The 131,568-nt window shown below is 66.2% G+C and overlaps 8 protein-coding genes and 1 non-coding gene across 42 annotated transcripts in view; 6 read left to right on the top strand and 3 right to left on the bottom strand.

The window, feature by feature from the left end:
- GRIN3B (glutamate ionotropic receptor NMDA type subunit 3B) overlaps positions 1–3,479 on the top strand; it is an 8,383-nt gene extending 4,904 nt beyond the window's left edge. For 2 of the 5 annotated variants that reach the window (XM_045088059.1, XM_045088066.1), the window contains 5 exons: positions 1,151–1,296; positions 1,756–1,871; positions 1,961–2,104; positions 2,428–2,592; positions 2,896–3,479. In XM_045088059.1, coding sequence (XP_044943994.1) covers positions 1,151–1,296; positions 1,756–1,871; positions 1,961–2,104; positions 2,428–2,592; positions 2,896–3,473 — 1,149 coding nt within the window. In that variant the 3' untranslated portion in view covers positions 3,474–3,479. Of the gene's footprint in view, positions 1–1,150; positions 1,297–1,755; positions 1,872–1,960; positions 2,113–2,427; positions 2,593–2,687; positions 2,744–2,895 lie in introns of all 5 variants that reach the window. The other 3 variants (XM_004778177.3, XM_045088074.1, XM_045088084.1) reach the window with 3 other exon arrangements.
- Positions 3,408–12,045, bottom strand: TMEM259 (transmembrane protein 259). Of its 3 annotated transcripts, none has more exons than XM_045088099.1 (11): positions 11,656–12,044; positions 7,632–7,910; positions 6,859–6,958; positions 5,962–6,072; positions 5,660–5,782; positions 5,475–5,575; positions 5,341–5,398; positions 5,127–5,207; positions 4,917–5,049; positions 4,737–4,836; positions 3,408–4,623 (listed from the first exon to the last, which is right to left on the bottom strand). In XM_045088099.1, the coding sequence occupies exons 1-11, from the start codon at positions 11,878–11,880 to the stop codon at positions 4,078–4,080; spliced, it is 1,857 nt and encodes a 618-aa protein (XP_044944034.1). In that variant the 5' UTR covers positions 11,881–12,044; the 3' UTR covers positions 3,408–4,077. The 3 variants fall into 3 exon arrangements, with proteins under 3 accessions (XP_044944034.1, XP_044944030.1, XP_044944035.1); XM_045088095.1 differs by having other exon boundaries at positions 5,127–5,210; positions 11,656–12,043; XM_045088100.1 differs by lacking the exon at positions 5,962–6,072 and having other exon boundaries at positions 5,127–5,210; positions 11,656–12,045.
- A 332-nt stretch (positions 12,046–12,377) lies between these two features.
- LOC123394479 lies at positions 12,378–12,484 on the top strand. The gene has a single exon (XR_006609254.1). It is a non-coding gene; the product is annotated as a U6 spliceosomal RNA (small nuclear RNA).
- Positions 12,485–17,585: 5,101 nt separating this feature from the next.
- Positions 17,586–24,963, top strand: CNN2 (calponin 2). 3 transcript variants are annotated; one of them, XM_045088053.1, is made up of 7 exons: positions 17,586–17,733; positions 21,449–21,570; positions 22,011–22,077; positions 22,178–22,315; positions 22,992–23,108; positions 23,243–23,389; positions 23,943–24,963. In XM_045088053.1, the coding sequence occupies exons 1-7, from the start codon at positions 17,671–17,673 to the stop codon at positions 24,219–24,221; spliced, it is 933 nt and encodes a 310-aa protein (XP_044943988.1). In that variant the 5' UTR covers positions 17,586–17,670; the 3' UTR covers positions 24,222–24,963. The 3 variants fall into 3 exon arrangements, 2 of the variants coding, with proteins under 2 accessions (XP_044943988.1, XP_044943990.1); XM_045088055.1 differs by lacking the exon at positions 17,586–17,733 and adding an exon at positions 21,182–21,268; XR_006609013.1 differs by lacking the exons at positions 17,586–17,733; positions 22,011–22,077; positions 22,178–22,315; ... (1 more) ...; positions 23,243–23,389; positions 23,943–24,963 and adding an exon at positions 17,773–21,268 and having other exon boundaries at positions 21,449–21,474.
- Positions 24,964–26,940: 1,977 nt separating this feature from the next.
- ABCA7 (ATP binding cassette subfamily A member 7) lies at positions 26,941–43,105 on the top strand. 16 transcript variants are annotated; one of them, XM_045088002.1, is made up of 46 exons: positions 26,941–27,071; positions 27,164–27,257; positions 27,453–27,594; positions 27,677–27,789; positions 27,923–27,999; positions 28,359–28,439; positions 28,649–28,859; positions 28,945–29,084; positions 29,342–29,458; positions 29,656–29,826; positions 30,070–30,287; positions 30,469–30,645; positions 30,823–31,045; positions 31,180–31,401; positions 31,477–31,678; positions 31,962–32,072; positions 32,340–32,511; positions 32,787–32,918; positions 33,016–33,155; positions 33,366–33,503; positions 33,704–33,888; positions 33,974–34,046; positions 34,373–34,575; positions 34,798–34,858; positions 35,065–35,169; positions 35,248–35,393; positions 35,629–35,753; positions 35,828–35,923; positions 36,097–36,384; positions 36,527–36,559; positions 36,643–36,820; positions 36,905–37,074; positions 37,408–37,585; positions 37,816–37,931; positions 38,292–38,382; positions 38,466–38,589; positions 39,130–39,259; positions 39,334–39,454; positions 39,528–39,590; positions 40,572–40,678; positions 40,954–41,095; positions 41,502–41,636; positions 41,718–41,821; positions 42,051–42,143; positions 42,511–42,751; positions 42,836–43,105. In XM_045088002.1, exons 1-46 carry the CDS (start codon positions 27,006–27,008, stop codon positions 42,983–42,985), a joined length of 6,405 nt encoding a protein of 2,134 aa, XP_044943937.1. In that variant the 5' UTR covers positions 26,941–27,005; the 3' UTR covers positions 42,986–43,105. The 16 variants fall into 16 exon arrangements, 15 of the variants coding, with proteins under 15 accessions (XP_044943937.1, XP_012904207.1, XP_044943906.1 ...); XM_013048753.2 differs by having other exon boundaries at positions 38,238–38,382; XM_045087971.1 differs by having other exon boundaries at positions 33,746–33,888; positions 38,238–38,382; positions 42,051–42,751.
- A 266-nt stretch (positions 43,106–43,371) lies between these two features.
- Positions 43,372–55,866, top strand: ARHGAP45 (Rho GTPase activating protein 45). Of its 8 annotated transcripts, XM_004778087.3 has the most exons (24): positions 43,548–43,632; positions 44,097–44,650; positions 45,561–45,888; positions 48,019–48,162; positions 48,384–48,468; positions 48,551–48,623; positions 48,845–48,911; positions 49,017–49,154; positions 49,232–49,296; positions 49,470–49,580; positions 49,662–49,742; positions 51,031–51,213; positions 51,450–51,587; positions 51,676–51,866; positions 51,967–52,088; positions 52,167–52,250; positions 52,403–52,507; positions 52,620–52,792; positions 53,025–53,213; positions 53,299–53,436; positions 53,531–53,757; positions 53,841–54,057; positions 54,691–54,796; positions 55,144–55,866. In XM_004778087.3, exons 2-24 carry the CDS (start codon positions 44,561–44,563, stop codon positions 55,473–55,475), a joined length of 3,387 nt encoding a protein of 1,128 aa, XP_004778144.1. In that variant the 5' UTR covers positions 43,548–43,632; positions 44,097–44,560; the 3' UTR covers positions 55,476–55,866. The 8 variants fall into 8 exon arrangements, with proteins under 8 accessions (XP_004778143.1, XP_012904169.1, XP_012904168.1 ...); XM_004778086.3 differs by lacking the exon at positions 44,097–44,650 and having other exon boundaries at positions 43,372–43,632; XM_045088041.1 differs by having other exon boundaries at positions 51,967–52,250.
- Positions 55,867–59,284: 3,418 nt separating this feature from the next.
- On the bottom strand, positions 59,285–64,380 carry POLR2E (RNA polymerase II, I and III subunit E). The gene is made up of 7 exons (XM_004778085.3): positions 64,251–64,380; positions 63,365–63,539; positions 61,328–61,443; positions 60,654–60,734; positions 60,195–60,253; positions 60,008–60,086; positions 59,285–59,889 (listed from the first exon to the last, which is right to left on the bottom strand). Exons 1-7 carry the CDS (start codon positions 64,305–64,307, stop codon positions 59,824–59,826), a joined length of 633 nt encoding a protein of 210 aa, XP_004778142.1. The 5' UTR covers positions 64,308–64,380; the 3' UTR covers positions 59,285–59,823.
- Positions 64,381–68,529: 4,149 nt separating this feature from the next.
- On the top strand, positions 68,530–70,941 carry GPX4 (glutathione peroxidase 4). 2 transcript variants are annotated; one of them, XM_004778084.3, is made up of 7 exons: positions 68,530–68,680; positions 69,597–69,691; positions 69,775–69,919; positions 70,036–70,187; positions 70,284–70,308; positions 70,558–70,617; positions 70,698–70,941. In XM_004778084.3, exons 1-7 carry the CDS (start codon positions 68,597–68,599, stop codon positions 70,728–70,730), a joined length of 594 nt encoding a protein of 197 aa, XP_004778141.2. In that variant the 5' UTR covers positions 68,530–68,596; the 3' UTR covers positions 70,731–70,941. The 2 variants fall into 2 exon arrangements, with proteins under 2 accessions (XP_004778141.2, XP_044943892.1); XM_045087957.1 differs by lacking the exon at positions 68,530–68,680 and adding an exon at positions 69,060–69,305.
- Positions 70,942–72,189: 1,248 nt separating this feature from the next.
- SBNO2 (strawberry notch homolog 2) lies at positions 72,190–119,416 on the bottom strand. Of its 3 annotated transcripts, none has more exons than XM_045087950.1 (32): positions 119,276–119,416; positions 107,570–107,761; positions 102,230–102,303; positions 101,483–101,594; positions 88,710–88,871; positions 86,377–86,460; positions 86,051–86,147; positions 85,503–85,657; positions 85,260–85,393; positions 85,083–85,173; positions 84,858–85,001; positions 82,796–82,913; positions 82,587–82,692; positions 82,078–82,231; positions 80,990–81,166; positions 80,342–80,439; positions 79,562–79,644; positions 78,296–78,487; positions 77,885–78,054; positions 77,201–77,332; positions 76,562–76,697; positions 76,360–76,472; positions 76,180–76,251; positions 75,980–76,088; positions 75,693–75,767; positions 75,446–75,592; positions 74,473–74,567; positions 74,298–74,387; positions 74,059–74,187; positions 73,840–73,916; positions 73,490–73,680; positions 72,190–73,400 (listed from the first exon to the last, which is right to left on the bottom strand). In XM_045087950.1, the coding sequence occupies exons 2-32, from the start codon at positions 107,687–107,689 to the stop codon at positions 72,922–72,924; spliced, it is 4,116 nt and encodes a 1,371-aa protein (XP_044943885.1). In that variant the 5' UTR covers positions 107,690–107,761; positions 119,276–119,416; the 3' UTR covers positions 72,190–72,921. The 3 variants fall into 3 exon arrangements, with proteins under 3 accessions (XP_044943885.1, XP_044943888.1, XP_044943889.1); XM_045087953.1 differs by having other exon boundaries at positions 75,446–75,589; XM_045087954.1 differs by lacking the exon at positions 80,990–81,166.
- Between the last annotated feature and the right edge of the window lie 12,152 nt (positions 119,417–131,568).

The following is a 131,568-nucleotide window of genomic DNA, read 5'->3' as shown; positions in this document are numbered from 1 at the left end:
AAGCCACTGAGCCAGGCAGGCGCCCCATTTGAAACGTGGTTGAGTAGGGAGCAATGAGTGCCAGGAATGAGCCCATCCTCCAGCTCCAAAATCAACTCCCAGCCAGGTTCCCCCCAGGACAGCCCCAGCCTCTGGATTCTTTGTCTTTTCACCATGATTATTCTGCAAGGTCTCGCACATCAGGGTCCCCTCTTCCCAGTGCTCTCCCTCCTGCCACCCACGCTTTGTTTGAATCTGGGTCCTAAACACGCACCACTGCAGGTCGATTTCCTCCCCAGTTACTGTGCCCCAGAAATTGGTGCTGCAGAAATTTTTTGTCCAGTAGCGGCTCCCACAGTTGGGACCAGGCTGTGTCCTGGGGTGCTTAGCCTGCTCTGCGGCACCCCAGGCCCCACATCCTTTGTAAAGGGGGAACGAAACCTAGACCCAAAGCTGTCTGGTGGGCTGGCCACTCACCACCTTCACAAATTAACCGGCTGCAAGTGCTCGGCGGCCACTTGAGAACAGCGCAAATCCAGAACGTTCTAGACGGCACTGATCCAGAGGCTCCCATTCAGGTCTGGCATTTTCGGGGTGCTGTAGCCACATCCGGAGGCCTGGGTCAGTGTGCCCGCTCACTCACCCGCTAGGAGTTTGCAGGACTGCGCGGGGAGGCCAGGGCAGAGAGGACTGTCCCCGGAGAGCTGGGGGGCTGAGCGGTGGGCGGGTTCCGGGACGCTCGGGAGAGAAGAGGCAGTACAGGGTCAACTTGACAGGGGCAGGAAGACCCAGGAGGCCAGGTGTAGGGGTCCGCTGGGGACAGAGTCCCGTGAGAGCCCAGGAGAGCCGTGGAGGACGTGGTGGGAAGGGGAGGAGGTCTGGGGTTCAGGGCCGGGTCTGCGCGGAGATGGACACGTGGGCGTTTAGAACAGCGGCTCTCACCCTGCGACCCTGCCCCGGGGGACAGTGGGCCGCGTCGGGTGACCCCACGACTGGGGAGCTCCTGGCGTCGAGTGGGTGGGGCAGGGCTACTGCCGGACCCCGCGGAGCCCAGAGAAGCCCCCAGGTGGTCGCGCCCCAGTCGGGCGGCAGCGGGAGAAGCCGGGGGAGAGGGTGCACGGAGCGGCCGGCCGGGCGAGCGCCGGGGCCGACGCGCTGCCCCACCCCGCAGCTGCACCACCCGTCCCAGGGCTTCCGCGTGGGCACCGTGTGGGAGAGCAGCGCCGAGGCCTACATCAAGAAGAGCTTCCCCGACCTGCACGCGCACATGCGGCGCCACAGCGCGCCCACCACGCCGCACGGCGTCGCCATGCTCACGTGAGGCCCCGCGGCGGGCGGGGCGCGGCGGGCCGGCAGGATGCGGGGGCGGGGGCGGCCGCCTGGGTGGGAGGGGCACCTGGGGCGGGGCGGGGCCGAGGGGCAGGATGCGGGGGGCGGGGCCGAGGGGCAGGATGCGGGGGGCGGGGCCGAGGGGCAGGATGCGGGGGGCGGGGCCGAGGGGCAGGATGCGGGGGGCGGGGCCGAGGGGCAGGATGCGGGGGGCGGGGCCGAGGGGCAGGATGCGGGGGGCGGGGCCGAGGGGCAGGATGCGGGGGCGGCCGCCCTGGTGAGCGGGGAACCTGGGGCGGGGCCGGGCGTCTGGGTGGGAGGGGCACCTGGGGCGGGGCAGGGCGGACGGAAGGACGCGGGGGGCGGGGCCGACGGGCAGGATATGGGGGCGCGGCGGGGCACCTAAGGCAAGGGGAGGCCTCTCTCCCCACTGCGCGACCCCCGCAGGAGCGACCCCCCCAAGCTCAACGCCTTCATCATGGACAAGTCACTCCTGGACTACGAGGTCTCCATCGACGCCGACTGTAAACTGCTGACCGTGGGCAAGCCTTTCGCCATGGAGGGTGAGGGGCCTCCAGGACCAGTGGCCCCGGGGCGGCTCCTCTGGGGCTGTGTCCAGCTTGGCCCCAACCCAACCCCTGGCCTCCCCCAGGCTACGGCATCGGACTCCCTCAGAACTCGCCGCTCACCTCCAACCTGTCCGAGTTCATCAGCCGCTACAAGTCCTCCGGTTTCATCGACTTGCTGCACGACAAGTGGTACCGGATGGTTCCTTGTGGGAAGCGCGTCCTCGCCGTTACAGAGGTGGGGAGGGCCGGGGACCCGGGGTGGGGCTAGGCACGGGGCGGGGGGCCCTGAGCCTGCATGGGCCTCTAGTGAGGTGGTCAATCTCGCTGCCCAGAATCGTGCACAGCGGCTTCTACGAAAGCCCAGCTCCAGCGCTCCCCGGGCAACCTGGCCGCCCGCCCACCCCCCTCCCCGACGCGCAAGGCCAGCCTCCCAATCCGGCTCCGCAGCCCCAGGCTCCTCTCGCGGCGGGCCTGGGTCCCGCGCCCCGCCAGGGCTCCGCGCGGGTCCGGGCCTGCCCGTGAAGGGTTTGTGCCCACGTGTCATCCCCAGACGCTGCAGGTGGGCATCTACCACTTCTCGGGACTCTTCGTGCTGCTCTGCCTGGGGCTGGGCAGCGCTCTGCTCAGCTGCCTGGGCGAGCACGTCTTCTACCACCTGGTGCTCCCGCGCATCCGCAGGGGCAAGAAGCTGCAGTACTGGCTGCACACGAGCCAGGTGAGCGACCGGAGGCGCGAGCCGGGGGTGGAGGGTGGAGGTGGGGGTGGGGCGGGCAGCATCCCCTGACCCCGACCGAGCCTCTGGGCTTGCAGAGAATCCACCGCGCCCTCAACACAGAGCCGCCAGGAGCCGAAGAGCCAGGCCCCAGGTAAAGGGCCCCACCCCCTCCCAACCGCTGCGACCCTAGACCTCCCCCGCGGGACAGGGCCGCTCCGTCGCCCCGAGACCCTGACCCCAGGAGCAAAGTGGACGTGCGCGCCGGGGGTTACGGACCCAGCCCCTAACATCGCACGTCCCCAGGGCTCTGGAGGACCAGCAGCAGGACGCACCGGCAGCGTCTGCGGGCGCGGCGAGCTGGACCCGGGTGCGCCGGGCCGTGGCGAGGGAGCGTCGCGTGCGCTTCCTGCTGGAGCCCGCAGAAGCCGCCGCGGCGCCTGACTCGGAGGAGGCGGGGCGGCCAGAGGGCCCGGTCTGGCTGTGTTCCAACGGCCGCCTACCAGCTGTGCTGCCCTCGGGCCCTCCCGGTCCCGGCGAGCTGCAGGAGCTGGAGCAGCGCATCGAGAGTGCGCGGGAGCGGCTCCGCCAGGCCCTGGCGCGGCGAGGCGAGCTGCTGGCCCAGCTGGGGGACGGGGACCGGCCTCTGCGCCTGCTCCGAAGCACCTGAAGGCGCTCGACGACTCTGGGAACGCACCCCCTGTCCGGCGCAGGCACCCCCTCCCCGGGCCCTGCCCGATCGGCCCCCACCCCGGAGCCTGCGCGAAGCCCCGCCCCAAGCCCGCGGCACCTCCCCGCCCGCGCGCAGACGCTCCGGCCGCCGTGAACAGTTTATTCTATATACAAACACAATTTTGTACACTGCATTAAATAGAATGGAATGAGCGCTCTCTGCATTCCTCACCGAGTGATTTCGTCCGGCCACCAGCCCTGTCCCACTCCCACCCCAGCAGGGCTGGAGCCCCGCGCCCGGCCACCGCCCTCCATGTTGGCGCTTGTGCGCGGCATCCCCGAGCCCGAGGCGCGAGCTCTGCCCTCCCGGGACCCCAGCCCTGGTACACACACCTGGGGTCAGGGGCCGTGGAAAAGGCACTGAGCATGAGGAGCACCAGCGGAGCGGGCCGGGACCGCGAGGGTGGCCCCCGCCGGCGTTCACCTTGTTGGAGACCTGCCCCGCTCTGTGACTGAGGAACAGCTCACTTCACAGGGTTCACCAGCCCTTTCAGGAACCTTCCATGGAGCCCCCACCCCCCCACTTTGGCCTGCCACGATTCACTGGCTGAGGGGCCCACCACTAGCAGCAGGGACAGGCCTCCAGCAGGCCCCACACTAGGGAAGAGAAGCCCCTCTGGGCAAACCCGATGACCCTGACACCACCCAAAGCAGGCTGGGCCACCCCAAGAACCCCCCGGGACAGCCTCCCTGATACGAGGGCTCCAGCCAGGTGGGCCTACATGGCCAGGGAGGGGGCGGTCAGTTGCCCAAGGCTCAGGAACCAACCTCTGGGGATGGGTCCACTGGGGCTGTGGGGGTGGGGGTGGGCCCACTCACCCCGGCAGCTGGGGGCGCTGTATCACGTGCCAGGGGGTTGCTGGAGGGGGCACTGTCCTGGGGGACTCGGGAGAGCCCCCCACCAGGGCTGAGCGGACCAGTGGGCCGCCGCTCCAGGAGGGAGGCACTGAGGCCAGACAGGAAGGAGGCGTCTGTGATCATGGCAGCCGTTTCTGCCATCCAGCCCAGGTCCCCGCTGGCTGCCGCGGCCACCGAAGCTGCCGCAGCTACCAGAGAGCTGGGCGCCTCAGCCACGGGACTGGGGCCCCCACTACCGCCCGGCATGCTAGGGCCCAGGGCGGGCGGTTGGCCAGCAGGGTCAGGGGTGGCGGCCGGGGAGCCCCCGTTGTTGTTCAGGTCATCGGGAAGCGCCGTGGGGGCTCCGGCGCCCAGCGGTGGGGTCTGCAGCAGCATCTCTTGGATTCGGATCTGCTGCAGGATGGCGGGCAGCTCGTAGTGGTGGAAGAAGTAGATCATGGAATGCTGGGGGTGCGGGGGGCTCTGGGTCAGGCCAGCATCCGGAGCCAGAACCCCGGCCGCCCGTGGAACCCGGCATAGGCCAGACGCCCCCATGGAGAGCGGGGCAGGCTCCTCACCTGTATGAAGAGCCAGGAAGTAACCAGGGCCAGGCTGCTGTACTGGCCGTTGAAGCGGTAGTGGTAGGCGTAGAAGGCGAAATGGTACAGGTAGAAGAAGCTGCGGGGGGGGGGGGGGGGGCACAGTGAGCCGCCGCCGCCCACCGCCCCACCCCTGCCTCCAGGGGACCGGGTGCTCACCGCAGCCAGTGCCTCTTGCTGGTGTTTGTGTGGCAGCAGATGGCGTCGTACTGGTCGGCCAGCCAGACGATGAGGATGATGTAGAAGGCCGTGGTGGTGTCGTTGAAAAACTCCGACATGATGGCCTCCATCCCTGTGGGGAGGCTGGCGGTTGGGCGGGCGGGGGTGTGGGGGGCCGGGGCCAGGAGGGACAGGGGAGGAGGTCCTCACCTACGAGGGCCAGGATGACCGTGAGCAGGGGCGCGGCGGGGAAGGCGATGGCCATGTTCATCTCCAGCATCTGCAGCAGGTCCACTGCGGGCAGAAAGCGGCACGCGGGCAGACCAGGTAAGGTGCCCGGCGGTTGGGCGAGGTGGGCAGGGGGCCCTGGGGGCCGGGGGGCGGAGCCCAGCCCTCCCACCCACCGGCGGGCAGGGAGACTCACCAATGAAGACAAAAATCTGGTGGTGGGAGTATCTGAGCAGCATGGACACGCTGAGGGTCTGCAAGCAAGGGCGCGGGATGTCTCAGGGAGCACCTCGCCCGCACGCCCGCCCTGCCCCAGCCCCCGGCACTCACGAAGATGACCATGATGACGAAGGCGGCCAGGTAGGACGTGCGGGCCATCCACATGCTCACGAACCGGTAGTGCTCCCCGGACACCACGTTGCGCAGGAAGCCTGCCCGGAGGTAGGGGCGGCCGTGAGTGCCCGCCCAGCTGCCGGGCCGCACCCCACCCCGCCCGCACCCGGGGCCCCTCGAACCCTTGTTCTCCTCGTTCTCAGCCAGGCCCTTGACGCTGGACATAAGGATGTCATCGTAGCCCAGGAACTCGGCCAGCAGCAGGCGGCTGAAGCGGTCCCCGAAGCACTGGTCCCGTGAGGGGTCTGTAGGCAGGCACACGACAGCGTGTGCAGCAGGACCCCCACTCTAGTGACGCCGTGACCCGGACACCCGACATGCCGCAGAGGAAGCTTCTTGCGGCCAGAAAGGGGACCCGGCGCCTGGACCCAAGTGCTTCTGGGAGCCCCAGAGACCCCCCTGCCTCACCCCAGGGGACACTGACCCAGAGTGACCACCATGACGGGGATGCTGAGCCGCTGCCGCGTGGCCTGGGACAGCCGCAGGAAGCCGTACTCCAGCGAGTACTCCACGACATACTCGTCCTGCGGCCACACTGTGGGGACAAGGCCCATGAGCCGCGGTCCAGCCGTCTTCCAGCAGGCTCCGGGGAGCAAGGGGGTGGGTCAGGGTCCCATGACCCCCACCCAGAGACTCCCTGAGAAGGGAACCAGTTACTGGGGCTCCAGGGCATCCGTCCCACCCTGCAGGCTGCTAACAGGTCGGTAAAGTGAGGCGGGGCGGCCACGCAGGCCCTCGGGCCCTCTGCACGGGGGACGGCCCCAGGGCACAACCCCTGAAGTGATGCGCTGCACGCGTCTGATCAGCCCGAGATGTGGGTGCTTCTTTCTTTCTTTTTTTTTTTTTTACCATTTTATTTACTCAACAGAAAGATAGTGAGCAAGGGAACACGAGCAGGGACCCGACGTGGGGCTCACTCCCAGGACCCCGGGATCACGACCTGAGCCAAAGGCAGACGCTTAGTGCCTGAGCCACCTATTTTTTATTTTTTTTTAAGATTTTATTTTCCAAGAAATCTCTGCGCGGGGCACCCAGGTGGCTTAATCAGTTAAGCATCTGCCTTTGACTCAAGTCATGATCCTGGTGTCCTGGAATAAAGCCCCGCGCTCGGCGGGGATCTGCTTGTCGCGCTCCCTCTGCCCCTCCTACTTGTGTGTGTGTGCTTGTTCTCACTCGCGCCCCCAGACTGGTAAATAAAAATCTCGAAAAAAAAAAGAGAAAAAAGGAAAGAAATCTCAACACTCAGCATGGGGCTCGAACTCACAACCCCCAGATCTAGTCACCCGCTCCCCACTGGGCCAGCTGGGGGCCTGCGGTGTACCTTTTGTGGGTGTCTCTGGGAAGGGGAGCTCCTGGCTGTCATTCGGGGCCTCAGCACTGCCCGGTGGCTTCAACACCTTGGGCTCAATGTCCAGCTCGAACTGCGGGCGGCCGAGAGGAAGGGCATCAGCAGCGGCCTGGCCCACGGTCCCAGCTCATCTGCTGACCAAGGACACACACTCCGCCCCTGGCTGCTGTGACCTCTAGCCTCCGCTGGGACACCCCCACCTCCAGGGCTGGAAGGTCTCTGACCTGTAAGCTCCTACAGGCCCCCTGCCCAACACCATGCTCCCCTGGGGGCCATTTGGAAGGAAGGGTCAGCATCCTGAAGCGGGGAATGCCTGACCAGGTCCTCACCAACCACGGGACCCTAGTCCCTAACTGCTTCAGCAGGTCCTCCTCTCGGGGCCGTGACCTTGCCCACCCCCCCGCCCCCCCGAACCCTGCTCACTCCAGCAGCCACTGCCCGTCTCCAGGAACAGGGCATTCCCCAGTCCCCCCGGTCCAGGACAGCTAGGACCAGCCGCCAGCTCTCGGCCCAGGGCCTCCAGGGGCCTCCTCCCTGCTTTCTGCCCTTGGTGCCCCTGCAAATGGGCCGATCCCTTTCCAGTAAGGGCTGGGACACGGCCCAAGGCCTCAGTCTGCCCAGCACCACCCCACCACCAAGGCCACACAGGAGCAGGCAGGAGCAGGCCGGCGCAGGGAGGCGCCCCTCCCCCAGGTGAATCACAGCTTGCCAGGTGCCCCCAGGCCCAGCACACCCGGCCAGCTCACCTTGATGGACGTGTTCCCAAACATGTCCACGGCCAGCTCCTCCTCCTCGTCCTCCTCAGGCTCCGGGCTGCCCGGCTCTACGGCCAGGCCGGGAAAGCTGCCGCGGCGGCCGCCGTCACAGAACTGCAGGAAGACGGGCGCGCGGCTGGAGTTCTGCTGCACCTCGACACGCAGGATGCCCTCCCGCGGCCACTTGTCGCGCACGTGCTCCAGGCAGTTGATGGGCGAGCGAGAGAAGACGATGTGGATGTAGGCCAGGACGAAGAGGACGAACAGGGCCTGGCGGGGGGCGTGGGGTGCGGGAGAAGGTCAGTGCAGAGGCCCGGGCACCGCGCCGGCCCTACTCTGCAGGGGTCCCAAGTCCCAGGACGGCCCCAAGGGAGCAGGGATGCCACCTGGCCTTGGGGGGGCAGGGCTCAGACTCAGTGCGCCCAGCAGCCTCCAGCTCTGCCTTGTCCTCACAGCCCAGCCCAGCTCCCTTGCACCCCTCCCAGGATGGCCGGTCCCCCTCTGTAAAGTGAGATCCTCCTGGCATGGCTGGGTGGGCCGGGGCTGCTGCTCAGCCCCCAGTGACTGCCCCGAGTCAGCACGGACTGCCCCACGAAGTCACCGCCTCAGGCTGCCCTGAAGCAGGAGCGTCAATGGGGCCGCCAGCCCCCCGGAGCCCACCCCTCATGACGGTCTGATGGCTGCACTTCTAATGGGGCCTTTGGATCCTGCGTCTTGGGCGACACGCCCACGTACTACCCAGGACCCACACCCCTGTGAAAAGGGCCCAGCTGGCCTAATGGGACTCCCACCCCTGTTCTGGGGAAAGCGGGTGTCCAGCGGCGGGGATGACAGGAGCCCTGCACGTGCTGCCAGTGCCGCGGGGGACCGCCTGCCTCACAGACTGGGCAGCAGAGCCCAGACTCCCACCCCACCTGGCCGGGGGCTGCGAGCTGAGGGGACACATAGCCCAGCGCCCACACAGGCTGCTGTAATCCTGGGGCAGGCTCGGCCTGAAGCCAGGCGCCCACCCCGACCCTGGAGATGCGCCAGCTCCAAAGGCCCGTCTCTGGGGGGAGAGGAACCGCACCTCCTTTGCCTGCAGCCGGAAGCAGCCCCGCAGGACAGCGATGAGGCCCCGGAGCCCCAGGTGCTCAGGTCGCAGCATGGAACGCCCACCCCTCCTCAGGAAGCCTGCAGAGCCACCCACAGACCAGCCCACCCAGTGCCCCTCAGGACCCCAGCCTCTCTCCGAGACCGCTGAGCCAGAGCAGCCGCAGGGTGACACCAGACGTCAAGCGTGCCCCTGCTCTGGGCCAAAGACAGCGCTGCCCATGCACCAAAACTTCAAAAGAGGGTGGACATGCAGTGTGGCCTGGTGCCAGGGGCCGGCCAGGCTCTTCTAGGGACATGCGTGTCTGCCACCACCCTTCCCCGTCTGAAGATGAGGAAACTAAGGCAGAAGCCGCGCGGCCTGGAGAGGTGGAACTGGACAGGAAAGCTGGGTCCCAAGAGTAGGAAACAGGGCAAGACACAACGTGAGCGACGTGTCCTGCTGCGAAAGGCACATGCAGGGCGCCTGGGTGGCTCAGTGGGTTAAGCCGCTGCCTTCGGCTCAGGTCATGGTCTCAGGGTCCTGGGATCGAGTCCCGCATCGGGCTCTCTGCTCAGCGGGGAGCCTGCTTCCCTCTCTCTCTCTCTGCCTGCCTCTCTGTCTACTTGTGATTTCTCTCTGTCAAATAAATAAATAAAATCTTTAAAAAAAAAAAAAAAAAGAAAGGCACATGCACTGAGGGGAGCTGGTGGAACCAACGTGGGATTCCAGCGTGGACCCCAGCTCCCCACTGTCACCCTGGTGCCTTCTCCAGCACCTGGGGGGGGTCTCCCCACCAGCATCTTTTCCCTGCCCTCAGGCCCCAGATCTACTGCCCTTGACTGAGTGGAGAGATCCCCAGAGACAAGGCCAGAAGCTCCCTACTCTACCTGACAAGGCCTGCCTGAATCTGGGCCTCAGTTTCCCCATTAGGAACAAGAGGGCAGACGCAGCTTCAGTGCCTCCAAAGACCTGCCACAGCCGTATGTACCCAGGCCAGGTGGCAGCCAGCCCTGCATGGGGACCCACAGTCCCCCAATCTCTGCCATTCCATGCGACCCCATGCACCCAGCCCCACTGTTCCTGCTGACCTGCCAGCCCCAGTGCCTTTGCCCATGCACTTCTGGTTGCCTCCCCCGAGGGCTGAGTCTGCTTGATCTCACAGACCCTGCCTGTTTCACCCCACGGCCTGCTCTCCCTCCCTCCTGCTCTGGCCTCTCAATGCCGTGTCAGAGAAGCAGGCAGGACGTGGCACAGAGCATGTGTTCAGGGACTCCCGCTTCACAGCAAGGACCCTGGGACACTGCACACATTTAGCACACATCATAGCGAGCCCAAGGATCACCTCCATACTTCAGACAGGGGACGGAGTGGCAAAGGCACGGAACATCAGAGCCCCTGTCACCAGGCAGGCATCGCTCAGTGGCTGCAGGGTCAGGCTGCCCAAGGTTCAGAGTCCAAGTGGACAGGCAGGGGCACCTAGTGCCCGCTGCTGCAGGACTGGGGAGGTCCTGGTCTGGCCTTGATGCCAGGAAGACCAGCAGAGGGGGAAGCCAAGGCTGCCAGAACGTGGGCCCCAGCCACTGCCTCTTGCTCCCCCCGAGTCTGGCCCAGTGGAGGAACTGGGGGGTCTGGGCTGTCTCACGGCTGTGCGCTTAGCTCAACAGGGACCACAGGAAGACACAACAGTGAGAACGTCCACGGAGGGACCTCCATCTCTGCAGCGAGGGCACCGGACGCTGGGAAGGCAGAGGGGGGAGCGTTCTGGAACTGGCGGCAACGTCAGCCCTCACCGTGCAGATGAACAAAGCGGAGGACACCAGGGTTCAGGCAGTTCTCGAGGTTCACGAGGCCTCAGCCTTATGCCCACAGACCCCTGGGCCACAGAGAAGAGCTGGGGAGCCCGAGAGCCTCGCAGGACACTTGCTGACCTACGCCACGGACATCCGGGCGCCAGGCTGGCCCAGACACAGGACCCGCTCCGCACTCAGAAAGCAGCAGGCAGAACGGGACCCGCTCCCAAGAGCCCGAGCCCCTGATCCTCGCCCGGGGGAAGGCAGCGCTTCCCCCACCCAGCAAGTCACGTCACACACTCCGGAGCCCCAGGAAGGGACCCGCGCCGGGAACCCTCCACAGGGGCCGTGATGCTCTGGGGGGCTGTGGGGAGGAAGCAGCATCCGGCGGTCTCCAGGCGAGGGACCAGCGACCTCCCGGCGGCTGTGGCAGGCCAGGTCTGGGCTCCTTCCAGCAGACCACCGGCCTGGCCGGCACCCCAGGGGCCTCGAAGGCCAGCGCCCCCCCCACGAGTGGCGGGCTCCGCATCTCCAGCCCCAGCGTGGGAGCGCTCTGCTGAGATCCCCAGTGGCCAGCGCCCAGCCCACTCGCCACTGCATAGGGACCCAGAGCGCTCTCTGAAGAGGCGCAGCGGTCATCGCGGCGAGACCCTCCTCGGAAGGCCCCGGGCGGTCCCGGTGTCCGGGACGACCCTCCCCTGCTCCCCAGGGAAGCGGCTTCGCACGAGGCCCCTGGCCGGGGCGGCAGAGCCGCGGTGGCGCTGACCGAACGCGGGCAGCTGTCCTCAGCTCGGTCACGACCCCCGGCTCCGTGCAGGCGCGCGTGCAAGGCCCCAAGTTAGGGGCGCGCCGCGAGCAGGAAACGAGGAGCGGCTCCGGCGCAGGAAGGCGGCAGGGGTGTGTCCCGCGCAGCGGCGAGCGCGGCCGGCCCGGGGCCAGGGCAGGGCCGAGCACCGCGGGCGGCCGGTCCGGGACGCGGCGCGGCGGGGAGACCCCCGGCAGGTCCCGCCTCCGGGGGGCGGGGGAGGGTCCGGCGGCGCGGGGGGGGCAGGCCGCGGGCGCGCCCGCTGGGGTCCGAGGTCGCACACCTGGGAGGGGGGTCCGGCCGCTGGGGTCAGGGGTCAGGGGTCAGGGGTCGGGCCTCGGTCACCTTGAGCAGCACGAAGAACTCGAAGAGTCGGCGGAAGGCGGGCGGGAAGAGCCGCGAGTAGGTGACTGCCATCTTGAAGAAGAGCGCGTGGAAGAGCCGGTCGCGCACGTTGATGAGCGGGTTGGGGTTGAGGTTGGGGGTGCGGGGCCCGCGCGCGGGGACCGGGCCGCCGCCGCCGCCGTTGGGCCCAGGCCCCGGAGCCCCGGGCGCCGCGTGCTCCGACATGCCGCCCACCGTCGCGCCCTAGCGGCCCGCGGGTCCCCGAGGGCACCTCCCGGCCGCCATCGGCCGTCCTCGCCGCGGCCGCGCTGCTCACCGACGCCCGGCTGCCGCCGCCGCCATCTTCCACCTCCGCGGCCTGCTGACGCCAGCGAGTCGCCACGGCGGCCAGAGCGGCTTCCCTGCGCTCGCAGGGAACGCTGGGATGGCGGCGGCCGGCCCTGGGCGGCCAGGGGCGGGGCTGCGTCTAGTCCGGGTCTTTTGCATGTCATCCCCCACAAGCCTTCGCGGCGCTAAGGCGCGCGTGGGAGATTAAGTTAGTTAACATCTGAGGGTTTTAGTGATCAGAGACAACCAAAGCGAGCGTGATAGTAGGAGAGAGTCGTTTGCAGGGAACCCTAGAGGAAAACAATCCACGGCGCGTGTATTTCTGGCCGTGCGACCTAACCGTAAAGTCGCTTTATTTTTGAACTTTAAATAGCTGTGTGCAGGAGCTGTGTGGCGTGCTCGCTTCGGCAGCACATATACTAAAATTGGAACGATACAGAGAAGATTAGCATGGCCCCTGCGCAAGGATGACACGCAAATTCGTGAAGCGTTCCATATTTTTGCGTCCGAGCCCGGCTCCCCGCGAAGGCGCACGACCACGAGCCCCGCGGGGCGCCGGCTGCGGGCGCGAGAGGACAGCGCGGTTTCAGGGCCACTTTCCGTCGCCTCCGGGTCTCCCTTCCCGCAAGCACCCGACCCCAGACCCCCGTGCAGCGGGCACACGCCTCCCGCGCACGCGCGGCCCCTCGGAGACAGCGGCGCGGACGGAACTCGCAGGCCCAGGCGGGTGTGCGCCTCGCGGGCACCGGTCGCCGCCCCGCAGGCCCGCCCCCCGCCCCCTCGCGCCCCTGCGGCGCACAGCCTGGGCGCGCTCCGCGTGCGCCCTCCTGGAGGCGTTGCGGGGGCCTCCCGAGCGCCGCGGAAACACGGCGGGGAGCCTTCCCGGGCGCCTGCTGCGTGCCGGGGGCCCCGCGCCGCGGCAGGGGTGAGGAGGGCGGGCGGCGGGGGCCGGGGAGCCCGGGCTGAGGACGCCCGAGCGGCCGCCCTGGCAAAGCAGTGTGGACCCCAGGCCTGCTGCCAACGGGGAAGGCGGCTCCCGGGGGCCCGGGGCCCGAGCCCGCTCTGGCAGACGGCAGTGGGGCCGCGGCCCCGGGAGCCTGGTTCCCGCGCTCCGTGCGCGCTGGGCCCCGACGGGAGCCTCCACCCGCGCGCGGGGCAGGCGCGGTGTCTGCGACCTCCGGGTGGGGGGCGGGCGGTGCGCAGGGCTGCCGGACGCCCCAGCTGCCCCCAGAGAGAACCTTCCAGACCCGCCGTCGGGCTCCGCGATCCCATCCGGGAGCCGCATGCCCGGAGCCGGCCGCGCGGACGGGGTCCTCCTGTTCCACCCGCGAAGGAGGCTGAGCTCCTCCTCTGCTCCCCCAAGTGCCCTGCGCTGGGCCTGGCACGCGGCTCCGTGAGTGCTCGCTGCCGGAATGGCTGCCTCACGCCCGGGCCGCGTGTCCCGCGCAGAGGGAGGAAAACCGTCCCCGCAAGAGGCTGGCAGGCGTCGTGGGAGCCGGAGAGCAGACGCAGCCTAGCCCGGTTCCCCGGCGCGGCGCGGGCCGCAGTGCGCGTGTACTCCGGTGCCTTGTGCGGGCCCCTGCGGCTGAGGCGCGCCGGGAGCGCACTGCCACGTCGCAGGAGCTCCGGGCCACCGCGCGTCCACACTGCAAGGCCAGCCGACTGCAGTCGCCCAGCGGCTGGCCGCCTCGGAAAGCCGCTGTCACGAAGAAGGAAAAGTGGCCAGGAAGAGCTCCGAGTGTCCATCCAAAGTGCTAGAGAAGGACGTTTCTGGGGACAATCGGGGAAGTGAGAAAGTGAGCGGGTGTCCCTGGGTGCTGTGGGCACCGCTGCAGGGACGTCTGGGCCATGCTGGTGGCTGGCGGGTGGGGGGGGGGGCAGGAAGCCGGCCTGGGGCAGGTTGAGAGTTCATTGGGGGTTCAGGAAGACTCGCGAGAAGCTGACCCTAGAACAGGAGGGAGGGCGGAGAAGGAGCCAAGAGGATGGGGCGTCTGCAGAGGTCACGGCCAGGGCAGAGGATCTGCGACAGGCCTTGGGCATGGTGCAGAGTTCACCGGCACTGGGCACATCTCCGCTGAGGGGGCCGCTGGGAGCGTGGCCCGTGTTGAGCAGGAAGGCTCCGGACCTGGGCTCACAGGTACCCCCCTCCCTCCTATTGTTACTATTACTGTTTTGCCGTTGTCTGCACTAGGCTTATGTCCTGAGATGACTGTTTGCGGAGAGCAAGGGGAGCCCCCCCAGGAGGCACCAAAAGGGGGCCCACATGGGGTCCTGCCCTGACCCCCCCAGGGTCCCACTCAGAGAGCTCAGACACTGAGGAGATGGGGTTGCCCAGGAGGGGGCTGCGGGGAAGGGCCCTTGCCACACCTGTAGTCCCCATGCCCAGCCGCGAGACCCCGGGACCAGCCCCCAACCTAGTAAGGCTGAGGCTCTGGGGGGTCCTGTCACCCCAGGTCCTCCAGCTGTGGCCTCCTGACCCACAGGCATCACCAAGGCCCCAGCCCAGAGTACCTGGACAACCGACACCCCCTTCCCCATGAGCCCCGCAGTCTCCCCGGGGCTCAGTCCTGGGGGGATGAGTGAGTCCCGGGGGGACACGGGCAGAGGGCAGCTGCAGAGACCCAGTCTCCTTGCCAGGTTTTCAACGGAGGCCACTTTCCTCAGAAAGTTGCGTGTGTTGACTGGACGACCCTTATTTCGGATCGCCCTGTGCTGCTGGGACCGCGGCAGATTAACCCACTTCGCGCTGACTGCAAACCCAGGGGCTGTGAGGAGCTTTCCAGACGGGGCGAGGGGGCGCAGAAAGGCCAAGTGTATAAAAATCCCACAGCCCCGGGGAGTCCGGGATTTGAAGTGGGGCTCCAAGTGGGGGCGCGGAGGGTTAGGGTTATACAGAATTATGTCATCCCCTAAATCGCAGGTCCTCAGGCCGTTTAGAACATGGGAACGCCCTAAGCTTCCAGCCCCCAGGAGTTTGGGGACGTCTGAGTCTGGATTTCTTGGGTTCTGGGTGGTTGAGCGTCTGGAGCCCAAGTGGGTTTTCTGTCAAAGACCTGAAAGTCCTGGTCAGCCTGGCAGCTGGGCTCTGGATGGGGCAGCGGGAGGCGACTGTGAAAGGGCGTGGCCGAGGCCACAAAGCTTTGTCTCCGCGCTCACGTGTTTCCACCTGCCGCAGAGCGAGGTTCCTTTCAACCACCTAAAAACGTACAGAAAAACATTGTTAACTCAAGGGCCATCCCCCCAAAACAAGATGAGACCACACCTGGGATCCGGGTATGGCCGCGGGTCCAGAACAGCGCTGGCCAGTGCAAACATGACCCTGACCGCGTGCGGTGGCCGACTCTGAGCCAAGCGGAGAGAACTGAGAGGGACCTGCTTCCTGCAATTCGCGGGAGACGTTCATGAGGCACCGATCTCTACCTTGTTCTGCTCGGGCTCTTGCAAACCCAGGGGCCCCGCGCACCCCCCGCTGCCCCGCGCACCCGGGTCCCTGCGCTCCGGCCTCTGCAAATGCCCTTCTACGGCTCCACTGTGTACAACTTACGCTGAACAGGAAAACACACACATCCCCAAGTTGTTCCAAATGTGTGCAGAGGTTTCGCAAAATCTGAATTTGACTTTAAGCCAGGATTAATTAAAATCTAATGAAGGGAAGCCTGGGCCCCCTCCGGTGTACCGACATTCTTGGAGGGCTCGCTGCGGGGCGGCGAGGCCACAGAGCTGCCGGCTGCCCCCCCACCCCATCCCGATGGGCAGCTTGCGGGGAGCTTTGCCTACCCCCACCCCGGCCTCAGAACACAGGCAGCCACTGCCCTGCGAACATGCTTGCCTGAGTGGGCACAGGCAGGTGTCACAACCAGCCTCTCTGTCCCAGAGTCTCCCAGTGCAGGTGGTGTCCCCAGAGCCACGGAGGCTCCCTGGACAAGCATCAGAGGCTGGGCGTGGCAAGGAGATCCGCGGGCGCGCTGCTGGCAGCCACAGACCCCCCCACAGACTGGGGCAGGAGCCCGGGGCCACGCTTGACTGCTGACAGCCACAGGCTGCCATTCACCGTGCCACGGGTCCCGCTGACTCCCAGGCCCCAGCAGACCCCGCAAGGACTCCAGCCGGCCCCCCACCTGGCCTCCCCGCTGCTCCAGGATCCCATCGGCCTCACAGCTCCCCACCTAGATCCCAACAAACCACACTGTCCCCACACTCAGAGCCGGACCGGCTCATTGTTGACTCCCCGCTGGGCGCTGTTTCCTCGTTTTACAGACAAGGAAACTGAGACCCAAGGGACTCATCCAAGACCAGCGGCTAGGACCTGAACCCTGAAGAACAGCTCTTCAGATAGATGGAATGGCGAATGAGGGGCAGAGAGGTAGCAGATATCTAGGGAGCGGGGAACTGGGGAGATGTGCTTCCCAGGGAAGGGGCAGGGAGGGGTGAGTTGTTGCTGAGCCCTCCCAGAGCCCGATGAGCTGCTTGTCAAGTGTGTCAAACTCCTACTCATGCTTTAAAACCCCACTTCCCAAAAAATAAAAAGTAAAAAAATAAAACCCCACTTCCCACACCCCTCTTATATGCAGCTTTCCTTGGCGCCTCTGGTGGAGCCACCACGTCCCCTCCAGTGTCCTCCATCCCTCCTCAGACTCGTGTTTGTGTCCGGTACTTGCTCCTGTGGGACAGGGGTGGGAGTCTGTGCCGGGCTCTGTCTTTCCAGGAACTGGAAGGGCCGGCGCTAAGGTCTGCGACCAGCATTTCCTAGCAAGGGACTGACCCGGAAGCGATGTCAGAGAGCAGTGAGTGGTTGTGTTCGTGGATGAATGAATGCATTACTGAACGAGTAAATTCATGTATTCTGTCATTTATTTATTAATATATTGATTTATCTGTACACGCACACACCACCTGTTGAGCAGCAAGTGTGTGCCTGGCTTGGAAGACTCGACAGCCTTTGCTCTAGCCCCAGGACACCTGGACCTCCAGTCCCTGTTCTACTGCCTCCTTGTTCCCTGTCGTTCCAGGGTGGGAGATTCAAATCCCCTTCTCATCCCAACGCCCCTCCCCTGATCCGTCTGATCGAGCTCTAGGTGCTTTCAGCGCCGGCGGTCTTTGTTCTGCCAGGAGCACAGTCCCTTCTGGGCTAGCAAACTCCTACTCCTCCGTCAAAGCCCCAGCTCCCGCGGCCCCTGCTTTGAGAAGCCTGCCCCAGGTCCCCTGTCCACCCCCCCCCACCCCGGCTATGGGAGCTCCCAGGAAGGGGGTAGAGCGGGAGGCGTCCCCGTGCGGCAGAGAGGGGTCCCCATTCGAGCCCCAGGGGACCGGGGTCCCGCCCAGCGCACCCCCTCCTTTCCCACCGCGGCGCCCAAGGGTGCGGGAAGGGGGCCGGAGCCGCCCCGCGTCTGCCGGCAGGGAGAGGACAGGACTGCCTGGCCCCGTCCCCGCGGCCGCGCCGCTGTGGCCCGGCCGTGCCGCGGGGCCGAGGCGCCCCTCCGGGCCCCGGGGACAGGGCGCGCGTCCGGGGCGGGGGTCGGGGCGGCGCGGGGCCGGGGCGGCCGCGGGAGCCCGGCGCGGCCCGGCCTTATAAGGACATGCGCGCGGGGGCCAATGGGCGGCGGGGGCGGGGCGACCGGCCCCGCGCGTCCCCCCCCACCGCGGCGCCCGGACCCGGCCCGGCCCGCCGCGTCCCGCCGCGCCGCCACCATGAGCTCCACGCAGTTCAACAAGGGGCCCTCGTACGGGCTGTCGGCCGAGGTCAAGAACCGGGTGAGTGCGGGGCGCGCCGTGTCCGCCGGGCGCGGCCGTCGCGGCTCCGCGGGGCGCGCGGCCCGGACCCCCCGCGGGCTCCCCTTCGCGTGGCGGGCGGCGCGCGTGAGCCCCGGGAGAATGGCCCGACCCCGACCCCGACCCCGACCCCAGCCCTCTCCGTCCCCACGGCCGTGCGCTCTGCTCCGGGCGTCCGCCGCGGGCTCCCTCATGTCCCGCGGGCGGGGAGGTCTGCGGTCCGGCTCCCTCCGACCCCTTGGCCCAGCCCTGCCCCATCCGAACGGCCTCCCTCCCTCAGCCCCACAGCGCCGGGCTTCCTCGGGGCGGCGAGGACTGGACCCCGAGGGTCTGAGGGGACCCGGCGGCCCCCTGCGCGTTCCCTGGCCTCACGGGCTTCAGGAGGGGGAGGGAGCGGCCCCGCATTGTTGGGAGAGGGGGAGGCCCCCCCACAGGAATTTCCCCACCTCGAACACCTGGCGGGGGCAGGGCACGGAGGGGGAAGTTGGGCTGCGTGGGGGGGGGGGGCGCAGCTGCTCCCTCGTAACTTCTCTTTGTCCGCATCTGACAGTTAAAGCAACAGCGAAGGGATCCACCGGGTGTGCCCGGCCCCCTGAATGTAATCCTAAAAGGTGTGGGGTTTGCAAGCTAGAAACACGGGTGGGGCCTGGGCCAGACGCTTCTGAGAAAGCACTTGCTGATCTGGCTCAGAGAGGGGCACACACCTGCGCAGGGTCGCGCAGCAGGGTCCGTGCTAGGGAAGGGGGAGCAGGGCGCGCTCCCAGACCCAGGGAGATGTCCCAGGCCGGTCACACTCCAGGCCTTTCCAGCCCGAGGGTAGTTTGTCAGGCCCATCCCGCCTCCTTCCGGGCACCTGGGAATGCGGCCCCAGAGCCAGCAGCCCCCCGGGAGCCTGCCCGGGCACGTGGAAGGTGCGGTCCTGCCGGCCCCATGCAGACGCCCGGCCCACTGGCACCCCAGGGGGTCGCAGACCGCAGGGTCACCGCAGGGCCCCCCTCCAGCCCCTTAGACGGAAGATGGCCAAGGCTTGGGGAACTAAGGCTGGGTGACCCAGCAAGATCCAGAACCTTCCCTAAACACACTCCTCTCCACTTCAGCCCCAACTGCATGGCGTGAACGTGTACGCAGGGCGACGGGTGCAGGTGCTGCCGGACTGCCCTGCTGCTCTGCTCGACCTCACAGAGGTTTAAGAGCCCTATGTGTTTGTAGCCAGGCTCAGAGATGTCATACCCGCCGCCCAGAACCGCACAGCTTGTGAGCGGCAGAGTGAGGACTCGGACTGAGCTCCTGATGGCCGCAGGGCCTGGCGGGCAGCCCTCCCGGTGTCCCCGGGGCCGCAGGAAGTGGAGGCAGCGGGCGCACGCGCGGGCAGCTTCCTCAGACTGAGTGAGATGGGGCGTGCCGAGACCTGCTCTGTCTGGGATGAGGGCAGAAGGCTCCCTGGGACCAGCCCACGTGTGCAGGTCTGGGGAACGGGACGGCCATGACCCGCTTGCCCCGGTCACCCGGGCTGCACCGTCACCGGAAACCTGGGGCGTGAAACCCACATCGCGCCCACTTTACCAGCTACTTAGGAAGAAGTTAAGACCTCTGGAGACCTCTGCCTGGCCCTGTGGGCCTCAGTTTGCCCCTGGCTGGTTGGCGTAAAGGCAGGCTGGTGTCCACCGTGTCCCTGAGCTGTCACTCCATTTCCGGCTGGCTGGGGGGTCTAGGCCTCTGGGAACAGCTGGTCCCGATTTAGCAGGGAGGCAGCCCCTGCATTCCAGGCAGTTTGCGGTGAGGAGGAATGTGCTGAAGGCCGCTGGACACGGGAGTGTGTGTGTGTGTGCGCGCGCGCGCGTGCCTGTGTGCAGGCGGGGGCTCCAGGCGGGGCTGGCCCGGCTCCTTGGCCCAGGAACCGGCCCTCAGGAGCCACTAGGGACCCGGCCCGGCCCTGGGCAGGTATGCCAGGCGTCCAGACCAGCCAGCCTCCCTTGCACTGGGCTTTTCATTCTTCAGGGCAGGGCTGCTGGGCTGTGGGAACCAGGAGTGGGGGCGGGGAGGGAGGATCAAGTTAGCCGACCAGCCTCCCTGCCTTTGTGTCTGCAGTGCTCTGCCCCATCCCACGCTGCCATGGGGTGTATGCGCAGGACCCAGGAGGTGGGGCCTGGTTCAGGAGGTCCTTGTGCAAACAATGGCAAACATAGATGGGGAAACTGAGGCACAGGGAGATAACTGTGTCCATGGTCACGGGAGCTAGGAGCAGAGCTGAGAGGAGGAATTGGGTCTGCAGAGGGTGGCTCCAGGTCCCAGTCCCCTGGTGGGGGCAGTGGGACAGGAAGGGAAAGTGTCCAGGGCAGGATCTGTGTGGGTCCAGAGCAGAAAGCCCCCGAGCTGGACAGTCTGGAACCGGAGGGGACCAGACCCAGCTTCCTGTCTCTGCACTCCAGGAGCCACGCTGGGGCTGACTGCGTTTGCCCACACCACACCCTGGCCTGGGTCTCCCTGACTTCTCTGCGCCTCTGGCCCTTTTGCCCTTTGATGCCCTGAGCTGCTCCCACTGGGAACAGAGTGTGTGTATGTGTTTGTGGGCACTGGGTGTGCACTGATGGGGGACCGGGAGCACTTTTATCCCACCGTCTAGGGACTGCAGAGACAGCAGTGAGCTGGGAAGCAAAGTTCAAGGGGTGGCTCCTAAGCAAGGAGGCATTTTGTATAAAGATAAAAGCTAGAAGTAAAACAAGGTAGGGTGAGGGAGACAGGGGTGTGAGGAGGCCTTCCTAGCCGGGGTAGTCAGGGACGCCCTCTCCAAGGAGGGGAACCTCAAGCTGGATTGGAGAATGGGTTGAAGGGAGAGACCCACCATGTGAACATCTGAGTCCGAAGTGACAGCTTGTGCAAAGGCCCTGTGGCAGTAACTGGTACAGTCAGTTCAAGGGACAGAGACGGGTTTGGTGGTTCCTCAGTATATTAAACATGGAGTTACCCTGTGACCCAGTGATTCCACTCCTAGATACACACCCACAAGGATTGAAAACCTGACTCATGGAAGTTGATACAGGTGTTACTCGCAATAGCCAAAAGGTAGAAACAACACAAATGTCCATTCATGAATGAACAGATACACACAGCGTGTCCCCCGCACACGGGAGTATCCCTCAGCCACCAGCAGGAGCGAGGCGGCCCCGGGGACGGACCCCGAGCCCACAACGCTCAGGGAGGGAACCAGACACACGAGGCCACACGGGGTGTGAGTCCCTGTGTGTGACACGGCCAGACCAGGCTCATCTGCAGACGGGAAGGAGGTTAGAGGTGACGGGCTGGGGAGAGGGACGAGGGTGATGGCTGATGGGAACAGGGTTTCTTTCGGGTTGATGGAATGTTCTGGAACTAGACCAAGGTGATGGTTGCACAACATCATGAGTGTATTAAAAACCACTGAGCTGTTCACTCAATAATGGTGAAAATGGTCAACATTATGAGTGTCTCACAACTATATAAAAACAGCAGAGAAGAGGCAGCCTCTCCAGGGGACAAGGTGCTGCTGGAAGCAGCCCGAGCGGAGCCCCCCCACTCCCACCCCGTGCCCCCCACCGCTGTCTTCCCTGGCCAATGTCTGTGCGCTGGTGGGAGGGGGAGGGCCGCGGCCCGGGAGCTCCCCGGGTCCACAGCGGCCCACCAGGGCTCACCCCCCGCCCTGTGCTCTCTGCTCCTCCAGCTGCTGTCCAAATATGACCCCCAGAAGGAGGCAGAGCTCCGCGGCTGGATCGAGGGGCTCACAGGCCTGTCTATCGGGCCTGACTTCCAGAAGGGTCTGAAAGATGGAGTCATCCTGTGCACGTGAGTGCGGGGGCAGGGAGGGGGCTGGAGGCTGCCTGTCCTGCCGGCACCCTCCACCTCTGGCGGGAAGCCTGCGCCCTCTCCCTGCAATGGGTCTCTGGTCTCGGGTCTTTCCTGTCTTTCGTTTTCTTGGGTTACTGACCACGAGCACCCTTACCTTCCGCCCTCCCCATAGCGGGAGGGCCTCCAGGTTCTGCTGCGGAGTGGGAATTCCCAGCTCCCGCCCGCCCCCCGCTGTGGCACTGACACCTGCCACCATAGTCCTGGGTCCCTGCTTCCTTGCAGGTGAAGCGTACGTTGCAGGAGGGGAAACTGAGGCCTGGGAAGAGGCAGCAAGGCTGCCAGGGAAGGCCTGGGTGTGGCCAAGTGTAGAATGAGTCTCTTACGTCTCTGAGGTTCCCCTGCGCTCATGGAGGTTCCCCGTGTGTCCCCTGCCCCAGACTCATGAATAAGCTGCAACCAGGCTCGGTCCCCAAGATCAACCGCTCCATGCAGAACTGGCACCAGGTGAGGGCCTGGAGGCATCACGAGGACGGGCGCAGGGACCTCCTCCGCCCACCAGGCATGTGGCCAGGTCGCCTCATGGTCCGTCCCCTGCCTTCCCCAGCTGGAAAACCTGTCCACCTTCATCAAGGCCATGGTCAGCTACGGCATGAACCCCGTGGACCTGTTTGAGGCCAACGACCTGTTTGAGAGCGGGAACATGACGCAGGTGCAGGTGTCTCTTCTTGCCCTGGCCGGGAAGGTGAGGCCCAGAGGGAGACAGGGACCCTCCTGGGGCCCCACGCTGCGGTCCACGGGGGTTGAGAGACGCCCTGGATTCAGTCCGGCCCGAGGCTCCAGGCACTTGGGGTTCAGGGCCGAACGGGGCAGCCTCCCCGAGACCAGCATCCCGTGCCAGAGCGGCCTGTGTGTGGGAAGCCACGAGCCGCGGCAGACACACACCCATCCCCCGGAGGCCTGAGTGGACACGAGGGTTCGATCTTCACTTTTTTGTAGATGATAGAAAAGTTCTAAACTGTGAGAAGCAGCCTGAAGAAGGGGGCCTTGGACCCAGGTGTGCCGTCTAGTGACTAGGGCGGGCTGGAACAGCATTTCAGGAGGAGGGAATTGCGAGCCAAGAGGCATTTCTGAGCACCCTGGGGCCGCCATGTGGGGAGTGGAGCGGGGAGACCGGGGGGGCGGGGGGCAGGGGCAGGTGTGGGCGAGACGTGGGTTTCTGGAGGCTTGGGTAGCAGGAGGTGACGGGAGGAGGCCCAGGGTGGCTGGTGACGACGGCCTCCGGAGCTCCTGTTCTGAGCTGAGCTGTCCCCTGGTGGCAGGGGGGGTTGGAGCCGGATCCCTGCGGTTGCGTGGGTCTGGGCCGGGCTCGAGGGTCCCGGTGGCCCCTTTGTGATCCTCCCAGCACCCCTCCCTTCCAGGCCAAGACAAAGGGGCTCCAGAGCGGCGTGGACATTGGTGTCAAGTACTCAGAGAAGCAGGAGCGCAACTTTGACGATGCCACCATGAAGGCGGGCCAGTGCGTCATCGGGCTCCAGGTGGGCTCCCCCTGCCTCCGGCCCTGCGCCCGCCGCAGTGGGGGGTGGGGGGCTGCCCCTGGGACCCAGGCCCTGTCCAGCCCTGGGCCCCCTCAGGTTCAGGGCAGGATGTAGAGGCCTCACCCTCGTTGCAGATGGGCACCAACAAGTGCGCCAGTCAGTCGGGCATGACGGCCTACGGCACAAGAAGGCATCTGTACGACCCCAAGAACCACATCCTGCCCCCCATGGACCACTCGACCATCAGTCTCCAGATGGGCACCAACAAGTGTGCCAGCCAGGTGGGGCTCCCACCGGACCCCCGGCCGCCGCCCCATGGTCTCCTCTTGCCCCATGGACGTGGCTGCCCCCCACAGAGGGTCCCACCCTGGGTCACTCTCCTGCCTCTCCGCCTGTCCCTGCCCCCGCTTGTTGCCTGTCCCTGGGGAAGCTGCCGCCAGGCTCTGGGTCCCATTTTCCCTCAGAGGAGCGCCCAGGGGCCCGTCCAACCCTGGTGGCTTGGGCTCCCGGGATGCGCTCTCCTCTTGCACGTTGCCTGCATCCGTACAACGGTCTCGGAACTCCCGGGTACTTGGGGGACCTCGGCCCCAACCTGGGGAGCTTCCTGCCGGCAGGGAGAGCCGGACGCAGATGCCGGGGGGCTTCCAGGGAGGGGGTCGTTCGTTGTGGGGATCAACTCGGCACAGGGGCAGAAGAGAGAGGGCGTCGCCGCAGGGCGGGGAGGGGCCCGGTCAGGGGCAGAGACAGCTGGGGATGGGGGGGTGCGGGGGGCCAGTGCTGCTGGGCCTCCCTCCCCCACCCTCCTCCAGCCCTGAGCTCTCTCCTTCCGTCCAGGTGGGCATGACGGCTCCGGGGACCCGGCGGCATATCTACGACACCAAGCTGGGGACCGACAAGTGTGACAACTCCTCCGTGTCCCTGCAGATGGGCCACGCGAAGGGTGCCAACCAGAGCGGCCAGGTCTTTGGCTTGGGGCGCCAGATCTGTGACCCCAAGTACTGCCCTCAAGGCCCCGCGGCCGATGGGGCTTCGGCGGCTGCGGGCGACTGCCCGGGCTCAGGGGAGGCCCCGGAGTACGCCCCCTACCACCCCCAGGAGGAGGCTGGTTACTGAGGCACCCGAGCGGGCGTCTCCACACATCGCTGCGTGTGGTTTTGGGGTTCTTCTGTGCTTGTCTTGTTTTTCTCCTTGTCTGAGCGCTGCCGGCTGAGAGCTTATGGGGAAGGGGTGAGGCAGGGGCAGACCTGCGCGGTGGGAGGGCTCCGGGCGCCCGCAGATTTCCCAGCAGGCTTTGGGCTTGAGCCGTGGGGGTTTGAGCAAGACACCCGGGCGGGGAGGGACCAGCCCTGAACGGTTTCCGGTTGCCTCTCCTCTTCTTCCCTTTTCTCTTCTGATCAGTTTGTGGTTTCTGTACCCACAGAAGTTTCAGGCAGTTTTAATGAAAGAAATTTTTCCTTTTTTTTGAGGAGCAGTGGTGGGAAGGAAGGCGGCCCCCAGAAGAGAGGGCCAGGCCAGAGGCCAAAATATTTGAGGTCTTGTGGGAACTGGATTTCTTTAGCCCCCTCAGACTCACCTGTGGCTCGTCCCAGGGGCTAGTGGGGAAACTGAGGCCCAGCCAGGACAACAGAGTTCTGGGTAGAAAAGGGAGAACCGCCCCCCACCCCACCCCACCCCACCCTCCCATACTTCTCTGCATTCCTCTACCAAGGGAAGAGGACAAGTTCTCTGCACTAGGATCCCCACCCGGAGGTCCTACCCAGGGACTGGCCCCCCGTCCAGGAGCCCTGGGACCAAGAGATAATGTGAAATGTTGACTGTGGACCAAAGGCAATAAAAACCTCTTTTTAGGAAGAAACTGCTGGTGGAGCTGGGGTCTGCTGGGGAGAGGGTTTTGGCTTGGATCCGGGTCTGGGGCCCTGGGGCCCTGGGGTGGGGCAGCAGGCCAGCCTCTGGCGGGTCCTCTCAGCGGCCCTGGAGGAGCAGAGGCCGGGGGCTGGCAGGGGGGTGAGGGTGAAGGCACTGTGGGATGAAGAAGGAGCCTGACGGCCAGGACCTGGGTGGGGGAAAGAGGCTGGAACTCCCTGCTGCTTGGAAAGGATCTCCCAGCCCCACAGGCAGCTCTGGCCTCCTGGCCTGGAGCTCCTGGGCTGGCAAGCTCCTATTCATCCCCCAAGCCCCAATGCCAACCCCCGCCCCCCAGCTGCCCCAGGGCTGTGGGTCCCTACACTTGTATCCTCTTTGCCACAAGCTCTGGAAATGTCACTTTTCTGAATGGACCCGGAGGTATTCCTGGAAATGATGTGACCGTTATGACCCAGGATTCTAATCTTGGAATATTGGGGCCCCCTCCCCCTCCTGCCATGGCCTAGCCCACTGCAGGACTTAAGGACTATTTGGGGGATGAACAAATGATGGCCAATCGAACCCCCACTTTGGGACGGACAAATGGGAGTCCCAGGGTCACGAAGCGAGCCTGGCCAGGATCCGGGTCCCCCAGGGGAGACTGGGGAGAAAGGGACCTCCTTCCGCAGGGACCTGCAGCACTGCAGGCGGGTACACAATGTGAGGAGGCAGCCTGTCCCCGCGTGTCCGGAGGTCGACCCGCGTGGGGTGAGCCGACCGCCCAGCGCCCCACCGTGACGCAGCAAGAGGCGAGCGGTTCCTTTAAGAAACCCGGCTCCGCGCGGCCTCCTCCCACGGCGCGCGTGGCTCCCGCCGGCCCGGCCCGTGAGTGGCGGGGGCGGCAGCCAATAGCAGGGGCGGGGCGGGGCCGGCGCGGCGGCGGGTCTCCCCGGGAGGGCGGTCCCTGCTGCGGGCTCAGGGCCAGCTGCGGGCGGAGGGAAGGCGGCGAGAGGTGGGGGCTGGAAAGGTGAGAGGGTCCCGGGGAGAGAGCCTCGAGGATGCCGGAAGGCGGCGGTGGGTGGGTGGGGAGCAGGTGCCCGGCAATGAGGGGCTGGGGGCGGAGCGCAGGCTCCGCGCCCCGAGAGTGGAGGGCGCCGGAACGGACCGCTCGTTCCCGGAGGAGACTGGGCAGGAGCCTCCCTGGCGACATGCACCTGCGGCCCCTCCGCCCGTTAGAGCTCCCACTCGCCCTGCGTCCCAGCTCCCACCTCACGGACAGCAGAGCCCGCAGTGGGGGGCCGGGGGTCCTGGGTGCGAGTTCCGTCCTCGTCCGTGGCCTGGGGCCGGTCCCCGCCTCGGTTCGTCTTCGGTACAACGATGGCCGGATGGACAGTCCAGCCAGAGCTGGACAGTCGTGGCCAAGGTGGGCGTCAGGAACTGCTAGCTCCAGGAGCCCGCACCCCTGCCTCTTCTCCTTACTCATCTTGGGGATCCTGGGGTTCTTCTCGGCGGGGAACCCCACGTGAGGGGCGCGTAGAGGGGAGCCCTGCCTCCCGCGGAGTGACTCTGCTTGTCTCTCTGCGGGGCGGGGCAGGCCCTGCTCCCCGCCGGGCGTGTGAAAGGTTCAGCACGTGTCACCCGGGAAGAGCCGGGGGTGGGGGGTCCTTCGCAGGGCTCGGGATGAGGCCGGGGGCCAGGAACGGGAGGTCCCCAGGGGACCTCGGGTGGAGCCTAGCGACCGCGGGGTGGAGCCGAAGCTCCTCCCCCTGAAGAATTAGTTGACCGCCTTTCGGACGCCCGCCCTGCAGGGAGCGACAGCCCAGGCACCCAATCAGGTGCGAGGACGGCTTCGGGCAGGGCTCCCATTGGCTCACTCTGCCCCCAGGGACAGAAGAGACCCTTTAATACTTGCCTGCGGCTTGGCTCCCAGCGGAGCGTCCAGGAGCCGGAGCCATGGGGTGGAGGAGTCTGGGGTAGAAGGGGCCAGGATTTGCTCGCGGCCACACCGCACGTCCTCAGGCGGGCGCTCCGTCGTGGGCTCTGTCCATTCCCACCATGGCCTTCTGGACGCAGCTCATGCTGCTGCTTTGGAAGAATTTCCTGTACCGCAGGAGACAACCGGTAATGCCAGGACTGATGGGACAGGGCGGAGTGGCCTCGGTGCCCCCCCCCGCTGTCCCTCACTTCCCCCACCTCTTCTGTCCCTCCCCCAGGTCCAGCTCTTGGTGGAGTTGCTGTGGCCTCTCTTTCTCTTCTTCATCCTGGTGGCCGTCCGCCACTCCCACCCCCCACTTGAGCACCACGAATGTAAGCCCCCCAAGGACCAGGCTCTTTTTTGAGGGGGGTGGAGGTAGGCAATGGGCCCCCCATCCACAGGGCCCCCAGTAGGGGTCCAAGAGCACAGACTGGGCATCCAGTTAAAGTCTGAGTGAGCGTGCTGTTGGGGAGGCTGTGGACATGGTGGGGACTCTGGCAAGACCCCCCTGCCTGGCATCCCCACAGGCCATTTCCCCAACAAGCCGCTGCCCTCGGCCGGCACCGTTCCTTGGCTCCAGGGTCTCATCTGCAACTTGAACAACACTTGCTTCCCGCAGCCCACGCCCGCCGAGCAGCCGCGCGTCCTCAGCAACTTCCAGGACTCCCTGTGAGCTGGCGGCAGTGGGTGCGGTGGCCCTGGGCATGGGGGTATCTGCTGAGACCCCACCTCCTGCTCCCTCTGTCCCCAGGGTCTCCCGGCTCCTGGCAGATGCCCGCACTGTCCTGGGGGGCCCCAGTACCCACAGAACGCTGGCCAGCCTGGGAAAGCTGATGTCGCTGCTGAGAGCTGCGGGCACAACAGGTGAGGCCGGGCCCTCTGTCTGGCGGGGGGGGGGGGTGCGTTCTGAGCCTCAATCTGCCTGGCTGTGTAATGGGCACAGGGCGGGGCTGCCTCAGGCCAGGCTTTGCCACACTCCTGTGTGTTCTTCCCCCAGCCCAGCATCAGCCAAGCGACCGACTGCAGGACCTCCTGTCCCTGACCACTGAGCTACTGGGGACACTGCTTGGAGAGGTGAGATGCGGTGGTGTGACACCAGGCTGACTCCGGGATGCTGCCCTCAGAAAGTCCCAGGACTTCCCCATCGTGGGGCAGGGGCCTCTGATTCCAGCTTCCAGGCCAGTGCCTGGGCTGTCCCTGGCACCTGGAGTGATGTTCCTCATCCTGTTAGCGCCCAGATAGGCTGTATCCAGCTGGTACGGGTCCGGCCAGCGAGCCCTGAAACGAGTCCGCGTGCCTTGCAGCCTCCACTTCCCTGTTCATAAAACAGGGTCTAAGAGAGTACAGCCGGCACAGAGCATGGCAAAGTGCTCCACACCTAGTGAGAACTCTGTCAAGGCCAGTGTCACCCGGCTTGCTGTCTTTCTCCCCAGGGGTCCCTGGGGTCTGTGCCTGACCACGCCCAGGAGTCCGTGAGCAGCTTTGTGGAGGCAGCAGAGGACCTGGCCCAGGAGGTAAGAGGCCCCTCATCCTTGCGGACCCTAGCCCGCAAACTGGAAGGGTAGGCTGCAGGTGGGGAGGTGACAGGGCAGCCCGGCGCTTCCCCTGGGTAGGGTTTTGGGGAGCTTGGGCGGAAGGAGAGAGGGAGGTGCTCCTGGCAGGGTGCCTTGCCCTGGTTAGGCTCAGAACTGGCTACCAGCATCGTCTGGTGACCTCTCTGTAGCTCCTGGCACTGCCCAGCCTGGTGGAGCTACGGGCACTGCTGCGGAGACCTCAAGGAGCAGGTGGACCCCTGGAGGCTGTGTCCGAGGCCCTCTGCAGTGCCCGGGGGCCTAGTATCCCCGGGGGGCCCTCCCTCAACTGGTACGAGGCCAGCCACCTGAAGGAGTTGGTGGGGCAGGAGCCAGCAGCAGCCCAGCCCGACCACGGCCTGAGTGAGTGAGCCACCGACCTCTGCTCCCGGTCTGGGAAGTGGGCCATTGGGAGTGGAGGCAGGACCTCATGGTGCCCCTGCCCCAGGCCCTGCTTGTGCTGAGCTTGTGGGGTCCCTGGAATCTCACCCACTGTCCCGCCTGCTCTGGAGGCGTCTGAAGCCGCTGGTCCTGGGGAAAGTGCTGTTTACACCCAACACTGCCTTCACCAGGCAGCTCATGGCCCAGGTAAGGGCAGGAGGGGTCCTGGGCCCCGCCCCCAGCCCAGGGAGCACGGGCGAGGCCAGAGGGAGGGCCCTGCCCCCGAGGCTCCCTGAGGTGGGCTGTGGAAGCAGGGTTTTGAAGGAGCTAGAGTCTGCCAGGTGGCAGGGAGAGGGACAGCGTGGGCTGGGGGTCAGAGGTGCCGTGGAGACAGAGGAAGCCGCTGGGGAGGGGGGAGGTCTTCGGAGGAGATGAGAGTCCCAGGAGGGCTGCCCCCTCCCCAGGTGAACCGGACCTTCCAGGAGCTGGCTCTGCTGAAGGACGTCCAGGAAGTGTGGGGTGCGCTGGGACCCCAGCTCTTTGACTTCCTGAATGACAGCACGAACCTGGCGATGATGCAGGTCCGCAGATGGAGGCCAGCTGGCAGACTCGCCCCCAGCCTCCCCCGGCACTTCCTCCCTGCCCAAGATGTGGGCGGAGAGCAGGGCAGGGCCAGCAGGGCAGGGCCTCCAGGGCAGGTGTGAGCAGGCGGGATGAGAGGAGGAGTGATCCGCCCAGAGCGCCCTGTGCCGACTCCCCCTCCCTCACCCCTCCCCAGAGGCTCCTGCGAGCTGGGGACAGAGGAAGGACGAGGCCGGGGGGATCCGGAGGTCAGGCCCGGGCCAAGGCCCTGCTGGCCTTTCTGGACCCCCACGGGGAAGGCTACACCTGGCGGGAGGCCCATGCCGACGTGGGCCACGTGGTGGGCATGCTGGGCCGCGTGGTGGAGGTGAGGGGCCGACCTCTGGGGAGCTCTGTCTGGTGGTGAGGAAGGGCCCGACCTGTGGTGATCCAAGGGCGGAGGCCAGCCCAGGGAGGGGGACCAGACTGGGGCGGTGGCTCCTCCTAGGAAAGCCTGAGGATGGACACGGCCTGGGCCTTGCGGGGACCTGATGGAGCTGGGCTCCGCCCCAGGCTCCGAGGGAGGAGCCCTGCCCGACCCCTCCTCCCCCACGCCGGGGCCCTCCCCCAGTGTGTCACCCTGGACAAGCTGGAGGTGGCACCCTCAGAGGCCGCCCTGGTGGCACGGGCGCTGGAGCTGCTGGCAGAGCGCCGCTTCTGGGCCGGCATCGTCTTCCTGGGGCCTGAGGAACGTCGGGACCTTGCACAGCCCCGGGGTCCTGGCCACGTGCGGGTCAAGATCCGCATGTACATCGATGCTGTCACAAGAACCAACAAGATCAGGGACAGGTGTGGGCGGGGCCAGTGTGGGCGGGGCTTGGGGGGCCATCGGGTCTAGGGGAGACCGGGATGCGCAGAGGCGGGCGGATGGGGGGGATGGGGGGGTGAGGGGGGAGCCTTGGACCAGCTGGGGTCTGCAGTGGGTGGGGCACGGGCTTCTCCCTGCAGCCGACCGCCGCGCCCCCTGCAGGTTCTGGGACCCCGGCCCGGCCGCCGACCCCTTGACGGACCTGCGCTACGTGTGGGGTGGCTTCGTGTACCTGCAGGACCTGCTGGAGCGCGCGGTGGTGCGTGTGCTCAGCGGCCGGGAGCCCCGGGCCCGCCTCTTCCTGCAGCAGATGCCGTACCCCTGCTTCGTGGATGACGCGTGAGCGCCCGCCCGCACGCCCCCCCCCCCAGGCGACACGTCTCAGGCTGGGACCCGACGCGTGCCGTCGGGCTGCCAGCCGCCGCTCGAGCGGGACCTCTCCCTGTGCCCGGGAGCGGGCGGGGCTGGGGCCGCTGCGGGGTCTCTGGCCGCCCGCTCAGCCGCCCCCTGCCTCAGGTTCCTGCGCGTCCTGAGCCGGTCGCTGCCGCTCTTCCTGACGCTGGCCTGGATCTACTCGGTGGCGCTGACGGTGAAGGCGGTGGTGCGCGAGAAGGAAGCCAGGCTGCGCGGCACCATGCAGGCCATGGGGCTGGGCCGCGCCGTGCTCTGGCTCGGCTGGTTCCTCAGCTGCCTGGCGCCCTTCCTGCTCAGCACCGCGCTGCTCGTGCTGGTGCTCAAGGTGCGCGCACCGCAGCCTCGCCGGCCGCGGGGCGGGAGCGCGCGCACGATCGCAGGCCAGGGGCGCCCGGCGGAGGCGCGCGCCCCAGGCCGTCCCGCAGCCTGACCCAGGCTGTCTGTCTGTGGCCCCTGCAGCTCGGGGACATCCTCCCCTACAGCCACCCGGCCGTGGTCTTCCTGTTCCTGGCGGCTTTCGCCGTGGCCACCGTGGTCCAGAGCTTCCTTCTGACCGCCTTCTTCTCCCGCGCCAACCTGGCGGCGGCCTGCGGAGGCCTCGCCTACTTCGTGCTCTACCTGCCCTATGTGCTGTGCGTGGCCTGGCGGGACCAGCTGCCTGCGGGTGGTCTGGTGGCTGCGGTGAGACCCGGGCTGGGCCGAGGGCCGGGGCGCGCTGGGCGGGGCCCCTCACTAACGCACCTGCCCCCTCCGCAGAGCCTTCTGTCTCCTGTGGCCTTTGGGTTCGGCTGCGAGAGCCTGGCGCTGCTGGAGGAGCAGGGCGAGGGCGCGCAGTGGCACAACATGGGCACTGGGCCTGCGGCCGACGTCTTCAGCTTGGCGCAGGTTTCTGGCATTCTGCTGCTGGATGCCGCGCTCTATGGCCTCGCCACCTGGTACCTCGAGGCCGTCTGCCCAGGTGGGCCCTAAGGGCGGGGTAGGGACTCCTCCAGAGCCTGCGGCAGGGAGGCGGGGCTGAGGGGCGTGGTGGGGGCGGAGCTGAGGGGCCTTTTGGTACCTGGAGGCGAGGCAGGTGAGAGGGTGGTGCCCCACCCCTGCATCCAGGCCCACGTGGCCGCATCGGAGGGATGGCCTGAGGCGGGCAGATGGGGTCTCCTGCCTGCATGCCCCGGTGCCAGGCGTATGGCCAGAAGGCGGCACTCCATGGGCTCAAGAGGCGACTGAGCACCGCTCCCCTCCAGGCCAGTACGGGATCCCCAAACCATGGAACTTTCCCTTTCGGAGGAGCTATTGGTTTGGAGCTCGTTCTCCCAAGGGTTCCTCCCCACCTGCCACCCCGAAGGACCCAAAAGGTGAGGCACAAAGGGACCTAACAGCTGCTTCCCTGTCCCTATCCCCCTAGTCCTGTAAAGACCCACGGTCCTGCAAACCCCAATCCTCTGGCTATCTCCATCTACCCGGGCTCCCCGGGTTGCCCCTAGTCCCTGAAGACTGCAGCCTGATAGGTCACTGACTCTACGGACCGGCTTTCATGGCCTCACGGGTCCACCAGACCCCCCCCACCTCCGCCCCTCCCCCAGCCTAGGGCTCCCACGGTTGAGCCTTCTGTCCTTCCACAGTGCTGATGGAAGAGGTACCCCCGGGCCTGACCCCAGGAGTCTCCATACGGGGCCTGGAGAAGCACTTTCCCGGCAACCCGCAGCCGGCCCTGCGGGGGCTCAGCCTGGACTTCTATCAGGGCCAGATCACTGCCTTGCTGGGCCACAATGGAGCCGGCAAGACGACCACACTGTGAGCAGCCTACGCGCTCCTACTCGCCCCCCACTGAGCCTCAGTTTGCACATCTGCTCAATGGGAGAGGCATCTGGGTCTCTACCAGGGGGGCAGGACCCCCAGTTCATTCTGGGTACACAATAGGCAGGTAACCTATGGGCTCCAAGCCTCAGTTTCCCTCCTCTGCAAAGTGGAGGCATGTGGTAGGTGCTATGGTAGTAGGTGCCTTCTGAGTGCTTTGGCCCCTTCTCTGGGGGTCTCCGTTTCCTCCTCTGAGACCCCTGCATCCCCAGGTCCATCCTGAGTGGCCTCTTTCCCCCAACCCGGGGCTCCGCCTGCATCCTGGGCTATGATGTCCAGTCCAGCATGGAAGCCATCCGGCCCCACCTGGGCGTCTGCCCGCAGTACAACGTGCTGTTTGACATGTGGGTCTCAGAGGGCTTGGGGTGTGGCTTGGGAGGAGGCTGGGTGCTCTTGGGACTCTGCCTGCCACAGGGGCCGCTGTGTTCTCTCTGACTGCAGGCTGACTGTGGATGAGCACATCTGGTTCTACGGGCGGCTGAAGGGTCTGAGTGCGGCTGCTGTGCGCCCCGAGCAGGCCCGTCTCCTGCAGGATGTGGGGCTCGTCCCCAAGTCGGGGGCCCAGACACGCCACCTCTCTGGTGAGCCTAGCCCAGGGAGGAGCCTCCAGGGGGGCCGAGATGAGGCTGGGGGAGGGGAGTGGAGTCGTTATTCCAAGGGTGGAGTGAGGCCAGAGGACACGCCGATCTGGGGGACCCAGAGGGTGGGGAAAGGGGCCTGAAGACAGCAGCCCTGCCTGAGACAGTGGGGGCGTCATGCTGGGACACCCACCCCTGTCTCTGCCCACCCAGGCGGGATGCAGAGGAAGCTCTCAGTGGCCATCGCCTTTGTGGGTGGCTCCCGGGTCGTGATCCTAGATGAGCCCACAGCTGGTGTGGACCCTGCTTCCCGGCGCAGCATTTGGGAGCTGCTGCTCAAATACCGGGAAGGTAAGAGTCAGGAGGCCCAAGGTCCCCCTGGATTCTGTTCCAGGGGCCAGAAAGTTTCCAATGAAAAAGTGCTTGGAATAGGGTTTTGAGGGATGGATAGGAGTTGGATGCACGGGGCAGGCAACTCCTGGCAGTGGCCACAGCTTGGGCAAAGACTTCACATACTGGTGGTATACGTGGCTGGGGTTGCTGTTGCCCAGGTCGCACACTGATCCTTTCCACCCACCACCTGGATGAGGCAGAGCTGCTAGGAGACCGTGTGGCTGTGGTGGCGGGAGGCCGCTTGTGCTGCTGCGGTTCCCCGCTCTTCCTGCGCCGTCACCTCGGCTCCGGCTACTATCTGACGTTGGTGAAGGCTCCCGTGTCCCTGGCCGCCAGCAGCAAGGTGAGGGCTGGAGCTGCCCTCTGAGCTGTGACCACCACCGCTCCAGCCCCAGTGGCCGTGGCAGCTGGTGCCCCTCTGCCCACAGGGGAAGCCGGACCTGGAGGAGAGCGTAGATGCCGGGCAGAAGAGGGAGCCGGTCAGCTGGGGTGGCACAGCTGGTGAGACCTGGCGGGTGCTCCTCAGGGAAGGGCCAGGGCAGCGGGCTCCCTGACTGCTACCTGGACCCTTGACCTTGGACCCTGACTTGGACCCGAATCCTGGCCCCTGCCTTTAACCCAGCCTTGGCTACCACTGACCCCTGACCGCATGTGGACTTCCGGCCCCACCTCAGGTCCCCTTGCCCTTGGTGGCTCACCCTAACCTCCCCGGCCTGCGGAGATGGGCTTCTCAGGGACCAGCCCTACCCCGTCCCCAAGGAGAGCGGCCGCCTACGGCGCCAGCGCCCTTGACGGGCTGCTGTCCCTTGTGCTGCCCTGCCCACCAGGTGTGTCCGGGCTGCTGTCCCTTGTGCAGCAGCTGGTGCCCGGGGCGCGGCTGGTGAGGGAGCTGCCCCATGAGCTGGTGCTAGTGCTGCCCTACGGGGGTGCTGTGGATGGCAGCTTTGCCAGGCTTTTCTGGGAAGTGGACCAGCGGCTGGAGGAGCTGGGGCTGGCCGGCTACGGGATCTCGGACACCAGCCTGGAAGAGGTGCGGGTGCTGGAGGGAGGGCTGCCTGGAGGAGGAGCAGCCTTGGAGGGAGGAGGAGAGGCCTGCTCAGGGTTGTCAGCCCGTCTCAGGGAAGAGGAAGGGCACCTGCAGGGGACCAGAGGCTGGGAGCCTCCTCGGGAGGCCTGGGGACCCATAGTGTCTTAGGAGTGGGTGGCTCTCTGCTGTGGGGACCCAGGCTGAGCTCCTCCTCTGTGTCCCCAGATCTTCCTGAAGGTGGTACAAGATTGTGCTGCGGCCACAGACCCGGAGGATGTGGCCACAGGTCCCTGCCCTTGACCCCTAACCCCAGTCCAGAGTTGCACTTGACTTTAGGTCAAGTCCCCATCCTTGGTGCGGTCTGACCCAAGGCAGAGCCTTGACCTCCACCCCTCATTCCTGACCCCTCTGCCTGTGACCCTTGACCTTGACTCAGAGCCTAGGCTGAACGGTAGCCCTGGAGCCTGACCCTCACCCCTGCCGGCCCCACAGGGGGTAGCCACAGGCAGCACCCAGGCCCAGGCCGCACTCGCCCAGATGTGACCACACAGCTCAAGATCCTCCCTGAGGAGTCCATCTCGGAAGACAGGGAGCGTGGTGAGCTATCCCGCCCTGATCCGGGGGCCCCTCCCTGGCCACTATGGCGGGAGCACTGACCCCCCCATCCCCCCACAGCTCTGTCTGCCCCAGAGACACAGGCCCTGCGGGGCTCTGCACAGCCCCGGATGTGGGGCTGGGCACTGACCCGCCAACAGCTCCGGGCCCTGCTTCTCAAGCGCTTTCTGCTTGCCCGCCGCAGCCGCCGTGGCCTGTTTGCACAGGTGAGGGGGGCTGGGCCCCAGAGAGCACGTGGGAGACCTGGGGGGGCCTGGTATCTGCGACGGTCGCCCGCTCAGGGACCTCATCTGACTGGTTAACCCCAGAAGTCTCCCCCAGTCTGAGCACCTTTACTGAGAGTAGTGGGGAGCCGTGGATGGTTCTAGAGCAGGAGCAAGGAAGGACACCGGCAAGCCTGGAGGGGGCGGCAGGGAGGCAGCTGATGGGCCTGTCCTCCAGGTCGTGCTGCCTGCCCTCTTTGTGGGGCTGGCGCTGGTGTGCAGTCTCATCGTGCCTCCTTTCGGACACCACCCGGCTCTGCGGCTCAGTCCCAGCATGTACGGTGCCCAGGTGTCCTTCTTCAGGTGGGTATAGACCAGAGGGGCCTGGAGCCTGGCGGGCCAGGGGCACGGACCTGACTCTGAGCCGCGCCCCACAGTGACGACGCTCCTGGGAACCCGGAGCGCGCCCGCCTGCTGGAGATGCTGCTGGAGGAGGCAGGGCTGGAGGCCCCCCCGGGGAACGGCTCTGCCAGGTGGGGCCCGTCGGCCTGAACCTCGTCCCTCTGGGGCCCCAGGTTGTCTCTCCGGGCCTCGGCCAGTCGGCCTTGAGGGTGTTAGGAGCACCCCGGGTCCACCTGGGGGCTGGAGCGACCACGTCTCCGAGCCTGTGGAAGGCTCGGTGCCCACAGCCCTCCCCCCTCCCCAGGATGCGCGAGTGCCCAGCGCCCGCTGTCTGCCGGTTTTGGGTGCCTGAAGTGCCCGTGGGTGTTGCTGAGGTCCTGACCAGCGGAAACTGGACCCCGGAGTCCCCGTCCCCAGCCTGCCGGTGCAGCCAGCCCGGTGCCCGGCGCCTGCTGCCCGACTGCCCTGCTGCGGCGGGTGGTCCCCCCCCGCCCCAGGCGCTGGCCGGCTCTGGGGAGGTGGTGCAGAACCTGACAGGCCGGAACCTGTCCGACTTCCTGGTGAAGACCTACCCGCGCCTGGTCAGGCAGGGGTGAGCGCTTGGGCCCGCAAGCCAGGAGGTCAGGGCGGGGGGCCTCCCCTCACTTCTGCCTCTGCGGCCCCCCAGCATCGTGCGCCGCGTCTGCCCCACTCCCATCGCCCAGCCCGAATCTGCCTTTCTGCCTCTCCTGCAGCCTGAAGACCAAGAAGTGGGTGAACGAGGTCAGGTGAGGAGGGCCCCATCCCTGCGCGCTCCGCCCGCCCCACCCCCAGGCCTTCACCTGCTACCCCCTGCCCCACCGCCCCACAGGTATGGGGGCTTCTCCCTGGGGGGCCGAGACCCAGGCCTGCCCTCGGGCCAGGAGGTGAGTCGCTCGGTGGAGCAGCTGCGGGTGCTGCTGGACCCCGCGCCGGGCGGGGCCCTCGACCGCATCCTGAACAGCCTCGCCGTGTGGGCTCACAGCCTCGACGCAGAGGACAGTCTCAAGGTGGGCCGCGGGCGCCACGGGCTGCTGGCTGGGGGACCAGGCACATTGCCTGCGCCCTGACCGCTGGGCCCTGCCCGCCCCTAGATCTGGTTCAACAACAAGGGCTGGCACGCCATGGTCGCCTTTCTCAACAGAGCCAACAACGCCATCCTCCGCGCCCAGCTGCCCCCGGGCCCTGCCCGCCGCGCCCACAGCATCACCACGCTCAACCACCCCCTGAACCTCACCAAGGAGCAGCTGTCAGAGGCTGCGCTGTGCGTGCCCCCCTCCTCCCGTGCGCAACCCCCTCCCCTGTGCACACCCCCCTTCCTCCTGTGCGCACCCCTTTTCTTCTGTGCACTCTCCCCTGCTGAGCTGCCCGGTTATCCTGAGCGGAGGGAGCTAGAATGGGACCCTGACCCACTCTTGCTGTGCATATAGGCCTGGGGAATAAGACCCCATCAGGCTCAGTGGGCTCCAGGCTCCCCAGACAGCCCACGTAGCTCTGCCCTAAATGGTTCCACTCATCTCCCTGACCAGGTCATGGACCTCTGTCCCCTCAGGGTTGGGCAGAGCTCTCTGAACAGCCCCTGCACCCTTGCCCACAGGATGGCCTCATCGGTGGACGTGCTTGTCTCCATCTGTGTGGTGTTTGCCATGTCTTTCGTCCCAGCCAGCTTCACCCTCATTCTCATAGAGGAGCGCATCACCCGGGCCAAACACCTGCAGTTTATGGGGGGCCTGCCTCCCACTCTTTACTGGCTCGGCAACTTCCTCTGGGACATGGTGCGGGGAATGCTTGGAGGGGTGGGGATCTGGCCGCCTCTCACCACTGCCCCTTTCTGGCCCCTTCTGGTCAGGCCCTTGTCCAGGATGGCCTGGGTGCCGTCTTGGGGCAGGTGGAGACTTTGTGTCCTGCCACCAGAAGCACAGGGAGGTTGGGATGGGCCACCGGGATGAGGATGGCAGTTGCCGCTCTTGCAGACTGAGGGCAGCGGTCACCATCTCCAATGCAGTGTAACTACTTGGTGTCAGCGTGCGTCGTCGTGCTCATCTTCCTGGCCTTCCAGCAGAGGGCGTACGTGGCCCCTGCCAACCTGCCGGCCCTCCTGCTGCTGTTACTGCTCTACGGGTGAGGCCTCCCCAGGGCCCCAGGGCCGAGTCTTACTGACCGCGCCCCCCCGCCGGCACCTAATACTGTCAAGGGGCACCGGACTCCATACCAGCTCCCAGGGAGACAACGTGCTGGTCTGAGCTGAGCCCAAGCCTAATCTAAGCTAACGATGTGCCAAGGTGGCCTTAAAAGCCCATCTCCACACCAACTGGGCCCCCCCCCCCCGCCATTAGCAGCGGGACGATGGGAGGGCAGCTCCCTATTCCTCTTAGAGCTGCCTAGCCTCCGATCATGTGGTCACCGGTGGCTCCTGTGACCCCGCAGCTGGTCGATCACGCCGCTCATGTACCCTGCCTCCTTCTTCTTCTCCGTGCCCAGCACGGCCTACGTGGTGCTCACCTGTGTCAACCTCTTCATTGGCATCAATGGCAGCATGGCCACCTTCGTGCTCGAGCTCTTCTCTGATCAGGTGTGGCCCTGCCCCAGGCTGGGACTGGGTTGGGGCGTTGGCCTCAGCCCCTGAGCCACGTCCCTTGTCCTGTCCCCGAGTAGAAGCTGCAGGACGTCAGCCGGATCCTGAGACAGGTCTTCCTGATCTTCCCCCACTTCTGCCTGGGCCGGGGGCTCATCGACATGGTGCGGAACCAGGCCATGGCTGATGCCTTTGAGCGCTTGGGTGAGAATATCCCTCTAGGTGGGGAAGTGCCAGCCGAGTCAGTTACACGGGGTAGGGCAAACAGCAGCCCCAGGACAAGAACTAGACATCTTAGGTGGCTCCAACTTTGAGTCAAGTTAGAAGTACAGAAAGCAGCCATAAAAACTAATTCTGTCTTGGGTCATATCACGAGAGGTCCAAGGCACTAAATAAAGGAGATGAAGATAGGACTGTTTTCTAGGTCAGCTGGAGTGCAGTTGAGGGAACCATCCCATTCTTGGTCCTTTTTCTAAAGAACTCAAGGTGACTGGGATGGGGAGGAGCCCAGAAGCCAACTCCACCCCCTCATGACCTAATTCCTCCTTTACTTATTTGCTTGACAGATCACAAGTAGGCAGAGAGGCAGGCAGAGAGAGGGGGGGAAGCAAACTTCCTGCAGAGCAGAGAGCCCGATGAAGGGCTTGACCCCAGGACCCTGAGATCACGAGCCAAGTCGAAGGCAGAGGCTTAACCCACTGAGCCCCCCAGGCGCCCCCTAATTCCTCCTTCTTATCCCCACAGGAGATGGGCAGTTCCAGTCACCCTTGCGCTGGGAGGTGGTCGGCAAGAATCTCTTGGCCATGGCGGTGCAGGGGCCGCTCTTCCTCCTGTCCACGCTCCTGCTGCAGCATGGCGGACGCCTCTTGCCGCAGTCAGTGGGGCTCGGGGGTGGGGGGTGGGAGGGGCCGGGGCCAGCTCTGGGCTCACAGACATCTCTGTCCTCAGACCCCAGCCCGGGTCGCTGCACCCCCTGGGGGACGAGGATGACGACGTGGCCCGAGAGCGGGAACGGGTGGTCCAAGGCGACACCCAGGGGGACGTGTTGGTGCTGAGAGACCTGACCAAGGTGGGTGCAGAATGCTGGGTTTGGGGGTTCCCCCGGCCCACCCACCTTTCTCAGGGCCCTGAATTCCCCCCAGGTGTACCATGGGCAGAGGACACCAGCGGTCGACCGCCTGTGCCTGGGGATCCCCCCTGGTGAGGTGAGGGCCCAGGGCAGAGGTCCCGGGGCAGGGGCCGTGAGCGGCTGCCCCACGGTGTACCTGCCCCCCGCTTACTGAACACCTGGTCTGCGCCTGCCGCCCTTTGCTGAGCGACGGCTGACAGCCGACATTTGAGTTCCTACTTTGTGCCAGTGCACTCTCAGCAAGCACCCACTGCATGCTTCCCTTTCTTGAGACCTACTGTGTGCGGGAAGGTATTAGAGAGCCTCTACTGAGATGCACCAAATTATTACCGCGCACCGGGGTGCCCACGCATGCGCCACTAACCTTAATCAAGCCCCTGCCATGGGTCAGTGGTGGAGGACCAAGTCTCGTGCTGAGCCCGTGTCTATACGTGTATACAGGGGAGTGCCGAATGCCCCCTCGGTGAGGGTCGACTTCTGGCAAGCCTAATGGTACTTAGGGAGCCCCTGTTGCAAACGGACCTGTAGCAAGCGCCTGCTCACAGCCGGCGTTTATCAGGCCCGCGCCTGGTACCATTCACCTTCCAGACCTGCGATGGCCAGCGGGTGTGCTGAGAGCCGGGTCTCGGCCACCTGCCTGGGGCCAGCACAGCCCTGCAAATGCACGGGGGCCTGGTGCTGGTCGCTGCCGCTGTGCTTTCTCCAGCGCCTGGTGCGCGCCGGCCAACCGCTCGACCCGGGGCGGGGGGCGCCCCCCAGCCCGAGCGCTGCGCCCCCCGTGGCGGGAGGCGTTCCCAAGTCTCCGGCCCCGCTACTAACGGAGCGCTTGCTGTGCGCGTTCTTTACGGGACACCTACCCGGTACCGGTGTTGGTGAACTACAGCCACCCTTCCCTGCCATGCGACAGCTTTACGGCCACCTGCATAGCCCAGTGCCGCTCCCAGGGGTCCCCCTTGTTCACAGCCCTCCTGCAGACACTGGGACCCCCCCCCCGGGAATTAGCAGCACCAGGACAGAGCTGGGGCCTTGCTGACTGCCGTCTGTGGGGCACCCGCAGTGTTTCGGTCTGCTGGGAGTGAATGGAGCTGGGAAAACCTCCACATTCCGCATGGTGACTGGGGACACGCTACCCAGCGGTGGGGAGGCCACACTGGCAGGCCACAGGTGAGGGGGCTTGGGTGGGGGTGGGGGTGGCCCCCAGCCTCGTCGGTCCCCACCCCGTCCTCTCCCAAGCAGGGACTGTGCTTCAACAGCGCGGGCGTGTCCCGCCGGCCCTGAGCCCCGTGTCCTCACAACACGGCATGTGGTCTGCGCTCTGCCTCTTACCCTATGCCTCTTAGCATAGCGATCCAGGGTGCGTGGCCCTGAGGCCTCCGCCCCCGACCCCCAGCGTGGCCCAGGCCAAGCCAGTTCCCTGAGCCCCCGGTCCCCTCCCCCAGTGTGGCCCGGGAGCCGGCGTCTGCGCACCGCCACATGGGTTACTGCCCTCAGTCGGATGCCATCTTCGAGCTGCTGACGGGCCGCCAGCACCTGGAGCTGTTCGCGCGCCTACGCGGTGTTCCCGAGACGCAGGTTGCCCAGGTGACCCCCCCCCCCCCCCCCCCCGGGATCGCAGCCCCACCCTGACCCTCCTTGGCCAGGCCCAGAGTCCAGGTCCCCCCCCCCACACTGTAAGGCACCTGCTGTCCCCCAGCTCCTATACTCTGGAGAGCGGCACCCCGCAGGCTGTGCCCCTGCTTCCTCTTCCAGCGGACTTTCCCAGCCTGCCCGCTCTGGCCTTGACCCCACCTCCCGCGGACGGCTTCTGGTTTCTCTGCCTCTGGGTCAGGTCTGGCCCCTTCATCCTCCTGGCTCCTCCCCTCTTACTTACGTTCCCCCCACCGTCTGCCAGCGCCTCCCAACGCTCACTGCCCCCTTCCAGTTCACTGACCCCCCCACGCTCACCGCCCCTGACCCGAGACCTTCTCCCACTCCGTCTGCCCCACAGACGGCGAGCCTGGGCCTGGAGCGCCTGGGGCTCCTGCAGTCCGCGGACCAACCTGCGGGCACCTACAGTGGAGGGAACAAGAGGAAGCTGGCCACAGCGGTGGCACTGGTGGGGGACCCCGCTGTGGTCTTTTTGGTGCGTGGGGGCGGGCCTGGGGCGGGGCCCGGGGGGAGGACTGGGACTCCGCTTATGGCATCTCCCCCTGCACCCCCCAAGGACGAGCCGACCACCGGCATGGACCCCAGCTCTCGGCGCTTTCTCTGGAACAGCCTCCTGGCCGTCGTGCGGGAGGGCCGCTCCGTGGTGCTTACGTCACACAGGTGGGTCCCGCTGGGGACGCTCCAGGCTGAGGGTCAGGATGGTGCAGGCCCAGGGGAGGGAGGTGGACCCGGCGGTCAGAGCGCAGGGGCCGGGGAGGTGGAGTGGCCTTGACCTTTGCGGGGAGGACGCCGACCACGGTGAGAGCCGACCGCTGGGACAGGGCGGTCTGGGCTGGAGGTGAGGTCCGGGCCGGGGGCGCAGGAGCTGACGGCGCGGGGCTCCTGGCAGCATGGAGGAGTGCGAGGCCCTGTGCACGCGCCTGGCCGTCCTGGTGAACGGGCGGTTCCGCTGTCTGGGCAGCACGCAGCACCTCAAGAACAGGTGCGTGGGGCCCGGTGTGGGGGGTGGGGGTGCAGGCGGGGCCAGAGGAGCCCCCGACACGCGGCCGCGCGAAGCCCACTCGGTCCCCACGGACTGCGGGGGAGACGTGAACCGGGGAGCCCGGCAGGGCCCGTGCAGGTGCGGGGCGGGGCAGGGGGGTGGTGGAAGAGCGGGGCGCCAGGGGGCGGGGCCGGTGTGGGCGGGGCCAGGGGAGGAGTCTGTGCGTGGGCGCGGCCCTGGCGGGGAGGGGGTGCGGGCCCGGGGTCGGAAGGGGCCTGGGGACCGAGGCGGTCCGGGGATGGGCGCGTGGTGGCGGCCGGCGGACTCGGAGCGCACGCAGCAGCCGTGGACCCGCCCCCCGCCCCAGGTTCGGAGCCGGCCACACGCTGACCCTGCGGGTGCCCGCCGCCCGGTCCGAGTCGGCGCTGGCCTTCGTGGGGACCGCGTTCCCGGGGGCCGAGCTGCGCGAGGCGCACGGCAGCCGCCTGCGCTTCCAGCTGCCGCCGGGAGGGCGCTGCGCCCTGTCCCGCGTCTTCGGGGAGCTGGCGGCGCGCGGGGCGGAGCACGGCGTGGAGGACTTCTCCGTGAGCCAGACCACCTTAGAGGAGGTGACTGCGGCGCCTGGATGGAGCTGGGGGGGTGCCGAGGGCCGGGCGCTGGGGCTGACCTCCCTTCCGGCCGCCTGCTCCTAGGTATTCTTGAACTTCTCCAAGGACCAGGGGAATGAGGAGGACCACAGGCCAGAGGCCGGAGGCCGGGGAGGCCCTGCGCCACGCCCACAGCTTCCCGGACTCGTGGCTGGATTCCTGGAGGACCCCAGCATGGCCGAGTCGGTCCTCTGAGCCCGCCTCATGGGAGGGGTCTGCGGGAGATGCTGGGAGGGCCGGGGTTTGGGGCGGGGACCCAGGCCCTCAGAGGACCCACTGCCCTGGGGGGAAATAAAGAGAATTTGTGGCGTGAAACTGTGTCTGGGTGTCAGGCTGCAGGTGTCCCCAGCGGCGGCTCTCCTCCCGCATCTGGACCCCCGCCCCCCCCCCCCCCCGCCGCCGAGGGTGTGCACCCCAGTCTGGCCAGACCCCCAGCTCAGGTGAAAGCCTGTCTCAGGCTGGGCACCGGGGAGGGGGGGTGTCTCACATGCATTCAGGGACTCCCTAAGAGCCTGGACGCCCACGTGGGTCTGGTGGCTCAGGGCGGTACCTAGGAGTGCCCAGTCATGAAGTGGGCATGAGGTCAAGGCTTGGGAATGTTGGGCGGCTTGGAGGGGCCCAGCGCGGGTGGCCCAGCCTCCAGCCTCCCGACCAGGCCAGAAGACCGCCCCCCAGCCCTCACCCCCAAAGCCAGGCCCCAGAACAGTGAGTGGTGGCCAAAGGGCCCTCAAGGAGCTTCTCGGCTGCATCTGGGTGGCCCCGGGCCTGGAGAGCCAGCTGCGGGCCCCCGGGGCGGTGGTCTGCAGACCCTGTGCCCTGGAGAGCTGCCCCTCCCAGCAGAGGTCAGTGGGGGGCTGTGTTAGGGAGGCTAGAGGGTTGGGGTTTGGGGATGGGGGTGGGACTCCAGAGGTGAGCAGAAGAATGGGGGAGGCTCTGACCAAGAGAGGAGAAGGTTGTGGAGGGAGGGGAGCTGCAGGCGGGGGAGGGGAGTGGGGGGGACCACCGCAGGTGGGGGGGTCCCTGAGCTGGCTCTTGCTGTTGAGTGTTGGCCACAGGCATGATTCCCACAGTGCCTTGTCAGTGCTGCTGCCTGGCATGCCTGGGGTCCGGTCGCTGGAATGGGGGGGTCAGGGCTGGGGGGCGGTGGCCAGCTGTCCCCTGTGCCACCAGCTTGCCAGAGGTGGGGGACGGAGGGGGCTACATAGCAGGTGTCCATGCCATGCCCAAGGTCTGAGAGAGCAGCTCTGGCTTGTCCTTTCCGTGGGCGAGCTTCCTGATGTCTGCACACCTGTCCGGGTCCCTACAGGTCATCACGCACTTGGTGGCACCTGGGCATGTCTGACAGAGGGTCTGTACCCCTGCAGTCTCCCGCCGTGTGCCCCCTCCCGCCCATGCGCCTGGGAGCCAGGGCCAGCACCTGCACAGAGCTCCTGAGAGCCGAAGCTGGGGGTGGGCCCCTGGTGGTTCCCCACCCAGATGGGACCCCACCTTCAAGCCCGCTGTGTGGAGGGGCAGACGGAGGCCTGGGAGGGTTGGGGGCAGGTCTGCGTCACCAGTCGCTGGCACAGCCTCCCTCCGGAGGCCTTTTCCTGTGGGGGGGAGGGCCCGCCAATGAGGGCTGAGCCTGTCACGTGGGCCTGACAGCTGGGGAGGGGGTGGCCGGCGACAATGTGGACCTGAGGCAGCCACTGTTGAGAGCCACAGGCTTGAGACCCCCAGCCTGCCGGACCCCAGCCTGCCTGTCTCAGGCCACCAGCCCGGGGCCCCACCATGTTCTCCAGGAAGAAGCGGGAGCTCATGAAAACCCCTTCCATCTCAAAAAAGAACCGGGCGGGAAGCCCCAGCCCACAGCCCTTGGGGGTGAGTGAGCCTCTCCGTGGACTGCAGAGCGGGCGGGACCTTAGAGAAGCACCCCGGGCGGCAGGGGCCCAGGGCCGGGCGGCTCCATGCTGGGCTGGCGACGGGGGGCTCCCACCAGCTACAGCCCCTACCGGGCTGGACAGCACGGGCCACGCAGGACAGGTTGGGACCCTGGCGTTCAGCTCACGGTAGGAGCCCTTTGGGCTGCCCACCGCACCCCTCCGCCTGGATCAGGGCTGGCTGTGGGGCTGAGGGGGGAGTTGGGAGGGGGCTGGCGAGGGGGCAGCTGTGGGTCTGGGACCACAGGGTGGTGGTCAGGGAGTCTGGGGGCAGCGGCGCGTTCTGAGGTGAGAGCTAGAGCATGGCCATGGGGCCAAGGTCTCTAGGGCTGCTGGGCACGAAATAGGGGCCTTGGGTGGAGGGCCTGGGGGGCATCTCTGGGGTCTGGCGGGCTACAAGGTCAGGGGCTATGTACCTGGGGGCTATAAGCCTGGGGGCCTCTGTGGAACTTGGGGGTCCACAGGACTCTTAGGCATACAGGAATCGACAAAGGTGTCTTCAGCAGGGATTCAGGGTGTCTGCGGCAGCCTGGAGGGGGCTGCAGAGGCTGAGGACCCCCTTTGGACCGCCCTACGCCACCAGGAAGTGGGGTGCCCCTCCCCCACCCTCACAGGCCCCACCCCTGGCTGTGGTTTGGGCAGAGACCGTTGTTTGTGAAAGCTGGGGGAAGAGGATGTTGGGTAACAGGTGTGGGCGGGGCAGGGCACCAAATCTCGGCCCTCCGACCTCTGGCCTTTGATCCCCATGGGGTCAGGCCGGAGACCCTCCAGAGTCCCCACTTCATTTTTGGGGAAACTGAGGCAGTGCCTGGGCTGGAACCCCTGGTCACCAGCTTGCCCCACCCTCCCAGGAGCTGCCCAGGAAAGACGGGCCTGACACAGTGTCCCTTGGACCCAGCCTGGAGCCGCCAAGTACAGCCTCGAACGCCAAGGCCACGGGCACCCTCAAACGACCCACCAGCCTGAGTCGCCATGCCAGCGCTGCTGGCTTCCCGCTGCCTGGCGCCAGCTCCTGGACGCTGGGTCGGGGCCACCGCAGCCCACTGGCCGCAGCCGGCCCCGCCGAGCCTCCCGTCGAGGGTCCCTGCCCTGACACTGGCGAGATCTCTCACCTGCTGGCCGACGTGGGCCGCTTTGCCAAGGCCCTTGAGAAGCTCAAGGAGTGTGTCCTGAGGGACGGTGAGCGGCCGCAGGGGCACTGAGGCCTGGGCGGAAGGCGGAGCTGGACACAGATACCTCAAAGCCTGCGGGCTCCGGGCGGGGTGGAGGGAGGAGAGCCAGTCTCAGAAGGCTCTGCATTGCCACCGGGGCCCTGAGGGATGCGTAGGAGTCCGGAGGCCACAGGCAGAGAAAGGCTTGGAGGCGGAGGGACCATCCCCTGGACAGGCTTGGGAACCCAAAATGGAGATGCCTTCGGGGGAACAGCTTTGGGGCGTCGCTGGCGTAGGAAGTGCATGAGGCTGGAGGCGTGGAGAAGAGCGGGGAGGGACCCCAACTCGTCTCCCGCGGGCCACGGGTAGCCACAGAGAATGCTAGAGCAGAGGTGGGGCGGGTTGGAGCCCTGGGGCCTGGCTGGAGAGGGCTCCTGCAGGAGCAAGGGGCAGGACTGGCACGGGAGCCGCAGGCCTGAGCTGTCTGTTAGGGATGCGGTTCCGTTTTCTCCTCCATGTGGCGCTGACAGCCCAGCTTCCTGCCGAGTTATTTTCATCTGCTTCCTGTTTGTCCCTGGCACCTCGTGGCTGCAGCCCGCTCCTCCCCTCCCCGAAACCGCACGGGCCGGGACCATGCCTGGCGCTGACCCGCTCCTGCTCCCCCCCGGGCCCCGCTCTGTGGATCTGCAAACTGAGGCCTCCGTGGGGCCCTGACCCCTGGCTCTCCTGGCCCGAGGAGGGGCCAGAGCTGGGGTCTGACTTCAGCCTCCTCACGGCCTCTCCAGAGGCCTGGCCCCTGCTGGGTGGGAGGTGGGAGCCCCTAGGGTTATCTGGTGGGGCGGGGGCCAGAGCGGCTTCCTGGGGAAACTCTCTAATCTCAGTTCCTTTCCGATCCCTGCGCTTCCTTGGAGGCCAGGACTGGGCGGCGCTGAGCCCGAGGGCGAAGTGCCGGAGGCTGGGCCGGGCCGCGGCCCCTTCCACCCGCTTGGGGCCGCCTGGAGAGGCTGCGGGCTGAGTCCCGCGCTTCTAACCTTGGGCTCAGGTGTCTCATGTGTGCAGTGGGGGCCCCGTGGGGCCTGTGGGGTGGCTGGCTGTGGCCGAGGATCCCAGCACACTGTGACGGTGACAGAACGGGGAGTCCCCAGGTCAGGGACAGTGCAGGGCCCACCCACCCGGCTGGGAGCACCGGGGCTGGGGGTGGGGCAGGGAAGGGGCGTGGCCCCGTCTTCCCTGGATCCTGCAGGAGCCTGAGGGGCTGGAGCTCCCCCTAGTCGCCCCCCCCCCCGTGGGGACCTTCAGTGGGGGTCGTGGGTGCCAGAAAGCACAGCACCGTCCATCCCGCATGGTGTGGAGGGGACGCGGGTGTCGGGGCTGCCCTCCCAGCGGGCTGCCAGGCCTCCTGGGTCCCTGTCTGCAGTCCACACATTCCTGTGGTTTTGCTCCTACCAAGCGGGCCCGTGTTTTGTGCACGGGGCTTTGCCTGCACACACCGCTTTTTTCTCATGAAGACGGTCTACAGGGAAGGGAGGGGCGGGCTGGCTCACTCCGTGGAGTGTGCAAGTCCAGATCCCGTGTTGTGAGTGACTGCTCGTGGAGGCTGTCTAAGGTCGCATTCTGAGACACAGATCTGACCCTGACGCCGTTTGACTCTAGCACCTTCTGTGACTCCCCACTGCCCTCAAGACGAAGCCAAGCAGGGCCTTCCTGTCTGGGGTTCTCACGCCTTCAAAGCCCACGTGCGCGGAAAAGCTTCATCTTTGAGAAACGACTTCCCTTTTCTGTGCCTCAGTTTCCCCATCTGCAAAATGAGGGAGAGTAGATAATGGCTGGAGGGCCGGACAGAACCTTGAGCGGCCCTGAGAGGCTGTGGCAGGAAAGTGGCCTGGGGGGCTGCCTGGAGGAGGTGGGCACCGGGGCTGCAACTTGAAGGTCAAGCAGGAGCTTGCTTTCTGGGAGGACATGAAAAGTGTCCTGAGCACAGGGTCTGCCAAAACCACCGTCTGGCCCTCGCGGACTGGCCAGCAGCCCAGAGAGGCCCGGAGTGGGCTTTGGGCAGCCACCGTCTCCCCTCTGGGGTCAGGAGCTCTGAGGCAGCGGCAAGCAGGCTTTCCCGGGGGGCCAGGCGTGCGCCCCCGCTCACACCAGCTCTGCCCCACAGACCTCCTGGAGGCCCGCCGGCCCCTGGCCCACGAGTACCTGGGCGACGCCCTTCGTGTGATGCGCCAGATCATTTCCAGGTACCCGCTGCTGAACACCGTGGAGTCACTGACTGCCGCCGGCACCCTCATTGCCAAGATCAGAGGTCAGCCAGCCCCAGGCAGGGCAGGGAGGGCTCTGGGGGCACTTGGGAGGGCTTCCTGGAGGAAGGGACATTTGAAGTGTGTTTTGAAGGGTGCGTGGCAATTTGACAGGCACAGCTCTCGTGCTGCCCCTGGGCCAAGGGCTGCCTTCCTCCAGTCGTAGGCAGGGGTGGGTGCGTCCCTGCCTGGGCCAGCCACCCTCACCCATGTCTCTGCCCACCAGCCTTCCATTATGAGAGCAACCAGGAGTGCGACAAGCAGGAGTTTGAGAAGGCCCTGGAGACCATCGCTCTCTCCTTCAGTAACACGTGAGTGCCGCGGGGCCTGTGGAGCGGGACTGGGTGCGTGGGGCCGCTGGTCTCTGGGTGCTGACCCTGTCCTGCCCTGCAGCGTGTCTGAGTTCCTCATGGGGGAAGTGGACAGCAGCACTCTCCTGTCAGTGCCCCCTGGGGACCCCATTCAGGTGAGCAGGGGCGACCTGGATGCTGCATGGGGCCTGGCCGGCTGGGGGGGGCACTCCTGTGTCCTCCGCCCAGGGTGGGGGTGGGGCAGTGGCTGTCTCCTCTGTCCAGGGTCAGTGGCTGTCTCCCCTGTCTAGGGTGGGGGGGCCAGTGGCTGTCTCCTGCGGGAGGTGTGTGGGACAGAGCCCTGCCCGGGCCCGCCCACGGTGTCTCTCCTTCGCAGACCATGGAAAACCTGTACGGCCCCGGCAGCGAGGGCACCGCCCCCAGCGCAGACGACTGCGAAGCCGGTGAGCATCCTTCGAGGGGCCAATGGGCAGGCGCCCGCATGTCGGGCCGAGGGCGGTCGGGAAGGCTGGGGGCGCCGGGCTGCGGCTCAGCGGGTCCCCCCGCAGGCTGCCTGGCCCCGGAGGAGGTGGACATGCTGCTGCAGCGCTGCGAGGGGGGCGTGGACGCCGCGCTGCACTACGCCAAGAACATGGCCAAGTACATGAAGGACCTCATTGGCTACGTGGAAAAGCGGACGGCGCTGGGTAGGCGCGGCGGGCGGGCTGCGGTGGGGGCCGACCCGCGGCGCCGCGGCCCCTCGCTCACTCCGCTTTCCCCGCAGAGATGGACTTCGCCAAAGGCGTGCAGAAGATCGTGCACAACTGCAGGCAGAGTTTCATGCAGCAGGTGCGGTCCCCGGCCGCGGGGGTGTCTCAGCCCCGGCCCCGGGGCGGCCAGAGGGGTGGGGTCTCCCAGCGGCTCCGGCTCGGAGGGTGCAGACCCCGGCGGAGGAGGCCGGGGAGGCGGGGCCGGGAGGCTGCACAGCCCCGCCCCCCGTGACCTCTGCCCTCCCCTCCCAGCCCCACATGCCGCTCCTGTCCATCTACTCCCTGGCCCTGGAGCAGGACCTGGAGTTCGGCCACAGCATGACGCAGGCGGTGGGCACGCTGCAGAGCCAGACCCTCACGCAGGTGCGCGGGCGGGCGGGGCGGGGTGGTGCGGGTCGGCGGTGCTGTGCCAGGGCCTGCCCTGCTCACGGCCTGTCCCCGCAGCCCCTGAACCTCAGGCGGCTGGAGCACGAGAAGCGCAGGAAGGAGATCAAGGAGCTGTGGCACCGCGCCCAGAGGAAGCTGGTACGCGGGGGGGGGGGGGGGGGGGGGATGGGGGGTCGGGGGGCGGCGCTGGGGTCTCCTGCCCCCGCTGGGGGCTGACCCTAACCCTCAGACGCCAGGCCCGCCACCCCCGGCTGTTCTGTGCGGGCTGGAGGGGAAGACCGGCATGGACGGGGCGGGGCGGGCAGGGGACCGAGGCGCTCGCAGGTCTAGGGCAAGTCTCTTCCCCGTGGTTGGGTCAGACGTTTCCGAAGCTACTGGCATCTCCGAGCTCGCTGACAGGGCCCGCGGCTCCCACCCCCAGCTCCTTCCGGCGCTGCCAGCAAACGCGCCTCCCCTTCTGGGCCCTCCGCAAGGGCTCAGTCTCGGGCTCCCGGCCTTTTTCCACCGCACTCCCCCTCCACCAGCTGCACCCTCGTCCCGTCACCTGTCACCGGTCAGGGCTGTGGAGGCCGCTTGGCTCCTTTCACTAGGTCCCACCGGCGGGCCGTCTGCGCACTGCGGGGAATCGTGGCGTTCCGGGTTGTAGGGCCGAGACCTCCGGGGCCGCTCTGCGGGCCTGCGGCCGGGCCCGTGTCTCCCGCGGGCGCCCAGAGCGGGCGTCGGGGAGGGTGTGCGCAGGCGAGCCTGTCTTCCTGCCGGCCCTCTCTTCTGTAATTGCTCACTTTGGACAAAGGCCCATTTCTTCTTGATTTGCCGGAGCCTTTGCCATATTAGAGGACTCGGCCCTGGCTGGTGTGAGCTACGGACCCCCACCTGCTTTGCTGTCCCGACGGGATTTTACCTGTTTCTCCGGGCAGAAGACTGAGTGTCAGCACTTTCCTCACGGGGTTCCTGGGTGCCGTGTTGCGTGTGGAAGGTCGTCCTCAGGACTTTGCGTGGGTGCTGCTGGCGTTCGCGTGGCGGGCTCTGACGGTGCAGGCTGCGCAGTGTGGCCCCCAGAAGGCCACCCGAGCGCTCTTCCTGCCAACCCGAGGGTGCCTGGCTTCCTGCCCGGCCGGCCTCGCTGTTCTCCTGTGCGTGAGGGGAAGTGAGAGGCGGGAGCGCGCCCGCCGCTCTGACGGGGCCCCAGGGGTCGCAGAGCTCGCGTCCCGGCTTTGGGGGCTGAAAGCGTCCTCCCAGGGACCCGTTGCAGGCGTCCCCTCCGGTTCTCCTGCCGTCCGCTCTGGGGCAGGGCCTCGGTCCGTGCGGCCGTGCCGTGGGCTGTGGGCACGTGTGGGGGGCTCAGGGGGCCGGTCGGGGAGAGAAGCCGGGGACAGGCCCAGCTGGAGGACGGCTCTGGACGGCGTCCTCGCCCCCACACCCACAGCAAGAGGCGGAGTCAAACCTGCGCAAGGCCAAGCAGGGCTACACACAGCGCTGCGAGGACCACGGCAAGGCCCACTTCCTGGCGGTCAAGGCCGAGGAGGAGCAGGCCGTCACCGGGCCCGGGGCCGCCGCCTCCAAGACCCTGGACAAGCGGCGGCGCCTGGAGGAGGAGGCTAAGAACAAGGTGAGCGCGGACGGGCAGCGGGCAGCAGACGGGCAGCGGGCAGCGGATGGGCAGCGGGAGGGCAGCGGGCAGCGGACGGGTAGCGGACAGGCAGCGGGGGCCGATCCCGCGGGCGCAGCTCCCGACAGGGGCGGGGGCACCCCGCAGGAGCGCCGACCCGCCCTTCTCTGCTGCCGGGGCGTCCAAGGCCTGAACCCGGCTGAGGGCTGTGTGTGCGCCCCCCGGCCCCCATCCAGGCCGAGGAAGCCATGGCCACCTACCGGACGTGTGTGGCCGATGCCAAGACGCAGAAGCAGGAGCTGGAGGACACCAAGGTGACGGTGCTGCGGCAGATCCAGGAGGTCATCCGCCAGAGCGACCAGACCATCAAGTCGGTGCGCACTGTGTCCCGCGCTCCAGCCGGCGTTGTGGGGGTCGGAGGCGCAGCCAGTGGGGCTCACGCCGGCACCCCGTCGCCCGCAGGCCACCATCTCCTACTACCAGATGCTGCACATGCAGACGGCCTCGCTGCCCGTGCACTTCCAGATGCTGTGCGAGAGCAGCAAGCTGTACGACCCGGGGCAGCAGTACGCCTCCTACGTGAGCCAGCTGCAGCGGGACGAGGAGCCCGACGTGCGCTACGACTTCGAGCCCCACGTCTCCGCCAACGCCTGGTACAGCCGCCTGCGCGCACCTGGGGCCGCGGGGCTCCCCCCACACTGAGATGGGGCTGGGTGCGCTGACGCTCCCGAGGTCCCTGTCCTGTCCCTCCAGGTCCCCGGTCATGCGCACCCGCAAGGGGAGCCTTGCCAGTGACGCCACGGGGGCAGAGGCCACCGGCAGCCCTGAGGAGGAAGGTGGATCCGGCAATGGCACACCTGCCAAGGAACACAGGGGTGAGGGCCCGGTGGGGGTGGCGAGTGGGCGCGGCCTCTCTAGAGCCCCTCAGTCCCCGCTGAACACCCCTCCTGCAGGTGGGCGTGGACACCAGGTGCACAAGTCGTGGCCCACCACCGTGTCAGACTCAGAGGGCAGCCTGGACCCCAGCCCTGGCTCAGGTGAGGGGGCCTGGCTACCTGGAGGCTGGCCTGGGTGTGGGGCGGCGGACTCATCGTGCGGGCAGAGCCGTGAGCTGGCTCTGGGGAGGGTCCGGCTGACCCGTGCCGGGCCCCTGTGGGCCTGGGCTGCCTGACGCCCGTTTCCTGCTCAGGGGACTTTAAGAAGTTGGAGCGGATGTCGTCCAGCGGCACCCTGTCGTCCAACGAGGAGCTGGTGGACCAGGAGGGCAGTGCAGGGCCGTCAGCCTTTGAGCAGGGTGAGGGGGCCCCCGTGTGGACGTTGTGGGGCGGGGCTTTGGACTCCGGGGCTGGGCCTGGCCCCGGCCCAGACCAGCCTCGCTCAGGCTGACCACCTGCCCTGCCCCCCAGCTGACCTCAACGGCATGGCCCCCGAGCTGCCAGTGGCCGTGCCCAGTGGGCCTTTCCGCAACGTGGGGCTGTCCAAGGCTGCCCGCACGCACCGTCTGCGAAAGCTGCGCACGCCGGCCAAGTGCAGGGAGTGTAACAGCTACGTCTACTTCCAGGGGGCGGAGTGTGAGGAGGTGAGGGCGGCCGGCTCGTGCAGACCCAGAGGGCCCCGGCGGGGGGAAGAGGGCGCTGGCAGAGGTCCCGGCCAGGGCCTGGAGGGGGGAGCAGGCTGGCCCGGCGGCGGAGCCAGGCCTGGGCGGCGGAGGTGCGGCGCCCAGCCAGGAGGGGAGACAGGGTCAGGAGGGCTTCAGAGTGGAGGTGCTGTGGGCGTGGGCTGGGGGGCTCGCTCACGGGCGCCCCCCGCAGTGCTGCCTGGCCTGTCACAAGAAGTGCCTGGACACGCTGGCCATCCAGTGTGGCCACAAGAAACTCCAGGGCCGCCTGCAGCTCTTCGGCCAGGACTTCTTGAAGGCGGCCTGCGGCGCGCCCGACGGCATCCCCTTCATCGTCAAGAAGTGCGTCTGCGAGATCGAGCAGCGGGCACTGCACACCAAGGTGACCGCGGGGGCGGCCGTCAGGGCTTCGACCTGGCGGGGGGGGGGGCGGGGAGCGTGGCCCGGGCTGACGGCCGCCCCCGCAGGGCATCTACCGTCTCAACGGGGTGAAGACGCGCGTGGAGAAGCTGTGCCAGGCGTTCGAGGCTGGCCAGGAGCTGGTGGAGCTGTCACAGGCCTCGCCCCACGACATCAGCAACGTCCTCAAGCTCTACCTGCGGCAGGTAGGACCAGGGCGGGGCGGCGGCTCACGCCCAGCCGGGCGGGGGTGGGGCGGCGGGCCAGGGCACAGACCCCACTGCTCCACTCCCCCCGCAGCTGCCCGAACCCATCCTCTCCTTCCGCCTCTACCATGAGCTCGTGGGGCTGGCCAAGGACAGTCTGAAGGCGGAGGCGGAGGCCAAGGTGGCGTCCCGGGGCCGGGCAGACCCTGCGGAGACCGAGGCCGCGGCCGTGGCCATGGCGGGCCGGCTGCGGGAGCTCCTGCAGGACCTGCCCCCCGAGAACCGGGCCACACTGACGTACTTGCTGCGGCACCTGCGCAGGTGAGGGCCGGGGCCCAGGTCGGCAGGGCCTGGGGCAGCCTCAGCGGGCACTCACACCTGCTTCCGCATCCGCGGGACCCTAGGATCGTGGCGGTGGAGCAGGACAACAAGATGACTCCGGGGAACCTGGGCATCGTGTTCGGACCCACGCTGCTGCGGCCCAGGCCCACCGAGGCCACCGTGTCCCTGTCTTCCCTGGTCGACTACCCGCACCAGGCCCGCATCGTGGAGACCCTCATCACGCACTACGGCCTGATCTTTGAGGAGGAACCCGAGGAGGTGCCTGGGGGCCAGCTGAAGGTGGGGGCAGGCCCCAGGGCTGCCCCCTCCGAGCGAGCGGGCTGGGACGGAGAGCCTTGGTTTCAGCAGGCTCGTCAGGAGGGGCCCCAGAGGCATCTTTTAAGCAAAGAACTGATGGAGGGGGAGCTCCCCTGGGGGAAGCTCCACCACCAGTGCCAAGGCCCTGTGGCCGCACCTCCCCCACCTGGCTCTGGAGCCCGGCCGCTCCGTCCATCTCTCTCTGCACCGCCTCTGGCACATCCCCAGGCTCAGGCTCACGACCCGCCCCGCTGCGCCCCCTGCCACGTCACAGGCTGCGCCACCAGCTCTCTTCCACAGGCTCTGCGCACATAGCTTCCCAGCTGCTCATTCTCGTGCACTAGTCCCTGCGGAGGGTCCGCCGTACCTCTCCTGGGACTGTGGGGGTGCAGGGGCAGCAGGACACGCTGGTTTCATCCACGTGGGACCTCACTCTGCTGCCCCAGCGAGGCCAGGGCAGCCCGCGCATACACGGGATGCGGTGACGTCACGCACACCGCAGGGAGCACTGAGGAGCTGTAGGCTCTCCTGGTTCTTGGTTCACCAGAGCGAGAGCAGAGCTGGGGCCTGGCGGGCATCCTGGGCCCTCCCTGAGCCCCGTTCTGCCACCTGCAGGACAGCTCAGACGCGGCACGGGCTGAGGCAGAGGTGCAGGTGCCCTACCAGGAGGGGAGCGCGGGGGCCACAGTCCCCCTGCAGGAGGTGGCGGATGGTGGCCCAGGTGAGTGGTGGTGACAGCCAGGTCGGCAGCCGGGCGACGAGGCGTCTTGGGGCCACGTTGGGTGCCCAGAGGCCACACGGCTGTGGGTTTGCCTCCCAGGAAGAGCTCGCCTGTCTGACACATGTTCCTGAGGTGTGGCATAGTCACTGGCGGGGTACCCAGCTCATGGCAACAGCCCTGTGCCCAGAGACTGCCCTCTGGTGGCAGGCGGGCAGTCCCAGGTGGGGAGTGGGGCCCTGTGAGTGACAGCATGTCAGGCGCCGGTCCCCAGGGCCTTCCCGGTCACAACATGTCTGTCTGTCCTGTCTCCGCACCTCCCCCACCCCCCACCTCTCTTGACCTCCCAGAATCCCGGGTGGCCTCCAATGACTCTGATTCCGAGGTAGAAGAGGCCTCAGAGCTTCTGTCCCCAGCGGACAGGGGACACCGCCTCAGTTTCCAGGAGAAGCAGGGCAGCGAGGCCAGCACGGAGGTGGCCCAGGGCAGCCGCAGCGGCAGCGAGGAGCAGCTGGGCGCCGGGGCCAGGCACAGCGACGGGGGAGGCCTTTCCCAGCAGCTCGCCGAGTTCAACGCCAACCAGTGCAACAATGTGGCCAAGGTCCCGCTGCCTGCCATGGGGCTCCGCGGTGCGCGGCTTGAGGCAGGCACGGGCCCGGGGCGGCAGCCGGAGTGTGTGTAGCTGGGGTGCCGGCCGGCCGGGCTGGTGGCTGAGGAGATCTCTGGGGACGTCTGGTCACTGTGAGGCCTCATACTCCAAGAACAATACACTGAGGCCGCTACCGGCTGCCCTTTCCAGAAGCTCCCAGGAGCACAGGGAGAGGCAGAGGCCTGCCCTGTGTCTGCCTGCGTGCCGGGGCCATGAAGAAGCCACGTACACCCCTGCTGAGTGGCCCTGCCCTCGGAGCCAGCCACCCTGTGGGCCACCGGCCGCCATGGAAGGGATGCTGGAAGCCAGACGGCGGGGTCCTGGAGGCAGTGTCGGGCCCCACGGAGCGCGGTGAGGTCCGTCCCGGGCCATGATGTAGGTTTTTCAAATGCACATTTTGCTTAAAATAAAGTTTTAAATCTGAGCCCATCTTCTCTGGCGGCGGCGGGAGGGGGACGCAGAGCCCCGAGCCGTGTCTTTGGCTCCCCACTGGAGAGGACTCTCAGGAAGAGAAACCCCCCCAGAAAACAGCCCAGGTGGGTTGTGCACACCCAGGCATCAGATACGTATTCCTGGGAAACTTCGGCCAGGGCTGCTCGGAGGAACCTTCCAGACGGCAGAAACGGTCCATTCAGGCTGTCCGGGCAGCGGCCACCAGCCGGGTGTGGCTACGAAGCCCTGAAGCATGGCCGATGCCTGAGCACCTGAGTGTGAACCTCACTTTCGCTGACCAGTCTCAGAGCTGGGGCTGCCTTGCAGGGCAGCACAGCGGACAGCCGGCCGGCAGCCAGCCAGCAGCCACCCTCCCCAGTTCCTCTCACAGACCCCTTCAGCCCGGCTGGACCGGCCTCGGAGGGTCAAGGTTGGCTCAACAGCAGGAAGACCCAGCCTTTCATTGGCTGCAAAAACCCAGCTGGAATCCACACCCATCGGGACCCAAGCAGCTGGGAGGGGCTGGCCCAACACTGCGGCCCACCCCCGGCTCAGACCGACAGTGTCCGCGGCGGACAGAACGCTCTGTGCAAGCTGGCCTGGCCCTCCCCTGCCGTAGCGGAGAAAGATCCGGAAAGGGAGGCCCTGGAGCCAGCAAACAGCGGACTCACGCTGGCGAACAGCACAGGCCCACGCCCATGCCCCAGTGCTGCCCACGGCCACTGCTGCCCAGAGCACAACCCGGACGATGCGGCCCAGACCTGAAAACACCGAGTCCTGTCCTTTCACAGAAAAAAATCGGCCGATCCAAGATACGTCTTACACTTGATCTTAGCCAAAAGGCCGAGAAGGGACCCGTCCGATACACATCTGAAAAAACGGGTCACAAGAACGAACACGAAACTGTCCAACTGACCAGCGCTCCGGCGGACGGCGGCACGCCACGTACACCCGTTCGTCAAAGGCGTGTGCGTCCTGAGAAGCGCCTGGAGCCTGGCCAGGCGAGGCAGCCGAGGGCTCTGATGCTGTTTGCAGAGCGCCTGCTGATTTACTCCTTTGGGGCCGGCTTCAGGCCAGGCTTCGCCCAGGCTCACAGAATGTCACAGGGGCCCAGGGCCATGTGAATGGGCCCCCCCTGCCGCCACCCCCAAACCCGTACCCTAGGAGGGGGCGCCTAGGCATGTGCCAGAGCAACCGCCCAGCTCCCACCAATGCCGGGGCCGTGGGACGGCAGGTGCTCAGCAGCAGAGGCGGGCTGCGGTCCCAGTGCGGCAGACGGACGCGTTCCCAAAGGAGAGCCCGGTGCTGCCGGAGACCAGAGGAGGCTGCGCACCAAACCGCCGGCCGCAATCCCTGCGGACCTGTCGCAGTCCTTCCTGTGCCCACGGAGCGGAGCCGCACCCGCCGCACAGACGGCGTAGACCCACCCCACACGGTACTCCACGTTCAGGAGCAGCCAAGGCACCCCGTGCCCGAGACTCCTCACGGCCCGACTTCCGCAGTCAGTTCGACCTCACACGGGACAGACACAGCTTCACACATTTATTTACAAACAAAACACAATTAAAACCCCGTGACACGAAAAAACTCCAATAACCAAATTTATTTTACTGTGGTTAAGACATCCAGGACGTTCACCGGCTCCGCGCACAGCTCCGCGGCCGGAAGCACTCACACCCCCTGCCCTCCGTCTCCAGAACACCCCATCCCCCCACACAGAGACTCTGTCCTCACGAAGGAGGGACTTCCCACCCCTGCCCCAGCCCCGGCCCCCACCCTCTCCTCTCTGTCCGTGTAGACAGGACTTCTCTGGGGCCCTCCTGGGAGTGGGGACCTGCAGGACGGGTCCTTCTGGGTCTGGCTGCTCTCCCTGAGCCCCGTGTCCTCAGGGTCCCTCCACATAGTAGCAGGGGTCAGGATCCCGCCCTTCCTGAGGCTGGACCCTGTTCCCATGTGGGGACGGGCCGCCTCGGGGGCCCTGCTGGGAGGAGGTCCTGTAGGTTCCATCCTTCTGGCTCTGGCTTACTCTGGTCAAGCTGACTTTGGAAGGCAGGGCATGTATGTTTGTGGGGGTGGGAACAAGCTCTTCTAACACGTGGATGGGTCTGTGGGACCCTGAAACAGCCCCGTGCCTGTGCACATGCACAGGAGACCCCACTGCCATTCTAGAAAGTACCGAGACCCCGGTCTGTCCAGGGGAAAGCACATCCCCGCATCACACAGGCCCGAGTCAACCCCCGAACTTCAGGCCACGTGTAAACTCACCAAACTTACAAACGTTTAAGGAATCGCAACCACGGACACGCCTCTGCCAAGCGCGTATGTGAGAAGAGACACGGGTGCGTACCTGTGGCCTGTGCCGGGGGCGACAGGGACACGCAGCCCAACCACACGACACGTGCAGGTCGAGCAGACCTTCCTACAGAGACGACCCGTCCGTGGCCTCCCAGCACCAGAGAACAACTCACGGGGTTAGTCATCAGGGAGACGGGAATCGCGTGTGCGGGGCACCAGCAGCGAGCGCAGGCAAGGCCGTGCGACTGTGACTCGGGGCCCCCACGGCACCGAGCAGCCCAGCGATTTCTGCACCGGATAACCGGCGTCCGCACAAGCCAGCGAGTCCACAGCTCGACACACACCCAGAAAAAATGCACCCACATGTCCACACAGAACCCGTACGCCGACGCTCGCGGCAGCAGTGTTCCTAAATCACGGCCCAAGACACGTAAGTCCAGGGTCCGCTGGAGGGTAACTGGGCACCGGAATGTCTGCATTCGCAGCTGGACAGACGACCGGTGTCCCCCATGGATGGGAGCGTCCCCGGCCCCGAGCTGGAGCAAGGCCCCCACCTGCGGCCCCGGGGACAGACCCCGAGCCCGGACACGCAGGGAGGGAGCCAGACACAGAAGGGCACGCAGGCTGAGTCCCCGTGTGTGACACGCCCAGACTAGACCTCCACGCACAGGAAGGTGCTCATGGGGGGATGGGGGACGGGGACCGGCAGCTGATGGGGACGGGGCTGCTTCAGGGTGACGAGTTCTAAGACTGATGGTACCTGAGAGCCACCGAGGGGCGTCCTGCACACGTCCACTGTGACACGTGAACCAGAGCGCGATCAAGCCGGCCGAAAGACAAGGACAGCCAACCTTCCAGCCAGACCAGGAAGGCCTCCCGCACGGAATCACTAATGCGGAGACCGGGGAACCCGACCACGCACTTCCACGCCAGAGAACGCTGAACGACACAGAGAGCAAGCCCCCCGCCATCCGCCTCCACTGCAGACTTGGACAGGGACCCGCCTGGACGCGGCCCCCAAGGGGAGAGGGGCAGCAGGCCCCGCGGAACACGGGTACGGGCCCAGGGTCCAGGGCCTCGAGTGAGGCCACTCATGGCAAACCTGTCACTCCGCCTTGCTGCTCCAGACTGGCCAATTTATTTACTCCAATACTTTCACTGGTACAAACACCCAGCATCGGAGCAGCTGACCCCCCTGCCGCCCCGTGGACAGACGGCCGGGCCGCCCTGCTGGGGGCCGGCCGGACACTTGAGCCAGGACGGCTACAGGTCACTGGCTGCTGCAGGCCTCCCTGTGGCATCCTGTCCCCTCTGGAGGCTCACTCATGCGGGGTCCAGGGTGGGGCTCAGCACCCAGGCGGGGTCACCCCAGGGTCCGGAGAAGCAGCGGTGAGGTTCCTCGTGGCAGGGGGTGGGGGGCACAGCCCCATCTGCCTCCAGGCCGCAGGGCGGGAGAGAGACGGGCAGACCACCACGTGTCAGGCCTGCTGTGCGAGGCGAGCCCGGCCGGGCAGGAAGCGGGGCTGCCTCCACGCGCCCCCGACAGGGCGGTGACAGAGACGACGGTGGGGTCAGAGGAGAGGAAAGCTGGGACTCACTCCTGGACAGGCAGGCCCCGTGGCCACACGGCACGTCTCACCGGCTCGCGGGGCGGCTACTGCACCAGCCGGTAGGTGATGTACCTGCCGGCAGTCTCGCTGGGCCGGATCACCTTCACCACCTGCGCACATGGAAGGCGAGGCTGCGGGGGGCCGCACAGGGGGCCCCGGGCTGGCGGGGAGCCGGCGTGGCTGGGCGCGCCGGCTCCGTCTAGAGGGGCCGGGCGTACCACTGCTCACCTGCCCTCGCTTTATCCCGAAGTAGCGGGCCACGGGGTCTCCGGCCTGGATCCTGGGCAGCTGGTTCTCCCGGAGTTTACTGAGAAGCTCGGGTCAGGGAAAAAGCCAGGCTCCGCTGGCTGGGGTGGGGTGCGGGTCGGCGTGCGGGCGGGAGGGGGAAGGGCCCAGACGGGAGCTGAAAGGATACTACCGGGCCAGGAGCTCTGTCACCTCCTCTTTGGTCATGACGACGTGTTCTGGGACCAGCTGCCGAGAAGAGAAACGGAGTCTCCGTGTGGCTGAGACCCCACTGTGCCTCCACACAGGACGGGGGAGCACCGCGTGCCACGGGCTATTTCCTCACCACGAACATCCACCCGGGGCATTCGGTGGTCCCGGCTGCTATCCCCCGCCCCAGCTCCTGACTCCACACGCGGACGGGGGACTAGAGCAGCTCAGGCGGGACGGGCCGGGGGCACCATCTGGGGACCCCTGGGGCAGCAGATTCCAGCCCCCCAGCTTCCGGACTCCTGGCAGGTTCCCAGGTGTGCTTCCCGCCTAGGGCCACACCCAGAGACCCTGCTCCACTCCCTCCTGCAGACCTTCGCTGGGACGCGGCCCCGTCACCCCCCCCCCGCGCCCTGGCGGGCCCCGTCTCTGTCCCCACCTCGTGCTCCGTGATGTTGATGAGCAGCTCCTGCTGCAGAAACTGCTCCAGGACGTACTTGGGGGCCATGTCCACCAGAGACTGCAAGACACGCGCAGCCTCACGCATAGCCGAGGGCAAGACGCCGCCACCCCACTTCTTCCCCAGAGGCTGACAGCAGGCAGGCGGCCGGGGGGGTTCACTTGCACACCTCCGAAAAGCACCCCACGTCACGAACCAGGAAATCCCACCCCTGTCAGCGGGGTTTCTCCAGGAGGAAGAGCCCACCCACCCCGACACGCTTCCCGGGCCTTAGCCTGGCTTCACAGTGACATCCGGCAAAATGCCCCCACGGCCGTCCCTGCGCTGACGGGACTGCGGGAACTCCGCACACGGAGACCGCTTGCCGCCCGCCATCCCATACCAGCACCCACTCAGACCGGTCCAGCCCCCACGCAGGGACCCCGGCCCCTCCACGGGCGGCCTCCCCAGTCCGGCTTCTCTCCTCAGCGGGCGTTGGCGGGGACAATGTGGGGGCTGCTCTGGGAGGCCCGCATGGCACAGCTGCTCGTTCTCAGAGCCCAAGCTCCCGAGGCCCCACGAGGACACGGCGCCGCCTGTCAGCGGGGCCCTGGGAGGGGGACGTGGGGCGCACGGGCTCGGCCTTGGGGGGAGGGGGCCAGGCGTGCACCCACCTGCTTGGCGGACGGGGTCATGCCCTGCTGCACCACGATGAGGGCCCGCGTGATGTTCTCCTCCTGCATCCGCTGGCAGTACACCTTGATGGTCTTGATTCCCACCTTAGGCTCCTCTGGGGACAGAACGCGCGGCAGCCTGTGCTGTAAGGACGCCTCTTCCCGGGGGGGCCTGCGGCCTGGCTCTGCCTCGCCACGGCGCCCCAGTGCAGCTCGGGAGCAGGCTCTGCCCCTGGGGCCTCAGTGTCCCCATGAGCCCACCGGGAACTGGTTCGTGTCCACATCTCCTGAGGAGCTGAAAGGTACCCCACATCCCCCCCACCTAGAGGGTCCTCTCTGGGACAAGGATCCGAAATCCACTTGGTCCAGTGCCTCAGTGGTTCCAAGGTCTGCGAAACCCCCACACGAAGCAGTTCACCCGGTCTAGGTAGCACGGTGGCTGTGTGTTCAGAAGGAACGTGTGGTCAGCCGACCTGAGCGAGGACAGTCCCATCCCTGCAAGGCCAGACCCACTGGTCCCTCTGAGCCGAGCAGGTCAGCTACTGGCCACCACCTGCGTGAGGCTCCCAGCCGGGCCTTTCTGTGCCGCCCACCGCCTCGGACCCTGCCTCACCTGACAGGAAGCGTCGGGGTCTGCATTGTGCCCCCCCAAATCCCACTGTACTTGGGAACAAAGTCATAAAACAGACGGTTTTATCTGAATGAGGTCATTAGTAGGGCTTAACTGGACAAAACCAGCAGCCTTCTAAGATGATGTGAAGACACAGGGACGCAGAGGGATGACCCCACAAGGACACAGAGACGAAGGCCTATGTGCCAGGGAGAGAGGACTCAGGTGGACACCCGGGCTCCGACATCCCACCTCCAGCAGGACTGGGGATGGTGCGACGTCGAAGCCGCCGGTCCAAGGAGCTCTGTTGTGACGGTGCAGGTGGATTAACACGCAGGGAACCCAGTCCCGGCCCGGGGCCCATCTGAACGCGGCGTCCACCCCGTCCAACTCCAGGGAGGGCCCTGCCACCAGGCCAACTGTGAGGAGGCTGAGACAGCTCCACAGGGAGGCACCTGATTAGGCACCAAGGCTTCCGGAAAATACGCCTCACACACACGGGCCCCTCCTGTAAAAGCACCAGCTGGGGCCCTCCTGCAAACGTTTTCTACCCCCTCAGTGCCAGCCGGGGCCCGGGCCCCCAGGGTGCTCCCTGCACAACGCGGCCTCTCTGCCTCTGCAGGCTTTAGTCAGGCTGCCTCGCTGCAGCAGGGGCCACGACAGAGCACAGGGGTCCTGGGACAGCCCGTGGTGGGCTCTTCACTCGACCTGGGGCCTGGAGGGGCTCCTGGAAGGGGAGGCTTCTGAACGCGGTCTCCAAGAACGACAGATGGACACCGAGCAGGCAGACCACGCCGAAAAGGGTGTGGGAGGGCAGAACCCTGCAGCAGCACGGGAAGGAGCTGCGGGGAGCGGGAGGCACAGGGAGTGGCAGGCGGGCTGTCGGGTGGGGTCGGAGGATACAGGGGAGGCTGGGGCCCAGGGGGAGGCCTGCGATAACCCTGCCCGACAGAGAAAGCCATCAAGAAAGAAACAGCAGGGGGGGCGCCTGGGTGGCTCAGTGGGTTAAGCCTCTGCCTTCGGCTCAGGTCATGATCTCAGGGTCCTGGGATCGAGCCCCGCATCGCATCGGGCTCTCTGCTCAGCAGGGAGCCTGCTTCCCCCTCTCTCTCTGCCTGCCTCTCTGCCTACTTGTGATCTCTGTCTGTCCAATAAATAAATAAAATCTTAAAAAGAGAAAGACAGAAAGAAAGAAAGAAACAGCAGGGAACTGGAAAAGTGCTCAAACAAGGCAGAACTCAATGGTGTTGTCCACAGCGGGGAGGAGCCGCTTCCTTCCGACCGGCACAGAGAAGGGTCAATGTAGACACGGGGTCACCCAGCAGCTAGCTGCCATGAGCTGACCCTTGAGAAAACCCGTGGATGGCTCTACTAGAGCTGTGACCCCGAGGAGACACACAGCCACCCGGGACCAGCAAGGGCCTCACCTGGGAAGAACACGAACATCTGGTCAGTGGGGTCGTCGTTGTGGGCCACCAGCACCGTGAGGTCTGTGCGCCGTGGCCGCCCCTCACTCGGCTTGTCCCCAAACTGGGCCTTGAATTCTTCCAGGGTCTGGTCCAGCTCATCCTGGGTCACCAGGTAGCCACGGTCATGGCACAGCTGCAGAAAGAACTAGCCAGTGAGCTCAGGGCCGAGGAGGGATGGCGGAAGAGCTCGGGTCGGATGAAGCCACGGCAGGAATGACCCGACAGGTGCCGGCAGAGGTCAGCGAGGAAGGGGCAAGTGGGCACAAAGACCAGGACGCACCCCAGGAGAGCTCCTGCGCAGGGCCAGCCGCCGCGCGTCACCTCATACTGAGCCTCCGGGACAGGCTGGGACTGAGAAGCAGGGGCAGGGCGGGGGCGGGGGGCGCGGGGCGGGGGGGCACTGCGGGGCAGGCCAGGGTGGACTCTGGCTGGGAACCCGGCCACAGGCCAGGCAGTGCTCAGGAGTCAGGGCTCCGTGGGCGGGCAGACCGAAGAGGACCCAGACGGAGAAACGCGGGGCCAGAGCGGCCGGTCAGCCCCGCGCCCGCCCCCCTTGGCCCAGGAGACCCCGGCCTGACTCTGGGCGCAGAGCCCACAGCTGTCCCGGCGCCCGTTCCAGAGCCGCGGCGCGGAGCGGAAAGGAGCCGCGGCGGGCGGCGGCCCGGGCTTCGCCCCGCAGGGCTTCGGACCCCCGCCCCCGCCCCCTCTCTCCCGCCAGCCCGCGACCCTCCCCGGGGCCGGTCGCGGGCCCGCGGGGCGCCCACCCCGACCCCTCCGCTCCGGCCGCCCCGCCGCGCCCCCGCGTGCCCGGCCCGCCTTCACCGTCTTAGCCACGCGGGCGCACCTGCATGATGGTCTTGCGGATCTTCCACAGCCGGTACGTCTCCTCCTCGTCGTCCATGGCCGCCGCCGCTCTCAGTCAACGCGCCTGCGCCTGCGCCTGCGCCGGCGCCCGCGGCAGGACCCGCACGGACTGCGCCTGCGCCCGCGGCAGGACCCGCACGGACTGCGCCTGCGCCGAACCCCGCCTCCGCCCCTCGCCGGGCTGTCTACGGCGAACGCCTGGCCTTCGAGAACGGCAGCCCAGCGGGCAGGCCGGGCCTTCCGCGAGCGCCGGTTGGCCGCGCGAGAGCCGAGCGGGTGGGAGGGCCCATTCGCGCCTCCGCAGGTATCGCGTGGCCTGGGCCGCGGGGCCTCTCGGGAGTTGTGGTTTCCGCCCAGCGCGCGTCTTGGGGCGGAATTTAGACTCGGGCTAGGCGGAGGCGAGGTGCGGGCGGGGAAACGGAGGCCCGGGCGGGATCCGCGGCCTGCCCGCCGCCCTCCCGGAGACGGCCGGGCGACCTCGCAGGCCCTCCGTAAATCTGCGTCCAGGGACGCCTGGGTGGCTCAGTGGGTTAAGCCACTGCCTTCGGCTCAGGTCATGATCCCAGGGTCCTGGGATGGAGCCCCACATCGGGCTCCTTGCTCCGTGGGGAGCCTGCTTCCCCCTCTGCCTCTGCCTCTGCCTGCTTGTGATCTCCCACTCTCTCTCTCTCTAACAAACGAATAAATAAAATCTTTAAAAAAAAAAATCTGCGTCCAACTGCTGTGGGCCGCGTCCAACGTAATGCCCCCGAGCCTCAGTTTCCCCTTCTGTATAGGGGAAACAGTGTCCGGTTTCGGAGGCTTAGCCGAGACTCCAAAGGACGGAGCCCGGCACAGCCCTCGGGCTCAGGAAGTGCGCCCACCTCGCCTCCTCCCTGTCCTGTCCCCCGAGACCCGGCCGACCTGCGCCCGCGCGGGCCACAGCCCAGCCCCGACTGCGCGTCCGCCTTTCTCCCCGCTCAGCGCTCGCCCCGCCGGAGGCCGTCAGGAACCTCTCATTCAGCGAGGCATTCCCAGAGAAAATGATGGCCCATACACATATTTCTAGATCTGGCCTGTTGTAACCCTGATTTTCTCTTCAACTGAACCGGCCGGGGACCCCGCCCGCTCCGGGGACCCCCAACAGAAACCGCGAGCACAGCAGTAACGTCAGAACAGGAGCAGTGCAAGCCGGAGCTAAGCCCCATGGGAGACTGCCCGTTTCCAGCCGGGAAGGCGAGAGATTCCAGCAAAGGCCGAAGGAGAGGGAGGCGGCGGTGGGAACGTCTGGAGACAGGCGCCTCGGCCAGAGGGCAGTGTGTGCAAAGGCCCTGAGCTGCACCGTGCCTGGTGTGTTGGCAGTGAGGAGGCCCGGTGCGAAGAAAGGAGGTTTGAGGGTGTAGAGGAGCAAACCCGGGAGGCCTTGTTGGTGGAGAAGCTTGGGTTTTCTTTTTCAACCACCGTCAACATTTCACCAGAGAGACCAGGGAGGGGAAAGGGGGGGCACTTGGCCACAGATGGGGGCTCCAGTCGGCGTAGGGGTGAGCAGTGGGCAGGTTCCTGGTGTTCGGAAGGTGGACCCCACGGGATCTGCAGGTGGACCCCACGGGATCTGCAGGTGGACCCCACGGGATCTGCAGGTGGACAGGGTGTGGAGAAGAGACAGATGGACAGGGAGGAGGATCCGAGCCGCTGGGATCAGGGCAGACCGACCAAGGAGAAACAGGTGTAGACGGCAGATAAGGGGCTCCGGAGGGGGCCTGGGTGGCTCAGTTGGTTGGGTTTCTACCTCTTGATTGAGGCCAGAGTCATGGTGTCAGGACCATGGGACTGAGCCCCAAGTTGGGCTCCCGGCTCCGCGGGGAGTCTACTTGGGATTTCCTCTTTCCCCCTCTCTCTGCCCCTCCCTTCAAGCACTCATGCACTCTCCCTAATACATGATTTTTTTAAAAAAGAAAAGAATGGGGCTCCAAGAGCGCCTGGCTGGCTCAGTCGACGGAGCATGAATTCCAACCCCACACTGGGTATAGGGATTACTTTAAAAATAAATTAAAACTGGAAAAAGGGCGTCTGGGCGGCTCAGATGGTTAAGTGTCTGTCTTCAGCTCAGGTCATGATCCCAGGGGCTGGGATTGAGTCCTGCATCGGGCTCCCTGCTCAGTGGGGAGCCTCCTTCTTCCTCTGCCTCTCCCCCTGCTTGTGATCTCGCTCTCTCTGTCAAATAAATAAAATCTTAAAAAAAGAAAATGAGAGAGTTTCCTGTCAACCCAAGGAGAAATGTGAAGGAGAGAGTGGGGTGAGCCTGAAATCTGGGGCAAGGTCCAAAGGGAGACAGACATGTGGGCGTCATCAGAGATTGGAGTCTGAGGTCACCAAACAGATCCGAAACTTTGCCAAGATTCAGAGGCCAGGAGGAGGGGAGGACGTGGATCCCGAAGCAGTGGCCAGTGGTGGCCATGGGAACCAAGGCACACTACTTAACCTTTTTCCTGCCTAAATGCCTCCCTTCCCCTACCTTGTGGGACAGGGACAAGAGCAGCACCCACTTCCCGGGGACCTGGCTAATGACTGTGGCAACAGCTGCCAGCACTGTTCCGTGAAGGCTCCTAAGTAGAATAAAGACCAGCAAGAAGTTGCCAGGTGCCCTCCGGTGGGGTGGAGAAGCTGTCTGGAGGATGGGGGGTTGGTCAACAAGACCACCAAACAGCGAGTCTGAGCAGACCTGCGGGTCAGGTGGGGGGTTATCCAAGCAGACATGACTGGTGACCCTGGGGCAGGGTGGATTTGTGAGGGGAAAGGAGTTGGAGATGTGGACATAGATGCCAAGGAGAGGGGGGGCTGAAGGTGGAGAGGGGGAGGGCTAGGAACAGATTTTAAGATGGGAGATATGGCACCTGTCTAGGTTCTTGGAATGATGGGCAAATCTGAGTAAGAGGACCAGGCAGGATTGTTGGAACCTGGATCCCAGGGGGAGCCTGGGCCCAAGGAGGGCTGGCCTGGGTGGTCCCCCAAGATGTATGGGTGGCAGGCGGAGACAGCAACGGGGCTGTGGACATTAGGAAGAGAGAGGAGAAAGGGCTCATGAGAGCAGGTGGGCCCCAGGACCCCAGAGAACCTGGCAAGGCCTGAGCACAGTTCCAGTGATTCAGACCAGTGCTGCCATGCCACCCATCCCATGGTTCCAGGGAGGCAGAAGGAGGGGGGACCAGGTGCTGTTTGGGAAATGAGGCTGCCCAGCAGAGACCATGGGGGCTCCCCTCCAAGAGGTGACGCTGACAAGTGGGCGTCAGGTTGGGGTGGCGGGGGAGTAGGAAGCCCTGGCGGGAGGGTTGGGCAAGACAAGGAATGGGGAAGCGGACCCTGGAATGGATTTCCCCATTCCGCTGCCTTCACCCCCAAACTCGGCCAGCACTTGGGCAGGCCCGGGTGGGAGGCAGGGAGGGGGTGTCACTGGCTTCAAGGGAGCCAAACCCAGAGAGTCCGCCCCCGCGGCCTCTGCAGCCACGGGTCAGAGTGCACTCTCGGCGGGGCGTGGGGCAGGAGGGCCCGCGGAGGAATTCCTTGACTCGGTTCCCAAGAGCGGGCGGGTCTGTTTATGGCACCGCCCTGGACAGACGCCAGAACCTGGGGAGAAAACAACAAGTCAGAAGCGCAGAGGTCGAGCCCTGCCGCTCCCGGCGCCGACGGCCGTGCCCCGTGGGGCGCAGACACCTCCCGCCCGCGCGCGCCCGCCCCGCGCACACCTGCGCGTCCTCGTGGCCGCCGGGCCCGCTAACGGTCACCAGGGGAGTGGCCCCCGGCTCACGTGCCCCTTCTAACGGCGGGCGCTGGGCGGCCGCCGGCCTTCTCGGGGCCACGGGCCGAGCGAGGCGCCCCCGCGGCGACACCGGAGTCCGACCCCGCGTGACTTTATTAACTTCTTAAGGAAAACCAACAGTGTCCAAAGAACTGGAGCGGTTTTTCTGCGAGCCCGAGCCCCCCCCACGGGCTTCCAGTAAAATCTCCAGCTGTCAGGCATCCCGCGGCGCTGCGGTCAACCACCCGGATAACCGTCCCAAACCCACCGACGCGCTGCCCGCGTAGACCCCACCGCCCCCACGCCGGCGAGCATGCGCAGTCGCCCACGGCCGCGGAGCCGCAGGCCGGCCCCAGCCCCGACCCCGCCCGCCCCTCCTCCCCGGCCTCCCATTGGCTTTCGTCACCACGGATCCGCCCTTCCCGCGCGTCCGACCAATGAGGTCCCTGATGGGCGTGGCCCAGGGCGGGGAGGCGAGGCCCGCCGGCGCGCGTCCATTGGTGGGCTCGGTGAGGGGAGGAGCCGCTGCCTCCGGCGTCCCCGCCGCCGAGATGAACCTCAGCCGCCTGTGCCGCCTGCTGAAGCCGGCGCTGCTGTGCGGGACTCTGGCCGCGTCCGGCCTGGCCAGCACCATGGTGAGCGCCGCGCCAGCGGCGAGCCGAGGGGCCGTTGGGCGGACGCGCGGGGCCGCGGCGGGCTCGGGCGGGGGCCGTTCGGGAGCAGGGCTTGGGCGGCCGGGACCCCCCTTGGGCGCCTGCGGGGAGCGCGAGGCCGGCGGCGTCGAGGCCCCGGTGGGGTGGGGGTGCTGGGCGCCCTCGGCCGCTGGCGTCCCCGGCCGGGCCCCGGCGAGCGGAGGGCGCCCGGTGGGCGGGAAGGCCCGGGTCACGCGCCGCGGGGCGACCCCGCCCCTCCCCCACCAGGCGCGGCCTCGGGGCCTGCTTGGTGGCGTCACAGACGGGCGGCCGGACGCCCTGGCTACCGGCCTTTTTGTGCCCCGGCGCGGGCCTCTGGGCACAGGCGCGGCCGGGCATGGGCCGCGCGGCCGCCAGCTCCCCGGGTCGCCGCGGGCAGCGCCGCCGGTTGCCGGGCAGGCGGCGGCAGCAGCAGCGACGGCGGCGCCGAGTCCCCCGGCGGGGGAAGGCTAGGGCTGGCGGACGCAGGAGGGCGCGCCCCCGGCGGGAGGAGTCCCGTCTGGAGAGCCCGGGGCAGGCGGAGCTCGTGACCTGGGATAGCGGCTGTAGTGTGGAGTGGCCAGAGCCGGTGCGCGCGGGTCCCCCACCCCGACCGCTGGGCACCTGGCGCGGGCCCAAGCCCTCTCTGGGCCCCAGCGGCCTCTCTCCAGTGTGCGCTGCTGCGCAAAGGGCGTGCTCCCTCGCGGAGGAGTCGTCCTCGGTTTTTCCTTGCCCCGGGGCCTGTGTTTTCTGGGCGCGGATCCGCCTGGGAGCCCTTCCTCCGCGCACCCCAGGCCGGCGAGTGAGCCAGGCGGCAGGGGGCTCCGGGCTGTGCGCCCCGAGGTCCCCACGCCGCTCATGCGCCTTCCTTGCCTGGCAGTGCGCGTCCCGAGACGACTGGCGCTGTGCTCAGTCTATGCACGAGTTCTCCGCCAAGGACATCGACGGACGCACCGTTAACCTGGACAAGTACCGGTGGGTCCCTGAGCGCCCCGTGGGAGAGGCGAGGCAAAGGCTGGCGGCGCCGAGCTGGCCTGACTGCCCCCTCTCGCCTCCAGGGGCTTCGTGTGCATCGTCACCAACGTGGCCTCGCAATGAGGCAAAACAGACGTAAACTACACTCAGCTTGTCGACCTGCACGCCCGATACGCTGAGTGCGGTTTACGGATCCTCGCCTTCCCTTGCAACCAGTTCGGGAGGCAGGTGCGTGGCTGGCGCCGCCCCCGTGTCCCGCGTCCCGGTGTGTGGGAGGGGGCGGGAGGGGGCCGGCGGGAGCCCGCGCTGCTCCTCGCTCACCCCCACGGCCCTGCTCGCCCCAGGAGCCAGGGAGTAACGCGGAGATCAAAGAGTTCGCTGCCGGCTACAACGTCAAGTTCGATATGTTCAGCAAGATCTGCGTGAACGGGGACGACGCTCACCCGCTGTGGAAGTGGATGAAAGTCCAGCCCAAGGGCCGGGGCATCCTGGGAAAGTGCGTGGGAGGCTGGGGCGGGGGGCGGGATGGGGGTGCCTGGCGGGCCTCCCGCGTTGCCACCGGATTCCTCATGACTCCCCGTTGCTTCCCTAGTGCCATCAAGTGGAATTTCACCAAGGTAAGAGGCGGCTGGGAGGTGGGGGTGGGCGGCCAGGACCGGGTCCAGGGCCAGCTCCTGTCCCCAGGGCCCCTGTCTACTCAGCTGCAGCTCAGTGCCCTGGCCCCAGCCGGGCGGCAGGTGGGGGGCTGCTTGCTTGTCCCCAGCGCCCCTGGCAGCAGCACGCCCCCCCACCCCCCCCACCCCCCTCCACCCCCCCCCACCCCCCGCCCGGCCGGGGCCCTGCGGTGACATGGTCTCTGTGGGCAGTTCCTCATTGACAAGAACGGCTGTGTGGTGAAGCGGTACGGTCCCATGGAAGAGCCCCTGGTAGGTGCCTTTTCTGCTGATCCTGGTGGGGGTGGGGGCCAAGGGGAGAGGCCACTCCTGACCCCCCTTTGCCCCCACAGGTAATCGAGAAGGACTTGCCCTGCTACCTCTAGCTCCACAAGTATGCGCCCCCCCACAGCCCTGCCCCTCGGAGCCTTCCACCCGGCACCCATGACGGTCTGCCTGGAAACCAGCCCGCTGGTGGGGCAGACCCGAGAACCCGGCGTGCACCCCTCGCCGGAGGAAGGTTCCTCGGCCTGGCTCGAGGCTTGGCGTCCCCCCACCCCCGTGGTTATCTTGTGGGAATAAAACATCCACATTGGCTTGCCGTGTGCTGCTGTCTCCCTGCAGAGGGTGGAGGGAAGCCTTTTGCCCGGGCCCCTTCTGGTTCAGGGGCAAGTTCTGGCCTCTGAGTTCCTGGGCACCGCGGGCTCTGCAGACTGCCCGGTGCTAATCTGAGCGGCCCGCCCACCAAGCGCCGGCAGAGCTGATCCGGCAGGAGGTAATAGGAATTACTGGCTGGTACTCCTGTAACCCAGGGTGTTAACCTGTTAGGTGACAGCTGTTAGAGCCATGCTTGGGGCCAGTCTTCCCAGTGCCAAGAGGGGAAGGGTCAGCAGGGTCTGAGCCTTGTGGTTCTGCCCACTGGGAAACCAGGTACCTGGAGCCGAGCATCAGGCCAAGCCGGTCTGGGCACAGAGCCACACTGGGCACACTGGCCTCATTGTTGGACACAGCCAGGGCACCCAGGCCCGCCCTCAGGGCCTCATCTGGCCCTGGCAGGGGGGCATCGTCTCCAGCCTTCCTGCCCCAGGAGGGGTGGGGGACGGCCTGGGGCTAACAGGGTTCCTCGGACAGAGACCTGTCCCTGTTTGGGGGAATGGCACGGCTGGAGAGTGGCTGAGACTGCCCCTCACCCCCTCTTCCACTATCTCCAGTAAAGGTCAGTAGCAGAGGAAGGGGGCTGGAGTACTGGAATAATGAGGTGGAGGAAAGCCCCAGGCACCCTGAGCTGCTCCGCCTGGGGTCTCCTGGCTGCTCATTTGCCCACATTCTGGCTGGAGAACTTCCGGCTCTGGGGCTACTCCACCCCCCCAAGACAACCCTGGGAAGAAAACCAAAGCAGGGGCCACAGCTGAGGACACCAGTGATCAGAGGATCTGGTCTCAGAGTACCCCCATGACGGTCCCCGGTGGGGTTTGTGTGTCTAGCACACAGGAGGCGACCAGCGTCCCAACCAAGACACCATAGGCCTGGCCCAGCTAGTCTGGAAGCCGCTGGCCTGCCATGCTGGTGACAGAGTGACAGCAGACAATGGCCTCTTGGGGTGGGAACCTGCCTCTTCCAGCTGGGCCCTGGCCTCACACGGGTCTGGGAGAGGAGTGGGCTGGTCTCCCCCACCCTGGGTGCCCTACACAGGTGACAGCCACGTCCACCGCCCCTGAACAGGGTCACTACTGGCATCCGCTAAATGCTCCTGGAAGAGACTTGCGGCCTCTCCCAACTCCCCAGCCCCCCACCCCCGCCGGGGCCCCGGTCTCTGTGGGCAGGAGAAGATGACAATCTGGGAAATCGTGAAAAGGCACGTATATTTAAAAAAGATCTCTTTACATATGTACACTTGAAATTCATTATAAATACACATAGAAACCAAGGGGCCCGTCCACACCGCCAGCTCCACGGCAGATTCTGGGGCCTGGGAGAGGTGGCCGGGCAATAATTTAGGGAGCAAAGAGAGTGGGGAAGAATTGCATATATTAATAGGGGGGGCCTGTCCCATGGAGCCCCCCAGAGAAGGCAGGGCCCTGAGCACCTGGGGTTTCCTGAGTTTCCAGCTCTTGGGGCCACCCAGTCTTGTGGATTCCAGGGGTTCCGGTCAGACCAGGCCCTGTAAGGTGGGTGGGGTGAGGTGGGTTGGGGAGCCCCTGCCTAGGCCTGGTGGGTGGGAGGGGGGAGGACAGAGGCAGAGGGAGGGAGGGCCCCCCACCCTGGGCCCTGCCGGAGCCTAGACTCCGAGTCCAGACCCCGAGTCATCCTGAGTGGGGACCTGCACTGCCTCGGAGAGCCCGGAAGGGCGGGCAGCATCGGGAGGGGTCCGCCCAGCCGCCCGCAGGGAAGGCACTGCTGTGGAGACCTCCAGAACAGGTTGGGGGGCACCGCAGCCCCCCCTTCCTGGCAGTCAGCAGGGGAGCCCGGCCCTCCCCGCTCCCCGCACCACCCACGTGGGCGGGAGACCAGACAGAGTCCCTGTAGCCGCGGCTGAGTATTGCAGAGAAGACACCCGCTGCCGGTCGCCTCGCCAGTCTAGGAGTTTGGAAAGGGGGGGCCGAACTGGATGACGCTCTGCCGCTCGGGGCCGCCGCCCCCCCCAGGCGCCCCTGCGGCCGGCCCGGAGGGACCGGTGGGCGGCCCCGCGTTGAGGGAGCGCAGCATGTCTTCCAACACCTCCTTGAAGTTGATGTCGCGGCCCTGGTGCGCCAGGGCCGCAGGGTCCGCCGCGGGGTCCGGGGCGCCCAGCGGCAGGCCCCCGGGGGCTGGCGCGGGGTCCGGGGGCGGCGGCGGGAAGGCAAAGGGTGAGGGCGGCGGGAAGGCCTGCGCCGGCGGGCTGCAGGTGAGGTCCAGGACCTCGCCCGGGCCGCAGGGCAGCGTGAGCGCGAGCGGGCGCAGGGCGGGCAGCGGCGCGGGGAAGCCCCGGCTGCGCGCGTTCTTGCGCTTCGCGTCCGCGTCCATGAGCTGCAGCTCCTGCAGCACGCGGCGCACGCAGCCCTCGGGGATCTTGATGCCTGGGACAGGGGAGGGGCGGGTTTAGGGGCACGGAGGGGCAGCGCGGCCGCGGCACCCCCCGCCCCCGCCGGCGTGCCCGTGCGCTCACCGACTTGCTTCTTCTTGTCCTTGGTCTTGAGGCGCACGATCTGCAGGTAGCTGCTGCTGGTGACGTCGGCCATGACGGCGGCGATGCGGCCCCACACGCGCAGCAGGGCCCCGCACAGCATGTAGTGGTGGCGCAGCCGCAGCCCCTGCGTGCAGTCCTTGCCCTCCTGCACCAGGCGGCAGGGGCGGTTCCTGCGCCGCGGGGCGGGGGCGGGGGTCAGACCCGGAGCGCCGGCTGCGCACCCTCCCACCGCGCGCCGCCCGGGGGGTCCGGGCCCCGCCGCCCCCAACCTCAGCGTCTGGCTGCCCAGGAGAGGGGGGGCGCCCGGCCGGCCCCGCCCTGGCCCTCACCAGGCCGCGTGGCTGCAGTGCGTCAGCGAGAAGGCGTAGCTGTTTTCCCAGTGCTCCCTGGCCTCCTCCGCCGTCACCTGGGGGCCCGCCGCCTCGTGAGTCCCGAGCACGGGCCGGCCGGCCGCGCGCCCCCCCCCAGTGCAGGGCGCCCCCCCCCCCCCCCCCCCCCCGTGCACGGGCGCCCCGGCCCGCACCCTGGCCCCTCGGCCCCGCGCGTACCCGGCGGAACTTCCGGCACAGGCTGTCGTACGTCTCCAGCTGGCTCTGCCGCCCCACGTTGGGTTTGTACACCGTGAAGTGCTTCCCGCGGTTCTGCTCGGCCAGGAGGCAGCTCGGCTTGCCGCGAACCTGCGCAGGCGGGCGCGTGAGGCCGCGCTCTGCCCCGCCCCACCACCCGCCCCCCGCCCCCCCCCCCCCCATCCTGCCCCTGGGGACTTGTGTGCCACCCAGACACGCACCTTCGAGAGGTAGAAGCCGTCATGGGTGCCCGTCAGCTCCAACGACCTGGCATAAACCTCATCCCACTTGAGGCCACGGTCCACGCTGATCTGCAAGAGCAGATGGGCTCAGAGCGGCGGAGCAGCCACGGTGGGGACCGCACTCCGAGTGCTGGGCGGCAATGGGTGCCCTCACCTTGTAGAAGACCACCTGCCCGTCCTGTGGGTGTCCGGGGGCCAGGAACACCTGCTGGCTCTCCTCATAGATCTCGTCAATGCCTGGAGCCAGGTCTGCAGAGAGAGCGTGGAGAGGACAGCCGGCTGAGCCCCTCCCGCCTGTCCCCCCACCCGACACGGCGTGGGCGGGCGCCCCAAGGATCCCAGCATGGCCTGAGGCCCTGTGTGGCTGGGCAGGCTCCGGGCTCTGGGCTTTAGGGGGCTGTCAGTCCCAAGTTCTGGGGTACCGCAGAGATGCCCGCCAGAGCACAAGACAGGTTCCCCCAGTACAGACGGCCTGGACCCAACCCCACGTGGCACCCTGGATAGCAAGTGGCCCCTCCAGTGGTGGCCTGGGGTCCTGCTGGACACTCACGCTCGGTAGGACTAGAGGCCCCACACAGTCTGCTCTGCGTGGCTGTGGGGGACGGCTGGTGTAAAAGTCAGCAAACTGTACCTGCCACTGAGTCTACAAAAGTTTTATCAGCACACGGCCACAGCCATTCACGTTCCAGGAGCGTGAGCTTTCAACGCCAGGGCCGCGTGGAACGTCAGAGACAGGCCCGTTGTTCTCGGTGAGGGCCTGGCCCCGGGGGTGAGGAGAGCACGTGTGCCGGCTTACCACCATCACACTGAGCACGCCAACACATGCCTCACATCTAAATAAAATGCTCCAGTCCCTGCGGGACACCCGGGAAGCGGGTCCTGTGGCCCCCCAAGTACAGGACAGTGCTCAGCGCCTCCCGGGACTCTCCACGCTGCTCCCAGTCCTGCTCCTCCAAGGCCCCCGGGGGCGTGCTGCCACTGCGCCGGCCCCGCCGGCCCGGTCTCTCCATGGAATGGTGGGGGCGAGGTGCTAGGGGGTGCCAGGGACTGCCGGGGCCATTCCCTGCTCTGCCTGGCCGGGGCTGTGGCTGTGGCTGTGGCCGGGCCGCCCCCGCTGTGGCCCTCACCCAGGATGCCCATGTCGTATTTGCCCTCCTTCTTGTCCGTCTCGATGAGGCGGTCGAAGGTATCCGAGAAGTACTGGAAGAGCGCGTTCTGCTTGTGCACCTCCAGCCCCAGGATGCGGTTCAGGAACTTGGTGATGGAGCAATCTGCTGGGCAGGCGGGGAGGGCGCTCAGACCGCGTCAGGAGGGGCCCTGGCCTGGGGGGGGGGTCTTCCCTCTGGGGCTGGGGGGCCTGCGCACAGGACTCACCCTTCTCCACATCCAGACAGCCGGACCTAGACTCGCGCCCCCCGATGCCGACGGACAGCAGGCCCTGCTTCATGTCTGCGGAAGGCAGGGCCTCAAATGCGTGCTGCCCTTCCCTGGCCCCGGGCCCTCCCCAGCCAGCCCTGGGTCTTCCCTGCCCCCGGCGCCCCCTTGGTAAGCGAGGGTGGGAGAAGTCTTTGGGCACAGATCTGGTCTACCAATCCCAGCGCCCCAAACAGCTCAGGGCCAAGCTGCCCCCCACCCGAGACCCTCGATCTCCCGCAGCTCACCCCGGAAAAAAGCGGCATCTCCTCCAGGGTAGGCCTGGGGCAGCGGCACCTTGTTCTCAGTCTGGTTCAGGACGGCGGTGAGCACACAGCTGAGGGCCCGGGTGCCGTACTGCGTGGGAGGGTGAGGGGTCAGAGGGCCTGGCTCGGGGGCTGGATCTGGGCAAGGAACCCCTCAGTCGTCCCCCGCCCTCCCCAGGTACCTTGTTTTCGAAGTTGTACTTGCTCAGGTCACGGGACTCGGTGGCGCGCCGGTCCCCATGAGTCAGAGCCCCCTGCCCGGGAAGGGGAAGGCCGTCATGCACCATCATGCACCGCCCCCGCTGCCCCCACCCCGGGGTCCTGCCACAGGCCTTCCTCGGGGAGCCTGCCCGCCCGCTCACCAGGCTCTCGAGCCGCTTGGCGACGATGGAGGCGAACCTGCGCTCCCCGGCCAGCTCCGAGATGAGGAAGACATACTCGGGCGCAGAGACCTGGTTGGATCTGTGGGTCCGGCCTGAAGACAGAGGAGGGCTCTCAGGGACCAGCGGTCAGGGGCGTGTGGCCGGGTGGGGCGGGGCGGGCCGGGCCAGGGGGGCGACTCACCGAACTGCTGGATGGCGCGGTCGGCGCTCCACGGCAGCTCCAGCGTCATGTGCACCCGGCGCCGCTGGTTCCGGACACGGCGATCGGCTTGGAGGGAGATGCCGGAGCTGGAGGCCTCGGAGATGATGGCCACGAGCTGGCGGGATGTGGATGGGACACGTCTGTGCCCTGTGCCCCCTGCCTGGCCTGCTGGGGCTTGTTCAGGGCAACCCACACAGAGGCCTGACATGTGTGCCCCTGGGGCAGCCCGTGTGGGCTGGGAGCGGGGTCTGGGCCACCCCTGGGTGTCCCCGGACCGAGTGGAGCCTGCCCTGCCCACAGCAGCTTTCCCACACAGGGTTTTAAGGGTGGGCCTCAGAGAAGCCACGGACAGGGACAGCACAGGTGACAGTGCCTGAAGGCTGGGACGGCCAGGGAAACCTATGGGGGCCCTGCTCAGGCACACACAGTCACACGCACGCACAGCCACGCACGCGCGTGTGCACAGTACACATGGACCCAGCAGAGGTTGCAGGAACCCTGCAGCTCCTGGGGCCCCCGGGACCTCACAGGTTCCCCCCGACACCAGGAGGACCCTAGGAGCACCTGTGGACACAGCCCGTTCCCTGGGCCCGGAGGCCCCGTCTCCACAGCCCCCACCTTCTCCCCACTCATGAAGCGCTCCTTCTCCCTGAGGTTCACGTGGTCGATGGAGAGGCCTTGCTCTGCCCGAGACTCAAAGGCCACCGTCCCGTCAGGCCTGGACACCACGCGGCCCTTCCTGCCAGTCATCTGGGGTTGGGGGAGAGGGAACGGCCGTCAGCTGGTGGGGCCACGCAAGGGCTGGTCCATGCGTTTCCCTGCTCCCCACCTGTGCCCCGCAGCTCCTCAGTGTGTGCTGTGGGGTGCTGCGGACGCTGGGCCAGACGCAGCCTCTGCCCCGGGCCCTAGCCGCCCACGGGGCAGACGTGGGAGTTTCACCCCACCTTAAGTCTCCTCTGTAAAACGGCTGCCCGAGGCGAAAACAGACCTTGGTTTCACCCCAGGACATCCCGGGAAGAGGGTACAGTTGTGCAGGTGGAGGGGACAGACCTGAGAGCGCCCCCAGAGGCCCAGGGGCAGAGAAGGGTGTGTGGGGAAGGGGTACAGGGGCTGGGCTGGGGAGCAAGGGCCGGGCGTCGGTGGCTGAGCGAGAAGGGTCCTCAACGGGCACCCCGAGCCTCGTGGGCTGGACGATGGACGCTGCAGCTCGGGTGCCCGCGCCCCAAGCCCACCTCACTGTGCTGGGGGCAGGCGTGGGGTAACCGCCAGGGGCCTCGGAGCCTGAGTGTAGGTGGGGCTCACCTCGGCCACGCGCTCGGGGCCCCCGAGCTGGTCGATGAGCTCATCCAGGGTGTTCACGGGCAGCTCCCGGCCCAGCGCCCGCACCTTGGCCAGCAGGTCCTGTTTCAGCTGCTCCACGCGCTCCAGGACGCCAGGGCCGTGAGGGTCCCGCTGCAGGGGGCACAGGGGCCCTGCGGGGCCAGAGGGTCAGGGGGGTACCAGCCAGCCCCCCCCGCCTATAACCCCACTCGCGGCAGTGGACGAAGGATCCCCCAGGCGGTGGGGCACAGCAGGGGCTGGAATCCAGCGCCCTCTGTTCCCCAAATGGCTGGCGCGAGCCCGCTCGGCCTCTGACCAGCAGCGCAGCCCCGGCAGCTCTCCGAGCCCGTCGCCCCCATTTGAAAGTGGCAAACGCCAGGCCGCGGGCCTCACCACGGTCGTCGGCTGGCAGCCCGACGGTGTCCAGGATGACCACGTCGTCATCCAGCACGGACTCGGGGGAGGAGTGGGAGTCGCTGTCTGGGCCGGCGTCCGACTCCGTGCTGCTGTCATCGCTGATGCGGATCACGCCAGCCGCCTCGCACACCAGCCTGGGCGCCTTGGCTCCGCGGCCCCGCGGCCGCCCTGCACACCGAGAACCAGGCTCACCAAGGCCTGGCCTGCTCCTCTCTGGAAGGCCCGGCTCCCCGCGATTCCGCACACCGAGAAGGGGCCGCTGGGGCCAGGCGCATGTGCTGGGACACAAGCGGCCTGAGCCTCTCATCTGGCCAGCGTGGGCTGCTGTCTGGGGTCCTGCTGTGGGCCCGGGCAGGGCATCAAGGGGCAGCTTTCACATCCCAACCCCTCCTGACTCTTTAGCTTATCCCAAACTGGGGCCTGAGGAGGCCGCACGCCTGACCCCACGAGGCAAGCCTGGCCCGGCTGGCCAGAAAACGTGTCCCAGGCCCAAGAGGATGGTGGTCCAGGCCCCTTCTGTGCACTGCCACGGTCCAGGGTGCCCCCCAGGCCGGTCCTGGAGGTGAGGGGAGCTGGGGCCCCCTGGTCTGGCTCTGTGACCTCAGGTGGGCTGCTTGCCCTCTCTGAGCCTCATGTCCCATGAAGAGCTGATGCCCAGCCTCCACTGGGAGGAGGAGGACCTTCCTGTCGTAGCCCCGTCGTAGCCCACACGGCCGGCACAGCGTAGCTGCCGGGCTGGCTTCCGCTAAGGGAGCACGGGGCTGGGTACCGGCATCTAAACGCCCCCCACCCCAAACCCGTCTGAGGGTGGTGTTGGAGTCCACCGGGAGGCGCTGCCCGAGGACGAGCTAAGCACGCCAGCCTGCAGCCCTGGCTTCTTGTCTCTTGCTAACCTGGCAGCTGCGCGGAGCTTCTGGGCCCTGCAGGGATGTGTGTGTCCTTGCCACGCAGTGCAGCCCGGAGGCAGCTGCCCGTCCGGCTCCCTCTCCCTCTCTCCCGCTCTCTCCCTCTCCCCCACATCTCTCTCTCTCTCTCTCTCTCTCTCTCGGAAGCTATACTGAGCTGTCCCGGTATCTGTCCTGCTGTGGACAGACGGGGTGGGCGTCACGAGTCAGACCCCCGCAGGTTGTGCAGCAAATGACAGAGAGAGCGGCTGCTTGGAGGGGCCAGGTCGGGAGGGCCACAGGCCAGGCTGGGCGTGGGTCGGGGTCGGGGTCGGGGTCGGGGGGCGGCGAGGCTTACGTTTTCTCTTACTGCCTGCTCCTCTCTCTCTCTTTCTTTTGGTGGAAGGAAAGTGCTTCTGAATTAGCGACAGAAAGACACCCCTGAAAACAAGAAGCAGAATTTATTCCCACTACAAGGGGTGTTGTACTGTCCAACGGGAGAGTCGGAGTACCGTGAAGCCCTTGCGGGGGCTAGCTCTGGGGGATGGGCACCCAGTGTCTGGGGTTCAGACAGGGCAGGCCAGGGCAGGGAGGCAGCTGTGTGGATTGGGGGGGTGCAGGGGGGGGTACGGGGGGGAGGGGCGCGGGGCGGGGAGATGGGTGGAGGGCCCCAGACTGCAGGGGCGCAGTTTTACTGGGAAGGCCTGAGTGTGGGGCGGGGGCCTGCATAGGGCTCCTTCCTTCCAGCCATCAAGGGCTCAGGGCTCTGCCTGCACAGGCTGACCACCTCCGAGGGATGCTGGGCCCAGGAGCCCCGGGAAGAGAGAACTGCTGCTTCGGGGACCCAAACATCTGCGCAGTTCCTGAAACCTCACCAGGCTCCCAGTGGGGGATGGGCACTTGGAAGCCTCGCACTGAAACCCCAGTCCCACTGCCAGCACCTCTGAGCCCTGGGGTCACCTGTGGCTAATCTTTCTGGTTTTACAACTGGAGCACAGTGTCTGGGGGCTGGGGCTGGTGTCCGAGCAGATGCACACCCGGGCTCCCCCTGCTGCAGTCACATGGGCTGTCACGTGGCGGGGGGGCTTGTCCCCCAGTGACTCTACCACCCGCCCTTGGGGCCGTGAGCACCACTCACTCAGCAGCGGAGACAAAGCAGTCGAGCTGTCCATCCTTCTCGTCCAGCACCTCCCGGGTCCGAGCCTCGCCCGTGGACTGCAACCCGATGACCACACACTTGGGGGGGTGGGGATGGAGGAGCAGGGTGAGCCGGACTCTGGGACCCCCACCAGCCGTCCCTGGAGCATGGCCCCAGAGGGGCCCACAGAGAAGCCCCAGGCTCCCAAGCCCAGCCCCCAGCAGTCAGAAACCCAGAGCCGGCCTGTTTCTCTCCACCGCTTCCGTCCTGCCAGCAGCCAGAGCCCCAGCACACCAAGATCTGCCCTAGGAAACCCCATACGGCAGCGCACAGCTGCCCTCAGCCCCCGGGACCCGCTCCCTTGTTCTCTGCCCTAGCTCCTGCCCGGTTCTTCCCAGGGAATCACCAGGCCGGCCTGGACACAGAGAACCACAGGCAAGGCCACGCACGGCACCTGCTTCAGGGGGGCGGGGTTGTGCAGGGCCAGAACCTTCCGGGCCTCGACATTGCCGGTGCCACAGCCCGTGCTCACAGGCTCAGCCAGCCGCATGAGGGCACAGGGGTCGAGGCGGTCACCAAGCTCTCGAGAAGACCAGGGCAGAGTGCCTGGGCAGCCCCACAGGGCCAGCGCTGCGGCTCCTGGCTCACCTTGTCCCGGGCCAGCTCCTCCCGGGCCAGCCCCACCAGCCGGGACACCTTGGCAGCGACGCACAGATACTTGAAGAAGCGCTGATGGGCCGACCAGAACTGACCCCACAGGGATTTGCGAGACTCCAGGCCGATCCAGTCGGCCGCCTGCTGGAACACGCCCAGGGCCTCGGCCCACTGCAATGACACAGCTGGCTGAGCCCACCGCTGCCTGCCAGCTGCCCGGCCCCCGCCCCCGGCCCCCACCTTGGGCCACCCGGCCCTCACTGGCGGGCATTCATGGCCAGGGATACAGGCGTGGGTGGCTGAGTGACACAGAGGCAGTGTCACCGCAACGGGAAGAAACGTTAACGGACTGAAACGTGTGGGGCTGGTGAGGCCACAGGGAAGGTGACCCACTCAGGCAGCACAAGGCCTGGACGGTCTTTCAGAAAGGGCTGGGGACATCTGCGGTGACCGCCGCCTGCCAGCAGCCCCGGGGCCGGGATACTGCAGAGCGGGAGGGCTCACCCAGGGCACTGCTGTCCCAGTGACCCGAGCCCACAGCTGGGGACAACTGTAGCCTTCACAACAGGGGAGCTTCCGACACCGAGGGGGCGGGCCCAGTGCCGAGAATGACCGCCAGGGCACAGGGAGACGGCTCTCCTTTGGTTTGAACTAAGTTGTAAGTGTCACTCTCGGGGCTGAGGCTCAGGGCTCGTCTGTGTAGGGAACTGCCGGCGAGAACGCGGGAGCCCAGCCACACGCCAGAACAGCAACGGCAGTGAGGCCCGGCCGCGGGCAGAGACGGGGCGCCGGAGACAGCCACAGGCTCTAGGAACGAGCTCCTACCGCGGGGGGAAGGCCCGCTGGGGGCCTGGTTACAGGCCCCCATCAGTCTGGCCACAGAGGAGCCCCCCACACGAGCACAACGCTGGTCTCCAGCCAGGGGCCAGATGGGCGGACCAGCTGCCTCCTCCCTTCTGTGACCCGAAAAATGCCTGTGGTGCCTTTGAGGACAGACGCTGACAGCGAGAGGAGCGTTCATTCCGAGGGGAAACGCAGTCGTGTTCACACCAGCGTCGGCGACCCCCAGTCGCCTGGCTTACCAGCAGGGCCGCGCGGTTGTAGACGCGCTCAAAGGCCGGGGACAAGGGGATCTCCTCAATGCGGAAGGTGACACCAGAGAAGCTGAGCTGCCGAGCGATGTACATGCCGCTGACCTTCATATCCATGGCCACAATCTCCATGGCGCCCACGCCCCTGCGCACAGGCACAGAGCCACCTGACGGATTACGCTGGGTCCCGCTCAGCCACAGTGACCCAGGGAGGGGCCGGGAGCAGGAGCCGAGGGTGAGCGAGGGCCACGGCACAGGGAGTGGAGGGAGCACGTGCAGAGGCCCCGCGCTCTGGCCTGCCTGAGCCACGGGGGCCGGGGGGACAGGGAAAGCAGGGCGGGGTTCCTTCCCCCAGAGTGACGGGAAGCAGAGACAGGGAAAGAAAGAGATCCCTCGGCTTGCCAGACGCGTGCAGGCCAGGACGCAGAGATGCTCGCCAGAGAGCAGGCCCTCTGCAGGTCCCTTGGCAGCCCCTGTCACGGGCAGGGGCGGGCACCCACCTCTTCTCGATGGCATGCAGAAACTCCTCGAAGGTTCGGAAGGGCGTGCCGTCACCCCAGATGCCCAGGCGGCTCATGTAGATCATGTTCCGGGGTTCAGAGGCACCTGGGGCAAGGGAGCCGCCCGTCAGCTCCTCTAACTTAGCCAGGTCAGGGCCTGGGACGCAGCCCCAGAAAGGCCCCAGGAGCAGACGCAGCCCCACGCCCACCTGTGGCGCTGGCATAGACCACCCTGGCCTGCGGCAGCCTGTTCTGCAGGTCCAGGACGGCCTTGCCCATCTTCGTGGAGCCGGCGTTCTTGGCTTTGTGGCACTCATCGAACACGATCTGGGGCAGGCAGGGGTTAAGGACTGTTCTGGAAGGCAGGCTGCCCCACAGGCCCTGGTCTGATGCCCCAGGGGAAGCTCAGAAAGGTGCCTGGAGGCCATCAGGGCGAGGAGGAAACTGCCTGGAGGCCCCTGGAGGCCCCCAGCAACAGAGCCGGCAGGCGCCGGCCTACTGAGGCCATTAAGGAGCGCGCACGAGCGAGCACAGAGCAACAGGGTCTCTGAGTGAGCCGGGCGGGCCTCCCGGCGGCAGCTGTTCCCCCAGGGGAGCCGGGGAGCGGTGGTGCTGGCTCTCTGCATCATCCCCCAGACTGAGGGCCCTAAGCGAACAGGCCAGAGAAGAGGAGAGGAGTGGGGGGAGCAGTTTCCAGGCGAGGGTGCAGGTCACGGACGCGATCCTACAGGAAGGGGCGCAGCTACACACGTGTACCTACGGCGTGTCAAGGGCACGAGGGATGTGTGGACACGGGACCGAGAAGCGGGACAGTGGAGCCAAGCGCATGGTCCTCGGGCAGGCGCGATGTGCAGCCACTCTACATGCTGTCGCCTGCCCCAGGCCCTGCGAGCGGCCTCAGGTCCCTTCTTCCGGCCCGTGGGCCCTGCTCTAGAGGACAGCAAGGGTCTGGCCACAGTAACCCTACGAACGTGTGCACACAAACCGGAAAGACACAGAGGGCTGGTGTCCCTCTTCTGACCTGTGGCTGGACCAGGAGTGAGAGGGACTCCCCAAGGGTGCTGGGAGGCCTGGGGGCCGGCCACCCGGCTCTGAGAACAGGCCAAGGAAAGTGAGAGGTTCTCAGGGGGCCACTGGCGGGTCCCTCGGGGCTGTTTACTACAGGGACGCTGGAGACCACCGCCATGTCCCTGAGGCGGGACAGCAGCAGGACATGCTGTGATGAGCACACGTGCCCAGGGTCAGGCAGGGAGGAGAAAAGTCACGTGCCAAGGCACCCAAGGAACGACCTCTGGGGACCATGGACAGGAAGGTGCCCCCAGAACCCTTCAGCGAGGGCCAGGCCCTGCCCCAGAGCAGCACCAGCAGTGCCAACACAGCCATGTGCACCAGGAAGCAGGTTCCCCTGCTGCATGACGCCCAGAGGACTCTCCGTGGACCCCAATGCAGAAATCCCCAGAAAACCAGGCACCTCACTGGGGAGCCTGAGGGGGTCCGCTGGCAGAGTGCTGGTGGCCCCCGAGTGCGGTCAGCTGGCAGTTAACACGCGGCCGGCCCGGGACAGTCCTGCCTGGACCTTCCACAAGCTGCTGCTGCTCTTTCCGGAAGAACAAAACACCCCTCCCCGCTCCAGACAGGAGGAAGCTGCAAACCTCTCCGGTCCCTGCACTTTCTGCCGGGAAGGGCCTGGAGCCCCTACCGATACCGACAGGGAGAGACGGGTCAGCAGAGGCCCCCACCAAGCCCCAGGAGCTCAGCTGTCCTCTAGCGACCCCAGCCTGGCCTGTCCACCCTCACCGAGCCCCGACGAAAGTAGGGGGAGCCGCGGAAGCAGAGGGGGAGGAGGCGCGCTCTGCCCCATTCCCACAGCCGCGGGCACCTTCCCGGCCTTGGGGCCCGCCCCCACGCTGGCGGTGGGAAGTGCCGCTAGCCGGAGCCGGGCAGCCGGGCCAGACCGCAGCGGACAACAGCGGTCAGTGACCGCGAGCCTCCTGCCGGGAACTCCTCTAGCTTCCGGGGTGAGGTCCCGGGATTCCAGAGCTCCACCCCTCCCTCCGATCCCCTCCCCCTGCCCCCTTCCGGACCCCACCCTCTCGCTCCCCCGCCCAACCCTCCTCCGCCCCTCTCTCTCTAGACCCCGCCCCCTCCAGCCCCAAACCCTCGCTGGCTCCAGGCTCCCTCCCACCCCGCCCCTCCCACCCCGCCCCTCCAGGCGCAGCCCCTCCAGCACGCCTAACGCACCTCCCCGCGCCCACCGCAGAGCCAGGATACGACTCCATCGAAGGCCTCCCCGCACCACTCCAGGATCTGGCGGATGCGCGTGCGGTGCTGCCCGCCGGCCTGGCTCTCCCCGATGAGGGCAGAGTAGGTGGCAAAGAGGACGCCCTCTGAGGTAGTGTTGTCCCCGTACTTGATCTGGAAGAGAGGGGCGGGCGTGGGGGCGCTGCCGCGCTGGCGCTCCGGGCCCCCACCCGAGGAGGGGGCCACCCCACCCACCTTGCTCAGCGCGTGCACCGCGATGCCCGGTGCGTCGATGTCCCGCAGGTCCCGCTCCGCGTCATACTTGAGATCATTGGAGACGCTGAACCTAGGAGTGCCGGCTGGTGGGTGCCACGGTGCCCCTCCCTCCTCTCCTGCTCACCTGGGCCTGGGCCTCGGGGGGAGCACACTCACCACAGGGACTTCTTCCTGCCCCGCAGGTAATTCTCCAGGATGATGCCGGCCACCGTGCGCCCCTTCCCCACACCCGCGCCGTCGCCGATGAGGAAGCCGGCCCGCTGCCCGCTGGGGAGCAAGACCTCGTGTTGCTGCGGGCCAAGGAAGGGCGGTCAGGGTCTGGTGGGCTGCCCCTCCCCAGGGCCTCGAGGGTCCCCCCACACACAACGTCGGCTGGTGAGGCGGGAGACCCGAGATCACCTGGCAGGCGTAGGTAATGGCTTCTAGCTGTAGGGCAGACAGGGCCCCGCTGTCGGAAGCAGGCAGGGCAAGGGTATAGGTGATGTCTGGCGGTGGGACACTGGACAGGGTGCTGGTCTCCACCACGCGGTCCGGATGCTGCTTCCCGATCTTGGCTGGAGAGGCGTGGCCAAGGGCACATCAGGGGCGTGGCCAGGGTCTAGGGTGGGCTGCCAGGGTCCAGGGCCGGCTGGGAGCTGCTCCCAGAAGGCAGAGGGGTAGACTGGGGTCTGGGGTAGGAGGCCCACCAGTGTTTTGCACAAAGGAATGGGGGAAAGATCCCTGCTCGGGGAGGAAGGTGGGGCTCACTTCTCACGGGACCCTCTACGGTAGCCAAGTGGGGTTTACAGAACTGCCCCCAAGGCCAGCCCACAGCCAAAGCCAGGTTGCAGAGTCCCAGGAACCAGCCCGTAGCTCCGGCCACTGGCCCTGCCTCCAGCTGGAGCCCGCTGGGGCTGTGCAGGCCTGGCAGGGCCCGGCTGGGGGCTGGCAGTGGGCAGCGCACTCACATTTGGACGGTACGTAGTCGGCGTAGGTCTCTGTGTGGCCCAGCTCCTCCCCCTCATCCTCCTCTGCCTCGTCTTCCTCCTCAGGCTGACTCTGGGACTGAAGGTCAGTGCTAGAGCTGTGGTCCCGGCTGCATGGGCCGGTCCTGCCCGGCACAGCCCTCCCTCCCCCAGGGGACAGCCAGCCCAGTGAATGGGGCACACACACTCCCCCCACCGTGTGGTGCCTCCCCACCCATACAATGGGGAGACCCTGCTTCCAAACAGATGCCCCCGAGCATCCCAGGCCCTACGAGAGGCAGGCAGCACTGGGGAGGGGCCCAGCTTACCTGGTAGCTGACAAGAAGTGGGGTGCTGGAAAGGGAGGACACAGGGTCCTCAAGGCCTGTCCATGGCCCAGTGGGCAGGAGCAGCTAGAGCAGAGAGTGGACATGAGGCAGCAGGCGAGATCGGGGAAGGAGGCGCCCCCCATGGGCCCCTAGCCTGGTCTCCAGCGGGTTCTCACACTGTCCTCACGCCCCTCAGCCCACGGCCAGCTGCCTGCCTCTTTTCTGCTGCCTGGCAGCTGGCTCTCGAGCAACAAACCACAACCCCCATCATGCAGATCAGCAGAGGGAGGACATGTCCCGTGTCCCAGACCACAGTCATGCCGTGGGAAGACTGACCACCTGAGCATGGTCCCAGGCGACCAAGAACCTCGTAGACAAAGGTGGTGCCTGGGGGGAGCCCATCGGCCATGGGCACACGAGGACCAGAGCCCAGAGGGTCCAGGACAGGAGACCCGAACCCTGGAGAACCGTGTCCCACCCGGCCCTCCACCGGCCCGCCCTCAGGGAGCGATCACACTGAGGCTGCTGGGGGTGACCTGTCCTCGGACACACGGGGTGGACGCAGCAGGGTCGCGACCAGATCTGCACAGTTCTAAAACACACCCTCCCTTAAAATAAAAACCATGAAAGTAGTGTGGTCATCGCAAAGCCACAAGCGTGAGAAACAAGCAGAAATGAAAAAGTCCCTTCCAGGGCCCATCCCCTGCCGGACCCCACCCTGCCCTGACCCATGACTGTGGACGCCAGCGGCTCCCTCCTGAGCACACACAGAGCTCGACGGTCCTTTCCTGTCTGGGGGATGACAAGCTGTGGGGTGTGGGATAGCCCACTTGATTCCTAGGACTCCCGCTGTTGGCGAAGGTTAAAGACGCGCCGAAGCTTTTTTGAAAAATAAATGAGACGGAAGGCGAAACCAGGAGCAGGAAACCTAAACTCTATGCCCCGTCCACCCCCCCTTTTTTTTTAAAGATTTTATTTTATTTATTTATTTGACAGACAGAGATCACAGGTAGGCAGAGAGGCAGGCAAAGAGAGGGGGAAGCAGGCTCCCCACTGAGCAGAGAGCCTGATGCGGGGCTCGATCCCAGGACCCCAAGATCATGACCCCAGCTGAAGGCAGCGGCTTAACCCACTGAGCCACCCAGGTGCCCCCCCTTTTTTTTAATTAACAAAAACAAACACCCAATTAACCCCCCCAAAAAAGCAAAAAAAAAAAAAAAAAAAAAAAAAAAAACCCGGGCCCGGGGTTCCTGGAAGGCTAAGGCAGGACGCCCGCCAGGCGGGCAAGCAGCAGGCCCCAAGCACCGGGTGGCGGCTGTCCTCCTGCTGACCATTTCCAGTGGCCTCTGCCTCACGCTCTGCACCCAGGAGCCAGGGGCTGGTCGGAGGCCCTTCAGCCCAGATGCAGGAAGGCGGCCCGGGCCTCCCGCCACGACTGTAGAGGACAGGGACCGCACAAGGCCGCCCTGGGCTCTTCCTGCCCTTCTGCCAGCCCCACACTGGGCTCCAGGTCGCGCTGACCCATCCACTGTCCCCTGGCTCAGAGGGGCCGGGAGGCGCCGAGGGAGCACCAGACGGCTGGGCAGGCATCGTGTCCACTAGTGTGGACCACCAGGCAGGGCTCGGGACAGAAGACGCTGCTCCCCCCTGGAGGCACGACCCCTCACCCACATCCCCAGTGCTCCCTGTCAGACCCTTGAGCCCGGTTCCGGCTCCGAAGAGCTAGGGGCTTCTCTTCCAGCAGCGAACCCCGGAGGGGAGCCGGACGGGGGCCCACCTCCTCCCTGATGTGCCTCTGCCCAGTCCGGGAATGAGCTGGAGTCTGGGCCTGGCACACTGGGGACCCCTCCCATCTGGCCGGATGTCACCCACGCTCCCCCATCAGAGTCTTGCACGAGCTCCACAGGCGCCAGCGCAGCCCTCTGGCTCCTGGGTCCCCACCTTCTCAAAGCCAGGAACACCCGCCCCCCCCACAATGCCTCCGGACAGCGCCTAGGACCCCCAGAGGGAGAAGCGGTGCTGGAAGCTGGCTCTGGCTGGTCTCCCGGTGAACCCCGTATGCCCAGCAGAGAGAGGCGTCGAGACGGAGCCACCGGAGCCAGTGAGGGCGATGGCTGGCTGTGACAGGACCCTTCGCAGAAGGAGGGGTAAGGAGCCCAGTACAGGAGCTCCCCTCCCCCATGCCGCACCCCTGCATTCTCGGACATGCGGAAACCGCCAGGACCCCTGACCAGCGACCTTACTGGTGTCTCTGGGCAACCCGGAGCTGCCCCCAGCCTTGGATGGGGCCCCGGGCCAGCGGCCTGCGCGGAGGCCTCTCGGGCTGAGCTCACCTTCTCGTGAGCGGCGGGGCCGGTGCTCACGTCCCAGATGGTGGGCACCTGGCTGAGGCTGTCGGCCGGCAGGAAGTCCGGTGTGTCCGCGATGTCTGAGAGGGAGTCCACGGACGAAGAGAAGATGGAGGCGTTGGAAAGGTCGTCGAGGTACGCGGAATCCTGGAAGACAGGGGGGACGAGAGGCAGCCAGCGCGTCGGGGGGCCCAGGCGGGATGGACACACCCCTGCCGTGAGCTGGAGAGGCGCCTCCACACGCGACCCCAGGGACAGACCCCGAGCCCACGACGCACAGGGAGGGACCAGACACAGAAGGCCACACGGGGTGTGAGTCCACATGTGTGACACTTCCAGACCAGGCTCCTCCATGGACGGGAACGGGGGCTCGTGGGGGCCGGGGAGGGGTGGGGAGTGACAACAGATGGGGACGGGGTTGCCTTCGGGGAGATGCAACATTCTGGAATTAGGTGACACTGGGAGCATGTCACACCGGCACACGGATTTCAGGACACAGAAAGCCCCACACCTTCGAGGGGGAGTTTGTTGTACAGGCTACACGCTGTTCAGAAACCTAAGTGTGAAAGATATGAAAGACAATGCCAGGTTGTTCCCATGCTGCCCCTCCCCACCCCCAGGTCACAGACGCTGAGCGCCTGTGTGTACCCTCAGGACACTCGGCGACCAGCCCTGAGGGTTCCTGGACCAGCAGGGAGTGAGCCCCCAGCTGGAGACCCCCTAGAGACTGTCCCCCTCAGTGGTGGTGTCCGTGCCACCGACCACCAGGAGAGGGCAGTAGGGGCCCGTGTTATAGACAGGGACCCCTGGGGGCCTGAAGCTGGGGAGGGGGGAGCCCCTTCCGATTCCCTGAGCCCCTGCAGGCCTAGATCCGGGGTCAGCCAACTCCTCATGGGGAAGGAGCCTCCACAGGCCCTCCCAGGCCAACCTCCACGTTAGAGGCTGGTCATGCTGACTCAGGTCAGTAGGTGCAGGCGCTTCATGGGGAGGGAGGCAGGGCTACATGAGAGCAGTAGAGAGTTGCCCTCCAGGAGTCCCCAGGCACCCCTTATTATGTCTTAGCCCATCAGGGCCCTTGGAGGGCCAGGCCAGCCAGGCTGACGAGCCGGCACACTAGCCCCTGGGGCATGGTAAGGAAGATAGGCAGGGCTGGCTGGGGGGTCTCGGACTCTGCAGAGGAAGGAAATACGTGGGCCTAGAGCCTGTCCTGCTGCACCGGGCTCAGGCCCCGTGAACACAGGTGACCTGGCTTCTGGGGGTGGAGGGCAGCGACCTCGCAGCCCCCAGGTCCCTGAGAACAGGTGCCGGGCTGCGGCCAGTGCCGGGGCCTGCCGCACTCCACCTGCGAGGGCTTCCCTCCCATTCGTCTGCGTCGGAATGGGATCCCTGTTCCTCGGTGGTGGTGATGGTGGTGGGGGCCTCCAGGTCATACCACCCAGCTTCCTAAGGGTCTGCCGGGACACCAGAGCACACACAGCCCCGAGGACCAAGCAGGCTGGGGCCTGTTGTGCGGGGCCCCTCGGGAAGGGGTGGGCAGGCATGGGGCCAGGCCTCCCTGACGGTGGCCGGATGCAGGGGCTGTGGTTTGCGGGAGTCTATCTCCTGAATGGAGCTGGTCCCACAGCCAGGCCAGGACTCAGGGTCTGTACAGGAAAGATCACCCATGGCCAAGTCAGCTGGTGTGAGGCTGGGCACCTTGACAGGTACCCAGGTGGCCGACGACATACAGGAAACCAGAGGGACCACTGCACCCAGCCTGGGCCCAGGGGAGGCAGACCCTGGCAGGACTCGACAGCCTAGACAAGCCCGGGCGAGGAGACAAGACAGTGGCTGGCAGGACCAGCACAGGCAGGCAGTGGCCTGGGAAGGTGTATAAAAGTCCACAGCATGGGGACAGGGGCAGGAGAGCCACACCAACCCCCGAGTGGGAAAGGCACACCTCGACACTGCTTGGGATGCCCGGCGGCAGCACAGGTCAGAGCAGCCGCCCATGGGGCCAGAGGGTGGGGGGGTGGTGCTGAGTGGGCAATGGGAGGTCTGGCCCTGCTGACCGTGAGGCCTGCTCTCTGCCCACCAGGACCTCCCGGGGACTCTGCCACCTTCCAGGGCAGCTGGGGTCCGAGGGGGGGAAGGCTGGGCCATGGAAGCTGGGTGCTTGGTCCTCGGAGGCCGCATGGAGCACGGACCCCTGCGGGCTGCCAGGGGAGGTCTGGGTACTGGCGGCCGTCTGTCTTTGCTAAAATCCTTCTGGAATCACATCTTCTTTCCTTCTTTCCTTCCCACAGATCACCCGCAAGCCTGGTCACAGTGACAAGTGCCCCTGAGGCCATCAGGCTGGCAGCCCCAGGAGGCCCCGAGGGGTGGACCTGCTTCCTGAAGGTGAAGCAGTCACAGCAGGAGTGCACGCAGGTGGGGAGGGGCCCTGACCGGGGCTGAAGAAGAGGAATGGCACCTGGCAGAAGGTGGGTGCTTGTGGGCCCCCCTGCGTGGGCGGCGCAGAGAGACCCCTTCTCACGAGGATGGTGTGGACCGACCAGCACAGCAGGCCAGGAGACAGGGCCAGCGTCCACAGGCAGGAGCCGTGTGGGCAGCAGGGACCCCTGATGGGACGAACGCAGCCTGGGGACGTCCTGCAGGACCCCCGGCCAGCCCTCCTGCGACCTCCCAGGGCACCACACGAGGAACAGTGGACTCAGGGTCCCGGCCCGGAGGGTCCGAAGCTGAGGGACAACGGAAATCCCGTGGGGTCGGGACGGGGTCCGGGGACAGAGCGAGGATCTCTGCTGAAGGAGGGGACGGGGCCCACCCGTCACTGCGCGGCCGTGCAGTGTGAGCGGAGGGCCCACGCGGGGCCCCGGGAGCTCTGTCCTGTGCGGGAACTCCGCTCACGACTGCTCCGGAAGAAGGGCTACTAGCAAAGTGGGAGGGTTCTGCCCACTTCGGGGCGCCGCTCCGCTTAATTCTTGGGTCCAAGGCAGGCAGGGCTTCACGTGGGGCACCGGGGTCCCTCCCGGCCGTACTCCCTGCCCAGCAAGGGTGGCAGGATGAGGCGAGGGCTGACCCCTCCCAGGTGGGCAGCTCACCAGCCCCTGGGTCGGGACCAGATGCCCAGCGGCCACCAGCGGATCCCCAAGATGACCCAAACCCAAACTCACCCTCCACGGACCCCCAGCAAAGTACCTCCTGAGACGCCAGGCCTCCACCCTACTCCGTCAGCAACAGCCCCCAGTGGGGAGGGAATGGGGGGGGGTCACCCTGACTGTTCTGGGGGACCAGGGAGGTCACAGGGTCACCTGCCATGGTTACTGTCTCTCAGCATTTTGGGGCTCCCTGGACTAGATGAAGACTTGCCAAACAGTGTCCCCGACAGAATGGGGGCACAGGACAGGATGGCCCCACCCCAGACCTCACCCGGGGCTTCCCTCGGGGAGCTGCAGCTGCTCAGCGCCACCGGGACCCCAGAAATGCCCTTGTGGAGACAGGGTCTGTCCTGCTAGCCCTGGGTTAGTGGCTGGAACCCGTCTGGGACCCGTGGGGATCCTGAGGAGGCACGGAGGGAGTGCGCCGTTCCTACCTGGCCGCTGGGAGCCCACCTCAAACCGCACTCCGCCAGCTCCAGCCCAGGACACCCCGAGATAGTCAGGGTCGGGCCGGCCGCCATGGGGCGCTCTCCGGGGTCCCGGCTGCCCGGGCTCCAGCGGCGGGGGAGGGGAGGGGGGACCTGCCGGCGGGTGGGAGCGAGCGAGCCGCGCGCAGTTACCTTGTTGAGGGCCGCGAAGTGCAGCCAGAAGCGCAGCTGGGACATGGCGAGGGGGCGACGGCCGCGGAGGGCGCCCCGGACGGCGGCAGGCGGCTCCCGCAGGACCGCGGCGGCGCTGGGCCGCTCTCGGCCCGGCCGCATTTGCATGTTGGGTTAGTCACCGCCAGCGCCCACTTCCCCTAAGGCGGCTGACTTTCAGGAAATGATGGCTGCCTGGGAAGTCAGGGCGATTACGGGCAGAGCGAGAATTCCTGCACTGGGCGTAATCTGGCCACAGAGCTCTCCGCGCTGCCCCCCAGCCGCGCGCACCCCGCCGGCCGGCGCGCCCTCCGGCAGCCGCCCGCCCACCCCAGGCCCGTGCCTCGGTTTCCCCAGCCCGCGGGTACTCCGGGTGCAGACTGCCCTGGCCGGCGGGCAGGGACCTGCTCCTGCTCCTGGGGTGCCCATGGCAGGGAGGGGCACAAGTCCCCACGCCACAGGGACAAAAGGCAGGCCCAGCCCGCCCCTGTACGCCCCCCCCACAGCTTTCCCCAGCCACCTTGGAGCCTGTCTCCAGGCCTCACCGGGCACCCCCGAGGCCTCTAGTCATGCTACGGCCCCAGCTGGGGGGCCTCCCCACAGGAACCGGGGCCCCTCCTCTGCTCCTTCTCTTGGAACTTTGCCAAGGGTACGGCTCTCTCCCCACCCCCCTTCCTTCCCCTCCCTGCCTGGCTCCGCACCCTCAGCCCCACACAGGTCGCGGGGCACAGGCCGGGCTGGCGGGCAGCGCCCCGTGGGTCAGGGACTTTGCGCGAGCACCTCACGGTGCCCTGTCCCACGGGACACAGCAGCCGCGTGGCTAGGCCGGGCTCCCTGCACGTGCTTTCGGGTGAGGAGCACCTGTGGGGCTGTGGCTGGGGTGGGGACCCTGGGCCGTGGGCCTTGTCGGGGACTGTAAGGGATCGCGGGCTCCAGTCCCACAGAGCCACTATGGCATTCCTGTCCGGTCTGCACCACAGAGCCCGCAACCCCCGCCCCGTCCCAGCCCCAGCAGGGCTGTAGAAGGGAAAGTCCCAGCAGCAGGACGCCGGCAGGACGCCCACCCCGTTGGGAGCAGGGAAATGCGAACCAGAACCGGGGAGACGCCACGTCACGGCCCCCTGGACAGCCCGACCCCAACACGCAGTGACAAGTGCCGGCCAGGACGTGGGGACGTCGCTGGCGGGGACATGACGCAGGACCGTCTCTTCGGAAACAGTCCCGCAGCTGCTCGGACAGTTGCACACGGACTCACGCGACGACCCTGCGAGTCCACGGCTGCGTACGTGGCCGCGACACACGGAAACACACGTCCCACCAAACCCTAAGTGCACGTCCACAGCGACACGACTCACGGCAGCCAAAAAGTGATGACGAGCACAGTGTCCCCGCACAGGTGGATGTAGCCCACCCACATGCGGGAGCGTCCCCGGCCCCAGCAGGAGCGAGGCCCCCACGCCCCGCCCTGGGGACAGACCCCGAGCCCACAACACGCAGGGAGGGAACCAGACACAGGAGGCCGCAAGGGGTGTCCACACATGTGACACGTCCAGACCAGGCTCCTCCACGGGCGGAAAGAGGACTCGTGGGGGCCCAGGGGCTGGGGCAGGGGATGGCAGATGGGAACACGGTTTCCTCGGGGCTGATGGAAAGTTCTGGGACTGGACAGAACTTGTGGTTGCACAGCCCTGTGAATTTACCTTAAAAAGGTGGATTTATTCATTTGACAGAGATCACAAGCAGGCAGAGAGGCAGACAGAGAGAGAGAGGGGAAAGCAGGTTCCCCGCTGAACAGAGCCTGATGCGGGGCTCGATCCCAGGACCCTGAGACCATGACCTCAGCCGAAGTCAGAGGCTAAACCCACTGAGCCGCCCAGGCGCCTTTATTTTATTTTTTCTAACAGTTTTTAGTCACTCATTTTCTTTTGTGATAGTCTCTACGCCCAACATGGGGCTTGAATTCAAGACCCTGAAATCAAGAATCATACACTTAGGACGCCTGGGTGGCTCAGTGGTTAAACGTCTGCTTCGGCTCAGGTTGTGACCCGGGATCCCGGGATCGAGCCCCACATCGGGCTCCCCGCTCAGCGGGAAGCCTGCTTCTCCCTCTCCCACTCCCCCTCCCACTCCCCGTGCTCGTGTGCCTTCTCTCGCTGTGTCTCTCTCTGTCAAATACATAAATAAAGTCACACGCTTTCCTGACTGAGCCAGCCAGATGCCCCCAAAGCGCGGATTTCAAGGCACGTGGACCTGGACTGAGGTTCCAAACAATGACTAGAAACCAAACCAGAGAGACGCACGAAGTACACGGCCGGGTTCTCATGACTAGATCCAACTGCCACGAGGTCTGTCGGGTTTCAGCAGCTTCTGACCTTTGACTATTCGCCCCCCAGATCTCAGTGCAGACGGCTGGCCAATGGGCAAGGGTGGCCTTGAGGAGACGGGGAAGCCAGCACCCACTGGGCCCCTGGCTGCCCTGTCCCTCCCCACCGGAGGCCACAGGCTGGGGGTCAGATGCGTGCCTGGATGGAGGCATAGGGGCTGAGTGGGGACCTGGGCAGAGGCCCCGGCGGAAGTCAAACCCAGTGACTTACACGCAGGTCAGGTGTGTGCGCAGGGCCGCCCCCGAGGACAGGACTGCCTCTGTCCCTATCTGGCTGCCTCGCAGCTGGGAGCTGTCTGGCAGGGCCCCCTCTGGCCCCGGGTGACCCCCTGCCCTGGGCCAGGCGGGGTGAAGGGGGCGGGCCCGGCCCAGCTGCCCCGTTCCCCAAGAGCCCCCGTCTGTGCTGGGGTTCGGCCTCCTCTCCTCCCTGCCTCGCAGGTCCTCACACAAGCCGCGCCCTGCTGGGCTTGAGGCCACCACTTCCGGGGAGGTGGGGGTGCGCGTGGGGCAGAAGGGTGGGCCGGACACTGCAGGTCCCCTCAGGCACACCTCCCTGCTGGGATGTTCCTGTCAAGGGTGAGTTACGTCCCCCAAAGACTCACGCTCACGTCCTGTCCCCTGGTCCTGGGAACGGGACCTTATTTGGATACAGGATCTTTGCACGGACAGTCAGTTCAGGTGAGGTCGTACAGGAAGCGGGAGGCTGGGAGGCAGCCAGTGACGGGTGTGTCCTCGCGACACGCACAGGGAGGTAGCCTCGTGTAGCCGGGACAGGCTCTGAGTGATGTGGCCGCACGCACGGGGATGCCTGGAGCCCCCGGACCTGGGAGAGGCAGGAGGGACCCTCCCCTGGAGCCCAAGAAGGGAGCATGGCCCCGCCACACCAGGATCTGGAGGGCCTGGCCCCAGCACAGTGAGGGCATGCTCTCTGTAGTTCAAGGTCACTCCGTTTGTGGGGCCTGGTGGGGGCGGCCCTGGCTCACACGGCCCCCAAAGAAACGGCTCTGTTAGCCCACTGCCATGGGAACAACTGACCTGCCATGGGGACAACTGACCCTGAGCACTCTGTGCTGTTGTAGTTGGGGCGAGGGGGTGGGCTGGACCCCGACCCAGGGCTTTCTGCAGGGGCCACTCTCCAAGCACCTGGCCACCCTTCACTGCCTCGTCCCCTGGCTCCTGGCTGTCTCAGCTTCTGTGCAGCGACCCTGTGGAGACACCCATGCTCCTGCTCTCACTGGTCTGTGCTGCTCCGGCAGACCACAGAGGGGCCTTCAGGACAAACCCCGGAGCGGGGGCGGGGTTCTTGGCTGCGGCTCCGCGGGAACCAGGAGGCTTCCTTAGAGAAGCAGCATCCTGCTGGCTCTTGCTGCTACCAGGGGCTGCTGGAGGGTGCTGCGACCTCTGCAGAGCAGGCAGTCCTGCCCGCCCCTCCGCGGAGAGCTGCTGAGAGTTTGCAAAGCACTTTCCTGAGTGTGACCTCATCCTGGCTTCCCAGAAGCCCCAGGCCGGCGCACGGAAAGTGTCCTTACTGGGGGGGTGCAGGGCCCACCCGAGATGCTGGGAGCGACGCTCAGGGCAGTGCCCACCCCACTCACTGCATGAGGGGGCTTGGTGTGGAGACAGGGGCCCTCCCCCAGAGTCCGGCCAGGATGTTCGGGGTCCAGGTGGACCTGGGGGGAGGGGTCAGGGCAGCACCCGCTTCCAGAAAACACATGGGCCGGGCAGCACGTCCACAACCAGGACCCCAGAGATCCCAGAGTCGGGAGAGCATAGGGCAGGGCCTGGAGGCACGAGGCCTTGGGCAAGGCGGTCCGTGACCCTGAGTCCTTCGGTGCCAGCCGACCTCAATGTGTCCCCAGACACCCCCGATCAGATTCAGCCCACCTGGAACACAAGTCCCAGGAGCCTGCTCACGGATGTTCACCACGGCAGGGTTCAGGATCCCACTGCGGGAACCACCCAGATGCCCGTCAGCCAAAGAACACACACAGTGGGTCCCTCACACGCGGACCCGTCCCTCAGCTGCCGGCAGGAGTGAGACGCCCCCGGCGCATGCCCCGGGGACAGACCCCAAGCCCACGACGCTCAGACAGGGAACAAGACACAGGAAGCCACACAGGGTGTGAGTCCATACGTGTGACACATCCAGACCAGGCTCCTCCACGGACGGGAAGGGGGCTTGTGAGGGCGGGGCCCGGGGAGCAGGGAGGAGTGGGGAATGCTGGTGGATGTGGGGTTTCCTTTTGGGGCAATGGCACATTCTGGCATTATACAGAGGGGACAGTTACACGACCCTCCAAATTTGCTAAGAGTCACTGAATTGTATGATTTGCAAATCACAGCTTAAATCAAAAGCAAGGAATAAAAAGCCATGCACTCACAGCTGGGGTGGGAGAGTCCAAGGGGGTCCCCTCAACTACTGGGGGCACCAGTGAGAGCCGGAGGACCTGGGCGGCTCCATGCCAGCCACGGTCAGAAGAGGCCTTCCTTGGGGAAGCGGGTGGTGTGCAGGCTTACGCGGGGTCTTCAGGGGCTGAGTCTGGGTCACCCCAGACGGCTCCGAGTGGGGACACACAGACAGGCACCCCCAGCAGCCCACGTAGCAGCACTGAAGCAGCCCCTGAGGGTGGCCCGTCGTGTCACAGCCAGGTGGCCGAGTGCGGAGGGCCAGCTCTCCCCACAGAAGTCCTCCAGCCGACAAACAGTGAAGGAACAGAGACCGCAGTGTCTGCTAGTCAGTGACGGTCACCGCAGGCCACATCCAGCCACGCATGAGGAAATCCATCCCGCCCCCACCACGACAGACCGGGGTCCCCAGCAGCCTCGACGCACGCGCCCTGGGCGAGAGGGGAACGCAGCAGCAACCTGACCATGGCCGGGGGACAGCAGAGGGCCCCAGTGCTACTGCCCCGACCAGGGCTCAAGGTCAGTGCCACGCACAGGAAGACACGTGGAAGGGCAGGCACACAGGGGACACCTGAGACTGCAGGACCCGCCTGCAGGACCCCTGCCGAGAACACAGCACCCTGGGAAGGGCACAGGCCCCAGGCCAGCCTGCACAGCGGGGCCCAGCTCCCTGCGGGGGCCTCTGCGCTCCAGGCCGGGCGCTCTGGTCTGCTGGCTGCGTCGGGGGGACGGACCGCAATGCCACCCGACGAGAACGCGCCGGAGACCGCGCTGGAGACCGGGGCAGCGCGTGAGACGGCGGAGAGCCGGCACCGTTTCCCACCCGCCCTAGGCACCTGAAGTGCCATAAAGCTCATTTCGTCACAAAACCCTCACATGTACAAGAAAAGAGTATCAGCCCTGAAATTTTTAGGTAACCCCTGGGTGCATGTGCCCTTCATCCTGGAACTGGCCCCTGGGTTCTGGGCCACTGCAGAGGGTCCAGCTGCGACTACGCAGGGGAACAGAGTGGTCTCTGAGTGAGGACTAGCTTTGACTTTCTGCACGCCTGAGAGCGGGTCCCACGGGCTGCAGGCCCCACCTGGAAGCTAGGAACTCCAGGGCACCCGGCAGCTCAGTCAGCAGAGCATGTGAGTCTTGGTCTCAGGGTTGTGAGTTCAAGCTCCACTTTGGGTGTAGAGTTTACTTAAAAATAAAACTAAAATTAAAACAAAAAACAAACAAACAAAAAGCCAGAGAACCCACAGAGAGGCATAGACAACCCGCTGCCAATGTCCCGGGTCTGGGTTGGATCCTGCGTGGAACCGAGGGAGGGACCCAGCTCCCCCAGTGCTCAGCGTGTCAGCCCTTGTCACAACACAAGGAACAAAGTCCCTCAGACAGTGAAGCTGGAGCCAAGACTAGGCACAGGCCTGGGAACCCAGTCCGGATGCCCTCCCTGAAGAGAGGGGAGGGATGCTGATCCCGGGAACTGCTCCATGCCCCAAAGGAGACTGGGAGAGAAGGCCTCTCTTGCAGGCAGTCACACAGCTCATCTCCTTTCTCTTTTTGCTTTGGCTGCCAGGAAACTCAGGGCTCGGGTTTAGCGAGCAGGAGGGATATCAAGGCCTGCAGGTTTATGTTCACTCCTGGCTGCGGCGCAGCTCCAACTCCTTCCGATTAATAGCACAGTGAAGAACGTCAGAACGTGCCGTGGCCACACGTGGGCTTCACAGGGTGTGTCAGCCTCCTCTCGCTACCATAATAAGCTACCACAAATATTACAGCTGAAGACAGCACACCTTTATTACCTTGTGGTCCTGGAAATCACAAGTCCAAAACCGAAAGCTATGTTCCCCCCCCGGGCCCAGGGAGACCGGCTCCTGCCCTTTCCTGGCCCGCGGCCCCCCATCCTCCCCGGCGGCAGCGCCGGGTCTGCCCGTCTCCGGGACCCCCGCCCTCTGTCTCCCTCTCGTGAGGACCTGGTGAGGACGCCGGGCACCCCGGGAACCCAGGGTCACCCCCAGCTCACGGCCCTGACGAGGTCCCCTCTGCCGCGGGAGGGGACACATCACAGGTCCCGGGACCAGGAAGGGGACGTCTCCGAGGCTATCACTTTGCTGGTTGTCATGGTGATGGCATTCGGTCAGTCAGGAGCACAGGGTGTCCGTGGCAGGCCCACTGGCTGAGCCTCAGCAGGGTCTGGGCCCCCTTTCTAGCATGGCCCGCAGGCCTGGGGGTCACCAGGGAGTGGAGAAGGCTAACGGGGCCTCAGGACCCTTCACCCCAACTGGACTCTGGTCCCACATCCGTCTAATTCCACACTTAATACCAGGGGGAGATTCTGTTCGAAGAAGGTTCTGCTGCTTTAGAAGAAAGATCGGGTCCGAGCAGCCCCCCGCAGGGTGGGCCGCTGCCGAGCTCAGCAGGCGCTCGGTACCTATCTGGGAGCCGGGTACGGCCGAGCTGCACCGCAGAGCAGCGACCCCCACACGCAGTGAGATGGGTGCGGCGGCCCCAAGGGTGGGTCCGAGGAAGCGCACTGGCTCTGGGCAGAGCCGAGAGAAGCGGTATGAACTGAGCGATGAAAGCGAGCTGGGCGGGCGGCCCCAGCCGCGGCTTCCCCTCCCAGGAGCCTCAGCTCCCCGGCCTGGAGAGCAAGGGCTGCCCTGGCCAGGAGCCGGCATCCTGAGACGCTGGGGCTGGCTGAGGAGCTGTCCTGGACCCGAGCAGAAGACCTCGATCGGCGCTCAGAGCACGCGCGGCGGCTCAGGGAGGGGGTCAGGCCGTGGACCGCCGGCCGCACCCATTGTCGGGGACATGGGTGCTTCGCAGGCAGGGCGACGGCAGCCGCCACACCAGAGCAGCCAGCGCATCCTTGCGCGTCAGCAGCCAGCGGGAGAATCCACGTACGCCTGCAAAGGCTGCTGGGACGCCACCACGGGGACCCCTCATCCCTCCCCCGCTGCCCCCTCCCCCTGGGAGAGCTGGGGCCCAGATGAGGCCTGCGAGCCCCAGAGGGCCAGCTGAGCCCACTGTGCTCGCATGTCCTCCAGGCCCAGCCAAGCCCCTTCCCGGGGGGCCACACGGGGTCCAAGCTGGAGAGGGAGGGAGGGCTTGAGCCACACACGCACATGCTCCCGCGGTCCTGCCGGGTGAAGGCCTCCCGGGCTGCACCCCGCAGCCGCCCCTCGTGGCTCCTGGCAGCCATGCCTGTGGCTGACGACCCACTGGGCTTAGGGCCTCCCTGCTCCATGATCAGCTCATCCCCGACTTCAACTCAGTAACACGTGCAAAGACCCTGTTTTCCAAGGAAGCTCCCATTCTGGACTTGGCTCCAGGCCCTGCAGGGTGCTCCAGGGACACTGGGCAGCTCCCCGCAGAGGGAGCCGGTCGGAACCTACCCTGCCTGGGTCCAGGGGAATACAGCTGGTGGGTCTGAGCCGTATCCTCCTGGACTGCTCCCCAGGGGCCACACAAGCCCCCACTGTACAAGGAAAGCTGAGGCCCTGGGGACCCGAGCCCCCGGGGACGGACAGTTCCCAAGCTGCGTGCCGGAGTACCCCAGCTGTGGCAAAACCAAGTCCCGCACGGTTCTGAGGGCAACTCAATGCCGCCCCAGGCCGCCTCCGTCCCAGCCACAGATCCTGCCTGGGCTCCTTCCCACAAATGCTCTCTGGAGGCGCCTGGCTTCTGGAACCTGCCACAAGGAGGGCAAGCCGTCAGACACGGCCGGCGAGGGTGCATCGGAGACCCCCCCAAAATGAAACCGCACGTGTCTCTTCCTCCAGTGCGGGTGGGCTACACTCTTCAAATGGCCACCATTCGGGTCACGAGCACCCAGTCTGGTCTTCGCACCCAATGGAGCATCGCTCTGACCGGGGGTACAGGGCATGAGGTGCCACGGCACCCAGATGGGGCAAGCATGGGGGCCTGCACCCAGGAGAAGGAGGTGCTATGCTTGGAAAAGCAGACCCAGCGCCCCCCAGACGCCGCCTCACAGCCACGCCTGGGGCGCCAGCACCAAGCGGACAGGGGTACGCCTCCGGCCCAGCTCTTTCACTGCAGGGAAGCCGCCGGGGCGACCTGGGAACCCTCGGCCATGGGGGCAGCAGCTCTTCCTGAGTACAGACCACAGGCACTTGAGCTGGGCCAAGGCCGCCCATGCACCCTCACGGGAATGGCTGGGGGACCGCGGCTCCAGGTCCCTACCTGAGGAAAGTCGCCCGTCTTTGGCAGGAAGCTGGGGGTGGTGGTGGGAGGTCCGTAGCTGGTGTCCACGCAGGGCTGGCCGGCAAGGAAGGAGGTGGAGCTCATGAACTGGCTGCAGGGAGATGGGGACAGAGAGTGGCCGTTAGGACAGGAGCAGGAGCCACAGGCCCGAGGACCAGCTCCAGCGTCAGGTGTCATGGGCCACCCCCATCCCAGCCACAGATCCTGCCTGGGCTCCTTCCCACAAATGCTCTCTGGAGGCGCCTGGCTTCTGGGGCCTGGAGGCTCCTTGGAGAGGCCCACATGCCCGTGTCCCAGGACACAGTGCCCTGCAGTCGCCAGGCACGGCTGGGCTCCTCCACAAGCCGTTCCTGAGCCAGGCACTTGGCCTGCTCCCAGCCAACCCCCCGCAGGCTCCTACTTACTCTTCAAAACCCCACTCGCCGTGCCCTCCCAGCTCCTTCGCCCCCAGAGTTCTCACCCCCAGCCCAGAGGGTACCCACAGAGCCCTCTGCCCTTTTCCCTGGTGGGCTCTAAGACCGGCCATAGCCAGTCAGTCGCAGCTGCCTCCACGTGGCCAGGGCCTAGCCCACAAGCCCCTGAGCGGGATGCTGAAGCCCTCCACGGGCCATGAGCTCTATTTTATTCTGGCAGGGCCCGCAGAACCATGAAGGCTCTGGAGGGCTCCATGGCTGCAGGGCATGGCGCGGCAGGGCAAGCTAGGAGCCGGAGGCCAGAGGGACTTACGGGCTCTCGCTGGAGAAGGCTGGGTGCGGCGCGGGCGAGAAGGCGGCCCACCACGGGCAGTGCAGCACGGCGCTCTGAAACAGAGCAGGAGTGTCAGGGGCGCCCACCGGGGGCCCGGTCAGCAAGGGGGGGGGCACGCTGCCACCACGGCCTGGGTAGGAACTGCACCCTGCGGTCCCCCAGCCGGGTGGCCAGTGAGCAACCACAGCTCCGTGCGTCGGTCTGCCCATCCGTCCAGGAGAGCCCCCGGAGGGGACCGCCATGAAGATGGAGGAACCCATCTGCGCATGCGGAGGGCTCGGGCCGGCCGAGAGCCACGGGCACCCAGCCATGGGCGGGGCGGGACGGGGGAGGGGGGCGCGACCCACCTCTAGACTGGGAGCACCCCCTCATCTCCGGAGGGCCTAGAGGGCCCAGACTGCTGGCCCACCCAAGGGTCTGACCTGGGAAGCTGCATCCAACACAGGTGTGCTGGAGGGCCGGGGACCCTGTCTGGAGGCCCCCTGCTTCCAGAAAGTAGAGGGTGGGACTGGGGCACCTTCTGGTCCAGGCTCAAGGGACGTCCGTGTGGCAACAAGGGCTTCTCCGAGGGGCTCCGGGGGGCTCCCCCTCCCAGGGGGGAGAGCCTGTCCTTCTCGGAGCTCCCGCAGGCCAAGCCGGCTTGGAAGGGGTTCTGGGGAGCCCGCTTTGAGAAACAGTCATGGTGGGCTGGAAGGAGGACCCTGAGGTCAGTGGGGGTGTGGCGGCCCCGCGCCGGGCTCTGATAGGACCAGCTTGGGGGCGTGGACAGTGGACGCTCACACCGCCCGCACGACAGGCTTGTCCCACCCTGACGCACAGGCCTGTCGAGCAGGGGTCCCTTCCCCAAAGCCACACCGTGGCCTGTGTGGGAGCACGTCCGGGAGGCCCCGGCCACCGCTGGGGAGGGGCCCGCTGGCTGTCGTCCGTGTCCCCACTGTGTCCCCTAGCTGGCCCTGGCAGGTGGAAGACCAGCAGCCTTCCCACGGGGCCCCCTGAGCCAGGCTCCTCCACCGGGCGGCAGGAAGCCATCCCTTAGCCACGGCTTCCTCCCTCTCCACGGGACTGACTGACAGAGAGCTGGCCCGGGAGCTGGCCCGGAACCAGCCCAGATGGCTGGGTGAGGAGAGGCGCCATTCTCCGGCGCCTGTGTCCCCAGCGGTGCGGGGAGCCGGCCCTGACTTCTGACTTCCCATCACTGCGCACCCCCCCAGCCCCGACCCCTGCAGGGCTGCGCAGGCCCAGAGCAGCAGACGGGGGAAGGGGAGGGGGAGACCTGCAGGGAAGGGGTCCCGCCCACTCCTCCAGGGTTGGCGCGCGCTGCAGAGACACTACCGGAACACTACCGGAACAGTCTGGAGGAGCAGCCCAGGGCCCTCCCGGCATGACGGCTGGCGGCACTTCTGGAGAGTAACTATGGAAGCCTCCAGAAGCCCCTCCAGGGCAGCAGGGTGAGGTCACCCCAGCGCCCCAGTCTAGTAGTCTAGTGTCACTTCTCCTCTCCGGCCCCATGCAAGGAGAGAAACCGGGGGGCACCTGGACGGCTCAGTCCCTGGAGTGAACAACTCTTGGTCTCGGGGTTGTGGGTGCGAGCCCCACGTCAGCTATGGAGAGGACTTAAAACTAAAATCTTTTAAAAGAAAGGAGAAACTCCAACGTGAGAGAGGACCTAAGGGTCCCAGGGCCGCGGGCACTCCCAGAACATCTCACGACCTAGCAGAAACCAGGCACCGGGGGCCACTCCGGGCACACAGCAGGCAGACCCAGCTCGGAGGCAGCTTCCAGGCCAGGCAGGCCATTGTGGGGTGCGCCTCACTCCCCCCACCTCTCCTGCTCTGGAAAGCCGGATGGCGTGAAGTCACTGTGCCTCTGTCTACCAGCACCCCTGCCCCCTCTCCCCCAGCACAGGGCTCTGGGAGGCCGCCAGTCCAGGCCGCCCTAGTCCCCCTCCACAAGGTGCCACCACACCGCCTACGCGGGCCAACGCGAGCCTTCCTCGGGACCTGCCCCGCACAGCAGGCGCGTCTCTGCCTCTCCAGAGCAGGCCTCTGGGCGTGACCCATCTAGAGCCGGGCGCCAGCCTCCCGCCCCCACCCCACCCCCAGGCCAGCCAAGGCAAGCTTGCCTGGGGATTTTCCAGGTGGGAACAGAGGCTGGCTTCCACCGGGGGCATGAACGCCCTCGGGCCTGTAAGCCCAGGTAGGCCGATAACGCTTTTGCCAGGGCAGATAAAATAGGGTGTCTAGCAAAAATGGAATTTCTGATAAACAGCAACAGTTTTTAGGGGCGCCTGGCTGGCTCAGTGGGTTAAGCGGCCGCCTGGGTTCCGGCTCAGGTCACAGTCTCAGAGTCCTGGGGTGGAGCCCCACGTCAGACTCCACACTCAGCGAGGCACCTGCTGGGGACTCTCTCCCACTCCCTGCGCCCCTCCCCGTGCGCTTGCACTCTGTCTCTCTCAATAAGGAAGATCTTTAAAAAACAGAAAAACTCAGGGGCACCCGGGGGGCGGGGCCCAGTTGGTTGAGCGACTGCCTTCAGCTCAGGTCGTGATCCTGGAGTCCCGGGACCGAGCTCAGCGGGGAGTCGGCTTCGCCCTCTGCCCTCCCCTCTCGTCCTCTCTCTATCCCCCATTCTCTCTCAAACAAATAAATAAAATCTTTTTTTAAAAAGCAATTTTTAGAGTAAATATTGCACGGGACGTTCACATTAAGATATCCTTTGTCTGCGTGAGACTTAACCTTCGCCGTGTCCGCGCTCTCAGCTGCTCGATCAGGCCACCCTTAGTGACAGCGACAGTCCGTAGGTCCCTCCTCCAGAGCTTGGCTCGGCCCCGACAGGATGGGGTGGGGGGGAGTAGTGCTGAGCGTCCCAGCCACAGAGACAGGCCGTGCACACATCCAGCGTCAGCACAGGCTGGACCCAGTGTGGCCGGGCGAAGGTGCCCTCCCGGCTGGAGGCCTGCGGGGACAGGCTCCGTAGACACCCTGGGAGGGCCAGCCCAGCCCCACAGAGCACCATGGAGAGCGCTCTGCCGAGTTCCGCCAGTTCTGACAGCTGGAGGGGGCTGGGCCCAAGAGGCACTTCCCTGGCCCTGGGTCCACATGGGAGCCCCAGCAGGTCCCTCCACGCCTGCTTCTGAGCATGGCTGGTCCTGGGCTGTCCAAGGAGCACCGGCACCCTAGCCACCATCCTGGGCCACCATAAAGGGGCCGTGGCAGCAGCAGGATCCCTGTGGTAGAGCCCCATCCTCTGCGGCCCTACCCAGGGCTCCTTCTGACCCAGGAGTTCTGATTCGGAAGGACACCCCCCTCCCAGCCTCATCCGCAAGGGGAAACGCACGGGCGGTATTTACAGTGGCAGAAAGCTGGAATCTCCCCAAAAGCCAAACAATAAGGAAACAAGCAAATTAGGGGGTGCTGACAAGCAGGAACCCTGTAGCACTATCAGGAATGATGAGCGCACGCCCCAAGACTGCAGAGCCCACAGAACGGGACGAGACCAAGCCCCAGGACACACTCGCCCACAGCCCCGGGCCAGGTGGCACACGGGAACAGGAAGGCATTAGGTACAATGGCACGGACGGAGGTTCAGAGGGAGGCAGGGGACATGGAAGGTCAGAGGACGCGTGGACACAGCTCTACCAGGAAGGGTAGAGAGGGGAGGCGCACGGCGGTGTCTGGGACCCTGGCCGGAGGTGCTGGCCACCGGCCGAGGGCGCGGACATGGCGTCTTCAGTGGTCGCGCAGACGGGGAGGTCAGCCGTCCCCAGACTGCTGTGGGTCACGCCAGTGACTGTGTAGGTCAGGCCTGTGACGTTAGGTCACCAGTGGGTGCACCAAGACAGAACTCTGGGTCCACGCCACCCAGCTGCTTTCCAACGTTCCGTTTACGGATCTGGGACGCCCCCTGATGGTTCTGGGCATCTGACCCTGAGCAGTGCCTGACCCCAGCGGCCCACTTCCCGGCTCCTCTGAAATCCAAGCCTGATTCTCGCTCTCTCCTGCTACCTGGCCTCCTCCCAGCCCTAAGCCAGCAGGATGGAGGGGAAGGAACCAGCTGACACTTTCCTGAAGCAGAGCCCCATGGGAGCCCCAGCCAGCCTTCCCCCCCCCCTCCCCGCCCTGACAGCTCGAGTCTCCCTGCTGAGAAAGTCCGCTTCTACGGCAGAAAGAACCCTTGTTCTGCCCCAGAGAAGGGAGGCTCCAGGCCTGACTTGCTGCAGAATTCTGGACCCTGCATACACCCGGCCATTGAGCAGGCCGGGCTGGAACCTATGTGCCTTTAGCCACAGTCGGCGAAGCCCGGGAGTAGCCGTGGTGTCCTTGTGTGTGCGCGAGCCGGGAGCACCCGGAGTCCCGCCGAGACAGGGCGCAGTCCTCAGCCGGAGAAGAAACGAGCCCTTGAGCCCGGCACAGACTGGAGGGACCTCGGCAGCGCGTCCCTGAGCGAGACCAGCCGGGCCGAGAAGGCCGCATGCTGTGGGGCTCTGAGCCCAGGGTGTTCTGGAAAAGCCAGGGCCCTGGAGGCCGGGGCACGGGAGGGTGACAGCGCGGAGCCCGGAGGGCCGAAAGGCCCAGGAGCTATTCCGTGCCATGTTGTGATGGTGGCTCGGTGTCCATGACGTTCGTCCGAACCCACAGGGTGTGCAGCGCCAACCGTGAGCCCTGGCGTCCCCTGCGGCCAGTCGTCCATCACGTCCCCGTGCTGGTCTGTCAGTCGTAACAACTCAGTGTGATCATTAACGCCACGTGTTGACAAGGCAGAAAGCGGGGTATGTGGAAACTCTGTGCTCCGCTTTCCTATAAATCTACAACTGCTTAAGACATAAACGCTGGGGGATGCCTGGGTGGCTCAGTCGGTCCGACTCTTGATCTCGGTGCAGGTCGTGATCCCAGAGTCACAGGACCGAGCCCCACGCTCGGCAGGGACTCTGCCTGAGGATCTCTCTTCCTCCCCCTCTGCTCCTCCCCCCTTCTCTCTCTCAAATAAACCTTAAAAGACATAAGATCCATTACATCGAAAATAAAAAACCTCAACATAATATGTTGCGGAGGTCGCAGCCCTCGTCCTGCCGGTGAGGACAACAGCCCAGGCCCGAGCGTCTTCCTAAGGGCCAGTCCTGACCTTGGCGAAACCAACCCAGTGGCTCATGTCTGAGAAACTTGGGGGCAGCTGGGCACCCCTAAGGGTCCTCCCTGGGAAGTGGGGGCTGGGACATCCGCTCGAGGCCCAGGCAGGGATGACCGCAGCTGCAGCCCCGGGAGCAGCGCGTCCCTCCCCACCCCTGCGCCCAGGCTGACGCTGGGGGCGGGGCAGACTCACCTGGACACCGGGCCCGCACAGCGGCGTCTGCAGGGGGGGCGGGCTGTAGAGGGTGCCGCCCGCCGGAGGGGGCTCACGCTGCGGAAGCTGCCCGTCCATGGCAGGCCCCACCACCAGCATCGGGGGGCTCCGCGACCCAGGCCACGGGTGCGTCTATCTGGGTTTCTTGCTCCGCGGCGGCGGCATCATGACCTGGGAAGAGACATGGCACATCCCAAGGTCACCCTGGAGGCCCAACAGGTGAGGGCACAGCCCCAGGGATAAGGGAGAGTGGGCTAAGGGGCAGCCAGGTCAGGTGAGCACAGAGCAGGGGGGCTCAGCACAGCCAGCCACGCCTTTGGAGTGGAGGGTGGGCGCGGAGGCTCCCCTGACCGCACGGTGTTGGGGCGCCCCTCGCCAGGGGCCGTGCCGGGGGGGGGACCTCTACCCCAGTGCAGCCTGAGCACACTTGAGCAGCCCCTGGGGCTGGGCGCTAAGCCCGGGCTCCAAGTCCTCAGGAGGCCCCAACCACGACCCGACAGCACCGCCTGTGGACACCGGGACCGGACTCTTGACCACAGGGCCTGCCCAGGCAGCAAGTGCCACCCAGAGGGGCTCACGGCCACGTGGAGCAGTGCCCAGGCCAGAACGAAGATGAGCTCTGGGACGGACCTCCAGGACGGTGGCAGCCCTTCCAGAGTGGCTGGGCTGCCCCACCACGCCCCTCCCTCCGCTGTCCACACGACCATCGAGGGCCGCCTGGCCCACCAAATAACAAGTAACTTGGCCCCAAGGGTCTGCTCCTGCCACCCACGAAGAGAGCCCCAGGCCCTGGTGCGCACAACAAGCCTCAGCCCATCCCACGGGCCCAGCTCCGTGACCTGGAGAGTCTGAGGCTGGGAGTCAAAGTCCAACCTAGCCAGCACCTCCAAGCTGAGCGCCAGCCCTGTCCCTCTGCCACCAGACTGGGCTCGCAGGAGCGTCTCTGGGGGAGTCGGGGCCACGCTGAGCCAGGCAGGGGCACAGACACACAGCTTCCCCACCGAGAACAGTCCTGCTCTAGAAGGCAGGCAGAAAATGCCACCCGGGCTGACTACAGAGGCACAAGGCTTTCCACCCGATTTCCATCTGCCCCGTGGCCTGTGCCCTAGGCTCCCCTGGTCCCCACCCACCGCCACTGGGAGCCCAGACCCTAGGCTGGCCCTGGAGCTCCTCAGGCCGGCAGTGGCTGAAGACATTAATCACCGAGGGAGGCAGGAAGGGGAGGCAGCTGCCGCGCCCCGCCAAGCCCTGGATGAAGAAATCCTTGGGACTTCCAGTAATCACTGTCCGCACGTGGGCAGCTTATGCAATCCCTCAGGGGGCGGGGAGGGGCTGCCTTTACCCCGAGCTCCTGGCCAGCAAAGGGGCCCGCAGGCCTGAGCTCCAGCAGAGGGATGCATCTGGGCCCCAAGGACCTGCCGCTGCCCGGCTCGGCTTTGCAAGCTCACGGGCTCACCCCTGCTGCCAGGACGGCACTTCCCCCAGCCTGGAGGCCCTGGCCTGCCCCGGCCTGTTCCTGTGCCCTCCTGGCTCCTGCAAGCTGGAACCTGGTGGGACGCAGCCTTAGAGCCAAGAGTGGAAAGTCCTGGGGTCTTCCTGGATGAGCACACAGTTAGCAGTGATTCAGGGTCTTGGCCGTTCCTTTTAAAGATTCTGGGGTCGTGCAGACGGGGTCAAAACCCCGCTCAGCCTCCTCACAATGGATTATTCTCTGACAGCACAGGGGCACCTTGGCTCCTCTGAGCCCCAGTTTTGCTCATCAGGAGAAATGGGTTGTGTGGAAGTCCATGGACAAGGCTGGACGGGCACTCAGCAGAGCGCAAGGCCGTGGCGACCCAGTGACCACTCCCTTCCCTGCGGCCCCAGAAATCTCCTGGATTTGGGGGACACCCCTTGAGGGGGCTCTGCTCCCAGCACCTGGGACAGGGGCAGGCAGGAATGACCTTTATCCAACAGAGAAAGCGCACGCAGCCGGCCACAGGTGCTAGCTGGCTGGCCCTCGTCCCCGGGGCTCAGGGGCCACCCCTTCGGTAGCAGGTGCTCGCGCACGCCCCCGCCAGACCTCCCGGTAAGCCCTGTCCACGCCCCGCCTGCCACAGCTTTCCTCTCTCGGCAGCCACGTCCTGGAATGAAGCTGAACCCCTTCCCACAAGCAGGTTGCTCCCAGGCTCTGCGGCTACAGAGCCCTGGGCTACTCCGTTAGGAAGCACCACCCGAGGCCAGGGAGCGTGGGGTTACCACAAGCAGCTTCCCCGGAACCCTAGGAGAGGTGAGAACACTTGTCCGCACAAAACCTGTCCACCTGTGTCCATAGCGGCAGGAGTCACACCAGTCACAGAACACCCAGCGTCCACGAAAGGGAGAGACGACACATACAACATGGTCGGTCTGCCCACGGGCGCGTGCTCGGCCCCAGCAGCAGCGAGGCGCCTGTGCGCTGCCCAGGGACGGACCCCGAGTCCACGACGCTCAGGGAGGGAACCAGACACAGAAGGGCACGGGGTGTGAGTCCAGGCGTGTGACACGCCCACACCAGGCTCCTCCAGGGACAGGAAGGACCTCATGGGGGCCACCAGCCACATGATCGCTGATGGGGACACAACTAGCTTTCAGGCTGATGGAATGTTCCGGAATTAGGTAGTGGCGCTGTTGTAGGATACTAGGAATACAGTGAAAGACACTGAATCACGCCTCAGAAGAGCAGATGTTAGATTCCGCTACTCTACCACCACCCCACCCCCACCTCATCCCCCCGAGGCCGCCCTGCAGAACCCCCTTCCTGCAATGTCACTTCCCACCACCCCAGAGCCTCCACAGGCTCAGGCTTCCTGCTCCCCCGGACCCCCAAGGCACCCGGCCAGCCCCCCCCCGCACACCCTCAGGACCCCACCTGCCCTAGTCCCCTGCTCTCCTGCCTCGGCTGACCTCCCCCACTTCCCACTCCCCAGCGCTGCCTGCAGAACCCTGCCCGGGCCCCCCCCCCGAGCCCCGTCCCTGGGAGGCGCCAGCTGCTTCAGGACCAGCCCCGGTGGGCACCAGGTGGGCTCTCCAGGCACGGGGGGACAAAACCCAGACAATGCGGGGCTGGCTCGGAGCTCAGCACCCTAGTGGGCCCGGGGTGTATTTTTAGAACATCCCATGACAGGTCAGGCGTGGGTGCCCACACAGGCCCGCGCTTCACGGTCGTGGTTTACGTTCCCACAATTTCTTTTTGAGATCGGGTTTTCAAATGAGTCACTGTAAAACGAAAAGAGCAGGGACTCGGTGGCCCAGACAAGACAACGGGGCAGTGCAGCGCAGGAAGAGGCCACAGCCTGGGACAGGCTGACCCCGACACGCCCCCAGCCAGCAGGCATCTGCCGGCACCCAGCCCCTCTGCTGACCCCCTCAGCTGTCCCCCCAGCTCTGCTGGCTCAGCCCCCACACATCTGAGCAGGCTGTCCCGACCGCCCGGAGCACAGGCCCACCGTGGCTCACTCCCTCGTCTGTACTCCGCCAGGCCAGGATCAGGTTGCCCCGAAACTGTGTCTCTGGGCAGCTGGGACTTGCTGGCCTCCCCCTGGGTAGGAGATGGCAGCTTTTCTGGCCCGCCTCCCACCTGACTCTGAGGGAAGGTCCTGGGATCCCAGGATGGGGCGGGGGCGGGGGTGGGGGGTGGAGAGGCGGACATGCTGAGGCAACCGCGCCCCACGGGGACGGGTACCGGAGCCCCGCAGCCGCGCGCCGAGGAGCACCGGAGCCCCGGGAGCTGGAGAGGCAGGAGGGACCCTCCCCTAGAGCCCCCAGAGGGAGCCCGGCCCTGCCACACCTTGAGCTCAGGTTTATGGGCTCTGGGACCAGAGACAACAAAGTTCTGTGATTCTAGCGGCCCAGAGTGTGGTCAGTTATTAAGGCCCCCCGCCCCTGGGGACACTAGGCCTGGAGGAGGAAGCAAACCCTAGCTGGAGCCGCCCCAACCCTCTGCCCAGAGCCCTGCAAGCCCTGGGGGCTGGGAGCGCTGCCGACCCGGAGCTCCAGGCCAGGCTGGCACCGAGCGCGTGACCTGGGATTTCTACAGAGTTCCTGGGACGCGTCTGGAATGAGAGGCTCTGGGATGCCTAAGCCAGGCAGGGGCCCTGGTCCCCTGTGCACAGCTCAGGCAGGGCAGGAAGGGGGATGAGAAGCATAAGGTGAGCGCACCCAGAATCCCCATTTCGGAGCACAGCCGTCCAGGGGCTGGGGTTCCAGCTCTGTTGTCAATGCAGAGAAAGGTGGCCTGCAGGACCCCAGAGCGCACCCCCACAGACCTGCTGCCCAGGAGCAGTGTCTCAACCGATAGGGCTCCTGCAAAACCTCCTGTGCTCCTGGGACACAGAGGAAGAGCCGTCCTGGGGACAGGCATGGGGCGGGGGGGAGGCCCCACATTTCCTCCACACCAGACACCTCAGCCCTGGCCTGGCTCGGTCAACCCGTGGCTGAACGCAGACCAGCAAGCGGACTGGGAGCAGAGGTGGCCCTGGCAGGAGGACCGCCACACAGCCTGTCCCTCGAGCCTGACCCCCAAGAGCAGAAGCGGCAGAGCTCGACCGTGTGGGGGACGCACGTGGGACACTGCACGCCACCCCGGGAGCCGAGTGCAGGGACAGGCACGTGCCTGCGACTGTCGCCGGCGCCGCCAGGCTCGCAGCAGATGCCCGCGCTCTCCTCACACGCAGCGGACGGCGGCCCCCGGGAGAAACTGCACCTGGAGAAGCAGAACGCCAGGCGAAGACGACCCCCGGGAAAACGCAGACAGCCTGGGACCGGGTTCTGGAGACAGATGTGGGCTCGCCTCTGGCTCGCTGCCTGCCTCTGCCAGCCGTGGGCTCACGGACCCACCCCTGGTCCAGGAGAGACCAACTCCCTCGGGGCAGCCGCGGTGACAGCCCCGGGACGGGAGGGGGGAAGGGCCTGCCTGCCGGCCCTGCAGGGAGCCAGGTGCTCGGGCAGGCCGCACCTGAGTGTACAGGACATGCCAGAGGCAAGCAGCCCTAGGGGGCCAGTCGCTGCCCTCCCCCAGCAGCCCTACGGGCACGGCTTCGGGGGCACAGAGTCCCTCATGCCGCCCGCCCAGGGCCCGGAGGACATGGGGACCAGAACGTGGAGCCTCCTCAGTCACGGCTGAGGGCATCTGAGCCCGGATCTCGGGGGTCCCCAGGGCCCCTCCACCTCCGGATTCAGTTCAGCTTTAGCGGGGAGAGGCATGCGGTTTGCCAAGGGGCGGCACGACCCGCTTGTTCCAGCACCCGCTACCCGCCCTCAGCGGCCCAGACCCTTAAACCTCTGTCCACGCCACCGCCGCCGACAGGCGCTGAGCACCTTCCACGTGGCCCCCTCTGGGAAGTGTCTCCTCGGTCTCGGGCTCGCTCGCAGTTTCTAAAAGGCACTACATGCACTGAGCTTGTGGTCTCCTCTGACACCCACATCGTCTTCCCCGGAGCACGTTTAGGCCAAATCCCACTGGCCCCAGACTTTCTGGCCCACTGACACTGGTGTGCCCCACTCTGTCTACACAGAGGGCGGCCTGCCCCGCCAGGGCTCGCTGCCACCCCTGCTTGCTCTCGGGCTTGCTTCAGGCTGGCTCGCATGCCACGTCTCTCTGCCTAGCCCCAGAGAGCCCTGAGCAGCACAGGAGCTCCTGCCACCCATGGCTGGGTCCCTGAGTCCTGGGTGAGCGGCCTGACCAGTCAGCAACCCCCTCAGGCCCCTTTAGACCCACCTGGCACCAAGAGCATCACAGGGACCTTTGCCCAAACACCAGCTCCTGGTGTCCCGCAGGAGGGGAAGGCCCCTCGGAGCTGTGGGCTGGTCTTGGCCACAGCACCCATGCCCCACAGTCTCCTGTGTTCCATCCCCGGCGAACACCGGCACCAGGCTGGATGCTGTGCCCACTGCTGGGAAGAGGCCAGAGGCCCCCACAGTGTGGCAGCAGGCACCCGGAGACCTGCGAACAGAGCCGGGAACGGTTTCCGTTTCTCCCGTGGCCAATGGCCCTGCCTGAGCAGCCCACGCAGCTGCCGTCGACTGCCTCACGCCCCACAGGACGGGGTCCAGGCTGGCTCGCCACCCTCGCCCTGGGCCTCACAGGGCCAGGGCTTCACACCGGGTGCTCTGCAGAAACTCCCCGGCAAGCCCGCGCAGCCATCAGCAGGACAGGAGGCCCATGTCCCCGTCACCGGCCGCAGACACGGAGGCCCACTCGGGCTTCGAGTCTCTCGCTCCCCTTCGGCCTCCAGTGGAGAAAGTTCTCTGCTTCCGAGGGCCTGTGAGGACGCCGGGGCCCGGGGACATCCGGGGTCACCCCCATCTCAGGGGCCTTGAGGGCCCTGCTCTCTGGGACTGTCACGGAGCCGCGGACCTTGGCGCGCAGCTCGTAAGCGGACTGGTGGGCAGCGAGGCCGCCCCTGCCTCCCCCACGCTCACAGGGTCTGGGGAAGAGAAGCCCCAGCAAGCCCTTCTCGGGGGGGCTTCCCCAAGGCCTCAGAGAGGTGGGGAGGGGCCCCGCTGGGGCAACACAGCCTCTGCCATGCAGGAATGCGACCCAGGGCGTCGGATGGGCTGGTCTTCCAAGAGAAGTGGCAGGCCTAGGTCTGGGGGTGCCGGGCCCGACTTCTCCAAGGCAGCAATCCAGCATCATGTCCACACCCTCCCTGTACGCGGCGCCTGCTTCCAGGTTCCACAGTGCCGGCCCTGGTCAACCTAGAACCCCCACCCACCAGCCCGTGACCACCTAGAACCCTTCCCACAGCTGTTCCTGACGGCCCCCGACAGCGACCGACCTCAAAACTGTGGGAGCTCCTGGACGGCTGGAGTCTGACGAAAACCCCCTGAAAATGCCCTGACGGGCACATGTTTGCCCGAATGACACCGGGAGAGGCTCCAACGGCCCATGTGCGGCAAGCGCCAAGCTCAGAACCTCACTGGGACCCGCAGGGGAGGGAGGGGGGTCCTCCGCGCCCACTCCACAGCTTCCAGGCCGAGTGGCCAAGGACACCCAGACACCCAGAGCCGTCCCAGGCCGCACCGTGACCCGTGCGGCCCCCGAGCAAACCCAGCCACAGACAGACCCGGATGCCCGGGGAGCCCCGGCAGGGGAGACAAGGGTCTGAACCAGCAAACGAACCCACCTTCCCAGCTCCACGCCTGACGAGGGCACGCATGGGGCCGGGGCCGGAGCCAGGGCGGCCCCCCTCAGTGCCCCACGTGCCGAGGAAGATGCCGGCTCCGCTGGCAGGACACCAGCCACTCCCGGCACCCCTGGGCCATCCGGGGCCCAGGGGTGGTGGCCCCACCTGGTGAGTCAGGGCCATAAAAGCTGACGGCCCGCTGCAGCCCTGCGGCCGGACGCAGCCCTTCCCCGGCTGTCCCAGCGCCCTGCGCCGGCAGCCCCCCACCCTCTGGGCCGGGACTCCCAGGAAACTGGCGACCTGCCTTCCAGAACACGGCACACGTGGCTCCTGAGACGGAGCAGACCTGGGAACGAGGGCACAAAGGCCTCTTTCAGTTTCACTCGGGGATTTGTCCTGAGGTGACAGAGGCCAACCCAGACGGGGCGTCTGGGCGCCGGCCCCGAGCCACCCGCAAGGAGCACACGGCACCCGCGGCAGCTGGCAGTCCACAGAGCCCACTCCGGGAGGCACGGACACCCCGGGGAACTGTGTGCCCCGAGGGCCGGCGGGTGAGCCAGCCCTTCCCCGGGGCCGGCGGGGGCTCCCCTGCTGCGGGGCTCCGGAGCAGGACCCGCAGGAGCAGGTACCCGAGACGCAGAGACACACCGCGAGTGCCCAGGGACGCGCCGAGGCCAAACGCTTCCCCCACCACGCAGCAGGGGCCACATACATGCCCCTCCCTGACAGGCGCCTCGCGGCTTCCCTCGGCCTCGTGCCCACCCAGCACGCGTGGACAGCGTGGGGTGGGCACCCCTGCAGCTGCCCGAGGAGGGCCTACAGTGAATGGATGAACTTAGGCGGGGCCGTACGGCATCACTCCTCTCCCACGGTCACCTGGCCTCGTGGGGCGGCGGGGTGGGGGTCCTCAGGCAATCAGGGCTGACCCGAGGCACCCCGACACCAGAAGTCAAAAAGCCCCCAGGACTACGTCTCACAGGCCCGCGCCACGCCCACCCGCGGCGGTGGTCTGGGACAGAGCAGGAGTTTGGTGAGGGCGCCCAGCCGTCACACACGTGACAGCGACGGCACATCCTCTGTCCCCCGGAGGCCAGAAGACGCCCAACAGCCGACCTGTGCCTGGATGAGGGGACAGCAGGGCCCAGGCTCAGGGCTCACCCCCAGGGCCGCAGAGCACGGGCATCTGGGCAGCAAGGACAGGCCCCGCCTCTTTTAGAAACACTTTCTGGTTCTGGGGAAGGCACAATCCACAAGCCACCCACGTCACACGTTTAGGTACACAACTGTAGTTTTTGGACCGTTCCCCGAGTTGTGGAATTGTCACCTCCGTCGAGCGCCACTACATTCCATCCGCCCGAAAGCAGCCCCGTCCCCATCAGCCGTCACCCCCCAGCCCCCCGACCCCGCGAGCCCCCTCCCTGCCTGTGGAGGAGCCTGGTGTGGCGTGTCACACCCGCGGACTCACCCGTGGGGCCTTCTGTGTCTGGTTCCCTCCCTACCTGTCGAGTTTTGAGGTCTGTCCACATGATAGCAAACCACCAGTCTCTCTCTGCCTCCCCTGGGGGCCTGGCAAGCTGGGACGGGGCCCGAGCACCAGAAACGCAGCCCTCACCCTCACCCGAGTCACCCGCCGAGCAGCCAGGGACGCGGGGGCCTCGAGGGCCTGCTGTCACCAAGGGCGGGAAGATGAAGGAGTCTGCACAGCAGGAGTCGGGGAGGGCCGTTCCAAGGGACAGGGACTGGGGTCCCCTCGGCGGGGAGGACTCGTGGCTGCATGCAGGTCTGGGCAGAACAGGGCAGGACACAGCTGGGCCAGAGCGACCCGGGAGACCCCAGCGTCTGGCTCCCTGGGGCTGTGCTGCACCCAGCCCTCCCTGCCGACCCAGCACACAGCCCCTGGCTGCGGGAGCGGTGGCTGACACACTCCAGGCTGCGTGGGACCCGTTCCACACGTGGGACGCACCCTCTCTTGAGTGCACACACACGTACGCACAAAGGCACGCAGCACAGGAGAACGCAACACGGCGCACGCAGGCGGGAGCAGACGGACACGCACACACGTGTTCGCGCGCCACGTGCCCCCACACTCATGGGGACGCCGCCTGAGCCGGTGCACACGTGCCTGTACACATGCGCTTGCACACACGTGGGCACCCCGGGACCGCCTCCCCACTCCACACTCAGTCCCGCAGGGCTCACACGTTTAGGTGAGGTCTGCCCCGGCCACCCGCCACCAGCCCCGGACCGCAAGCAGGTCCCCACCCCCGCCCCGCCGCCCTAAAGGCCTCTTATCCAGAGGAGGCCATCCCGGGAGGGAGACGGCCTCTGGGGACTGGACACAGTTGCCTCTTTATTCCCAGCCAAGCTCGCTCCGTCAGCGTTTCCGGCCTGGCCCTTGCTGGAGGGGCCTCTGACACTTTGCTGGAACTAAGCTGGGCCAGCCCGAGCTGGTCTTGCCCCAGCGGAGGCCCTGCCCGCAGCGGACGGGGAGCCGGCCTTGGTGTCCCCCCGGGCCCGGGCAGTGACTGAACCAAGGTCACGCAGCTGGAGGGCGCCGGCCCTGGGCTGTCTGCCGGCACATGGCACACGGCTCCACCCCAGCCCCGGCCGCGAAGGCACTACCTCTTCCGCAGGACAGGCTCTCCTGGAAATCTCGTGCCCCCAGCGCTCTGCCACAACACGGATGTCCCCACCACACACACACACACACACACACGCACACCCCAGCAGGTGCTGGCTGGGCAGGTGTGAACAGACGGTCTGCTCAGATCCTCCGAGCTCAACAAACGTGCCCTCTCGCCCTCCAAAGCCCCCAGCACGCCTCCCCCTACCCCCCACGGCGGCCTGTCCCACGTCAGTGCCCTGTACTTGCGGGGCTCCTCGGAGGTCTGCCGGGTTCCCGGCGGCATCTTCCCCACCATGTGGGGCCCTGGGGCCACTGGCCTGCCCTGCCTTCCCTGGCCCGCCCACCCAGGGCCCAGATTTCATGGTCCCTGCTCCCTCTGAGGACGCCACAGGTGGATGTCCTGGGGGACCGTGGTCCACAGCACAAAGCTCTGAGCGGCCAGCGCCCACCTCTGGGGCCTCCCGCCCAGAGAAACCAGACAGCCCGATCAACAGGCCCAGGGTCTCCGCCTCAAAGACGGCCACACTCAGCCGCCCTGCTCACAAGCGCCCCCCACAGCCAGGCAGCGGGAGGGGGTGAAGTGCAGAGCCCCAGGAGCCCTCCACCGACCGGCCTGGAGAAGAGCCAGGCCTCCCACCCAACCAAGGCGCCCTCGGTCGGCCTCGGGGTGTCCTGCTTCTGACAGGTGGCCATCTTTCTTTCCTGGGGGTCCGCGGCCCCCGGGCCCCGGCCCCAGCCTCCTCCAGGCTTTCCCAGCGTCCACAGGGAAGACCCCGCAGGCCGGGCAGCAGCCCCCACGCTGCCCCGGGAAATCACACCCCACACCGCGGGCGCTCTTCCCCGTGGCCAGCTTCGGGCGCGACCCCCTCCCGGGCAGCGCGCAAACACACGGCACCCACGAGCCCGGCCAGGCGCTGGACAGGCAGGAAGGGCATTCAGAGCAGGCGGGACTCGGTCCGTTCTGGGAAGCAGAAGCCGGGGGTGCCCCGACACTTTTCACAGACTCGCCTCTTCCCTGACCACTGGGAAGGGCAGGCGGACAGACTCCCGAGGCCCCCCCGGAGCGCCGGCCCGGCCGTCCACACTGCTGCTCCCTGACCCCAGACCCGGCACCTCGCACCCCGGGGAGGGCGGCAGGGAGGCGGGCGTCACCTCCCACCATCACCTCCCACCCCCCCAGGCTGCCCTCCGCGTCTCCCCCTCCCCGCCCCGTCCTCGCGGCTCCCACGCAGGCACAAGGCTCTGCGGCCTCCGCCCGGAGCCGGCCGCCCCCGCGCCAAAGCCGCGAGACCAGAGGGTCGGCCCCTCCCGGAGCGCGGCGAGCGGCAGCCCGCGCCCCCGAGCCCGGAGAGGAGGAAAGGGCAGGGGTCGCCGCGGGCCCGGGGTCGGGGGTCGGGGACCGCGGGAAAGGAAGGGGCCGGGGCCCCGGAGGAAGAGGCCGCCAGAGGCGAGGGGTGGGGGCCCCGGGGAGTGCGGGGGCGGGGGCCACCCGGAGGGAGGGCGGGGGGTCGCCGTGACGACGCCTCCACCGGGGGCACCGAACGCGGGGCACCGAAGCGCTGGGAGCGCGCCGCGGGGCCGGGGGCCGGGGGCCAGCGGGGGTCCCCGAGGAGGGCGAGCTCGGGGCTCCCGGGCGAGCGCGCGCCCCGGGCTCACGGCGGAGGGCGGGGTCGGAGGGGGGGTCGCACAGGAGGGCGGGGCCAGGGCTCGCGGCGGAGGGCGGGGTCGGGGGTCGCCGGGGAAGGCGGGGACTCGCCGCCGCGCTCCCTCCGCCCGCGGCCCCGGAACCCCGGCTCCCCTGGCCCGGGGCGCGGGCGGCCGCGGCTGGCCGGGGCCCGAGCGGGTGGGGGCGCGCACGCTCGGGCCGGGCGGGAGCGGCGGAGTCGCCGCGAGCGTCGGACCGACGCGCCTCACCTCCGACCTGGGTCCGGCCGGGCGCGGAGCCCGCGGCGCCTCCGTCTCTCCGAGCTTCGCCTCGGCCGCGCTCACTTCCGGGTTTCGGGCGCCATCTTGGGGGCCCCGCTCACTTCCGGTCATGCCGCGGGGCGGGGCCTCTGGGGGGCGGGCTCTCTGGGGGCGGGGCGGGGCGGGGCCCTGGTCGGCCCGAGACCCTGACGGCTCCCTGAGGGGGCCGCGGGTTCGCGTCCCACCCCGCCCGCTTCTGTTGGGACCCCAGCACGTCGCTTCCTTGCGGGTCTCAGTTTCCTCCTTTGCCAACGTGGAGATCGAGTTGAAGCTGCGCCGCCTTCGGGCTCACCCCACCCTGCACTCTCGCGCCGGAACTTTAAGCCGCCGGGTTTCTCCCGTAACCCAGATCTTAGCTCTGAAGCCCCCACCTCAGATACTCCCCGAACCCCTCCGAGACGGCCCCGGCCCGCCGTGCTCTCTCCCTCCCCACTAGTAGCTGTCTGCTTATTACTTTGTCTCCACCCCAGTAGGAGTTCTGGGACCTCGGGGACCCCCTAGCAGGGAACCCAGCCCATGGGTGGGGGGCGGGGCAGGCGTCTGGTGAGTCCCGGGAGAGGGCAGGGTCCTCGCAGCGCGCCTGGGCATCTGTCTGGCTTGCTCCAGGTTAGGGCCTCCTGGGGCCTGATGCAAATGAGGCGCGGATTCGCAGCGGTGCCAGGGAGCGGGTGGGACTGGGCTTCGGCAGGACCATGGAGTCCCTGTGACTTGAGCCCATTGGATCACCGTGCGGGGGGCCAGGCCGGTTCAGGCAGATCCAGTCTGGGAGCCACCAGCCCTTCCCTAGCTGGGTGTGGACTCGGAAAGCCCTGGGACCATTGCCCCACCTCGCCCCCAGCCCGAGGCCTCCTGTGCCCATTCCAGCCCCCTGAAATGACAGGTGACCTCTCCACGTGCTTGTCGGTTCCGCAGACTCTTGAGTCTGGCCTTGGGCTAGACAAAGCTGGGGCCCCAAAGGGCCCGGTTCTCCGGCCTGTCCTCAGGAAGCTCCCAGTCCAGGAGAGACAGAGCCAGGACCAGATACCCCCATCTGCAAGATCAGGCCTGGGGCCAAGGGAGGGGTAAAATCTCTGCCTCACAGATTATGGGGTGGGGGGTTGAAGCTGGGGCTTTGAAGTTCAAGTAGGAGTTTGCCCATAGACAAGCATAGGAAGGGTGGTCCGGGCAAATAAAAGCGGTTCACAGACCCGTAAGGAGATGAGTATGTTTAAAACCTGTTTGCCCCACAGAAGCCAGGCCAGAGACTCCCGGTATCCAAACCCGCATGCATAAGGAAGTAGACGGGGAAACTGAGACCCAGAGAGGAGAAATGGTTTATTCAGAGCGAGCTTTGCATTGGTATGTGTAGTTTTCACCAGTTTGGGTTGTAGCCTTGACTTCGAAACCATTTTTCTTTTCTTTTTTTTTTTTTTTTTAAGATTTTATTTATTTGTCAGAGAGAGGGAAAGAGAGCGAGCACAGGCAGACAGAATGGCAGGCAGAGGCAGAGGGAGAAGCAGGCTCCCTGCCGAGCAAGGAGCCCGATGTGGGACTCGATCCCAGGACGCTGGGATCATGACCTGAGCCGAAGGCAGCTGCTTAACCAACTGAGCCACCCAGGCGTCCCCAAACCATTTTTCATAGCTAGTGAAAATAAGCCATACTGAGCAATGGACAGGTAAGGATCAAAAGCGAAAATAAGCTGACCCGGGGCGTGGGTGGCTTCCGGGGGCATCTTCCCATTCCCCCCCCCCCACAGGACCAGCCACATAATTTGCGGCTCTCAGTGAGAAATGAAGACGGAGAGCCCCTCGTCCAAAAAGTATTCAGAACGTCAATACGGCGACAGCAGCGCCCCTGGGTGCGGGGCCTGGGCGAGGCCCAGAGTCACACACCCAGGAGGCTGGCCCTGTCCCCAGCGTGACCTTCCCAGGCAGGGAGTGCTGTTACCTGTTTTTGGCCGGTGGGTGAACGGCGACGCGGGGCTGTCCGGTAGCTGGCGCGGGGTCGCAGGGTGAGCCGTGGGGAGGCATGGGCTCGGCCTCTGCCACGTCCACCTCAAGAAACCCCACGGTCCCTCTGGGTAATTTTGCCTGGAATGGGGGCAGACTGCCCAGGCCGGGGTGGGTCCAGCCGTCTCAGCAGGGCGCAGTCTGCCAAGTCTGGGGATGTCTAGGGAATTAGTCAGATTCGGGGATTTCCAGGGAATTGCAAGAGGCCGCTTGGGAGAGCTGAAGGGACACAGCAGCAGAGCTGGAGGCCCGGCCTCGGGGGCAGCTTGGCTCCTGCACTGTGTGACCCCCAGAAAGTTACTTAACCTCTCTGTGCCTCCCTTTGCCCACCTGTAAAATGGGGATGGGAGTGATGAGCGTAGCTGCCTTCTGGGCTACTGAGTTGCGAACTAACAGCGCCTAGTATCTGGCCCTTACGAGTATTTCCAGATAACTTCTGGATCTTTCCTCAGAAAAGGCCGCAGAGTCACCTAAGTGAGTGTTGAAGGGGTCGATCATCACGAGGAAGCCTGGGGCTGGAGGTCCGGGGAGGAGGGATTTTTTTATAAGGCTCTGAACAGTGGGGTTGGGGGCCCTGGAGAGCCCCAGCTCTCTGGCTCGGGCTGCAGAAGGACTCCCTCTGAGGGCAGGGACATGCCCAAGTAGGTCAGACGTGCCCCACGTCCTCACCCCCCAGGATGGGTACCAGGCTCGAGGAAGGCCGAAGGTCTGTCTGGCTGGGGGTCAGAGAGCCTCCACCAAGCCCTCCCTCTGTCCTGGTCCCACGCAGAGACCCCCGCCCCAAACCTGCCCCAGGCATTCTGACGTCTGGAGGAAGTAGGACCACGAGGTAAAGGGCAGGACACCCAGTTAAATCTGAATTCGAGGTACGTGAAGAATAATATTTTAGTGTTTAAGTACGTCCCGGGCAGTAGCTGGGATACACTTACACTGAAGAAGTTGCATCTGTTTATTTAAAATCCATATCTAGGGGGTGCCTGGGTGGCTCAGTGGGTTAAAGCCTCTGCCTTCGGCTCAGGTCATGATCTCAGGGTCCTGGGATCGAGCCCCACATTGGGTTCTCTGCTCAGCGGGACCCTGCTTTCCCCTCTCTGCCTACTTGTGATCTCTGTCAAATAAGTAAGCAGAATCTTATGAATAACAAAAAACAAAACTCTGTAAAATTCATATCTAACTGGGAGTCCCGTGTTTTTCTTGTTGAGATCAGGCAACCCAGTGTGGGGAGATCACAGGCAGAAATGGGACCCCAGAGCCAGGCTGGGAACCCCAGCCTGGGGCTCTGAACCCCAGCACTGTCCGGCGTCAAAGAGCAGGGCCCGAAGAGGGAGCACAGAGAACGCCGCGTGCACTCAGAGGGCAGAGAGCTGCAGACCCCCCCGGCAGTCAGGTTCCCTGGGGGCTTCCCTGGGCGTCGAGGAGGGGAGAGTCTTGGGCTCCCCCTCAGGTTCCCCATCTGGGGAAGGACTGAGGAGACCCCTAACCTCAGTTTCCCTCCTGGGAAGGCCTCCAGGGCTCGGTCCATCCTGCCGTCTAGGAGACAGAGGAGGGAGGAGGCCTCACCAGGGAGGAGGAGCCTGGCCCCTGGCCCCCTGCCCGTTCCCACAGAGACCCTCAGACCTGGGCAGGGGCGGTGGGGCAGGTGGGCCAGGCCCCAGTGGGGCCGTGCGACGGGGGGTGGGGAATGAAGCTGCTTCCTGTTTCTCCACATTCTGGAAAGCCCCAGTGTTCCCCAGCAGTGGGAGTGCCTCCCTGCCCGCCTCCCGGCTCAGGGTCCCTCACCGCTTCTCCTTTCTGTGCCCACTTCCCCTGGCGCCCCCCCCACCCCAGTCTGTGGCTCTGCTCCTGCCTCCCCATCCGTCCCCGCATGCCCCTGTTCTCTCTCCCTCTCCAGCCCTTTCTGTGGAGCAGAAGGGGAAACTGAGGGAGAGGCAGAGCCGTGTCTGTGCCCTCCTGCTCCATCCCTTCCTGTCTCTGCCCCCATGTCCTTCCGTCTGTCCGTCTGTCCTACCCACTATCTCTGGCTCCTGCTAGCCCAGCCGCCTTCCCCAGCTGAGCCCACCCTGCCCAGCCACCTCCCTCTCGCCAGGCCCGCCGGCCACCGGCCCCACGTGTCCTCAGGCAGCTCTGGCTGGCCGGCTCCAGGGACCCCGGGCTCCCTTGTCTGCCTACTGCCCTGGCCCGAGCCCAGAATAGGCTCTGGCCCGCCCAACCAGGGCGGCCTCGAGCCAGGACACTTCCGGGAACAGCAAACCCGTCCAGTGGGTTTGAGATCCGCCCCAGACAGGATTTCCCACCTCTGCACTGGGGCTGGGACACCCTGGCTGCCAGGCTTCACGGCTTCACGGTGATCTCTGAGCAAACACCACCACCCCCCCCCCGGGGTCGTTGGGTTGCACAGGCAGGAAAGACCAGGAGGATCGGCTGTCCACCCCCGGTGGGGGAGGGGCAGGGAGATGGCCCAGCACCCTCAGGGGTCCAGAGCAGCGAAGGCCATGAGAGCAGGATTGGGGGGGTGGGCAGTGGGCCAATGGGGAGCCTGCAAAGCTAGGGCAAGGCCTTCATCCCACGGGCACCGGGAAGCCACTGAAGGTTGTGGAGCAGCTCGGCCACGGTGGCCCCGGGGGTCGCTTGTTGGGCCTCATCTCCAGCTCTGAGGACACTGAGCTGCTGCCCCGAAACCCAACAAAGGAGCCAGACTTTGAATTCCTTTCTGTCAAGGACCTGTGGTGAGCCAGGGTTGAGCCGGAGAAGAGCTGGGGTAGGGGGTGGGTGAGGGCCCTCAAGTGCCCCTCCCCCGGGGTTAACCTACAGCCCCAAGTCACAGGGGACTCGGCTTGGCGTTCTCCGGGGAGCCAAGAGGGCAAGGGGAGCACCAGCAGAGATGCAGTGGGGGCTGGGTGGGGGAGGGGCTGCGGGTGTGACTGGGAGGGAAGTGGGGGGGGCTCCAGGCAGGCAGGGGTCGGTGGCGGATGACAGGGGTGCGACGGCCAGGGGGACAGTGGCACTTCTGGGAAGCAGAGAGCAGGCAGGCCCCCTGAGGCTCCCAGGCCACGGCAGAGACAGTAGGACACCCTGCCTGGTGAGGGTCTAAGCCGCTAGATGAAACCCCCGCCCCCGCCCCCGCCCCCGCCCCCACCCCCACCCTGGCGGTCATGTCATCCCCGCTGAGCAGCCTGTCCTGGCACTGATGTGCCCTGCGCTGGGATTTCCGGAACCTTCACCTTGGATCTGCCCTGCCCTGAAGGGAAACTCCAGGTCTGGGCTGACTCACATCCAGGTCCAACAGGACCACAGGGGCCAGGCTCCCGAGGGACAAGGCATGTCAGGGGCACTTGGAGAACTTCGTGGGACCCCAGCACCCACCATCTCCGCAGGCTTAGGACGGAGCCAGAATCCCCAGCCCTAAGTCAGACGCACCCTCCGAGTCTGCAGGGCAATCTGGGTTTAACAGGAGAGAATGTGCGGGCTTCAGGGGTGGCACCTGAGCTGGTCTGGGCTCTTCTGCTTCTGCGGGTCACCTCACGTCCTGCCAGCTGGGGGAGTTCTAGCTGTAGGACCCCAGAGTTCAGACTCCTCCGGTTCAAATCTTGGTTCTGCTGCCCAGTGGCTGTGTGACCCCAGGTAAGTTATTAAACTTCTTTGTGCCTCAGTTTTCCCCATCTACGAAATGGGGATAATCATAATACCGCCCCCCGAGGGAGAGTTTTTGTGAGAATTTGGGGAGAGACCCTTCAGCAGGGCGTGGGGTATGGTGAGCACTTTATAGCAACAACGTTTAAAGAAAGCAAAACACCTCATGGAGGCACGGTTCCCAAGAGCCAAGAAGGGCTAACAGGTAGACACTCACGCGGTCCCCCACACGTGGGAGTGTCCCCCGGCCGTGAGCAGGAGCGAGGCGTTCCCATGCACTGCCCGGGGACGGTCCCCGAGCCCATGACACGCAGGGAGGGGACCAGACACAGGAGGCCACACGGGTGTGAGTCCACGCGCGTGACACGTCCCGGCCAGGCTCCTCCACGGACAGGAAGGGGGCTCAGGGGGGCCGGGGGCTGGGGAGGGGAGGGGGTGCCTGCGATGGCAACTTGATGTTTCAGGGACGACGAAATAGTCTGAAACCAGGGAGGTAGTGGCGTGGGGCTCTGTGCGTGCACCCAGTGTGGCTGAATGGTGTGGCTTAAAATGCTGGATTTTAGGGCGCCCGGGGGACTCAGTCATTAAGCATCTGCCTTCGGCTCAGGTCATGATCCCAGGGTCTTAGGATCGAGCCCCACATTGGGCTCCCTGCTTGGCAGGGAGTCTGCTTCTCCCTCCGGCTCTCCCCTGCTTGTGTTCCCTCTCTCGCTGTGTCTCTGTCTGTCAAATAAATGGATAAAATCTTTTAAAATATATACATATATATATACATCTTAAAATGCCAGACTTTATGGGAATTTCACCAAAAGAAAAAGAAGACAATTGAGAAACACCCGGCCAGCTCAGTCCACAGGATGTGTGACTCTTGATCTCAGGGTCCTGAGTCCCAGCCCTGCTTGGGCGTAGAGTTTACTTAAACCACCACCACCTCTTGAAAACAGAAAGACTATTGCCACCGACAGTGGGATGACAGATGTCACAGCAGAGGCGGCCTGTACCCTGGAGTCACGGATCCGCTGGTGGGTCCGGTCGGGGCTCTGGCTCAGACGCGCCGGTGCTCACACAGTTCCGTGGCCACTGACCTGTCGCCTGTGTGGACAGCAGGGCCCTCTGAGAGGACCAGATGAGAAGGGCCCCTCACCTCTGCGGTCTTCCTCCAAAACCCATGTCCCCGTCTCACCTGGAGAATCACACTGCAAAAGCCCCAAGCACGGGAGGATTTATGAAATTCCCAACGTCAACACAGTCCAGTCCTCAAAGTCAAGGGGAGTCTGGTAAACTGTCACTTCCCAGAGGGGCCTAAGGAGACACGACAGCTGAGCATCTTGTGGGATCCCAGCGGGGTCCTCGGGCAGGAAAGGAACACTGGGGAGAACTGCAGAAATCTTAAATGGAGATCAGTCACTAGCGTATGGGTGACAAGTGTCCCACGCTAAGGGGAGAGGTTCTCAGCGAGGGGAAGGGTGCCGGGTACACAGGAGCCCCCACAGCACCTTTTCCGCTTGCCCATAGATCTAAAACTAGGCCGATAACTACATAAAGCACGGGCCTGGCGCCTGCCCCTCCCCTGCCGTGGCCCCTGCCCCGGGCGCTCTGCCCCAGCGGTCTGCACGTCCGGCTCTAAAAGCCCCGGCAGGAATCTTCCCTCCCAGCTCTCCGTTAGAATCTTTTGGTTGCAAGAGACAGAAACTGCAACTGAAACCGGCTTTGTGTGTGTATGTGTGTGTAGATGGGAATTTTTTTGCTCCTGGGACTGAAAGGTCCAGGGATAGATCTAACTCAGGGTTCTCCCCGTAGGCACGGCTGACATTTGGGGTCAAATGGTTCTTTGCATCGAGCCACTGTCCTCAGTGCTGGGGTGTGGGGAGCGGAGCATCGTTCCTGGCTCACACTCCCCCCTACCATGCGACCAGCACAAGTGTTCCATAGCGGGGCAGAGTCACCCCCCCCATGAGACCCATTGATCCAACTGCTTTCAGGTTCGGCTAGATCCAGCCTTCAAAGAATGTCACCAAGATCCCTCTGTCTAGCACGGCTCAGTCCTACTCGTGGGCCTCTGGAGAGCAGCTCAAAGCTTGAGCGAGACCGCGTCGCTGCCTGGAGAGGTCTGCAGGCCGTCTAGCCTGTCACCCTTCCTTGTAAACGCTGTATGACATTGGAACGGACTTTCATGTGGTTCTTTTTGTAAGATTTTATTTATTTGACAGAGAGAGCACGAGCACAAGCAGGCAGAGAGGCAGGCAGAGGGAGAGGGAGACGCAGGCTCCCCGCGGAGCAGAGAGCCTGATGCAGGGATCGATCCCAGGACCCGGAGATCATGACCTGAGCCGAAGGCAGAGGCTTAACCCACGGAGCCCCGGAGGCGCCCCCAAAACCCTATTTCCAAACATTCAAGACTCTGGGAATTTGGGCGGGAACATCTCTTTCAGGGACCACCTTTCAACCCCAAAAACCTTATTTAAACATAAAAACATGAGGGGCCGTAGCAGGACATTGTCTCCAAAATCCTTCAGGAGGTACATTCTGTCTGGGAAAGCGGGAGGGACCCGGCTTACAGGGAAGCTGTGTGACTCCGGGAATCCCTGCTCTGTCTGTGACAAGTGTGTGACAAGGTCCAACAAGGGAGGGGGGACATGGCAATGACCCAGAATGGCCCTGCCCTGAGGGGTCCCGAGTGGATTCCATTCCCACCCAGAGACACACACTCTCCCCCCTTCCCCCGCACCCCGCACAGGCACCCGTGGCCGCGCCCTTCCCCCTCGCACCCCCCCCCCAGGCGGAGAGACTCGGCTGTGAACCCTGCCTGCCCCCTGGCGGCCGCAGAGGCCCCCACACCCTGCCCCTCCCAGCCACTTCGTAACCTGGAACCCTGGCTGCATTCCCAGTGGGGCCAACCTCCCTTTGGAAGGACTCCGCGGGCTCCCAGGGCCCCTTCTCTGTGGGCATGGGGCTGAGCTGGGTGCATGCAGGGGCACGGGCCTGGGGTCAAGAACCCCACACGGAAGAGACACCCTGAGCAGAAGGAAATCCGGGATGGAGCGGCCAGCCAGGACACTGGTCAGAACGGCCATCGGCTTCCTCTGTCCTTGGTTTGGGGAGGGGTAAAGGGAGCTTGGCGTCAGAGCTGGGGGCCGTGAGAGGGTCGGGGGGCGGGTAAGGGGTTAAGCTGGGCACAAGTGTCTGTGTGGATGGGGCTCATGGGGTGGGCAGGAGGAAAGAGAGGTGTGGGGGACAGAGTGTGGGGAGGAGTTGAGGGCAGAGGCCAGAGGCCAGGCCTAAGCTCCGGAGGGGCTGGTGGGCCCCCACCTGTTACCTGAGGCCACCCTTTATAACCTGGAGCCCTTGCCAGTAAGCCGGGGCTGCAGTCTGTACCCCAGAGCCCCCCATCGATAATCTGAGGCTGGCTACCTAGAATGGGGTCCCCCACCTGTAACTTGGGGTCTGGGCCTGCAACCTAGGGCTCCCACCTACAAGCGGAGGTCCCCCATTGTAACCTGGGGCCCTTTATCTGAGACACAGCGGCTGCAATCTGGACTCCTCTATAACCGGGGCCCCCGGCAACCTAGAGCTCGCACGTATAACCTGCGGTCCCCCCCTGCAAACTGCCCCGCACCCCCATCCCCTGCAGTCCCAGCCCCACCATGGCCTAGGCAGGTGGCTTCCTCTCCGCAAGCCTCAGTTCACCGTGAGAGAATATCCAAGACCCCAAAAGCAACCCCGTCCCCATCAGCCGTCACTCCCCACCCCCTCCCACAGCCCCGCCCCCGTGAGCCCCGCCAGTCCATGGAGGAGCCTGTTCCTCGAGGCTGAGGGATCCTCCCGCGCGGGGCGGGGGGGGGGGGGGGACCCAGTGTGTGTCCGTTCACCCGCGGTTGGGCGTGTCTTTCCCCACTTCTGGCTCTTGTGACTCGTGCTGTTGGGCACAGGGCGGGAGTTTCTGGGTGGGCTGCGGGCTCATGCCCGGGACTGGAAGCCGGGCCACGTGGAAACACTGTATTTAACCTTTCGGCTTTTTTTCCAAAGTGGCCACACCATTTGTACCAGATTTCCAGTTTCTCCGCGTCCTTGTCAACACTGACTACTGTCCGTTGTTTTTGTCACGGCCATGCCAGCGGGCGTGAAATGGTTCATCGTAATGACGTATTTCCTTTCATCCGCCATGTCCAGGACTGTCATTTCATTGTGCAATCAATGCAAATTATTAACAAGATACTGTATACCTTTATACCTTTTCACGCAAAGCCTTGGAAATCGTGTGTGGCCACACAGATCATCTCAGTTTGGACAACCACGTTACGAGAGCTTAATGGACACACGTGGCCAGCAATACGGTCACGGAAGGCACAGCTCTCAGTGCCGAGGACACAAGAGTGACCAAAACAGATTCAGCCCTGGTCCCAGGGAGCTCCCAGTCTAGTGTCCGAGATGGAAGAAAAATGGATAAAGAAGTACATGAGATGATTTCTCGTGGTGACAAGTGTGGAAGAGGAAATCAGACTGATGGCGGCTGTGCTCTAGGGAACAACCCAGGGGGCTTCTGAGCCGGCGCGGTGCCTTCAATGACTCTTCTACAACAGTCATCAAACATGTCCTGAGCCCCTTCCGCGGTGTCTGTCCGTCAGGAGAGGAGAGTAGGTTCTGTGAAGGAATAGGACGCCTGCAGACACAGAGATGTCAAGAATCTGGAGTGTAAGCCGGCAGCCAGCGCAGGGATTTGTCAGGCGAAAGCCCCTCCTGTCCTGCTTTATGGGTGAGACGGTCTAGAAATGGTGATACCTCTTCTGAAATGTTTGGTGAAAATTTGCCACTGAAAGGTCTAGGCCTTCATCGTCTTTGCTGAAAAATTTTTTCTCTGTTACGGGGCTATGCTGATTATGGTTCCCTGTAGGTGAGTTTTCATTTTGGTGTCTTTGGAAGCTGGGTGCCATTTACGGCCCTACAGTGGAATTGATGGGCGTAGATGGTTTCTAGCACGTAATCCTTTTTAATAGCTCTGGGGTCTGTAGTGACCACCTTTCTCTCATTCCTGGCGTTGGTCATCTTTCTTTCTCGGTCAGTCTGCTTAGAGTTTTGTCCTTTTTTCAAGATCACTGCAAAGAACATCTTTGGGTTTTACGATTTTCCTGGTTCTTTTCCTGTTCTACTCTTGGCTTTCGCTCCCATCCTCGGATCTCCTTCTCAACAGGAGTTGGGGGCTGCAGGTCCCGCTGGAGTGGCCTCCCTGCCCCTGCAAGCTACACAAATCGCCCCCTCCGGGACACTTGGGAATGCGATGGGACTCCTGGGGGCACACTCAAGGCCTCACAAGCTGCTGGGGAGCTCACAGGTCTTGGGCTCAGAACTCCGCCTGGAGCCGATGGGGTCCGCTCCCAAAGCGCCCACTTTGGGGCCGCAGCCAACCAGGAGCTTCTCCCAGGACCAGCAGTTTGCTGCGCCGAAATAATGGCCCTGACGGCCGCGGGCTCCAGGGCAGAAAGGGAGGAACCGAGGGCACAGCTCGTGCACCCCGCGGACCCAAGCCAGAGCGCCTGCCAGCGCCGGGCCAGCTGCCCTGCGGGCTCGAGCCCCCGAGCCTCCGCCGAGGCCTGTGGCCTGCAACCGGCCACTCCGCGCCACGTCTTTCTTGATCTCTGAGGTCATCTCCGGGCCCAGCGCGCGGGCCGACAGGGCTCCGACCCGACATCCAGACTCGGACTCCGCGGCCTGGCCGCGCCCCCGGCTTGGGGCTCCTTCCTGACCCTTGACCTGGCCTGGAAGGGGCGCCTGGGCTCAGCGGCCCCAGCAGGCGCCCCCGGGGTCCCCGAACCAAGGCCCCCGGCCCTCGAGGGCTCTGCCCGCCCCGCAGCCGTTCCCCGGGGGCCGTTGTGGCTCCCGACCTCCGACCCCAAACCCGAGCCGCTCTGAGGTCAACACCGCGGGCTAGTCTCCCCGCGCCCGCCCCCCGCCAACCCCTCCCCGCCGCCCCGTGACGGGCGCCTCCGCGGGCCAATGAGGCGAGCTGGAGCCACCCCCGGGGCGGGGCCGAGAGTCAACCAATGCCCCGCTTGGGCGCCCGCCGGGGTCCAAACGGCCCAATCGGCATTGGCGGCGGGGCGGGCCGCGGGGGCGGGGCCTTCCGGGTCAGCCAACGGGCGGGCACGTCGGCGGCGGGGGGGCCGGGCCCCGCGGCGGGCGTGCGGCGGCGCGGTGGCGCAGGGCGGGGGCGGGAGGTAAACAAGATGGCGGCGGCGTGTCGGGCGCGGAAGGGGGAGGCGGCCCGGGGTGTCCGCGACTGAGGCGGGGCGCGGGGGGCAGCGGCGGCGGGCGCCGGCCGGCTCCGCGCCGCCTTGCATGGGCTGGGCCTCCGCGCCGCCCCGCCTGCTCCACACGTGCGGCGGCTGCGGCGGGGGCGCGCGCCGTCCGGGCGCCGGCGGCCTCGGGCACCCCCGGCCCGGGCCTTCTTCCTGCGCCGCCCCGGCCGCCCGGCGCCCTGCGCGGCCCCGCGCCCCGCGGCCCGCGGCCCACGGCGTTCGCGGCCGAGAGCGAGCGCGGGCTGCCGTTGGCGGCGGGGGGCGGCCGCTGCGGGGTCCCAGGCCGGTGTGCGGGCGCCGCGGCCGCCGCCGGCTCCGACGGAAGTTG

The sequence above is a fragment of the Mustela putorius genome, unplaced genomic scaffold (assembly GCF_011764305.1).
Source record: "Mustela putorius furo isolate JIRA1106 unplaced genomic scaffold, ASM1176430v1.1 tig00000095_pilon_pilon_pilon, whole genome shotgun sequence".
NCBI lineage: Eukaryota > Metazoa > Chordata > Mammalia > Carnivora > Mustelidae > Mustela > Mustela putorius.
The sequence above is the reverse complement of the archived record's forward strand: the minus strand, read 5'-3'. Positions and strand labels throughout refer to the sequence as shown.

Coding starts and splice junctions, on each gene's coding strand:
- TMEM259 (XM_045088095.1), bottom strand. CDS start 11,880: ATGTCGGAGCACGCGGCGCCCGGGGCTCCGGGGCCTGGGCCCAACGGC. Junction 7,911..11,655: donor AGTTCTTCGTGCTGCTCAAG/GTGACCGAGGCC, acceptor GCCCCCCGCCAG/GCCCTGTTCGTCCTCTTCGT. Junction 4,624..4,736: donor CTTCCTGGCTCTTCATACAG/GTGAGGAGCCTG, acceptor CCGCACCCCCAG/CATTCCATGATCTACTTCTT.
- CNN2 (XM_045088055.1), top strand. CDS start 21,188: ATGGTGAAAATGGTCAACATTATGAGTGTCTCACAACTATATAAAAAC. Junction 21,269..21,448: donor CAGCCTCTCCAGGGGACAAG/GTGCTGCTGGAA, acceptor CTGCTCCTCCAG/CTGCTGTCCAAATATGACCC. Junction 23,109..23,242: donor AGTGCGTCATCGGGCTCCAG/GTGGGCTCCCCC, acceptor CCCTCGTTGCAG/ATGGGCACCAACAAGTGCGC.
- ABCA7 (XM_045087963.1), top strand. CDS start 27,006: ATGGCCTTCTGGACGCAGCTCATGCTGCTGCTTTGGAAGAATTTCCTG. Junction 37,075..37,407: donor CAGCTGTCAGAGGCTGCGCT/GTGCGTGCCCCC, acceptor CCTTGCCCACAG/GATGGCCTCATCGGTGGACG. Junction 37,932..38,237: donor CTGCTGTTACTGCTCTACGG/GTGAGGCCTCCC, acceptor GTGACCCCGCAG/CTGGTCGATCACGCCGCTCA.
- ARHGAP45 (XM_013048714.2), top strand. CDS start 43,387: ATGTTGGGCGGCTTGGAGGGGCCCAGCGCGGGTGGCCCAGCCTCCAGC. Junction 48,163..48,383: donor CCTCATTGCCAAGATCAGAG/GTCAGCCAGCCC, acceptor TCTGCCCACCAG/CCTTCCATTATGAGAGCAAC. Junction 49,581..49,661: donor AGAGCCAGACCCTCACGCAG/GTGCGCGGGCGG, acceptor CTGTCCCCGCAG/CCCCTGAACCTCAGGCGGCT.
- POLR2E (XM_004778085.3), bottom strand. CDS start 64,307: ATGGACGACGAGGAGGAGACGTACCGGCTGTGGAAGATCCGCAAGACC. Junction 60,254..60,653: donor TCAACATCACGGAGCACGAG/GTGGGGACAGAG, acceptor TCTTCTCGGCAG/CTGGTCCCAGAACACGTCGT. Junction 59,890..60,007: donor TCGGGATAAAGCGAGGGCAG/GTGAGCAGTGGT, acceptor CCATGTGCGCAG/GTGGTGAAGGTGATCCGGCC.
- SBNO2 (XM_045087950.1), bottom strand. CDS start 107,689: ATGCTGGTGGTGGGGCCTGCCATGGACGGGCAGCTTCCGCAGCGTGAG. Junction 80,440..80,989: donor AGGAGCTGGCCCGGGACAAG/GTGAGCCAGGAG, acceptor CACCCCCCCAAG/TGTGTGGTCATCGGGTTGCA. Junction 75,593..75,692: donor CTGTCTGGATGTGGAGAAGG/GTGAGTCCTGTG, acceptor CCGCCTGCCCAG/CAGATTGCTCCATCACCAAG.